Source organism: Myotis daubentonii, chromosome 16 (assembly GCF_963259705.1).
Source record: "Myotis daubentonii chromosome 16, mMyoDau2.1, whole genome shotgun sequence".
Classification (NCBI taxonomy): Eukaryota; Metazoa; Chordata; class Mammalia; order Chiroptera; family Vespertilionidae; genus Myotis; species Myotis daubentonii.
Genome location: NC_081855.1, coordinates 50,021,527 through 50,157,116, shown reverse-complemented (window position 1 = coordinate 50,157,116; position 135,590 = coordinate 50,021,527). Strand labels below are relative to the sequence as shown.

The window sequence follows — 135,590 nt, the reverse complement described above, 5'->3', positions numbered from 1 at the left end:
CTCAGGTAGGAAAACCGGAGGGTCAGTCTTTTGTTTCTTAATAAACAGCTGAACATCAATACAGTGGGGCCTTGACTTACGAGTTTAATTCGTTCCGTGACGGAGCTCGTAACTCAGATTACGCGTATGTCAAATCAAAAGTGAACGAGCGAGACACGTGATGCTGGGCTGATGTTGTGGCGTTCACTGTGACGTTCGCTGCGCCCACTAGCGGTGGGGTATCTGAAGCTGGCTCGTAACCCGAATTTTAGCTCACAACTCAAAGCAAAAAATCGGCCGAGAGACGGCTCGTATCTCGAAAAACTCGTTAGTCGGGACACTCGTTAGTCAAGGCCCCACTGTATCCCCAAAATGCTGCTTAAGGATGGCAACACTTTTGGTCCCTTCAGTTCCGCCTTTGAAACTTTAAACGAGTTTCCCCATTCAGGAGCTAAATTGGTAGGTGGCTCCATAGTTCATCGATCCAATAACTCAGTCCTTAGAATAAGTTAGTTCAGTTCAGTTGCTGAGTGTGAATTCAGGAGGCGGTGATGCAGCTGGCCTCTGAAGTGAGGTCTGTGGTCTGTGTCCTGTCAGCAAGCAAGGAGGTATTGAATAAGGGGCGTGTCTATTCAAACAAAAGAAAGAAACACACACAGATCAATCACCTGAAAACCAGTTTCTGAGCCTGTCAGACTCAGTGGAGAAGCTTTCTAAACACCTGGCTCAGAGCTTCTTTTTCTGGAATGAAGGCAGCAGCGACAGTTGGATAGCTTGTCCTGCTCCGCAGTTGGAATGTCGCTGACGATCTCACGGGTTCGCAGGTAGATTATCTGTGCGGCTTCGCGGAGTTAGTCACTGAGATGGTTGAGCCATGAGCTATTGTGGTGATGTCTCTGAAGTTGACGTCATGTCTTCTCAGAAAAACCCCAAACAGTTTTAGCTCTCACTAATTCCAAGTCAAAGACTGGGAGGAAAAAAACACATTCGTTCAGAGGGTGGTAGCTACATATTTAAGAAAACTAGAAAGGTTCAGGATCCAGTTTATAGGTGAAAAAATAAAACTTTAATGACAGTCGACTGAACTAGAATCTAACATCCACGACTGTGAATTATACTGAAACACAATTTCTCTCCCTAAAATCATCCTCAATTTTATCGAAGATAGACAAAGTGAGACTAATTTATTGCATAAGTCTAGTTTCAATAAATTTGGCCTGATTATTTGCATAAACACAACAAGAAAAAAACCCCACAATTGATCATATAGGCTCTTTTTAAATCTGCTTTTCTGGAATTTCATACAGCATCTCCAGATTGAACTTTGGCCTCTCAAGGCTAAGAAGCCAAGCACATATTGGCCACCGATCTTAGCCTGCGACACCTATAGATTTGGGTAAATTCCCAGGTTCCATGTCTCCCAAATGTTTTGAGGCCCTTTCTTTGCCATCTCCCAGGAAAGCAACCTCTGCTACTCTCCTGGAAAGACTGCTGTCAACCATGCAAGCTAGGTAGCAGGCTGTTTTCCCAAGAGGCTTTTATTGGCTTCCAAAGTTAACCTTAATTCTTTAAAGTTTCTGGTGACGTCTGAGTCTACACATCTCTGTCAAGCATGACATTCCAGTCAAAGTCTTGGTTAATGAAACCAGTTATCAATTGTGTCCCATTATAAAAGAACAGGTTCTTATTGAATTTATGCAAACAAACATATGTCATGAAAATAATAATATTCATTTCCACGTTCAGGAGGGAAAAAATAAAACTGTCTCAATGCTGCTTACAACGGGATAATTTACCTAATCGCTCTAAGAAAAACAATCTCCCTTATATCTGGAAAACAAAAGATTTTTATTTATTTATTTTAAAATATATTTTTATTTATTTCAGAGAGAAGAAGGGAGAAGGAGAGAGAAACATCAATGATGAGAGAATCATTGATCAGCTGCCTCCTGCACGCCCCTTACTGGGGATGGAACCCGCAACCTGGGCATGTGCCCTGACTGAGAATCTAACCACGACCTCCTGGTTCATGGGTTGACACTCAACCACTGAGCCACACCAGCCGGGTGAGTTTGGGGTTTTGAGCATTAGTTTCCTGTTCTCCTGGGTGGTGCCATTCATAATAATATTTCTCAGCTGCAATTCTCAGTATTTAGTGTTTGATTCTATTAGTGCTGGGTGGACGAACCCTTTCTGTTTGATAATAGAAGGTGCCTGGTACATAGAGAGCAATTCATCATTATTGGTTGAATGATAAAAAGGGCTTCTCCCATTTCTTCCTCTTTTCCAGCGAATAATCAGTAAACATTTACTAGCTCGGGATCGACCTTGGGGCTACATGCAGCACTGAAGCTCCACGTCTAGCTGGGGAGACAGAGCTGTGGCCTGTGATGGGGTGACCCAGGGGCCTGTGTATATATTGGGGTGAAATGGACCCGGCCTGAGTGGACCTCCCGGAGGAGGTGGTGCCCAAAGAGGAACTGGAGCTACTGGCATCCTTAGCGGGAGGAGACGGGTGAGGAAGGCGGTTGCTCCGGGCCTGAGGACGAGCCTGGTCCCTCCTGGAGGGCAGGGATGCCACCTCCTGGCCATGTGCCAGCCTTCAGTGCATAGTAGGTGTTCAGTGAAACTGCTGAGAGAGCCGGGGCCCTAGAGCCACACCTGATCCTAAAAAAGACAATGCCAGGTCCCGGAGAGGAACCTCGCTAGAGTGAGGCCAGGAAGTGCTCTGTAGAGCTCACTGGGGATTCATGGATCAGAAAGATGAGTTTTAAAACAGAAAACGTGCCACGTCCTAGAGTCTTTGTTCCTGAGGGGGGCTGTTTCCCTGGAGGATCCTGGTGGGAGGGAAGTTAGCTGGCTGAAAAGGGAGCAGAGAACCCGGAAATCAGGGCAGGCACCAGGACATTTTTCTTCCTCTCTGTCCTGGGTCTGGCCCTCCCCATGCCCAGTTGGCATGAGCTGAGGCTTGGCACAGGGCTCCAAATGCAGCCCAAATAGCCCAGGGTCTGGGCAGAGGCAGAAAGAGCTCTCTCTCCCAGACCAAGTAGCCCGCCAGGCCCCTCCCCCTAAGCCTGATCCAGTAAACACTCAGTCCCTGGATGGGTGGGCAGTCCTGGTCTTCCCATGTGTGTGTGAAATGTGACACTTGAGGGGTAGCTGACCCTCTCCCTTCCCCACTGGCCTGGACAAGGGGCTGGTCCCTAGGACTCAGAGCTTTCTCCCCTCATCCATGACTGGCCCAGGTTCCAGTCAGGCTAGTTTTTCCTCCTCTGGGGAACGCCATGGGCCGTCCTGACCCAGCCGCCCTGCCTCACCTTTCCTGGGTTTCCACTTGTGGGAAGTGACAGAGAGGAGTGGCGACAGACCTGGGATGCTGGCCCTGGGTCGTCCTGATATCACCCACCTGGCCTGAGCAAGGCCTGGAGCTGCCCATAGCGTGGCCAGCATCTCTGGTCTCTGTCTTCAACTCTCCATCCGCATTACTGGGAGGAGTTTCAGGCCCTCTCCCTCTAACATAGCCTATCTCAGCAGACCCTTAACTGGCCTCCCTCCCCCTGGCCATGCCTCCCTCCCTCCCACCAACCCACTCTCCACTTGGAACTCTGGCAATTTCTGAAATACAAAGGATTGACATGACTTTCCATGTCTTCAGCATCAAGTCCAACAACTCCTTGGCTGAAGTACAGCCCCCAACCCCCCCACTCCCACCCCCTGCCTCCACCTCTTCCTTGGCCCCTCCCCTCCTCACATGCCCCCAGACTGAGTCACTGGATGTTCCCCAAAACTGATATCAGCAATCTACTCACTCATCCAGGCCCTCCTCTGCCCCCACACACTTATTTATCTTTCAGTCTCTTAGTTAAGTGTCCTGCCCTCTATAAAACACCTCTCAGTGCTCCTGGGCAGAAGTGAGTGCTCTCTCCATTTGCTCTGTCAACACAAGAACAGTCCAAACCTGTAAGAATCTTTTGTTTGTTTGTTTTTTTGTTAATCCTCCCGAGGATCTTTTCCCATTGATTTTTAGGGAGAATGGAAGGAGAGGGAAAGACAGAGAGAAACATCCATGTGAGAGAGACACATTGGTTGCCTCCTGCACAAGCCCCAGCCAGGGCCCGGGCTGGGGAGAAGCCTGCAGCCAAGGTACATGCCCTTGACTGGAATCAAACCCAGGACCCTTTGGCCCACAGGCCAACGCTCTATCCATTGAGCCAAACCGGCTAGGGCCAAACCTGTAAGATTATTTTTATGAGTTTATTTGGGCCAAACTGACAACAATTGCTGGGAAGCAAAATCTCAATGGATTGAGGAAATTCTCTGGAAAATGGCAGTTTCGTTACTGGGGAACTTGGGTATTCTTTTCCCCACTGAGTCCTGGGTGTGGAGTTCTGACGATATTGCAAAAGAAAGAGTTGTCTGGAGAATGAGTGATTTTTTTTTAAATTTGTGTGGAATTACATCCCTGGGTTTCCAAAGTCCCATGTCCCTTAGTCCAGTCATAGAAGTGCAGCTGGGGGTTCAGGAGAGCTAGAAGCAAAGCAATGCCCAGCATTTCCCTTCCTTGTGGCATCGGGTCCAGTTCAACATCGGCTAGTTGCAGCCCATTGTCCGTTGTGTGTGGGATCCACATGGCTGTGGGCCACGGGGGTAAATGCAGAGGAACCAAGAGAGCCAGGAGCAGGAACTCCTTTGTTTAGGTTAGGGCAGTGGTTGGCAAACTGCGGCTCATGAACCACATGCGGCTCTTTGGCCCCTTGAGTGTGGCTCTTCCACAAAATACCACGTGCGGGCACGCATGTACAGTGCGATTGAAACTTCATGGCCCATGCACAGAAGTCGGTATTTTGTGGAAGAGCCACACTCAAGGGGCCAAAGAGCCGCATGTGGCTCACCAGCTGCAGTTTGTGGACCACTGGGTTAGGGGATTAAATATCCCAAATCCCCCCCCCACCCTCCCTGCAGATGCCACACCCATTCTACAAAGGCTGGAAGCCCGAATCTGACACTCCTGGCTGTGGACTCTGGCAAGTCACTACCCCCCTCGGAGCCTCTGTTTCCTCATCTGTAAAATGGGGATAAGGATACCCTTTCCACTGGGCTGCTGTGAGGACCCAATGGGATTTGAAAAGCCTTGGTAAAAGGTCCTATACTACAGCCAGCTGTTCTGATGGTTATGGTCTTGGGGTGGGGAGCTGGGACTCTAAGCTCCTCTGAAGTTTAGGGAACTCACAATCCCTTGATCTTTCCGGGGGCGGGGGGCCGGGGGGAACCACTGGTTCTAGTCTGTTTCCTAATACAAAGTTCCTTTCCAGAGGCCCCTATCAGGCCGGAAAAACAGACATTCTGGCTGGGGCTTAGTGTACATAGCAACTATCTGGCCCATCTCCTCTTCCCCCACCAGGAGCAGGCCTCTTCCTCAAGGCCAAATAAAGAGAGTGACTCATGTCAGACCAGACCCGGTGGCTACAGGCTACAACCTTTGTGAAGGTCCGGCCACACCCTGCTTTCATGACTCTGTTCGCCTCTTCTCCATTGGGGACCTACCCACTTGCAGGCCTGCTTCACTAGTTTAAACAGCCTGAGGCCGGTCTTCCTAGTGGCTGGGGCTGCTCCTGGGGGCAGGGGGTGGGGTGATAGGTGTGTGCGTGTGGGGTAACCTGTCCCTGTTCCTGGGTACGCTGGTGGATAGAAGACAGTTTATTGGGGACATGGTCTCAGTGTCTGGGGACAAGTCTTCATTTAGCCACAGGTGACCCAGATGATAATGTGCAGATCGGAGGGCTGATATTTCATGGGGGAAACTGAGGCGTAGCGATAGGGCATGACTGGCCCAACTCCCTAACACTCTGTCAATAGGTCATAGGGCCTCTGTCCTGAGCCTGGGGGACTGCTCTGACCGAAGAACGGAAGGAACCATGGGGACAGTTCTGTGGAGGGTGAGGCCCCTGGGGACAGTAAATGGCTGAGGTGCTGGCAGTGCCCGGCAGGGTCTGGCAGGGGGCCTGGCCCTCCATAGTGATGAGAAAGGAGATGGCATGGTTGGGCTGCATGTAGAGCTGGGTTAGGGCTGTGAGTGGAGAGGAGGGGCTCCTTCCTCTATTAGCAAAACGTCATTTTGTGGGCATCCTGGCAGGGCCCTCTCATCCACCCACCCACTAGGATGAGATTGTGAGGGGCAAGGATTCAGCCTCTGACCCCGCCTGCAGCTGCTCACACGGAGAGAGGGATTCCATCCTATTTTTTTCTTCTGGGTGGCAGTTGCTGAATGTCTCATGGGCAAGTTACTTGCCTCCCTGCGGCTAGGATTCCCATCATGGATCATTCATGGGGGTTGGAGGGTAGGAGGTTGTCCTGGTGGGGGGTGGGGGGGTGGGGTGAGGTGGGCTGGGGTGAGTCCGGGAGTGAGGGGCCAGCCCCAGGTGTGAAGGTGCCCCTCACCGTCCAGCTGCAGAGCTGCTCCCAGCAGCTGTTCCCAGGAGCCCATTGTCACTTCCTGGCTGTGTATGGACACAGCAGGGTGGGGCAGCTTTGTCTCAGGAGGCAGGCAGGCAGGCAAGCGTGCCCCTCCCAGCACTCTCATCTGGGGGGCTGCAAGGGGGAGTCATGGTGTGGGTGGTCCCCAAGAGGTGGGCTCCCAGAGGCTGTCATTCTGAGCAGGTGCAGGCATGTGGAACATGTACTTTGGGGGTTAATTATGATCACAAGGAAGGGGCTCAGTTCCGGATTCTTGAGGGGGACTCTGAGCGAGTGATCCCTGGGGGAGGAAGGGAGCAGCATACACGCTCCCAGAGACCTAATTCCTGGGGTGATCTGATGAAGGAGGGTCAGAGTGTGCACTGGAAAGGGGTGTCTAAGCATGTGGCGATGGGGGTGCAGATGGGAACAAGTGGGCGCCAGAGGGAGAGCCTGGTCTGGGGGCCCAGTGGGCTGGGCGGGGCGGCTCCCTCAGGGCTGGAGCCTCCAGCGCCTGGGAGGAGAGAGAGTTGGAGGCAGAGCCGCCAGGAGCTGGCCAATGGGGAGAGTGCCCGTGTGTGCACTCAGGAGCCAGCAAATTCCTCGGCCTCAGATATCCCGCCCGGCCCTCCCCCCTCCCCTCGAGCATAAAAAGCTCCAGGTGAGAGCCTGGTCACTCCTCCCTGGGACCACAGCTCCTCCGACCAGGGTCGCCGCCAGTCCTCTCGCCAGTCCTCTCTTGCTATGGCTTCCTACAGCTATCGCCAGTCCTCGGCCGCCTCTTCCTTCGGGGGCCCGGGCAGCGGCCTGATGCGCTTCGGGGTGGGGGGCGCCTACCGCGCGCCCAGCATCCACGGCGGCTCGGGCGGCCGCGGCGTGTCGGTGTCCTCCGCCCGCTTCGTGTCCTCGTCCTCCTCTGGGGGCTACGGCGGCGGCTACCTGGGCGCCGCGGCCGGCTCCGACGGGCTCCTGATGGGCAACGAGAAGGTGACCATGCAGAACCTCAATGACCGCCTGGCCTCCTACCTGGACAAGGTGCGCGCCCTGGAGGCGGCCAACGGCGACCTGGAGGTGAAGATCCGGGACTGGTACCTGAAGCAGGGGCCCGGGCCGGCGCGGGACTACAGCCACCACTTCAAGGCCATCCAGGAGCTGCGGGACAAGGTGGGCGCGCCAGGCGCTAGGGGTGCACCTGCCTGCGCGCCACCAGCCCCGCGGGCGGGGCGGGGAGAGAGGCGGTGGCCGGGGCTTCCGGCGGCGGGGCCACTTCTGGGCGGGGCGGGAATGAGCCCCTTAGGACTTGGGAGGGCCGCAGGGTGGGCAGGAGAGAAGGGGGCAGGTGAGGGGGGGGCGAGACAATGGAGCAGGAAGTGGAGGCCAGATAGAGGGACCAGGGTGTGGAACTGGGGGGGGGGGGGTGTAAGTGGGTGGGGCATGTTGCAGGAGAGGCGGGTGGGGGTGGGGAGGCCAGGGAAAAGGGGTCTGGAGGAATGGGGGGACATAGGACACCGCTGTGGGCAGCCCTGAGGTCCAGACCTGGAGCCCCCTTCGCCCTCGCAGCAGGAAAATGGAGTTTGGCCTGGGAGGGATCTGGTCCATCCCGGGCCAGCCCTTCCTCGAGCTGCTCCCTGTCCCCCCCCCCCGCACCCCCCCTCAACCCCCCCCCCCGCGTCTGCCGCCCCCCCCCCCCCTTTCCTTGTATCTGGAGGACCAGGGCCAGGTCTGGTTTCCATCACGCTCAGGCCCCTCCCTCCAGGCCTAGGGAACCACCTGGGACTTGAGAGAAGATCTGGGAGAAATGGGAGAGGCCAGGGGTGCCCCTGGACAGGGTGAAGGAGGGACAGATGCAGAGGCCTTGGGGTTCTTTGCTGTGGAGACCGCTGTCCAGGACCCGGTGGGCACCAGTTCTCTGTCCTGGGCTCTTACAAGGGCCCTGAGAGCCTGCAGGGTGGGGCTTGGGCTCCGCCCACAGGGAAGAGCTTGGAGCTCTGTCCTGAACACATGTAGGAGAAGCCAGTGAGGGGGCCCCCATTCTGGTCTCCCCACAGCACTGCCCAGTGTCCACCATGGGCATGGCTCTGGGTGCTGGGACATAGATCAGGCCACAGACACGGAGGGAGGGCTAGAGGTACACAGTGCACTTTTTAAGTTGTGACCTATGATAGGAAATACATTTTTGTTGTTTGTTCATTTTTACCGGAGGATATTTTTCTATTTATTTTTTTCTATTGATTTTTTTTGAGAGAGTGGAAGGGAGGGAGATAGACACAGAGAGAGAAAAATGTTGATGTGAGAGAGACACATTGATTGGTGATCAAGCCTGCAGCCCAGGTACATGCCCTTGACTAGAATCAAACCCCGGACCTGAATCGACCCTGGGCCCAATGCTCTAGCCACTGAGCCAAACCAGCCAGGGCTAGGAAATACGTTTTAAGATGAGTCCTCACGTTCTCTCATACACATGTACAATGGAGAGAAAAGTTTCTGGAAGCCATCCTTACCCTACTGTGAGCAATCACTTCTGCTATGTTCACCCTGTTCTGTTCCATTTAAAAATGATTTAAATCACCGCACAGCACAATGACTAACGCGTCCTGACCTGGATGCATGTAGCTTAATGGTGTGACCATGCCCCTCAGGTCACGGGACCTGAGATTGGGGGTGACAAGGAATCCTGAACTTCACTTCCCACCCCCATGAAATAGGTACCCACTGACCTGACATGAAAGAGGTGTCAGGTGCCCGGCTCCTAATAGATGCTCAACAGATTTCCCTTCCGTGGGGCAGAATGCCGTGAGTGGGGGATACAGACAGGGGTAACCCCCTACCCCCACTTCCCTGCATCTAGTTTGCATATCATAGAGGCTGTCTTCCTTGACACCATGTGGAGTTTCCTTGGGCACAGGTCTCAGAGACACTCTCCCCAGGCTCTCCTGCCTACCCTCCCCTGCTCATCACCCCCCTCCCACCGCCCACCCCCCCCTGGCTCTGCCTCCTGGGCAGGACTGATGCTAATGCCTCCCAGAGAGCAGGCCCATGGGCAGATGAGGGGCTTCTCTCTAGGCAGCAGGGGCACACTCATTTGCTCCCCTTTCTCTGAAAAGAAAGTGGTGGGCAGTGCCAGTGTGCTAAACTGCCAACCTTCTGCCTTCCAGATTCTTGGTGCCACCATAGAGAACTCCAAGGTTGTCCTGCAGATCGACAATGCCCGTCTGGCTGCAGATGACTTCCGAACCAAGTGAGCATCTCTGCCCTGCTGGGCTGCTTCTGCCGAGGGGGTGTGTGTGTGGGGGAAGGTAGGGAGTGGGGAGGTGGGGTGGGCAATCCCAGGCCCTTTTGGGGCTTAGTGCAGTGGGGGCACCTCTCATGGACCCCGGACCTTAAGAAGGTGAGGAAGTGAGTCTTCAGAGGCACAGAGGAAAGGCTGGCCTGACTGCAAGTACTTCCTCTGAAAGGTACGAGACGGAGCTGAACCTGCGCATGAGCGTGGAGGCGGACATCAACGGCCTGCGCCGGGTGCTGGACGAGCTGACCTTGGCCAGGGCCGACCTGGAGATGCAGATCGAAGGCCTGAAAGAGGAGCTGGCCTACCTGAAGAAGAACCATGAGGAGGTGGGTTCCCAGAGGGGCCACCCTGGCTTCCCGGGGCTCCTCAGGACACCCGTTTCCTGTATGTTCTGACCACGGCCACACTGACCGCACTCTCAGCATGGCCCTGGGTGTGGAGCATGGCTTCCAGGGTGCCAGCAGGGGATGGTGGCAACCCACTCTCTCCCTCAGGGCCAGCTCCTAGGTCTGCACCCGAAAACCAGCCCCCTTCGGCCTGCGGGGTTGGGGAATGACCTGGCCCAGGCCCAGCAGGCTCTGGGCCCTGACATGCCCACCTCTGCTCTGTCTTCCCAGGAGATCAGTGCTCTGAGGGGCCAGGTGGGTGGCCAGGTCAGCGTGGAGGTGGATTCCGCTCCTGGCATTGACCTAGCCAAGATCCTGACTGACATGAGAAGCCAATATGAAGTCATGGCAGAGAAGAACCGGAAGGATGCTGAAGCCTGGTTCACCAGCAAGGTATGAAGGGGGAAGCAGGTGCCCTTGGTGGGAGGGTTGGGGCGGGGGGTGGCAAGGAGAGAGGGCTTGATGCTCCGAGGGGAAGGTCTGCCTCTGGGCTGATTCCCTTCGCCACCTCTCTGATTGCAGACTGAGGAGCTGAACCGGGAGGTCGCTGGCCACACGGAGCAGCTGCAGGTTAGCAAGACGGAGGTCACTGACCTGCGCCGGACCCTCCAGGGGCTGGAGATCGAGCTGCAATCTCAGCTCAGCATGGTAGGTGCCCTCTTCTCTGTGGGATGCACACGCGTGCCCTGGCGGACTTGGGCAGCCTGGACAGGGGCGCAGGCTCCACTGAGTCACCTTGTCTCTCCCTGCTCTCAGAAAGCCGCCCTGGAAGGCACGCTGGCAGAAACAGAGGCGCGCTACGGGGCCCAGCTGGCACAGATCCAGGGGCTGATCAGCAGTATCGAAGCCCAGCTGAGTGACGTGCGCGCTGACACCGAGCGGCAGAACCTGGAGTACAGGCAGCTCATGGACCTCAAGACGCGGCTGGAGCAGGAGATCGCCACCTACCGCAGCCTGCTCGAGGGCCAGGATGCCTACTACAACAACCTGCTCACCACCAAGACTGCCTGAGCCCAGCAGCCTCTGGGGCTTCCTGCTTCCAGCGGAGGGAGGGATGGATGCGCCTGGGTGCGGGGAGGGGAGGGGAGGGGAGGGACCCTTACCCCCTGGCTCTTCCTTTTGACCTGTCAATAAAATGTTATGGCTCAAGGGAGGAAGGGCATTGAGTTTGTTTCTTCAGCCCATGGAAATGGGCCAGGCCTGGGGCCTTGTTAGGTTTTATTTGGACCAGAGTCCACCCTGTCCCAGGAAAGGGAAGGGAGGGTGCTCACAAACTCTGACTGTTCGGGTCATTCTTGTTGGCAGAAGCCTTCAGTAACCTGTTTCTTAAAAGAAGCTTATGAAATAAGCATTGCTCCCATTTCACAGAAGGGTGAGCTAAGGCTCGGAGAGGTGAGATGGTTTGTCGTATATGTAACTGCTCCAGCACATGGCAGAAGAGGGATTCTTTTTGCTTCCAGGTTAGTTTGCCCTTGTATTCCTCCAAGGGTTGGTGTTTGTGTGTGTGAAATGAATGGTTACTGAACACCTCCTATGGGCCATTTAATCAAAGCAACCCTAAAAGGTAGTAAGTATGAGTTGCATCTACAGAGCAGGAAACAGGCTCAGAGGTTAAGTACCTTGTCCGAGGCCGCACAGCAATTTCACGGGGCGGAGTCAAGACTGGAATCCAGGTGGCCTGATTCTCAACTCGGTGCTCAGCCGGCACCAGGTCTCCTAGGATCCACGCCACTTGTGCCAGGTCCGCAGGACATTTCGGTCTGGCTCCTGGTGATGCCTAGGACAGGGATCCCCTGGGGCAGTTCCTGCTGACACACTTTTCCACCTGACGGAGGAGACACTGGGGCTTTGGGGTGAGAGCCCGAGTAATGGGGGCAGGCATCCACTCAGCAAGGCTGGGGAGAGCCTGCTGGCGTGCGTCTGTGTGCAGGCGCTAACACATTCAGCCGCTCCTGGGCAGCCCCACATAAGCCCCTTTCGCCCACCAGCCCATTCCTGGGCCCAGAGCCTGGAATGGGACCCACATGTGACCCAGGCCTCCTACACAGACCCCCCAACCGGGCTGGCCTGGAGCCGGGCCAGCCGGAATGCAAGTCCCAACTTCCTGGTACAACTCTGCCCTTGGGTGGGTATGGTCCTGCCCCTGTGGTTTATAGCTCGGTTGCCAAGAACGGAGGCCAATTAAAGGTAAATAAGTCCCACTTGGCCTTGGTCGAGAGGTTCAGCTGAGGGGATCTGTTCAGGTCCCATGGCTCTGACAGCTGGCTGCCCTGTGAGGGAGAGGGGTGAGCGGGAACACGCCCCTCCATACCGTCCGCCCTCCTTCCCCCAAAGTCTGTAGGGAAATGGAATGCTTGTTGCTGGGAGCCCAGCACTCTGCTAGGGAGGCCCGTGACCCTGTCATTCCCATGCCAATCCCGAGGGGGGCGCTCTTCCTGCCATTGTCCTGTGGGCCTTGGAGGTTTATTAGTTTGCTGCAAACCACATGGCTGGTGACTCCGGAGCCCATCTCTTCCCTGCTGAGCCCTGGGCCAGGAGCCCTTTCTGCAGCTTCCCTAGCTGTGCTGCTCTGGCTTGCAGCACCCACAGCCCCCCTCTCCCACTTCACCTCCCAGGAGGCTTTGTAACTACAGACCTGAGACCTGGCTGCACCCTCAGGCTGGGACTTCCCAGAGATACTTGTCCCCAGTTCATGAAAGCCTCTGTTGTCACAGCTGAAACCCTCCCCCATGCCCCAGAGGCCCCTGGAATGTGGCTGGGGGCGGGGTCTGGGTCCACACAGGTGGGGTAGGTGACTGGGTCACAGGTCTGGGTGCTGGGAATGAAGCAGTCCTTTGTGCATGTGGGTGGTGGAGAGAGGGCAAGGGCGGGGACACTTAGGCCTCGGTCTGAGAGCTGAAACTAGGGGCTGACATAAGTGGCTGCCAATGGGAAATGGGAGAGAGGGAGAGAGAGAAAGGGGGAGGGGATTTGGGGGGCACGGTCTTTCCTTCCCTGCGGGTCACCTGGCAACTGCAGTTTGCAAAGCACTTCCTGTCAAGCATGTCGCTCCATCCCTGTGAGTCAGACTGGGCAGGAGTTCTTTCTACTTTCCGGATTGGTAGACTGAGGCTCAGAGAGGGGAGGCGGGACTACCCAAAGCCACATGCCTAATAAATGAGAAAGGAAGAATTCCAAGGGGGTCCCTAGGCCCCAGGTCATGTGCTCTGTCCCTAGCATCTCCCGCTGGGGTGGTGGGGGGGAGCAGGCACCAAATGCTGACTGTGGCCCTGTAGCTGGTGTCCGTGTCAAGGCCTAGCTTTTTTTTTTTTTTATTGTGGTAAAATAAGGAACACACCTCTTACCATCTTAACCGTTTTCAACTGTACAGTTCAGTGGTATTAAATACATTCAAATTGTTGTGTAACCATAACCACCATCCATCCTCATAACTCTCCCCTCCTAACTCTTGTAAAACGGAAACTCTGTACCTATTAAACAATAACTCCCCATTCCCTCCTCCTCCCCACCCTGCCAACCACAATTCCACTTCCTGCCTTCATGATTTTGTAAGCACCTCACAGAAGTAGAAAAATGGCCCAATTCTGAATCAGAGGCTTTTTAAAAAATATGTAATTTTATTGATTTCAGAGGGGAAGGGAGAGAGATAGAAACATCAATGATGAGAACCATTGATTAGGTGCCCTCTGCATGCCCCACACTGGGGATTGAGCCTGCAACCCGGGCATGTGCCCCAACCGGGAATCGAACAGTGACGTCCTGGTTCATAGGTCAGGTCGATGTGCAGCCACTGAGCCACACTGGCCAGACATCAGAGAGGTTTAATCGCACCCAGAGGAGGAGTCCAGCGGAGCCCCTGGGCTGCACCACCCCATCCCAAGGAGGAAAGGCCAGCTCTAGGGACAGCCTGCCTGCGGCGGGCAAAGCTCTGAAACTGGCACAGCCTCCTGGGCAGGCTACACCCCGGACTGCGCCAAACAGCCCGATCCCCGCCCTGGCCAGCCATCCCCACCTGGTGCTCGTTTGCAGGCCCCAAGGCCCCTCCCGGACCGTGAGCTCACAGGAGCTACTGGGACTGAACCAGGGATCTGCATGGGCCTGAGAGTGGAGGGACGGCTGCCCTGAGGGGCTGCGGAAGGGGAGTCCGGGTGCAGAAGAGGGGCTGGCTACGGTCCAGCCCTCCCTCGCCGCGGGTGGTGGTGCATAATTGTTCCCGTGTAATTGTTCCCGTGTTAATTGCTGGGGCCGTAATGTCTGCAGAGGCTTTAATGAGTGACGGCTGGTCTGACTCTATGGAGGAAGACAATGTTCCCCACCCACGAGACAATACCGTACTGTCTGGGCCCTGCACTCGGAGGCCGGCTCACTGCGAGGCTGGGTGAGGAGGAGCCCACCCACCCAGGCCTGTGGTACCCCTCGCACCATCCCAACTCAGAGGCAGGAATCCGGGGTCAGTGGGAGGGACCCTCTTGTTCTGTCCTCTGAGTGGTGGGGTGGGTGGTGGGGGTGGGGGGAGGTCAGAGGCCATTTGAGTCCTGGCGTCGCCCCTTACCAGCTGTGCCGCCTTGCCCAAATCACTTTCCCTCTCTGAGCTTCCATTTCATTCCTTCTGAAACAGGACGAAGGATCATCTTCTGTGAGCTGAGGGTTAGGGGAGGTGTTGGGTTAGGGGAGGTGTTGGATGCAAAAGCTTGATGGAAACTGTGAAGTGTGCCGTGGAAATAAGGGATGACTGTGATGGCAGCAATAATGAAACGGCCTGCATTGCCCACTAGGCACTGGCTATGGAAGGATGTGGAAGAGCGATGCTGCTCACAGGGCACGATCCAATGCCCGGGGACACCACTCCCTCCTGGCAAGGCTAGTCCCAGGCGACGGACATTCCCCCCACTGTGTGGCCCCTCAGAAAATGGGGTGCTAGGAGGGGACAGGAGGGGCCTCCTGGATCTCAGGGCTTCCCCAAAAGTGGGAACTGAAAGTGCGTCTTTGCCACAAGGACACTGAGACGTAAAGGTTTCACATGCAGTCACTGATAGAGGCAGGATTTGAACCTTGGCCCAAGGAGTCCCCCAGCCCTGTCCACTGCACTGAGGTGCAGCCCTGGCAGGACACCTCCCCCCCCACCCCCTCCACCCTGACTCTCCAGTTCAGGCTTGCTTACTTCCCCAGCCCCTGTTCCTTCTCAGTCCCGGAGCCAAGGCCACGCCTCCCAGTGGCGTTGCCCACAGCGATCAGGTATCCACAGAAAGCCAGGCCCGAGCTGGTGGCGGAGAAGAGGGGTCCCTCTCTGGCCTCAGCATCCTGCTCTGCCAGGCCTGCCTATCATCTCCCTCCCGACAGCTCAGGCACACAGAGCCCCCTGGGCACGGTCCCCCCTCCCTGTGCGGCTTCGCGGGGCGCATGGAGGCAGTGGCGTTCATCTGGCCCTGCTGTGCAGTGACATGCCTCTCCCCGAAGCTAGGGGCTTCCTGAAACTCGCCCCAGTCTTATCTGCCGTGGTTTGCCCCAACGTGTCCCAGGAGTAAGCAAGGCTTCAGTGACATGTGCGTTTGGCAGGTGGCAGAGTATCAATCAGCCCCTTGTCAGCTCTGCGCCTGCTGGCTTTTGAGAGGACGCCAGTGCCGTGGGCTGGGGCTCGGGGAGGGTGGAGGGGAGACCATTTGCACCATCCAGGTAGTGACAGATGCTGTCCTTGCTGATCACCTCAATTGTAGCTCGACTCAAGACCCCACCCCCTGTCCTCAGCCGGTCCCCAGGGGCCCTGCATCCCTGCATCCCTCCCTGCGCCTCTGCCCACCGACCCCCAGGGCCATGGCTCTCCCGCAGCCCTGCAGGCACTCACATGGGGTCTGGGAGCTGGACAGCACAGAGCAGGGATGGGAACTGAGAGCAGGTGGCTGGCCACCTAGGGGCCAGGGTCCTGGGCTGGGGGCAGCTGAGAAGCCCAGCTGAGGCTAGGGCTGGCCTGAGCTGCTCTGTGTGTGATTCGACTTACTCCGCATCCTCAACCTGGAGTGTGGAAATGAACCTGGACTCCAAGTGTTAAAACCATGGCCTGGGGCAACAACACCACTCGTTCTGAATCATCTCTTTTGTTGCATTAAAAAAAAAAAGAAAAGAAAAACTCCACACCAGCCACATGGAGGTGTGCAGGCAGCTGTGTTTGTCAGGAATGCAGAAGGAGCTGGCTTGCCTTTGGGGGAGGAGACGTAAACCCACAACACCCTCCGAGGGGTGTATATAAGGAGCCCCAGGTCCGGGGGGTGACAGGCACAGCACGCTGGTCCCGGGGCAGCCTGTACCTCCTGCCGACATCTCCTGCGCTTGCTGATCTCACGGGCAGCCGCCTGGCCATGAGCACCACGTTTCTGCAGACTTCTTCCTCCACCTTTGGAGGTGGCTCTCCCCGGGGGGGTGCCCTCCGGGGCGGGGGAAGTGGCTTTGGTGGGGGGAGTCTTTATGGGAGCGGTGGAAGCCGAAGTATCTCGGCTTCTTCTGCCAGGTTTGTCTCCTCGGGGTCCGGAGGGGGCTACGGGGGCGGCATGAGTTCTGGCTTCGGTGGAGGGGCTGGTGGTGGCTTTGGAGGTGGCTATGGTGGGGGTTTTGGCGGTGGCTTTGCTGACTTCGGGGGTGGCGATGGCGGCCTCCTCTCCGGCAACGAGAAGATCACCATGCAGAACCTCAACGACCGCCTGGCCTCCTACCTGGACAAGGTGCGTGCCCTGGAGGAGGCCAACGCTGACCTGGAGGTCAAGATCCGAGACTGGTACCAGAAGCAGAGCCCGGCCAGCCCGGCGCGCGACTACAGCCACTACTTCAAGGCCATCGAGGAGCTGCGGGACAAGGTGAGTCCTAGGGGTCAGAGGGAGGGGGCGGGTGGCTGGTGCCCTGCCCGCACCTCTAGTATCCGTGCTCCTGCTGCCTCGAGGGAATCCTCTCCTGCCGGGCAATGACTGCCAGTGGGTAACCTTGGCAAACTTGGAGCCCAGGGAATGCTTCCCAGGCCTGGACGCCGGCACCCATCTGCTCCCCTTGGCAGTGCTGGGCCGGTCCTGGGATCTGGTCAGGACCGCCGGGGGCCAAGGTGGGCGCAGAGACAGAAGGCAACGGCTCTCCCTGAACCACGCACCCTGGAGAGCAGGTGTCCTCCTTGTCTTCTGCGAGAACGATGGCTGTGGCTGCAGGAGCCTGAGGACAGGGCTTCCTGCCACACCCTCTGAGGATGTCTTCGGTGCCAAAAGCACTGTTGAGGCTTAGAAGACCTGGAATTTTCTATGGGCTCTGCTGCCCACTCACTCACCCTGTTGCTCTCCTGGGCCGGTTTTCTCAGCTGTGAGATGCCCTCCTCAGCTGCCCTCCAGGTCCCTCCTACTGGCTTTGGGGATGGGAGGTCCTGTAGATCCCTGGCTGGGTCAGGCTGTGCAGGGGCCAGCGACTCCGAGCTATCCAAGGGGAGGCAGGTGGATGATCCCTGAGAGGGCCGTTGTCAGAGCCCCACCCCCACCCCACCCACTCTATTCCCACAGGGGGTGCCAGGCAATCCTTGTTCCTTGGTCTTCCATGCCCCTGAGACAGGGGCAGATCAAGTGGTGGGCACCCGAGATAAGGGTGGACTCGGCCCCAGGGGCCCCACAGGCTTCTGTTGGTGGTGGCAGAGGAGAGATCATCCCCTGAGGTGGGGGGGAGGATGACCTGGGGGAGAGCAGCAGGGAAGAGAGGGATCCTCTTGGCACCAACTGCCTGTCTTCTACAGATCCTGGCGGCCACCATCGACAACTCCCGGGTCATCCTGGAGATTGACAACGCCAGGCTGGCTGCCGACGACTTCAGACTCAAGTGTGTTCCTGCCCCGCCCCTCCCCTTCCCCCCCTTTTCTCGCCCCCCCCCCTTCCTTCCCAACTCAAGCAGCCCAGACCCCTCGCCCTTCCTTAGCTTGGGCTCCCTCTCTTTTCCCAGGTATGAAAACGAGCTGGCCCTGCGCCAGAGCGTGGAGGCTGACATCAACGGCCTGCGCCGGGTGCTGGACGAGCTGACGCTGGCCAAGGCGGACCTGGAGATGCAGATCGAGAGCCTGAACGAGGAGCTGGCCTACCTGAGGAAGAACCACGAGGAGGTGGGGTGGTGAGACCAGAGTGGGGCCGCTGGTGCCTCCTCATAGTTGTCTGAAGGGCTTGGTGGTTCAGAAATGTACCCCATAAACTCCAAAACAGGGGTCCCCACAGAGAGGAAGGGGTACTGTTCTCTGGTGACCCAGACCCCTTTCCTCCCTCATCCATAGCCAGAGCAGGTGGCCCGTGGGAACTGCTGTCCAGATCTGCTTCATGAGCTCATGCAAGGGCCCTGCTGTTTTGAGATCCTCCCTTGGGAGCACTAGAGAGGAAGAGAGACCCTGAGAGCGGAGGGGCCCAGGTGATCAGACCTCTTCCTGCGCCGTGGGAAGCAGGTGGGGTGGGTACGGGAGAGCCACGGTCACGCAGTGAGTTAGGGACCGAGAACAATTGGCATAGGGGGCCCCAGACTCTCTGCTCTCCTGCCCTCTGTCACCACCCTGCAGGAGATGAAGGAGTTCGGCAACCAGGTGGCCGGCCAGGTCAATGTGGAGATGGACGCGGCCCCGGGCGTGGACCTGACCCGCGTGCTGGCCGAGATGAGGGAGCAGTACGAGGCCATGGCTGAGAAGAACCGCCGAGACGCCGAGGCCTGGTTCTTCAGCAAGGTGCGCCCGACCTCCTGGCCTCCCGGCCTGCCCAGCCCCCCAAGTCTCCCAGGAAGTCCATGGGGCTCACTTCTCTGTGTGTGACCTACAGACCGAGGAGCTGAACAAGGAGGTGGCCTCCAACACAGAGATGATCCAGACCAGCAAGACAGAGATCACAGACCTGAGACGCACCATGCAGGGGCTGGAGATCGAGCTGCAGTCCCAGCTCAGCATGGTATGGCCACACCCGGCCCCCCCCAACCCTAGTCTATTCCACCCTCCATGGCGGATAAAGCCTTGGTGTTCCCAACCCCCACACAGGGGGCTCCCTGCGTTCATCCAACACCCCTCCCCGTGCCCCTGGTGCTTCCTTCTGGCCCGACGACGTGGTGCCTATTGGTCTGCTGTCCCCCTAGAAAGCCGGGCTGGAGAGCTCGCTGGCGGAGACGGAGTGCCGCTATGCCACGCAGCTGCAGCAGATCCAGGGGCTCGTCAGCAGCCTGGAGACCCAGCTGGGTGAGCTCCGCAGCGAGATGGAGGCTCAGAACCAGGAGTACAAGCTCCTGCTGGACATCAAGACGCGGCTGGAGCAGGAGATCACCACCTACCGGAACCTGCTGGAGGGCCAGGATGCCAGGCAGGCCGGGTGCAGAGGGAGGGAGGAGGAAGGGGCCAGTTGTGGCGGGGGTGGGGGTGGGGGATCGCCGTCCAGGGGGTTGATAGTGCTGCAGTGAGAGAGGACGGGGCGAGAGGCCGGGCTCTGGATTCTGCACGCTGGTCTTTGGCTGTTACCTTGCGCAGGTCACATCACTTCTCTGGACCTGTGTGTCTTCTGCACACGGCAGCCGTGGGGCCAAGGCTGGTTCCGTTCCATGCATGAAGCAGATGGGGTGCTATTGTAGACCAGCATCTGCCTGCATGTGCATGGCATGGCGGGACCACCTCGCAGCCTCTAGAGAAGTCAGGTGTGGGGGTGGTGGGTGTAGGGGGCTGGGGAGGACTGCCGAGCCTTGGCTTACGTCTGCTTCCCCCTCTTTCAGGATGGCCGGCGTTGGCACCAGAGAAGGTAAGAGGCTTCGCTCTTCCTGAGTGGGGAGGGGCGTGGCTAAACCCTCCATTCCCCTTGAATGAGGGAGGAGAAAGAGGCCGAGTATGCCAGTCGGGTGGGGACACGCCCAGGGGGACCCTCTAGCAGCCCCGGGGGAGCTGGGGTTGAAGATTTATCGAGAACCTCCCAGGCTGAGCAGGCTCTGTCTAGGGCAGCGGTTCTCAACCTGTGGGTTGCGACCCCTTTGGCGGTCGAACGGCCTTTTCACAGGGGTCGCCTAAGACCATCCTGCATATCAGATATTTACATGACGATTCATAACAGTAGCGACATGACAGTTATGAAGTAGCAACGAAAATAATTTTATGGTTGGGTCACAACATGAGGAACTGTATTTAAAGGGCCAGAAGGTTGAGAACCACGGGTCTAGGGCCTCGCTCCCCCAGGCCCCACCGCCACGCACTTAGGCTGCGATGCCCAGGAGGACTCCCTGTTCACGTGCAGTTAAAACCCCCGACATCCGTGCTCACTGCCGGGCACCTGCCGCGGCCACCGCCCTCCTCTGCGATGAGTAATTCCACCCCAGCCCTTCTGGCAGCTCTAGAAGGAGGAGCCAGTGGCCACTCTCAGGGGTGCTGCCCAGTTCTCCCGGAACTCAGCCAAGGTCCCGCCCCCTGGGAGTGGAAGAGGGCGGGGAGGGCCCCCACTCTAAAGCTTGCTCCTTCTTTCTAGCCTCCCTGGGCGGCGGAGGCAGCAGCAAACTCCACATCAACGTCGAGGAGTCAGTGGACGGGAAGGTGGTTTCTTCCCGCAAGAGAGAGATCTGAGTGCCCAGGGCAGGAGAGATGTCCCGCACACGCCCACCCTCCCAGGCTGACGGAGGACTGGCCAGAGGGGCGGGACGAGCAAACTCGCTTCTGCCTTCAGCGGTGCCAGCAAGAGGGTCCTGGTCTGCTAGCTGGGAGCTCCGCTTGCTCTCCCCTCCCTCCACCCCCCAACAGCCAGCTCTCCCTCCTCACTGTGTAACAAGGCCATCCCTACGGTGTGGTGTTTGTCCAGGCAATAAATATCGCTTTTCCTTTTTCAAATATCTCTTGGTAGTGCGTCCAGTTTTTCTTGTCGGGGCCTCTGAGGACGCCCAGGGCCCACACGCTGACGTCTCCCCCCACTTTGGCCTCTTCCCTGCAGGGTGTAATTCATTCTTTGGGGTGCCCAGGGCCCCGGGACAAGCCCACGCTGCCTGGGTGGCTTGCTGTTCTGATGGACTCCATTCGGTGATCATGGGGGCCCGAGACGGGGGTGGGTGGGTGGGTGAGGAGGCGCTTCCTCAAAGCGGTTTTGCGAACTGAGCACAGAACTTGGCAGAGCAACGAATGATTCTTTTTTATAGACATGATTTTTTATTTTTGTAGCTTACAAAAGGAATAAATATGCTTTATGTAAAACCATTGACTAATGACTTACCGCGTGACTGGCTGCATGGAGTGTACCGGGTCCCTGCTGTGTGGTCGGCGCTGTGCTGGGCACACCCACCCACGGGGTCTCCTGTAATACAATGGGGGGGGGGCAGTCAGGATTGGCTATTCTCATCTTAGTGATGAGGAAGCTGGGGAGAGGCAGGACTGGCCAGTGGCCTCATGGTTGAATTTAAAGTAAGCAGCAGGGTTGGGGCTGAGCCCCACATTTGTATGACTCCAAGACCAGGGCTTCCTCTGGGCCTCAGGCCGCAGCCCTTCCCAGTTCACTGCCAGGACCCTCCTCCCCCCAGGTGCTGTTTGAACCTCCCTCCTTCCCAGCCAGGCACACCTGACCTCCGGGTGGCAGAGCCCTTCCCATCTCTGCCCCCTGAAGTCGCCAACTCCTCTGCACAAAACACTTCAAGTGCCCAGAGAGAAAAACACCAGCTCCAGGAGGGCCTCCCTGATTTCTCCCAAGCTTGCATCCAAAGCAACACCAACCCCCATTGGCCTCCTCTGTCCAAACCCCGCTCTTGCTCCCCTGACCCCAGCGTCTCCACGCTCCGGCCCATTAGAGCCGCGGTAACCACGCACACCTGATTTATTGCCTCTGGTCTGGGGCTGGTTCCTCTGGGATTCTTAGCCCTGGAGAGAGGGCAGGGAATGAGGAAGTGGAGACCTCTGGGTGCTGTGGCTGGGCTGGGTCCGTGGGGAGAGGGAGAACTGGTTTCTTAGCCCTCTGGGAAGAGCAGGTTGGGGGAGGGGGTGCCTCTGTGATCCTGAGAATCAAATCATTTTGGGGGAGAGCCAAGCCCTCTGAGAGGGGGCTCCTGGGTCTCGCTGCATAAAAGTCCTTGCCCGCAGCTCCGGTTGGAGAAAAGCTGGCTCCCCGTGCTTTCTGGGGGAGATTTAATCTAGAATGAGTCTCCTGAGTACACACTTTCCCTGGGGCTGGAGGAAGCAAACACAACTGATGAAGTCCTGGGCTGTGCCAGGCATTCATCGAATGGCCTCTCACTCACTCTCCCAACAGCTTTGCAAAAGCGGGGTCCGCCTTCAGCGTCACTTTTCAGGAGCGGACCCCGCGGCCCAGGGACGTTAGTAACGTGAGCAAAGTCACGGGCTGGGAGATAGGGAAACCGAGTCTGGGAATTGTCTCTGTTCCAGACCCCGGCTTTCCCCTGGCGTCACAAGGGCGACAGACGAAGGACACACCTTTCTTACCAGGAAGTACCCAGTGGACACCCACCTCTTAACCTCTCTGGGCAGCCTGGTGCAGCCTCCTGCAGCCGCTACGGCCTGAAAGATGGTCTTCCCATTTAAGCTCGGTCTCTCGTGCTGTGGTTAAGCTTATGCTGAAGCCCAAGGCACCAGGGGCCAGGTCCCCCGCCTCCTGGGAACGGCCAGGCGCCTTCCTGAACCTCTCAGACCCAGCGGCCTGGCTGCCCCTGCCTCACCGCCTCCGGCCTCTGTGGAGAAGTCTTAGGCCCGAAGCAGTCGGCACAGGTGTTCTCAGCCTTTACTTTGTGAGAGTAATGACCTCCGCAAGCTGTAGACAGGCAGGTGGGGCCTTCTCTGGGGGCTGGTCCCCGAGCTGCGGGAGGGGGAGGGAGGCTGTCTCTCTCTCTCCCTGCAGCACCGGGGCCTGCTCTGCTGAGTGAGGCTCCAGGAGGGCCGTCAGGGAGGCCCTCGGACTTGCCAAGCCCTGGCCCCTGCCTGACCCTGGAGTGAGCTGCCCACACCCAGGGGTAGCTCTGCCAGGCCGAGCCCTTAAATAGTCTCAGCAGAGATGGCCCGCCTCCTGCCTGCTCCTGGGCCGAGGTTGGGCTTGGCCTCCAGCCAATCTGAGCCTCAGGCACTGGGCCTCCCTTTTCCCCATGAGAGAGGGCGGCTTTGAGACGAGGGATTGGGGCCCTGGGCATGTCTTTTGCTGGGGCTGGGCTACCTAGCGCAAGCGTGTGATGTGCCCACCACTCTCCCCCTGAGGACTCCGGCTGGTCCTTGTCCCTCTCCCGGCCTCAGTGGCCCATCTTTAACTTGAGGAGTCTGGCTGCACACGATGGTTTGGAAGGTTTCTGGGAGCTGGGACTCAGAGGGGAACCGGACTGTGGGACCTGAGACAGCGGGGCCATGTCTACTCTGGGCACTGCTGTGTCCTCAGGGCGCGAAAGAGATCCTGACCTAACGCATGCACTTGCTTCCCCTTTGCTTTCCTGCCTCAGACATGGCTCTGGGTGTCTGATAGCAGGTTGGGCGTGTGCCCACCTGGTGCTCACCTGGCCCTCCGTGGGCAACTGGCGGTACAGGGGAATGAGAAGCTGGCAGCAGTTGCCAGGCCGGTGTGGCTCGGCAGTAGAGCATCGACCCAGGAACCAGGAGGCTATCAGTTCCATTCCCGGCAGGGCACATGCCCAAGCTGTGGGCTCAATCCCCAGTGGGGGGTGTGCAGGAAGCAGCCAATCGATGATGTTTCTCTCTCATCCATGTTTCTCTTTCTCTAAAAATCAATTAAAATATTAAAATAAAATAAAAAAGCTATACAATAAAAAAGAAGAAAAGAAGCTGGCAACTTTCCCATGAGATTCAGAGCTGGGGTGACCCCACTGGAGACCACGCCTGCTTTCCATCCTTCTCACCCCAGACCAGCAGACAGCGTTGTGAGTGTCCTCGCAAGCCCCGAGCTTTGGCGCTCACACCAGAGACAGTCGTTAGACGGCTGACCCATCGGGCATCAGCTGCACCGGCTGTGCCACCTTGGGAAGCAGGACCGCCTGCCAGCTCGGCCTGGGGGATGGGGTCCTGAGCATGGAGAGGTGAACAGAGGATTCCCCTGTTTGGATAGGATGGCACTAACACTGGCCCGAAAGGGGCTTACCAGCCAGTGGCTAAGGGCACAGACTCTGCAACCAGAGGTTTAAGTCTTGGCTCTGACACAAATGAGTTTGGGCCATTGAGTTTGGGCAATGCATTTAACCTCCATGGGGCTCAGGTTCCTCATCTGAAAAAAGGGTATGATAAAAATAGTCAAGTTGCCTTTTTTGGGGTCTGCGTTACATTTATTTATTTATTTATTTATGTATTTATTTATTTATTTTAATTTTAATTCTTTATTACTTAAAGTATTACATAAGTCTCCTTCCCTCCCCCCCGCCCGCCCCATTGACCTCTCCTTGGCCGCCCCCACACCCCATAGTCAAGTTGTTTTGAAGTCATGCATGTAGAGTGATTAACACAGCATTCAAGAAATGTTAACTAGTGTTGTTTTATTATCTTTAAACACATACAGAATGTAACACTGGGAGATCATTCATTAGCAAGTCTCTATGACGACATCGGGTGGGGGCGAGAGAGCCAGGGTCCAAGTTTAAATCTTGACTTCATGGTGACCTTGGCCAAGTGGCTTGGTCTCCCTTTACCTCAGTGGCCTCATCGATAAAACAGGGCCAGTAAGCACCCTCTGGTTGTTGGACGGACTCAGCGGGTTAAGGGCAGCCTCCTGGGCAGGGGGTGCTCATGTACCAGCTTTCTCTCTCCTTCCCAGGAAGCGTCCTGGGGAGGGGACTGACTGTGGTGTGATTTCACCAGAACGCAAAGCAGAAAGCTCCAGACCAGCGAGCAATGCCTCGGATAGCACCGGACCTCCGCCCAGCTTCCCCCGGGAGGCCCAGCTTCCCTGTGGGTCAGAGGCCAGCATTCCTGTGTCAAGGCCCCGAAAGTCCCTTCTGGGGAGAGGAGGGGCGGGGAGGGCTGTGCCCTGGCCCGGGAGGGGGGCATGTGTGCGCTGCTGGGCTTTGCGGGATCTGAGGTATTGTTCCTCTGAGAGGCGTTGGCCAGAACCTGCTCAGCAGCCCCGGGGAGATCATCACTCCGTGCCTGGCAGGTTCCATTAATCACCTTTTTGTCAGTTCTGATCCTCTCCTGAGAGAGCCAGAGCTCCTGGTTTGGGCTGAATCAAACCCTTTCAGAGGGAGAGCTGAGCCATCAGTTTGGGGCAGAAGGGCCGGGCCAGGTCAGGGGTCGGCGCATCTCGGGGTTCACAGGGCTTTGAGCACCTGCAGCACTCCCTGGCTCTCTCCCTGGTGCTGACACCCGCTGGGTAAAGCACAGGCCGCTTCCCTACCTGCAGCAAACAAAGGCGAGAAAGCCCTGACTCAGAGCCCTCTTTCCTGGTCTTGCTGAATCAGCCCGATCACCTCACACCGGGGCCACCCTACCCCGGCCCTGGCCTGGTCCCACGCAGACCCTCTGGCTGGTGCGGCCAGAAGGCTGCTGCTGAGAGGTCGTCCACAGCAACCCTGGCCCCTTGGTGAGTGGGGCTGGGAACCCGAGTCCCGGGCCCTCCATTCTCAAACCTGGAACCTTCTTCTGTCCCGGGCTCTGGGTGGTCACCTCAAAGCCCTTTCCTTCCAGCCTGGGTGGTGAGGGCCCCTCTGGCAGGGTTACTAAGCGCAGCTGAGTTTCAGCCACTTGTCAGAGAGACCCTGGCCCCAGGTCCTGGGCCACATCCTCCCATGTGGCCTCTTGGTCAAGCCATCACCATCTGAGGCAGGTGTCATGTGGTTGGGGGGCTGGACACGGCCCCGCTCAGGTACCGCAAGGCCTTCTGTCCGGGCTTGGCGGTGCAGCCAGGGCAGCTGGTATAATGGAGTCATGAAACACAGTCCGGGCTGATCCAGGGCTTCTGAACGCTGGATCAGCTGAGCAATGATTCTCTCTGATGATTGATGTTTCTCTCTCTCCCTCTCTTTCTCTCTCTCTCTCCCTTCCTCTCTAAAATCAATAAAAATACATTAAAAATGCATTAAGCTGGACACATGATTTGTACATTTTATTTTATGATAATTATACCTAAGAAATGAACCTTAGACCCAACAGAACCAGACGTGGGTCTCAGTCCTGACTCTGTCCTTCAGGCTCCGTTCCCTCGTGTGTGAAATGGAGACAATAGCAGGACCCACCTCACCCGCTGCTGCAAGGCTTACACTTCCAGGCCACCAGTATAAAGTTCTTAGCCCGGTGCCTGCATGTGCCGAGGGATCTGAGAGTATGACCTATGGTAACGTACAGGGTCGCGTCCTCTTCCCGTGCCTCAGTTTCCCCAGCTGTGCTGGATGGTCCCTAAGGCTCCGTGCCACCGTAACTTTATCTGAGGGTCTCGGAGTCATCTTCTTCTCAGCCGGAACACTTCCAAGGTAGTTGACCCTACAGGACCAAGCAAAGGTTGCCCTCAGCGTCGCTGGGGGCGCGGGGGCAGGTGAAATGCTAAGAAAGAGGCAGCGCTTTCTGGTCAGAGGTTTTAGAAATAGAAAGAAGGGAGGCCAAGGGCTGCGGTGACCTCGCAAAGCACCTGGTCACTCTGCAGCCACCTGTCCCTTCACAGAGGCACCTGAGCAGCCTTTGCAGCTGGGTCCCCATTCCAATACGGGGTGGGGCCCCGGCCGCTGGGAGTGAGTTCCTGCAGCGGAGAGGTGAAACAGAATTCAGCTGTCAAAGGGCAGTCCTAAGCAGAACACCGTTCCCTCTGAATCATCCCTTTTGTCAAGGGTTTAAAAAAAAAAAATCCAGCACCCCCTTTCCCCCCGAGGCACAACCCACCCTGGAAAGTGGAGGCACCTGAGCTTGTGGGAAACAGAGACGCCCAGCTGGCACCAATCAGAGGGTGGGGATGGGAGGAGAGGAGATGGGGCCATTGTCCAACCTCTGCGGAGGGTGTATAAAAGGCATCCACTGGGGGAAGAGCCACATCCTCCGCCCAGGCCAAGTCAAGCTCCTGCCCGCACCTGCTCTCCATCTTCTCTCATCATGAGCCTTCGCCTGCAGAACTCCTCCGCCAGCTATGGAGGCGCGTGCCAGCTGGGGGGAGGCCGCGGCATGTCCAGCGGCTGTTCCAGCCGATTTGTCTCTGGGGGATCCGCTGGGGGCTATGGCGGCGGCATGAGCTGTGGCTTCGGTGGAGGGGCTGGTAGTGGTTTCGGAGGTGGCTTCGGCGGTGGCTTTGGAGGTGGCTTTGGAGGTGGCTGCGGTGGGGGTTTTGGCGGTGGCTTTGGTGACTTTGGTGGTGGCGATGGCGGCCTCCTCTCCGGCAATGAGAAGATCACCATGCAGAACCTCAACGACCGCCTGGCCTCCTACCTGGACAAGGTGCGTGCCCTGGAAGAGGCCAACGCCGACCTGGAGGTCAAGATCCGAGACTGGCACCTGAAGCAGAGCCCGGCCAGCCCAGAGCGCGACTACAGCCACTACTACAAGACCATCGAGGAGCTGCGGGACAAGGTGAGCCCTTGAGTGTTGAGGAGGGTCCCTATGTGCAGGGCAGAGCTGAGAAGGCCAGGACACGCAGTACCCCAGGGGGACCAGAAGATGCAGAGTGGATGGAATTCTCCCCCTTCCTGCTGGGGAACATTCTAGTCTTTTACTACCACGCGTCTCCACTCCTGATGGGCTTTCTCATGCCATAACGCCCCAAATGCGCTTTCTCCCATTCTCCATTTTATTGTTGTTCTTACTCGTGTCAACGTTTTTATTGCTTTCCAAACAGTTATGTTATTAGTGACTCACCCTCTGGAGTCCTAACCCCCGGAGTTATTTGGACACCTTGACAGTTTTAAAAGCCACGAAGAATGACTAAAGTCAATAGAGAAACGGATACAAGTTCACTCGCTGGGCTGGAAATACTAGTTCACTTTGTAGGGCCCCCTTTCAAGTGTTATTCTCAACTGGCTGCGGCCGGGTGGGGGAGATGGAGGCAGAGGCTTAGGCAGTGCTAAATCGAGCTTCCCTCCAAGCCTATCCATCATGGGTGATGCCAGCTTGTCGGAACAGACACCCACCTGCCCCTGCCCAGGCTGAGTCCCAGCTCTGCGGAGTGGATTTTCAGTGCTTCAGGATAGAAAAGTGTAGCCAAGGAGTCCAAATAGATGCATATATTTGTTTGGTTTTCCCTCTGCTCAGCCGGCAGACCAGCTCTGGCGCAGTGAGGAATTGTGTGCAGCCAGGTGGACTGCCTCCTGGCCTAAGGGAGTGGCCCTCAGGACAGTGGCCTAGAGAGGCTGCTAGTCTGAGGCCTTGGAGACCTGGCTGTCCAAAGATGTTCTCTTCTCAAAAGAGATCCGGCCGGCCCCTCATTTTACAGAGAAACAACCCAGGTCCAGCTCCCATGCTCTCTCAGCCCTCCTCCCCCAGCTCCTGGGACCTCCCGCGGTTACCTTCTGTGTTTTGCAGATCCTGGCAGCCACCATCGACAACAACCGGGTCATCCTGGAGATCGACAACTCCCGGCTGGCTGCCGACGACTTCAGGCTCAAGTGAGTTTGTTGTTCCCATTCACCGTTCCCCGCAGTCTCTTGTTTTAGACAAACGCTCATGACATTGGAGCTTCCCAGGAGCGAATGTCTTGGAGAAGTAGCAGAGTCCAGGGGGAGTGTCGAATGCCACCAATGTGTTATTTTTTTCAATTAAAAAAAAAATCCTTCAGGTATGAGAACGAGCTGACCTTGCGCCAGAGCGTGGAGGCTGACATCAACGGCCTGCGCCGGGTGCTGGACGAACTGACCCTGGCCAAGACTGACCTGGAGATGCAGATCGAGAGCCTGAATGAGGAGCTGGCCTACATGAAGAAGAACCACGAGGAGGTGAGAGGGGGCATGGGGCTGCCATGGTGCACCACCTCCCGTGAGGAAGGGGAGTCCAACACTGTGGCCAGACTCTGCGCTCCACTGTGGGACCTGGAAGGGCTTTCCAGAACATTCCAGTAGCATCCAGAACTAAGGAGAGGAAAGAGGGGGAGCCTCATAACCTCTCCCCTTCCCATCCCCACAGGAGATGAAGGAGTTCAGCAACCAGGTGGTAGGCCAGGTCAACGTGGAGATGGATGCCACCCCCGGCATTGACCTGACCCGCGTGCTGGCGGAGATGAGGGAGCAGTATGAGGCCATGGCTGAGAAGAACCGCCGAGACGCCGAGGAATGGTTCCACAGCAAGGTGCCCGGCCCTCTTCCCTTGAGGGGCCAGGGGGTGCCAAGCCTGCCATCCGGGCTTCTCCATCACCGTCCCCCCGTTTGCGTTTCAGAGCGCGGAGCTGAACAAGGAGGTGTCTTCCAACACAGAGATGATTCAGACCAGCAAGACAGAGATCACGGAGCTCAGGCGGACGCTCCAGAGCCTGGAGATCGAGCTGCAGTCCCAGCTCAGCATGGTACACCTGCGGCCCCCTGCCCAGCGGCCACCGCCTCCGGGCCTCCCCGGGGTCGGGCTCCCCTCACCCCCTCTCTCCTGCCTCACCAGAAAGCCGGGCTGGAGAGCACGGTGGCCGAGACGGAGTGCCGCTACGCCACGCAGCTGGTGCAGATCCAGGACCTGATCAGCAGCATGGAGGCCCAGCTGAGCGAGGTGCGCGCTGACACCGAGCGGCAGAACCTGGAGTACAGGCAGCTCATGGACATCAAGACGCGGCTGGAGCAGGAGATCGCCACCTACCGCAGCCTGCTCGAGGGCCAGGATGCCAAGTAGGTCCCCGCCAGCCTCTCTCTTGGGAAAGTGCCGGCGGGCTCTGGGCTGTGAGAGCAGGCAGCGTCTCAGGGATCAGGCCCTCGTGTCCCAGGCAGGAGGGGGCCTGACGGAGCTTAAACAGCCTGGACAAAGACCCAGGACCAGAGCTCCCCTGTCCTCTGGAATCAGGCTGCAGCGTCCATGCCTCTGACACTCTCATTCAGGCCTCTGCATGGGGCCAGGAGGACTAGGGACCGTGGAGGGAACACCCCCCATTGGAAAAACACGAGCTTGGATTCAGGTCAGCCCAGCAAAGCTCTTACAATGGCGATGTAACTGCCTTCGGACCATCTGCAGAGCTCAGGCCATCCTGTGGGCTCAGGGCGGGGTGGGGGTGGGACTGAGTGAACCAGAGGGAGGACAAAACTTCTGGCAAATGCCCTGCATTTGGGGGCCAACGGTACCTTCTCCTGAGGCCTCAGACAGACAGACAGACAGACCAGGCAGGCATCTGCTGCTGCTGCCCTGGGCTGAGGGCACAGTTAGGTATAAAGGCCCCACTCAGCGCTCCAAACGATGGTCTGAGTCGTTGTGAGGAGGGTAGTTGCTGACCCAGTGTCCTTTCTGCTCACGGCTGCCTCTCCTCTCTTCCAGGATGACTGGCTTCCCCTCCTCTGGAGGTAAGGACATGCTGGGGGCGGCTCCTGCTCCCCGACCTGGAGGGCCGCGGGGGGGGGGGGGCAGCGCTGGACTTCCCCATGGGAAGGGGTGGAGTGGTGGGGAGCATGGGCATTTGCTCACCTGTTTTCCTTTCATCACAGATGGCTCTGTCCCCCAGAGCCACTGGCTGTCTGGGAGAAAGCTGGCTCTGGGAACAGCCATAGAGTCCCCGTTAACTAACCCCTCACTGACCAATGCGGGGGCTGGGGGCCCTCCTGGGGCCCTGCCCTGGGCCGACGTGAGTTTCTCCAGCCTGAGCATCTCTCGCCTCCTTGTTTCCCAGGAACCACCGGCTCCGGCACTGCTCGCCGCCCTTCTGAGGTCACCACCCGTCGGCCTTAAATCTGCCGGACATCCCCTCCCTCTGTCTTCAGCATCCAGAGGGGGAGAGAGCTGAAGGGGCCTGCAGGAGAGAGGGAGGGACCTCGGGAAGCTCGGTCACCCCGCTCCCAGGCCCCCCTCTCCCTGGGTGGGCGCTCCTTGCTCTTCCCTCTGGGTCGGCTTCCTTTTCCTCCTGATCTGGCTGCTCTGATTTCTCTGCTTCTCTGCTAAAAAAAAAAAAAAAAAAAAAAAAAGAATTCAATAAAGTTTCTTCCCTTTTTGCAAACGTATTTTTGATTCTGGCCTGGTTTTTGTCGGTGGCACCTGATTTGAGGCTATGGGTGAACAGGTCACCCCGACAAGCTCAGCCCAGGGAGCTACCAGTAGGCATGCCAACAGCACCCAGTGCAACAGGACACACAGGGGCGCAGGGCAGGGGTGGGGGGAGTGGTCACGGACAATGGCACTCTGCAAACACGGACACGGGGCAAACTGGAGACACGTGGGGGCATGCAAGTCAGCTCAACACCCTATAGGGTGTCCAGTATAAGGCAGCAGCGGGGTGCTGTTGAGTCAGTTAGTGGGGAGATGTGGATGAGAGGTGTGGAGGGTGCTGGGCAGGCTGCAAGCGGCCAGTGCAGGGCTGCTTTGGGGAGAAGGAGGCCCAGGACAATTACCCCAGCCCCAGCCTGCTGCCTCCCTGCTCCCTGCAGGCATGATGGGCATCCCGACCTGCAGTGCCCCCTCAGCCTGCCCCAAGGTCCTGCCGTTCCCAACCTCTCAGTGAAGCAGCCACAGGCCTCCATGAGTGACCCGTGTGCTCTGCCTTTCTTCCCTGCTTCCCCTCTGCACCCTGCCCCCACCCCTCACTGCCTCTCGGGGTGTCCCAGCTCGGACTTGCAGCCTCCTCTTGCTCAGCCCGCTCCTTACACAGGGACTGGTCTCCTGGACTCCAGCACGGGCGCACTTCTCTTTGTCCTCTTGTCGGTGATTTTTTGTGAGTGAGAACACTCATGTCGTATGTTCATGCAAGAGATTCCAGACTAGAGGGGACAATAACACAGGGGAAAGGGATAATGTGCCCAGCACTCACTCTGTACAGAGAGCCTTTCATTCTTTATTTCATCTCTACAACAATCCATGAGGTGGCACCCTTGTGCCCATTGTACAGATGTGAAGGCTGAGGCTCAGACTGGTTAAGTGGCCTGCCCAGCATAAGAGCCGGGGTCCATGTCCCAGTGTGCTTTCCAAGACCGTGACTGGTCCTTTGTCAGCGCCAAGCGTTCAGCTCTGGGAAGCTAGGGGGAGAAACCAGGCTCCCACCTAAGCCCAGTGCTGAGGGGACAAAGACATCAACCACAGAGCATTCTCGTGGCCTCATTCCCAGGGTCTCGGAGCTCCAGAGCGGAGTGCCTCTGCAGGGCAGGTGTTGCACACAGGTGGCTGGTTGCTGTGCTGCCTGCGACTCCTGGCTGCTCTGTCTCTCTCCTTCTCAGCAAAAGCCGCCACCCTCTCCCCAAGGCTCCTCCCAGATGCATGAGGTCAGTGCACCTCTGCACTGCATTCCCCATGGGGTTGCGTGTCCTGCCTGGGTCCTGCAGGGGGCAGGCTCACTCCAGAAAGCAGGTCAGTGCCTCTGAGGCCATCTGCTGGGACACAGAGTGAGGGACAGGGCTCTAGACCTGGTCCTCCCCTGGCCTGGTCCCAACATGGCCTCATGTTGGGCAGCTGAGCATGGGGACGAGCAGGGCATGGCTGAGGACGGAGCAGCAGCCCTGGGACGCCGCTGGGTGCCTGTTATCTCTCTGTCTTGGGTGACAGCCTTGAGGGTCCACAGAAGACCTAGGGTGTGAGATAAGGGTGTCCAGGTCTTCCTGGCAAGGGGAATCTCAGCCTTCACTTCTGTACAATGGGCACAATGGTGACAACTCATGGATTGTTGTAAAGATGAAATGAAATGAAGAATGAAAGGAGCCCTGTGCAGTGCTGGGCAACATTATCTCTTTCCCCTCTGTCACTGTCCCCTCTAGTTTGGAATCCCTGGCATGAACATACAACATGAATGTCCGCACTCACACACACCCGAGGGGAGTCTGGGGAAGAGAGGAAAGGGACCTCCCAGGAGGGCTGTGGCCCATGGCACTGCACCCGCCTCCCTGCTGGGGCCCCTGCCCTCCCTGCCTGGGTCTGTGCATCCCCGGGGCTCCTGGGAACTTGACCCCTGGTGGGCGATGTTCCTGAGCTTTCGGCGCCTGGAGTGGGCAGGCTGTGTGCATTGCTTCCCTTGGAGCAGCTGCTCGGGGAGCTACAGAGTTTGGGAGGAATCAGGTGGGTGGGTGATGGCTGGGTGGGTGCTGCTCTTGGGGGTGGAGGTTTGGGGAGTTGGCCGAGAGCTGGCATTCACTCTTCTGGCCCATTTTTATAGACAGCCGTAATAACCCCGTGGCTTCTTTCATCCCAGGATCTCAGACCAGGTTGAAAGTAGACTCCACAGTATAAACGGTGGTTAATTACAGCCCAGAGCCCACAGTCCGGCTGGCAGATACCCCGTGAGAGCCACTGCACACCAGGCCCTGTAAACGCAGCTGGTGGAGCCCCACCAAACAGGGAAACCTGCGTTGTGGTTCGGTTAAGTGGTACCTGCGTCAAGGGGACGCGGAGACTGCGGTCCCAGCTTCTTTCCCCAGTGGGCCTGGCTGTGGGTCTCCCACAGACCACAGGTTCTCTAAGCACAGCAGGGAGAGCAGTGACAGCGCGGGGACTGTCCATAAAAGCTGGGTGGGGGGAGTAGGACGGAGAGGGCCTGAGCAGGAGGCCCTGACTTCCAGCTGGGAGCTGTCAGCCAGCAGAACCGCGCAGGAAGAGCTGGCCTGCGGGCGAGAAGGCAGAGCCTGGCGTGAGAAAACCAGGAGGTATGGCTTAAGACTGGGGTCAGGGCGGCTCTCTAGGCCTCCCCCATGGCAAGAGCAGTTTGGAGCAGAACCCTGAAATCCCAGGCAATTGCCAAAACCATATTCTGGGGAGGGGGTTACCTTTGTATTTTGGGGGAGAGGAGAGTTCCAGGGCAATTCTGGCCTGGCAAAGGGGCAGTTTGGAGGCCTAATCAGGGTAAGGCCCAGGCCCAGCGGGGACTCAGGACCATGCACAGAGCAGCACGTGGGCAGCTGGGTGCCCGGGAGCCCCACAGACCCTAGGGCCATGGGAGAAACCCCTGCTCAGGGCCCTGGCCAACTCGTCAGCAGGCTCTGGGCTCTGTAGAGGGAGTGGAGAAAGACCTCCTAGGTGACCTAGCGTGTGTCCGCACTGTCCTGAGCTTGGTGAGGCCTGGCGACAGCAGGGGTGGGCAGAGGTTTGGGGCACAGGCTCGGGGAGTGAGAAACGGAGCAGAGATGGACTTGCCAGGTCTTGCCGAGGAAGGTCTGAGTCACCCTGCTCCAGGCAGCTGCCATGGGGTGGATTGTCACTGAGGTGGCCAGGACGACAGTGAGGACAGCGCCGCACGTCCGAGTCGTGCTCGCTGGGCCTGCGAGGGTAAAAACGCAGCCACCCCGAATAGGGTACAGAGAACAGGAAGATGATTTTCCAAAGGAAGTCAGATACACCGGTCCCCAAGACCAGCCAGTCACGGGACAGGCCACAGGGGGTGGAGGGAAGAAGTAGCTGTGTTGTGCTTGGTCCAGGTGCTCAGCCGGCGATGCTTTCTTACCGAGGACTGCCAGAGCGCCCAGTGACATCGGAATGACAGATGGACACTTTTTAGTATAAGTATGTCCCAAACATCGCCTGCATGCTCATTTGTGAAATCCGGTGACCCTATCCTTGGCCGGTCTGTGAACATCCCCGAGTCTTCCGCCGTCGAAGCAGTAAGCAAGACCTTTCTCCAGTTCTCTGGACAAATTAAATGGGCGGCTTAAAATGTCTTCATTGAAGATTTTCTCCTCCCATAACGCTCCCTTCACCTTTGTGTGCCTGCCATGGCATGCCTGCACTAGACCTGACAGCTGGCAGTAGCTTTGGCCCAAGCTTTCGATGTGGTTATTTGGCACAGAATAGAGAGTAACCCTGCTTTCCTGGGAGGGGCCGGAATTGCAGGTGCTTTGTCACTGGGACACATTCTTGGTTAAAAGGAAGAAGCAGTGTGTGTGTGTGTGTGTGTGTGTGTGTGTGTGTGTGTGTAAATGAGATCGGTGTGGGTCTCCCCATTTCTGGGTGACTGCTGGGTAGCGTCTAAAGAGGTTAAGACATGGGCCCTGACCGGAGAGCTTGGTCGGTTGGCACATCCTCCCAATATGCCTAGGTCACGGGTTCTGTCCCAAATCAGGGCACATACAATCAACCAATGGATGCATGAATGAGTAGAACAACCAGTCAACATCTCTCTCTCTCTCTCTCTCTCTCTCTCTCTCTCTCTCTCTCTCTCTCTCTCTCATTAAGAAAAATTAATTAAAAATAAAGGGGTTAAGACACGGGGCCAGCATTCCTTAGATGCCTGTTACGGTGGGAAATTCTGCAGGATCTGTGTGTGTGGACGTCAAAGGTGGAGCAGGCAGCAGGTGACAACCAGGAGGACGAAGCCTAAGGCAGCAGGACACTGAGAGGCAGCCATGGGCTTCCTGAACGATCTTGGTCCCCTTGGGGCCCAGTGGCAGGGGACGTGGCTGCTCCATGGCCCACGGTCTGCTTCCTCCGATGGCTGTGGGGCACTCTGGTGTGGTGGTGGCTGGCATGCTCTGACCACAGCCCAGAGCAGCAGGGAAAGGGGGACTCTGCTCAGAGAACCCATCTCCTCCAGGGCACACCATGCCGAGCTGTGCCCGCGGCCATCTGCACTGAAGGGACTGCTCAGGGCTGGGCAGAAGGAGACTCAGGCTTGACTTCTCAGCTCTTTGCCCACGGAGAGCCCCAGCTTCTGGATGTAAACTCACTTATGGACGGAGACTTCTTTTTACCAAAGAAGGAGCCACAATCTCCGTGGCTGACTTTGAACTTGGTGGCCTTCCCCGGTGGACTGGGGAAAAGCCAGGCTGTTTTCTGTTCCTGTGGCAGCATCTCCTCTCTCCCCGGCCCCTGAAGCTGGGGCCATGTGGGCAGAGAACGCGCCGTCAGCTTAGTAGCCCTGATACCAGCACTGCGCCTGCAAGGCGGGGGTGGGGTGGAGATGGGGGTGGGAGTGGTGGCTTTTGGGAGCTTCTAGAGCAGTGATGGCGGACCTTTTGAGCTCGGCGTGTCAGCATTTTGAAAAACCCTAACTTAACTCTGGTGCCGTGTCACATATAGACATTTTTTGATATTTGCAACCATAGTAAAACAAAGACTTATATTTGGGATATTTATTTTATATATTGAAATGCCATTTAGCAAAGAAAAATCAACCCAAAAAATGAGTTCGCGTGTCACCTCTGACACGCATGCCATAGGTTCGCCATCACTATTCTAGAGTAAAGGTCAGAGGCCAGACAGAGAGTCGTGGCTGATGGGGTCCCTTTAGCCCTGGACACAGCCCCAGCCACTACCTCTTCGAGCAGCTGTGTTTCCTGGCACAGCTGGGTCAGGCCTCCGAGTCAGTGTCCCATGAAACCAGGGGGAGCGGTTTGTGTACTGGACACAGTATTTGGGGCTCAGACGGCAGGGGCTCTAAGAACAGTTTTGATCTCTTAAATCTGTGAAATGAATTCCTGTTTATCAAGCACATGTCAATAAGTTCCCACAATCCTGTGGTTTTGTGATCTCCATTCACCTCTTGGGAAAGCAGAGGCTCAGCTGGATTGAGTAGCTTGGCCTGAGGTCTTGCTGAGCCCAGGACCGGATTTGGATATAAAACCTGATGCATGGGCAGCCCTGGTTTACTAAACAGTGGACAGGCGGGTGTCCTCCAGGGCTGGCTGGCCAGGAGAGGGAGGTGGGCGGTCCCTGGTGCGGTCCTGGGGGGTGAGCGGCTCTGTGAGTCCGGGCTCTCTCCTCCGATACAGGTAGAGCATCTGTTCCACGCGGGCCTCCACCTTCCCATGATGGTCCGGGATTCTGGATACAGGGAACAGAGGAATTCTTCCCACGAAGCTCCCTCCGCACTTGCCCCTGAGAGGTGGCCTTGAAGCCTGCAACATGGAGAAAGACAGGGTCCTGAGGGCGGCTGAGAGACCTTCTCTGGCCAGCTGGCCACCTGCTCCGGGAGGGGTGCGTGCCTCTGCTCAGCCCTGGAGACCCCTGTGGGGCGCTGGACCGCCACGGCCCTCCTGCGCGGCTGAGAGTGAGGATGGCCAGGGCGGCAGACCCCCGCTTACTCAGTTGTCCCGAGAGAGACCTGGAATCAGCTTCAGGTCTGGATTTCACAAGAAATGAGCCAGCAGCGTCAGCCAGAGACCCCAACAGAGAAGAGCCACGCCAGGGGCTTGGGAAGGGCTGCCTGCAGGACGAGCCCCGGGTCACAAATGAGGTAAATCGAGGCATGGATGTATTGAGGACTTGCCTGAGAGGCCCCACAGTGCCCACCGGACACTGCACCAGTCATCCTAGGAAACAAAGGCGGTGCTTATAGGAGGTCTGGACAGAGCCCAGTCCCTGTCCTGATGGTCCAGTGGGTCTCAACTGAAGGCGGTTTTGCCTCCCGAAGGGATATTGGCGACGTCTAGTGACATGTTTGGTTGTCACAGCTAGGAGGGGGACATGTCTGTAGATGCCAGGGATGCCGCTAACATTTCACAATGCACAGGGAGCCCCCACGACAGAGAACTCTGGAGTCCGAGATGTCAACAGCGCTGAGGTTGAGAAAGCCCGAGACGTCCCGTCCTAGACCCTGCGGGCAGAGCAGGGAAGATGGGCAGCTGGGAGGAACCGTGGCTGAGGCAGCCGGGGCTCTGGAGGCCGGCTGCCCGCTCCCAGTCCCGGAAGGAGCCCCCCAGGTGCAAAATGGGGCACCTCGACAGGAGGCCCACTGCACTGGGCGAGGTGCTGTGCCCCACAGCCAGCCCTCCTGAGTAATGCCAGAGAGAAGCTTATAAAGTGTTTTAAGAGGCTGGTAAATTACAACCCCAGAAGCACATAAATGCGCCCATAAATGCCAGCCTTGCGCAGCAGGCCTGCGTGGGAAAGCCCGCGTGGGGAGGCAGGGACCGCATTTACCTTTGCTCCTCAATCCCCAGGCTCTCCCCCCGGCTCGCTTACCTGCCTGGCGGCACTTTGTTCCTCTTACTCCTTCCCTGTCCAGAGAGTCTGCATCGACCATCTCTGTACCCAGTTCAGGGACTGGGGTGGGAGGAGTGGGGCGGGGGGGTCAGAGCCGGCCATCTTGGGGTCTTGAGTCTACCCTCCTAGGTTTAGAGAACTGGAGGCCACAAAGGGAACCACCCTCCAAAGCAGCCCCGTTTGCAGGCTCACTCCCATGATCCTTTGCTGGCCACAGCCATCAACGACCACCAAAGACCGTTCTCTTAGCTTCACCAACATCTCTACGGCACCCGATGGTTTTCAAAACACGTTTACTTCTGACTTTTGATTCAGGCCAGGCTGGCGATCGCTCCTGTCACGATGAAGGCACTGGGGAGGCCAGAGAGGGGGTGACGTGCTCAGCAGATGATCAGCAGAGCCAGGATTTGAACCTGGGTCTCCTGCCCCTAAATTCCGGGTGGTGGCACTTGACCTTGGTTGTGTGGGGGACGAGGGCATGGGAATTGGGGTCTGAGAGCCTTGGTTTCAGATCCGGGCTCTCTCCTCACAGCCCATTTACCTTGAGCAGCTTTTTATTTATTTGTTTTCTAACCATTCTGAGCCTCAGTTTCCACATTGGCGAAATGGGGACACTACCAGCCACTTCCCAGGCCTGTGGTGAGGTGGAAACGGAATGATTCTAGCCAGGCCCATAATAGATGCTCCATGAATTTTAGTTCTCTTTGCTCCTTTTCCACCATCCCGGTGGCCCAGGCCCAGGTCCGGGGTGAGGAGGCGAGGGGTCGTGGGTGATGGTGACAGATGGACAGACTGGGCTCCTCAGGGGAAGGCACGCAGACAGGGCAGGGACCAAATGCCATCCGTGAGGCCACTCCCGGTTTATGGGATCTGGTGCAAAGTCTTTGAAGAGGCAATAAAATTCATATTCTGCTCCGAAGTGACAACAGCCGAGAGTCCGGACTTAGCCAACCAAATTGAACAATTTTATTTATTTTTTTACAAGGCAGGGAATGCTGGATGGGTAGCAAAAAGTCACGTTCTAATGCGATCAGCTTTCTGGACTAGGACTAGGCTTTCCCAAGAGTAACACGCCAACACCCTACAAAGAGGGTATATAACCGCCCCAGAGAGGCCGGGAGAACCCAGAACCCCAGCTTCCTGCTCAGCTCCACCGTCCTCTGCTAGCATCATGGCCACCCAGACCTGCTCCCCGATCTCTTCTGGGTCCATCAAGGTCCTCTGTGGCCCGGCGGGCGGGCTCTCTCGGGTGTCCCCCGTCCGCTCCATGGGCTCCTGCAGGGGTGCTGCGGGCTCGGCCTCCTCCGGCCGGCTGGGCCTCTCGGGCCTGGGAAGCTGCTTGCCCAGCTCCTGCCTGTCCTCCGGGTGCTACCCCTCTGGCTTTGCTGGGAGCGGGGTCTGGCTCTGCGAGGGCGCCTTCAATGGCAGCGAGAAGGAGACCATGCAGTTCCTGAATGACCGCCTGGCCAACTACCTGGAGAAGGTGCGGCAGCTGGAGCGGGAGAACGCGGAGCTGGAGAGCCGCATCCGGGAGTGGTGCGAGTGTCAGATCCCGTACATCTGCCCCGACTACCAGTCCTACTTCAAGACCATCGAGGAGCTGCAGCAGAAGGTAATGGGGCCTGGCCCCTCTCCAGCCCAGCAGCCCCGCCCCTGGAGGGGGTCTGTCTCATACCAAGGGGCTACGGGTGGGACTGCAGCTCTTAGGGAATCCCACCCGCTTTTCTCTTTGGGGTCTTGGTTTCCTGGGGGGCCCAGATCGCTCCGTTGCTTGTAACCTGTGGCCACCCATTCCTCCCTTCCCCTCGCTGTCTCAGCGATAGGAAGGGCAACACCATGTACCAAGCCCCTACTGGGTGCAGGCACTGTGCCAGGCATGTTCCTCTCTGTGGCTTATTGGTTCCTCATCTGGGAGACATGGGCTTCCATGGAACAGATGTAGAAGTTGAAGTTGAACAGATGGAGTGACCGGTCAGCACCTTGACCAAGATCACACAGCCTGCCAGTGCTGTGTGCAGAGCCTGACTCCAGCTCCGCCTGGCTCTCTCCACTCCCCCTGGTGTTTCCCACTGTGCCACCCTGGGGGCTGCCAATGCCAGGACTGACAGCCACTGACATCCCTCCTAGGACTGACACTCCCTTCATACCTGGGCTCAGGGCTCAGGGCTGGAGATGGTGAAGGTGCTGGTGGCACTTAGAGGCCTGGCCACTGGGAGCCGAGCTACCCACCCTGCTGGGCCTTCTCCAGCTCACGGGGTGCCCCTTGTTCCCCAGATCCTGCTGACCAAGGCCGAGAACACCAGGCTGCTCCTGCAAATTGACAACGCCAAGCTGGCTGCTGACGACTTTCGCACCAAGTGAGTGGGCCTGGGCCTGAGGTTTCTGTGCTGCTCCCCTGCCCTGGGGAGCCGGAGAGGTGGGGGCGAGGCCAGATGAGACTGTACGAGGAAAATGCAGCATTAGCTCTGGATCCCTGCTGGGTCAGGGGAAAGGACCCTGTGCTGCTGGCCCCAACTCAGCCACTGCAGCCAGACAGCAGGCAGGGGCCCTCCCTGTGCCTGGCTCCTCTGCCGCAGACTTGGCAGGGCTCTGTGTGTGCAGGTACGAGACGGAGCTGGGCCTGCGGCAGCTGGTGGAGTCGGACATGAATGGGCTGCGCAGGATCCTGGATGAGCTGACCCTGTGCAAGGCCGACCTGGAGGCCCAGCTGGAGTCCCTGAAGGAGGAGCTGCTCTGCCTCAAGAAGAACCACGAGGAGGTAAGGCTGGTACCATGAGACCTCCCCATATTTCCCACCCAGCGGGGAGTCCCGGGTGTAACAATTGTGGCAACCACCTCCCCAGGAACTCCAGCTGGCACTTATTCAGGACTTACTGTGTGCCAGGAACTTTGCATTTCATTTCATCCTCACCACAATCCCAGGAGGGATATACTATTATAAGCTCCATTCTACAGATGAGAACACTGAGGCACAAAGAGGTTAAGTCACTTGCCTAAGGTCACCCAGATCCCACACTCCTGCTCATGACACTAAAGCTCCATTTGGGCTGTCATGCCTGCTAACAATCCTACTTGCTGGTACTTGCACCATCTCACCCTACTCTCCCAGCCCTCTGAGGAGGTCGCTCCAAGTTCATGAGGAGACGGAGGCTCAGAGAGGTTCAGTATCCTGTTTCATGTCACACAGCTGGCCACCGAGGGGGAGGAGGTTGGAATGCAGCTCAGCTGAACCCCACCCCCTGCATCCAGCATCCTTTTCATCACCTTATGGCATCTTGTCGGCTCCCTGCAGGAAGTCAACACACTCCGTTGCCAACTCGGGGACCGACTGAATGTGGAGGTGGACGCCGCCCCCCCAGTGGATCTCAACAAGATCCTGGATGACATGAGATGCCAGTATGAGGCCCTGGTGGAGAATAACCGCAGAGACGTGGAGGCCTGGTTCAACACGCAGGTGGGGCTGGGGCAGCCCAGGATCACCAGCTCCTGGGCTGGGGTTACCCTTGACAGTGGCTTTCCTTGGTCTGACCGCACTGGGCCCTCTCATTTCCCAGACCCAGGAGCTGAACCAGCAGGTGGTGTCCAGCTCGGAGCAGCTTCAGTGCTGCCAGACGGAGATCATTGAGCTGAGACGCACGGTCAACGCCCTGGAGATCGAGCTGCAGGCCCAGCACAGCATGGTGAGTGGCCCCTGCTGAGTAGCTGTCCATCCCTGGTGGCAGGCAGGCTCTTAGACGACCAGGGGGCATGATCACAGTGACACGCAGAGTCCCAGGGCCGTGGGTGTCTGGGTGGGATCCCTCCTGTTGGCAGCTCTCCTCTTTGCCATTGCAGCGGAACTCCCTGGAATGCACGCTGGAGGAGACCGAGGCCCGCTACAGCTCGCAGCTGGCCCAGATGCAGTGCCTGATCAGCAACGTGGAGGCCCAGCTGGCCGAGATCCGCTGCGACCTGGAGCGGCAGAACCAGGAGTACCAGCTCCTCCTGGACGTCAAGGCCCGGCTGGAGTCGGAGATCGCCACCTACCGCTGCCTGCTGGAGGGAGAGGACTGCAAGTGAGTGGCCAGGGTCCTGGGGAGTCAGGCCTGGGGGGGAGGGGAAGGTGCACATAGACCCACCCCCAGGGCCTGGCTGGCAGCATCAGCCCTGGGATGGCTAGTGCACAGATGAAAGGGGAGAGAGAGAGAGAGAGATTCCTTCTGGCCCCCGACTTGGGTCATTCATGGGGGGACAAGCCAGTCCAAGCTCTGTTTTGGCTGGGAGTCTCTAGTCTTCATCCCTGCAGCCCTCGCTCGGCACTGTCTGAGGCCGTTCATTGTTGTCACCCACGTGTTTCACTTGATCCCCTAAATCTGTTTAATATGACGTCGGTGCCAAGTCCCGATGCCTGACCTGATACGATTTCATCTCCCCAGGCTGCCTCCCCACCCTTGTGCCACGGAATGCAAGCCTGCCGGTAGAGTTCCCTACGTCTCGGGCATGTCCTGTGCCCCGGCTCCCTAGGGCAGCACCTAGATTCGCACCATCGCCGAGGAGATCCGAGATGGGAGAGTCACTTCCTCCAGGAGCACAAGCAGGCCTGCCCGCTGTGCCCAGCCGCCCAGCCCAGAGGGTGGGCCCTGGCCCACAGTGGGGAGGCCACCCCTGTGGCTCCCGGTTCTCAAAAACCCCCCTTCCCTAGAGGGGCTCCCCGCTCAGCAGGCTTTTTCTACCGAAATACTTCTTATATTGTGCTTCTCCATTTCACTGCTTTCATGCATGCAAAACTAGGTTTCCCTGGAAATGTACCCAATAAAGTGTGTTCTCTTGGCATAGCAAATGCGGCTCTGTCTACTCTGACGTGGTTAGTTCTGGGGGTGTTTGGTCAGGGGTTGCACTGAAGGTGTGGGATTTGGTGTCAGGTCTGTCTTCACTGGTGCTGGGTGACAGGAAGTGACGGGGTGATTAAACATATCGAATAACAGGGATACCTCAGGCCCTGGTCCATGAGCCCAGACACCGACCCAATCAGGATGGGCGCTGGCCACACCCCCCAGACTTGTTGGCCCTGCCTGTGGGTACCCACCTGGGGAGACCTCAGAAGAGGCAAAGGCTCCCTGGCCAGTCCTCCTCAGTAGTCCTGCCTAGATCTGGGGGTTCTCTCTCCCTTCCCTTTAACTTCTCCCTTGCCTGGAGCCCTTTCCCCTGCTCACCCACCCTCAGACCTGGCAGGGGGACAGTTTAGGAGAGGGGGTTCCAGGACCAACCAGAGAGAGGCAAATTACAGGCTACCAGGCTGGGCCAACCACCCCTGGGAGCGGAGTTGGAGTGACTTGGGGTATGAAGGTGGGGGGTGAACTCATGTCCACAGCACTGGCTACAGAGCCGAAGTGAAAGGTGATGGGGACAGTGACATGTGTGTGGCAGGGGAGGAGGGCAAACTTCACAATGGGGCAGAGCTCAAAGTGCCCCGGATTCTTCTGGTTGAGCTGTGCCCATCTGAGCATCGAGCCTAACCATGCCAGGACTTGCTTCCCTCTGAGCTGAGGAGCATGGCCTGTGAGAAGTCAGAGGCCCTCACGCCTGCTTTATCTCCTGCTCATTCTTCAGTTAAGAACACGGGCCCAGAGAGAGCAGTGACTTGTCCCAGGCCACACAGTGGTGAGAGGGACAGGCCATGGCTTAGCTATTCAGACTCTAACTCTGGTACTCTTCCCAGCACACAGGTCAGGTTCTCACCTCTCTCTGTGTGTCTGTTTCTTTCTCTTCTTTTCTGCCTCTGAGCTCTTACTGGAGCCCAAGACCTCCATGGGAAAGACATGGGATGTCACCAGGAATTTGCTGCTCAACCAGGGGTGCAGCAAACACCTCTCGGATCTTAGGGAAGAGGTGCATGGGCAGGTTGGAGCATCTGCACTGAGCCTGGCTCTGTGTTTGGCAGTGGGCGCCCAGTCATGTTCTGTGACCTCTCTAGTGTTGGATGGTTCAACTGTGAAATGGGGCTGCAGGAGGCTCAGTGTGTGCAGCCCCCAGGAAGTGGTAGCAATGAGCATTAGTGTTAAATGAAGGGCCCCTGAGCTGAGTATGGAGAGTGGAAACCCCTGGCCCCCGAGGTGGGCCCGGGGTCTTGGCTTGGTTACACGGCAGGACACTGGTGGGGCCTGCACTGTTGGTCAGCAGTACCCTTGGAGCTAGACAGTGAACCCAAAGGCCTTGGCCTCAGAGGACTTGCTTGGCCTTGGTCAGGAGGGTCCTTCCATGTGGTCTCACTCTCCTCCTGCCCTGCGCTCTCTGGGCTTCGAACTCCTGCTCTGGGGCCTGCGGGCTGCGCTTCCTGGCTCATGCCTGAGGCTCAGGAGATGAGCGGTGGGCAGGGGGCACGCAGAGCATGCCACCCCTGTTTGCTGGTACATGGGAACAGCCAGGGATTGGACTGGGCCTTCTGTTCCATCTACAGCTCAAGCTGCCTGGCTACTGTGTCGGAGGAGATAGACCACACAGGCTTGTGACCTGACAATCACACTGTCAACTCCTCCCAGCGTGCAGTGTGTCTCCTTTCATGCACTCTCTACAGTTTGCAGAGGGAATTCACAGCCTCATGCCATGCACTCAGACAGCCCTGGGTGTCATGGGCGCTTTATTTCGGTAGCCTTGTCTAGCTCTTTATTAAGTTGTTTAGAGTCTGTGATGGTTAAGGAACCCATTCCTACTCTCACTCTCACATACACCTTCAACGGAGTTCCAGTTTAAATCACTAAGCTGTGTGCACACCAGAACTCAACTTTCCTACTGTGGACTGGACATGGACACGGCAGTGAATTGGCTTACGGTCTTGTCTCCCTTTGGGCAGAATGGCTTTTGGCCCGGAGAACACTTTGTTCTCTGCCAAAGGGGCTGGTTAGTCTGAGCAGGGCTGCTCACCTCCACAGAGATGCCTAATCTTTTATCGCTAAGTCTCTCTCGGTCTCCTCATCTGTAAGAGTAAGGATGGTAAGACTGACTTTGGAAGTACTGTATCTTTCTCTCTCAGTTCTCTACCCACTTTTTCTCTCCTTCCTTCTTCCTTCCCTCCTTTTCTATGCTCCCTTCCTCTCAAAATCCTTTCTTTGCTTCCTTACTTAGCACAATTCACCATGGGCAAAGCATTCATTCATTCATTCATTCATTCATTCATTCATTCATGTATATTGAGACACCTAGAAGCCCAGCACTGTGCTTGACACTATGGAGATTTCAAAACAAGAACCAGGTCACTCCTTGCCCCCAAGAATGTACAGTCTCCCTGAGAAGATAGGGCTGAAACACAAGACAATTTGAGGATATCATCGAATGGAGGGCCAACAGGCCAACCACTAGTCACTGCCATGAGTGTTTGGAGCTGGTAGAGTACAGCAGGGCAGGAGCAGGGGGCAGGCTCCTGAAACATTCCCAGCCTCAGTTTATCCATCTATTAAATGGGGATATTGGTGATGCCAATCTCATGGGGTTGTTGTGAGGAGTGAATGAGAAAATGCCTGGAGAGAGCTCAGCACAGAGCCCGGCAGGTGCTCAGTGCTCAATGAATGATGGCCGATCCCACTGGCTTGTTATTACAAGGACTATGTGGGAGAGAGAAATGCCTTCCAGGTAGCACAGGTGTGGAAGCCTGCCTGGGAACCCATGTGACCCTCAGGCTGTATAAACAGCATGTGGCTTGCTGGCCTCCATGGCTGTAGCTTCTCTGGGCTCCTGGGTGTCTCCAGGAGGCTGCAGCTTAGCAGGGCTTGGGTGGAGCCCTGTACTCACCTGGGTGGGAAGCACAAACACCCAAGGAGGTGCAGCCAGGTTCTCAGCTCAGGTGTGTCCTTGCACCGGGGCATGGATTTCCAGGGAGGGAGAGGCTGAGGCAGCCAATGGCGGCCTGGGCTGGCGCTGGGTGGGTGCCGGTCACACCAGGCCCCCAGCGGTGGGAAGGGCATGGTGACTCATGGAAGCTCTGTATCTGAGGGCCCCAAGCACATGCACCTGGCCCGTGGGATGGTGGCCTGTGTGCTCAGAGACTGTCCGCACTCCCTAGTGACATCTGTGTGGTATTGAGGTGTGACTTCAACAAGACTCTACAAGTGTGGGGATCAGCAATCAGCGGCTGCCCTCACTGAGCATGAACCATGAGCAGGTGCTGTTCTAGAAGCTTCACACATATGTTATCCTCAGAGCAGCCCTAGGAAGCAGGGACTATCTTCCTCCCGGTTAACAGAGGAGGAAATAGAGAGGAAACAGCTGGCACATGGCAGGGCTGGGATTTGAACTCCCAGAGTTCACAGGTAACCACGATGCTGAGCTGCATCTCCTGGGACACCAGCGGCTGTTGGCCATCCTCTTGTGGAGTCCACCCTATTCTGTCCTTTCCTTTCTCCACAGAGCCCGGCCACAGGATTTTGGAGCTGCAGTGGAGGCTGGTGGTGTGGCGGAGAAGGCCAGGCCAGACTCAGGTTGGCATCTTGGTTCTGCCTGTCACTAGCGGGTGCCCCTAGCACGCTTTCATTGTCCTTGGGTCTTGGTTTCCTCAGTGTTGAGAGGGGGATAACAAGTTCGGCTCACAGGGCACCATGAGGACTCGGTGAGACCCCGCACGGGAAAGCACCGTGCGCCCGGCCGGGAAGGCTGCTGGTGCTCAGCCCACCGGCGTTCTCCTCATGGGATCCCGAGAAGAGTAATTAGGACCCGGATCGCAGGGCAGAACGACAGGCAAGTCCCATCGGCCTCCCTGACGAGGCCCCTCCCCAGCCACACCTGCCCTCTTGCTCAGCTCCCAGGCCCTCTTCCAGGTCCCCCTGGCTTGGCAGATGGATTTTCTGGGCAAATATTCCACCCGTGTCCAGCTTTCTGGGCATCCGTCCAGACAACTCCTGTTGCAGAGATGGAATTCCGAAGGCCAGGCGCTTTGAGCCTTCGAGGAGGCCTGTGAGGCAAGGCCACTCCGCCTGGCCCAGCAACCAGAAGGGAAGGCTTCTCCATTTTCAACCAGGGCCTGGACGACACCTTCCTTACGTGGGGCAGGCGCCTAGTTAGCCGAGCTCTAGCCATTTTGGCTGGAGCTGAGGCTGCAGAGCCAGAACGGACTTCCTGGCAAGGGAGGGAGTGGGGATGTGTTCATCGAGGCTCTGCTGCGTCCAGGGTGACCAACCGAACCCTTTTGCCCAGGACTGAGGGGTTCCCAGGGATCGGAGACTTTCAGCACTAAAACCAGAACAATCCTGGGGCAACAGCAATATCATATCTCCTGTGCTGTTCTAGAGCCTTCTGTATCTCCTTGGGCTTGAGGCCCCGCTTTCCTGCAACAACCAGACTTGCCCTTCCGACGCCCAGGAGCCAGCCCAGAGGCCTCCTCGCATCCGTTGGCTCATAAAAGAAGACAATACCGGAGAAAGTCAAGACCGACTCCCACACCTCTTCACGAGGAGGCTGAGGCCTGGGCTCTGATGACAGGCCCCTTTGAAGAACTGACGGAGACTGGGTCTCGCCAGCAGCACGGGGCGGTGGTGATGAGTCTCCACGTAGCCGCCAGTCCAACGGGGCTCCTTGTTTACGAGGCCGAGAAATGTTCACAGGAAGCTAAAGAGCAGGTTAATGAGGGGTTCTGATAGAAAGTGGTATTAACTTTACGAGGAGAAGACACTTTGTAAAGGCCAACGCCCACGGGGGCTGAGATATAAACCCGGGCGAGGAGCTGCGCCCGTGCATCGGGGGTGCCCAGCCTTGCAGCTCTGTCGCTTGTGTCCCGGTGCGGAGGCCATGGCTTCCAAATGCCTCAAGGCCAGCTTCTCCTCGGGGTCCCTCAAGGGCCTGGGAGGGGCCCACGGGGGCTCGCCCCGCGTGTCCACCGTCTACTCCAGCAGCTCCTGCAAGCTCCCCAGCCTCTCCCGTGGGGCCCGGAGTTTCTCCACCTGCTCGGTCGGGCTGGGCAGGAGCAGCTGCAGGGCCGCCAGCTGCCTCCCCGCTCTCTGCCTCCCGTCCGGAGGCTTTGCCACCAGCTACAGCGTGGGCGCGGGCTGGTTCGGGGAGGGCATCCTGACGGGCAGCGAGAAGGAGACCATGCAGTTCCTGAACGACCGCCTGGCCAGCTACCTGGAGAAGGTGCGGCAGCTGGAGCAGGAGAACGCCAGCCTGGAGAGCCGCATCCGCGAGTGGTGCGAGCAGCAGGTGCCCTACCTGTGCCCCGACTACCAGTCCCACTTCCGGACCATCGAGGAGCTCCAGAAGAAGGTGAGGGGTTTTGGGTGGCACTGGCAGCTCAGGAGGCTGGTGCCACCAGCACTGGACTGGAAGCCAGAACATCTGTGCTGGTGGCCCAGTTCCCCGGGGGCACTTCAGAGGTCACAGGGCCTGTTCACACTGTGGTCTCACTTGCTCCTCCCAGTAATCTTACGAGGGAGGTATCACCAGCCCATTTAACAGATGAGAACACTGAGGCTCAGGCTGGTTAAGTGACTTATTCTAAGTGGTCCCACTGGCAGTTAGTGGAGCCAGAGCTTGAACATGACTCTATGGACTAATTGGTTGTATGACCTTTGATATCATAGCCCAACTCACCTCTTCCTCCTCTTCCTCCTCCTCCTCCTCCTCCTCCTCCTCCTCCTCCTCCTCCTCCTCCTCCTCCTCCTCCTCCAAGGTAAGGGGATTGAATTTGATGTGTTGGTTCAGGGCAGGTTTCCTATAACTGACTCAGGAAAGGAAAAGCCTGTCAGAAGTTTCCTTCTCGCCCAGCCCACATTCCCTGAACATCAGCTGGCTTCTGAGAAGGGTCACTTATGACCAAGGATCAGAGTGTGCTGTTGGTAATAACCTTCCCGGAGAGCCCTGTAGCCTGGGCGATAGAAAGAGAAGAGGAAGCCATCATGCCCGGTCTTCCTGCAGCATTGCCACGCCTCCCCCTCTCTGTTCCAGGCTACAGGTCGCAGATGCACTGCATGGGCAGGGGCCCTAGTGGTTTCCTGCCCTGATCCGTGCAGCATGCCCATAAGCCTCATGGAGCCTCAGCTGCCAGGAGTCCAGGGATGGGTGCTGTCCTTTCTCCAACGGCAGCTCATGCCAGCTTTGGGGTGCTCCGGCCAGCAGAATGTCCTTTCTTTTACTGAAGTAACTTTCCCCCCACTTCTTGCCCTCCTCTAGACCCTGTGCACCAAGGCAGAGAACGCCCAGTTGGTAGTGCAGATCGACAATGCCAAGCTGGCCGCAGATGATTTCAGGACCAAGTGAGTGCCCTGCCTTCCCCTTGGTTGGGGCTGGTAATACTGGACATTGGTGACACCCAGACTCTGGGTTTTGGCTGCACTAAGTCACGGAGGCATTAAGGTGGACACACAGCACCAGGCCAGTCTCGGGTGAGATGTGACTTGGATATAAAACAGAAATGCAGCTTCAGTTGCCCTGTTACGTGCCTGCCAGGTATGAGATGGAGGTGTCCATGAGGCAGCTGGTGGAGTCGGACATGAATGGCCTGCGCAGGATCCTGGATGATCTGACCCTGTGCAAGGCTGACCTAGAGGCCCAGGTGGAGTCCCTGAAGGAGGAGCTGCTCTGCCTGAAGAAGAACCATGAGGAGGTAAGTATGGGGAGCAGTGAGCAAGGGGAGTAGGTGAGCATGGGAGTAGGTGAGCATGGGGAGCAGTGAGCATAGGGGAGTAGGTGACCATGGGGAGTAGGTGACCATGGGGAGTAGGTGAGCATGGGGAGCAGTGAGCATGAGGGAGTAGGTGACCATGGGGAGTAGGTGACCATGGGGAGTAGGTGAGCATGGGGAGCAGGTGAGCATGGGGAGTAGGTGAGCATGGGGAGCAGGTGAGCATGGGGAGTAGGTGAGCATAGGGGAGTAGGTGAACATGGGGGGAGTAGGTGAGCATGGGGAGCAGGTAGCTGTGGTGGGGAGGACAATGGGGCAGCCAGTGAGAAAGTTAGTGCTGACCTTGGTCTATGCCACAGGAAGTAAACTCACTGCGCTGCCAGCTTGGTGACCGGCTCAATGTCGAGGTGGACGCTGCCCCGCCTGTGGACCTGAATCGCGTTCTGGATGAGATGAGGTGCCAGTACGAGACCCTGGTGGAGAATAACCGCCGGGATGCTGAAGACTGGTTCAACACCCAGGTATGTCCTGGAAACAGTCTGCCAGGAATGACCTGGGGGCTCCCCATCAAGAAACCTGAGTTTGAGTCCCAGCTCTGATTAGACCTCAATATTCACCTTGGGCCGGTGGCTGTGGTCTAAGAGACCATGTCCTTTAAAATGAATAGTTTGGGCTGGGTGATCTGGAAGGTCCTTCTCAGCTCACGCTTCTCAGTGGCCTCTGTGGACCTCAGAAACTGTGTCCCCAGTGATCCTGACCAGGCCCCGTGTGTGTATGTTTCAGACCGAGGAGCTGAACCAGCAGGTGGTGTCCAGCTCGGAGCAGCTGCAGACCTTCCAGGCAGAGATCATTGAGCTGAGACGCACGGTCAACGCCCTGGAGATCGAGCTGCAGGCCCAGCAGAGCATGGTGAGTCCTGAGGCTGCTGGGGACCAAGCCTAGCTGCCCATGAGCCCCCCCAATTTCCATGCTCTGACCACACAGGCTAATGGTCAAGTTCTTGAGCATCAGAGAATTCCTGTGCAGAGAAGAGGGAACGAGAGCCCAGCCCCATTCACAGTTGCCCCAGGGGTAAAAGAGGAGGCTGTGGCAACCGACATGTCCAGGCAGCGGCTCCTGTATGTGTGGAAGCAGGTCCTTTCTGAGTAATTATCAGTTACTCAGAGATATCTTTTTGTTTTGTTTTTTGTCTTGTTAATCCTCACCTGAGGATATTTTCCCATTGATTTTTAGGGAGAGTGGAAGAGAGAGGGAAAGGCAGAGAGAAACATCAATGTGAGAGGAACACATTGATTGGTTGCCTCCTGCAGGAGCCCCAACAAGGGCTCAGGCCAGGGAGGAGCCTGCAACCGAGGTACGTGCTCTTGACCAGAATCAAAACCGGGACCCTTTGGTCCACAGGCTGAAGCTCTATCCACTGAGCCAAACTGACAAGGGCCAGAGATACTATTTTTAGGTCATTTTAGACCAAGATGGCTAGAGGGGCTAATTGGCTCATCTTAAGGAAGATGTCTGGTGTGGTTCATCCTGGCTCAAAGTGATTCTCTGAGCTTCTTTTCTTGGATTCCGAGGTCTCCGTGAGACCCAGATGGATTAGGTGCATCTTCCTTGCTCCTTCTCTGATCCTTAACCTTCCTCCTCCCTACACAACCCTGGTCCTTACAGAGAGATGCTTTGGAATCCACCCTGGCGGAGACGGAGGCCCGCTACAGCTCGCAGCTGGCCCAGATGCAGTGCCTGATCGGCAACGTGGAGTCCCAGCTGGCCGAGATCAGGGGTGACCTGGAGCGGCAGAACCAGGAGTACCAGGTGCTGCTGGACGTCCGGGCCCGGCTGGAGGGTGAGATCAACACGTACCGGGGCCTGCTGGAGAGCGAGGACTGCAAGTGAGTACCCCTGCGCTCTCATCTTTTGAACGCAGTCCACACGGTTCTGGGGAGACAGCGTGTGCCTGGGAAGAGCCCAGCCAGGAACCCTGGGTTTCCTTCTGGTCTTGTTACAAATGCATCACATGACCCGGGCAAATCTCTTTTCTCCCCTGGCCTCTGTTCCCCTTTTGGCAAAACAATGGGGCAGGACTAGGTGATTTTAAGTTACTCTGAGTTATGGAAAACAGCAACTGGAAAATCATTATTAATCTGATCTTTTTCTTTCTTCTAGGCTGCCCTGTAACCCATGTGCCCCGGAACCCTCGGCCTCCAAGTCATGCCTCCCTTGTCTTCCCGTGGCCTCCTGTGGTCCTGGCACAGCCCGCACGACCTGCAGCCCCCGCCCCATTTGTGTGCCCTGCCCGGGAGGCCGGTTCTGAGAGTGCCTAGGTCCAGAAAGCCAAGGCCACTGTCTCCAGGGCTTGGAGTTGGCCTCTAGTTAGCCCTAACCCTAAAGCCCCAGTCCCTTCTCATGCAGAGCCCAGGGCCTGGTTCTGGAGACCTCACCGCAAATACACGCCATAAAGTTTCTCAAAGCCTGTCCCTAAGGCTGGCTGCTCCAGAAGGCCGCAACTCCTCGTCATTTCAATGGGTGCCAGGGTCTCTGTTCTCGGGCTGCCTCTTGGGTCAGCATTTCCTTCTGGGTGCTGCTCCGGTGGGTCCTGAAATGCAACAGAGGGATTCAGAACAATAAAGTGCGTTTGCTCTGGCTCTCGATGCCTAAGTAGCACCATTCTGGATTGTTGGTTTGTGTCTCTGCTGTGTGAAGAGGGGTGACTCTTGGGCAGATGAATGGGGGATGCCTGACCATGTACTAGTATGATGCTGGGGATGACAGGGTCCCTGTGCTCCTTTTTGGGGTGGGTAGAGGTCTACAGTGGGGCTTATTGTTCAGCTTCCCTGATGAAGACCTTTCTCCAAGAGTCCAGTGTGGTGGCAGATGTTACCAGACCCGCCCTGCTATTCAGTATACACGGTCACCCTGGGATCCCAGAGGAGGAGAATAAATCTGGGGCCAGTACAATGGGAAGCATCTCAGGCCACTTCACTAGCTCATGTCTGTGGTCCTCCTAAGAGCAGCCGTATGAAGTCCCACACCAGGGTGCTTCTAGGAGCGTGCTTCCATCAACCCCACTCTTCCATGGCAGCCTTTTCACACAGGCCTCCCCGTTTAGCAACCCCCCTGAAAACCCACCCTCCATCCAAAGCACGAGATCCGAGAGTGAGCCAGCCACCGTGACTGCCACCCACAATTCAGAGATTCTAGCCCTTAAGAGGCTCATCACCTTCTCGTGTGCCCTTGACGTCTGATAAGGCCCACTGTGGGTACCAAAGCATTTCAGCAGGAAGAGTGGGAGCTCTCAGCCTCTTGATCCAAAGGTTCTCACTTGGGCCCAGAATGTCCTCCCCCAACAGACCAGGCATGCTCCAAGTTCCATCAATGCCAAGGGGAAGTGGAGAAGGATGAAGGCAAAGCTTTCTGAGATGGAAAGGAAGGCGGGTTGGCCCCAGATGGCCATGTGCTCTTTATAAGATGCCAAGAGCACATGCTGAGGAGCTTCAGTGATGGTAAGAGAGTTATAGCGACACTCAAGGTGGAAAACAGATGGGGGAAGATGCTGACTAAGGTAACGCTGAGGACCCCCTCCGCCCCCCCCACACACCTCTTAAGGGTGTGTAGTTCACCCTGATTCAGTTTTAGAATCCCCCCCTTTCCAATCCCCTGGAAAGGAGGGTCTGGGGCTTCAGTTCTCCCAGCACCCTCACTCCTGGCATTCTGCACCCCCTCAACTTTGGGCTTCTTGGAACCCCTTGGCTGGTTTAGCTGAGGCTCAGTCACCCAGAGAGGATGATGGTCTCAGGATCATTCAGTTCATTCAACAAACCCTGGCTGTGCACCTTCCTGGGCCAGGCGGTGTGTTAGGTGCCAGGGACAGGATTGAGCCTCATCGGAGGGAGGCCTTGGGGATGGGACAGGAGGGAGCCCTCTCACCATCTCTTTTCCTTCCTAATTCAGCGGTAGGGGGAGGCCTGCTACAGGGGGTCATGGCGTTAGAATGATGAATGTGGGCTCCAAACACAAGCCAGACTAACCTGAGTTCAAATCCCGGCCCCACCTACTGCCTGTGGGAGCTTTAGCAGGTGTAGGTCTCAGTTTCATCATCAGTGAAAGAGAACATGACAGTGACTGTGCCCAAAGGTCCCTAATGCTATGCTGAGCATTTGAAAACTGGCCAGTAATTATTGTGGACTCTATTCTAGCTGGATGCCTGGGTTGCTCGGAATGTGGGCACCCACCTTTTTCCTGCCCATGGTTTCATTTCTGAGGTTTCCTTCCAAGCAGCAATGAATGCCCAGGGCAAACCAGGCCAAAGTGGGTAAGTAGCTAGATGGCTTATTAGCTAATTCTGACTCGGAGCAAAGTCAGTGGGAGAATCTACAGTCAGCAAGCGGTACACGCACCCTCCCTTGAGCACATAGTTGGGGTTAACTGTTTCACAGAAGCCACACTCCCCTCCTCCGCCTCCTCCTCCTCCTCCTCCTCCTCCTCCTCTTCCCTCTTCCTCCTCTTCCCTCCTCCTGCTCCTCTTTATTCTTTGTGGTACAAGCCTCTTCCAAACCTACCCTAACTCCCTCCAAGATGGAGCACACCAGACCCTGTGCAGAAGGCATTACTATCTACTTTATTAGCTTGTGCTTTTCAATTGTAAAGCTGTTTCCACTTGGCCAGAGGTCCTCGGCCTTAGCCAAGGCCGATGCCTTTGAAACACATGGATGCCTGGTCTGAAATCCTGAAATCCTGACTTTGTGGGTCTGGAACAGGCCTGGTGTTGGGGTTTGTTAAAGCTCTGCACGTGATTCCAGGGAGCAGCCAGGCTGAGAGCCCTGCTGGCAAGGCCCCTGGGAGTTCAGGGGGCTCAGGGCGCCTCTGACATTGACCTCAGTACTGTCTGATCCCCATGGTGTACTTTTTTTAAAAAAATAGATTTTTATTGATTTCAGAGAGAGAGGGAGAGAGAGATAGAAATATCAATGGTGAGAGAAAATCATTGATCGGCTGCCTCCTGCACACCCCACACTGGGAATTGAGTTCCCCGACCGGGAATAGAACTGTGACCTTCTGGTTCATAGGTTGACACTCAACCACCGAGCTACGTGGCTGGGCTAACCTAACCTTTTCAATTTGCACGAGGAAACTGAGGCCCAGAGAGGTAAAGTGACTTTCCCAAGGTCACACAGCAAGTTAGAAGGTCATAATCTCTCTCTTGACTTTTCTTAAGCAAAGAATTCTGGGAATAGGGCTGGGTGGGGTTTTCTCTTCCCTGCCTCTCCACCAATACTTCTAGAGATATGTGAAAACAGGACAAGTGCTTATACCCCAATACTTTGTTGAGAAGATGAAGGAATAGGACGTGGCTACATATCACACACACACATTAAACGTGACGTGTTTGAGCTGGCAGGCATTGCAGACAAGGACTGAAACCACAGGTCTCACCTGTTGCTTTCTTAAGGAATTCAAGGCTCCTAGACTGGAGATACCTGTCCCCATCTCCTGGTGCAGCTCATCCCTGGGCGGCAAAGTGTCACTTCTCAAGGGAGCTGATGCCCTCTGCCTCCCCTCTCTGAGGCCCCGACAGGAGCCCTCCCTGTCCACCATTGCAGAAAGGGAAAGTAGGGCCAGTGCCAGCCTGGCCAGCCTCCATCTCAGCAAACAAGACTCAAACTTGACTTGCATTGCTCACTGCTCCCTGTACGTGAAGCAGTGAACAATGAAAGGGTGATCCAGAGCCGGTCAAGATAGAGCATCGCCTCACGGAGGTGTCCAGGACATTGAAGGTTTTCTCCCCGAGTGGCATTCCCTCATCCTTCTCAACGGTGTCCAGCTGCAAGGCTGTCCCTGGCTCTTAAGGCTTTCTGACTTGAGTTTGTTCTCTTGCCTCTGATATTATTTCTTCCCGTGGGGAGGAAGCTGATCCGCGTGCTCCGAAGCCTCAGAGGTTCTCTTCCCGACCTGCCTGGATTTCTACCGCTGCTGGTATCGATGCAGCTTCTGTCACCCACACACTTCCTCCTTCAGGGCCAGGCCTCTTCCCACAGGGAACGCTCTCATTAAACGAGTGCCCGCCGGCCCATAGACTGTGCCTTTCTCAGGGCCGGAGCAGGCGGGGGCGCGGTGGGCCAGGCCCTGGGGGGCACAGGGCCAGGCCACCATGGTCTCCTGGCGACCCCGCCCTGGTAATGAGGGCCCAGCGTGGAGCCGATCCTTTGAAGATGTGTCCGGAAACTCTCCCCTGGTGATCAATGACAGGAGGCCGGCTGTAGCCAAATGACAAGCTTGGTCTCTTTTATGAGGAAAGGAACTGCTTATTGGAAACCAAATTACAAATTAATTAGCAGCTTCCTCTGAGGCCGAGTGTACACATCAACACCGCTTTCTAGGGCGAGCCCCCTCACTCCAAGGGGATAAAAGGCCCCAGAGAGATGGGGTCTGTAGGTGTTGGCAATCCAGGTAGCTGCAGCTGAGAGGAGGGGCCTCCCCCACATGGCATCCAACTGCCCACCTGCCTCCATCAAGAGCTGTCCCCGGGCCTCCTCTGTCTGCTCCAGCGGCATGAACTGCCGGCCTGAGCTGTGCCTGGGCTATGTCTGCCAGCCCATGCCTTGCGTGCCTTCCGTCTGCATGCCCACCACCTACCGGCCGGCCGGTTGCCTCTCCAAGACCTACCTCTCCAGCTCCTGCCGACCCAGCGGCTGCCGGCCCACCGCTGGCATCTCCAGCACCATGGGAACCTGCAGCTGGCTCTGTGAAGGGACCTTCAATGGCAGCGAGAAAGAGACCATGCAGTTCCTAAATGACCGGCTGGCCAACTACCTGGAGAAGGTGCGGCAGCTGGAGCAGGAGAACGCCAACCTGGAGAGCAAGATCCAAGAGGCCTGCCAGTCTCCAGTGCCCACCATGTGTCCTGACTACCAGTCGTATTTCAGGACCATTGAGGAGCTGCAGCAGAAGGTGAGGGCGGGCGCTGAACAGTCTCATTGGGAAGGCAACTGGAACGGCAGGCATTCTAGATTGGAATCTCATGGTTTACTAAGCTATGTTCAGGGAAAAGAGGCTTCCCGAGGGCACAGAATGATCTCATAATTGGGGCACCCAGCCAGAGCCCTTAACGTGGAAAGGGGCCTGGGATGTAGTCTCCATTGCATGACTTTGGGAGGTCCCTCCCTTCCCTGGGCCTCAGTTTCCCCATCTGTAGAATGGGGATAATAATGGTCCTTACCTAATGGTACTGCCAAGAGGATTCCCTGAGTTGATGCAGGTCAAGTGCTGAGCACAGCCCCTGGAACGGGGTGGGTTTTCAGTAAATGTTAGTGCTGATGAAGGACCCTTCTAACTGTCCCATGAATGTCTTCAGACTTAATGAGGGTCTTTCCTTCCGTGTTGCTCACTGTACCCAGATGGGGTATTTGGACTTATGCAGACCCAGGTGCTTAAGAAATAAATCTCATGTCTTTAAGGACGAGCAGTTCACTAAAGTACCCCCCCCCCCCAGAGTTCCAGGGAGGAGGGGCTTCAGTAGCGATGGCTGCCAGGCTGCTGAGCCCCCCAGCTACCGTCTTCTCCACGCTTGGGTTCTTATCCTGGACTGACCCCCTCTGTGTGCTTTGGCCTCCAGGTTCTGTGCACCAAGGCAGACAACGCCAGGATGGTGGTGCACATCGATAATGCCAAGCTGGCTGCCGACGACTTCAGGACCAAGTGAGTTTGGCCCGGGGATGGGCGCCCTCTCTCCCCGCACATGCTCGGGGGCAGCTTTCCATTCTCTTCATGGAGAGGCGGAGAAGTGCCAGCAGTTCAAGGACTCCCCTGATTTCCGTCTCCACCCCCCACTGTTGATCCTGTCCTTGTGCAGGTACGAGACGGAGCTGGCCCTGCGGCAGCTGGTGGAGGCCGACACCAACGGCCTGCGCAGGATCCTGGACGAGCTGACCCTGTGCAAGGCCAACCTGGAGGCCCAGGTGGAGTCCCTGAAGGAGGAGCTGCTCTGCCTCAAGAAGAACCACGAGGAGGTGAGCCTGGAAGTCAGGCAGAAGCAGAACGTGGGAAATACGTGGGGCGTCGGGTCGGACCGACGTGGGTAGGAATTCCCAGGCCTGCCTACCATGTATTGTTTCTGTGACTTTGCCCAGTGCCTTTAACCTTTCTGAGCCTCCTTATCTATGCATGGGAGCAACACTATCAGACAGGGTTGCTTTGAGAAGTCAGTGAGATCTGGAGCTTGAAACACCTGTCCCTGGGTCGGTGCTCAGAAACGCTAGCCATCTTCTCTGCACTCCCTGGACGTGCGTGACTGCCAGGTGCTTTTCCACGGCGTTTGTTTTGCTCCTGAGAGCCAAGCTCCAGGGGCCGGTTGGTGCACTGGAACCCGGGGGTTGTGTTCTGGAACTCCCACCTGCCCGTCTCTGCCAGGCTGGACTGCTGGGTGCCCCATGTCTTCTCAGGGGCAGTTGAACTGCCGTGGTTTCCTTCCTTCTGTCCCCATCTTCCTCTTCCTTCTTCTCTTCTGTTTGCATCTAATAGACTTAATCCACGAGCCTCAGGCCAGCCCTTTCCGGCTTTCCCTCCCCTCCTGCAGGTCCTGGCGGGAATGCTGAGCGCCCACCCGAGCTCTGATGTTTTCCCCTCCTTCCCTGGGTTGACTCTCAACCTCTTGACTTGGCACTTGAAAGAACAAGTGTCTCTGATTCCTGGCTGGGTTTCCTTAAGTGTAGAGTAACAAACCGCACGTATTTGCCAAGTGCCCTAAGGTACTGACTCATCCCACCTAATCAGGGAACTGGGGCCTGAACCAGAAGCCGCTAATGAGGCGCTATCGTACTCGCTGGAGCCTCAGTGACAACTTTCTCTCCTTGGCAGCCAAGCCTGCGGAGGCGCCTGCTCTAACTTGGCCTTGAACCCAGTGAAGCCGGGCTTTTGCTGCCCCGCTTCCCAGATGAACACGCGGGGAGGGTGCCCGGGTGAGCCCCGAATCCCACAACCTCACACGCGCCTGGGGCTCTTGCTCCTTTTCAGGAAGTCGGCACCCTCCGATGCCAGCTTGGGGACCGCCTTAACATTGAGGTGGACGCTGCGCCCCCCGTGGACCTGAACAGGATGCTGGAAGAGATGCGGTGTCAGTACGAGACGGTGGTGGAGGCCAACCGCAGGGACGTGGAGGAGTGGTTCAACACGCAGGTGGGCCTCTCGCCGGTGGCGGCCTCCCCAGTGTCCCCGCGAAGGCACCCCCAGCCTCTCCTGTCTCCCCCCCTTGCAGATGGAGGAGCTTAACCAGCAGGTGGCCACCAGCTCTGAGCAGCTTCAGACCTACCAGTCGGACATCATTGATCTGAGACGAACAGTCAACACGCTGGAGATCGAGCTGCAGGCCCAGCACAGCCTGGTGAGTGCCCCTGGGTGTGGGGGGGGGGGGCACCTCTTCCGCAGCTCTGGCTCCCAGCTGGCACTGAGCGTAGGTGCGGGCATCCCGGAAGGAGGAGGAGGAGGAGGAGGAGGAGGCCTAGATGCAGCTACTGGGGATGCTTGCCCAGCTGACCTTTCTTGGAGGGAGGTTTCTCCCAAGACCCAGCTCAGAGATAAAACGGGTGTCCCAGATCTGACATGAGTTAGGTGGCTGCGGTCAAAAATGACTCCTCGAGAACGCTTGTTCTCTGCTTAGCCTGCCCTTCCAAACCCGGGCTTTTCCACCTGCGAAGATTTAAAGAACCAAATGCCCAGGTTCCTCCCCAGAAGAATGAAATCAGAGTTTCTAGAGGCGGGGCCTGGGTAACTCTAACATGCAGCCAGGGTTAAAGACCATTGTTACCAATGATGCCTTAGGGAAGGAGCCTGAAGGTAGACGAGGGTTGGAGAAGGAACAGGGATTTAGGATCACACGGACCTGTGTTCAAACCCTGGTCTCTCACTTACCAGCTGCTTAACCTTGAACAAGTCACTTGGCCTTTCTGGGCTTTAGTTTCCACAGTGACTTAGGTAAAGAGGGGTCATTCTCAACCCCAAAGAGAGATTGGCTCTTTCTGGCTCTTCCTGAGTCAGGCTGTGGAAAATAGATCTGTTCCTCATACTTATTTCCTCTCTTTTCCTCAGAGGGACTCCCTGGAGAACATGCTGACGGAGACGGAGGCCCGCTACAGCTCGCAGCTGGCCCAGATACAGTGCCTGATCACCAACGTGGAGGCCCAGCTGGCCGAGATCCGCTGCGACCTGGAGCGGCAGAACCAGGAGTACCAGGTGCTGCTGGACGTCCGGGCCCGGCTGGAGTGTGAGATCAACACTTACCGGGGGCTGCTGGAGAGCGAGGACTGCAAGTACGCGGGCCCAGCCGGGCTGTACCCGGAGATGCGTGGGAGGGGTGGGGAAGCCACAGGAAGCAACTGGATCTTCTCAGAAGGGAGAACCCTGGTGTAATTAAGAAGGGATTAGGAAGCTGATAGAATCTGAAGAAAGTCAGGCAGGCGTTCATGCCGCCCTCCCTAAACCTGGCCCGTTGAAGATCCTGTTCCATCCCAAGTCAACAAACTCCTTCCAAGGGCCCAGCGTGTGCCAGGCGCCAGGGGAAGACCCAGATGGATGATGATAAGGCATCTGCTCTCAAGTTGTTCCCATCTGTTTAGAGAGCCAGGCAGATGAGCAACTGGAGATCATACTGGGGCCGCGGGGGGGGGGGGGGGGGGGGGCGGGGGGGCGGGGGGCGGGGAGGAGAAGGATGGTTTTAGCACTGGGAGGGGAGTAAGTAGCTTCATGTGATGATCTGGGTGGGAGGTGGACAGGAAAGGTCAGTTGGGGCCCATTCATGGAGAGCCATGTAGGCCATGCTGGAGAGGGAGGGTTTTATTTTATAGGCAACAGGGAGGCCTTGCTGTTTTTTGAGGAGGAGATGATAGAATTTGCTTAACTGCGGATCTCCCTCACTGGAGGATAAATAAGTACCTGGACCCCAGAGACAATATAAAATATTTTTACCTCCTGCTCCTGGCACATAGTAGATGCTCAGTAAACATTTCTTGACCAAGTCAGTGAGAGCTCACAGCTGCTCCTTAGGAAGATGCCACAGATGGCAGGCAGAGGAAGGGCTGAGTAGAGGGAGGAGAGACCAGGCAGGGACACTGTTCAGGAGGCTCTCATGGTCTAGGACCTAGACTCTAGGTAATAAGCAACAGGGGGCGGGGGGGTCTGAATCAGGTCAGTGAGGCATCAGCCCCCAGCCGCAGTGCAGGCAGATCACAGGGCTTGGTGGTTGTCTGTGTGCGGGACACCGCTGTGCTGTGGACACCTGGGGGCTGATTACTGTTCTAGGTAGTTTCTGATTCCACATTCAGCCTTGCTTCTCTGTCATTTAGAATCTTGTCCTCCAAGACAAGAGTTGCAAAGTCAAATGTCTTCCTAGGGCCAGGCTGTTAGCGTACCTGAGTGACGTGGCTCATGTAGGACTGTGGACCACTAGGGAGCTAGGCCTTGTCCAATGGGGGCGGCACCACCCCTCAGGGCATTTCTCTCACAGGAGAGTGGCAGCATTGCTGGATCGTCTGATTGTTCAAGGGGAGTCTGGATTTCTTTTAAATGTGAAGTTCTCTTGAATTTTAAATATTTAAACAAATTAAAAGACAACACAGTGCCGGCATTGCCAGCTGGATGTGCTCCTGGGGCTGCCTGTCTTGTCTCTGGGGCTCCTCGGTGTCCATCCAACATCCAATGTGTCATTTCTGGTTTTGAGCCAACACCTGTCAGTCTCAGACCATCCTTTTCCCTTTGCCGTATGTTTCTTCCATATTAATTGGTTAATTCATTTATTCCAGTGGTCGGCAAACTCATTAGTCAACAGAGTCAAATATCAACAGTACAACGATTGAAATTTCTTTTGAGAGCCAAATTTTTTAAACTTAAACTATATAGGTAGATACATTGTTATTAACTTAATTAGGGTACTCCTAAGGCTTAGGAAGAGCCACACTCAAGGGGCCGAAGAGCCGCATGTGGTTCTTGAGCCGTGGTTTGCCAACCACGGATTTAGTCAATTATTAAGAGTCTGCTCTAGGCCAGGTATGCAGGGGGCATGCATCCATGGCTGCTCACCGCACTGCTCACTGGGAGAGAGTTCATACTAGAATAATCACACTGCTCTGGAAGGAGGTACATGGTACCACAGGGGGATTTGACCCAGAGAGATCCGGGGGGGGGGGGGGCCTTCAAGGAGGAGGTGACCATTGAGTTGAAGGAAGTTGCTCTTTGTCCTGAGTACAAATGGGAGCCTCTGAAGGTCTTAAGCAGGGGAGGGAGATGATTAGATTTGTGTTTGTGGAAGATCACTCTGGCCATCAAGTTGACAGTAGCTACAAGGGGTAAGAGTGGGGTTGGGAGACCAGTTAGGAGGCCATTGGGGTCACAGAGATGACGACGATGAAGGGTGGGACCAGGGAAGTAAGCAGATAAGGTGAGCAGTGGGTGGATTGGGGAGGCATTGGGGGCAGAACCTGCTGCCCACTCCAGCTTCTTTAACCCCTTCATGTGCCTTTCTTCTGCAGGTTGCCCTGTAACCCGTGCTCCACTCCCTCGTGTCCCCCCTGTGTGCCCTCCCCCAGTGTGCCCCGCACCGTCTGTGTGCCCCACACCGTCTGTGTGCCTTGCGTGCCCTGCCCCCCGGGCCGCTACTGAAGCCCCTCAGTGCTGGTGGATGGATCCTGGAGCGACCAGAGCTGGACAGCTGGTGCCTCTGCAGGTTGAGCCTGACCTGGGTTCGGTGGCCACCAAGAGAGCGGGGCCAGCAAGGAAGACTGAGCAGTGCCAGGTGGGCCGTCTGTCCGCAAGGTGCTCTGATACTGCAGGGGGCGCTCTGGCCCCCATCTCTTAGTAACAGCCTCTCCACAGGCTAATTTGCTGATGTTTCTAGTTCTCTGCTGCCTCAAGAGCCTGTGTCCTTAGTCAACTGGCAAATAAAGCCGCATTCAGTGGCCCTGCAAACATCTTTCTCTATTTGTCATTTACGACGCTGTGTCCACCAGCCAGTACCGCTGCTCAGTGGGCATCAAGAGGAATGCGGCCAAATTCTGTATTTGTTGTATGGCCCTGCTTCCACAGAGGCTTGAGAGGCATTTGTCAAAAAGGCCCACATGCCCGAAACCAGTTAAAACCAGGCTACTGGTTCAGAGACAAGTAATAAAAACATAAAAAGAGGAGGGAGATAATTATGTCGGGAACTTAGGCCAAACAACTGTAGATGAGAATATTCCTGTGATGATCCCACCCTAAGCCTCAGGGCAGCTGGTACAATGGGGTCATTCATTCATTCATTCATTCATAATATCCTTACTGATTGCTTGGGAGGTGAAGGTTCTACATCATGGGCTGGTTAACCCAGGCGGTGGCCCCCCAGACACCTTGTTAACGCCCCATTAAATCCTTGCAACAATCTATGAAAAAGGCACCATTATTTTCTCCACTTTACAAATGAGGAAACTGAGGCCCAGAGAGGTTAAGAATCTTGCTCAAGATCACACAGTGAGTAAGTGGTGGGCCCCGGACCCAAACACAGTCCTTCAGGCTCCGGAGATGCTCAACCAATTCATATTCTCAAGAAGTCCTCACTATTTGCAAACGACAGCTGGGGGCCAGGGCATACCAAAAATGCAAGTGATGCCCACCATCCAGGCACTTCTAATTAGAGAAGGAGCTAGAACCAGTGTGTAAGGCCTCACTCATGCCTCAATAAGGGCCTAGTAATAAAATAATAATAACCATTTCTGCCACTTACTGAGCACTTGTGACGCACCTTATATTGTATTGCGCACATTACATAATTAACTTATGCAGTTTTCATGACCATGCCCATCTTAGAGATGGGAAACTGAGGTGCAGAGAATGGTTTATCAGTTGCCCAAAGCGACATGCAAGGACAAAGATTTGGACCCAGGTCTAGCTGCTTCCACTGTAGCATTATTCTAACCACTCTGCCTCACTGCCAAATTCCAGAGTATACACACGACACAGACTGGGAGAAAGTCCTGGTTTGGGGAGAGCAGAAGAGTCCTCACGTAGCTCAAGCATGTCAAACTTGTGGTCTGCGGGCCTTGTTTATTTGACCTGTGTTAGCCTTTGAGTTTGACATGCTTGATGTAGCTGGTGGCATCTGAGATTGGCCTGGAAGGTTGAATAGGATGTCTACGGTACAAAAGAGAGGTATAGGTGTGGGTTCTGCAGGAAAGCAGAAGTCATGTCTGGGGAGGAGAGTTGGGGAGCGCGTGAGTGGCCCTCCTGGTGGGAGCAGTAGGTTCCTGTGGCAAACTAGTGGAAATAAAGCTGAAATGGTAGGAAGGTCAGACCGTGGGGGGCCTTGGTTACCCCACAAAGAGCCTGGACTCCATCCTGAAGGCAGTGGGAGGGCTGCTGCAGGCCCTGAGCCCAGATGACATGACTGGGGTGGGGGGTGGGGTATTGTAGAAAGTTTCACAAAGGAGTGTAACCAGGACAGCTGAGAGGCAGGGAGAGAGCTGATGAATGATGTGGCAAAAGCTGAAGGGGTCTCACCTAAGGCAATGGCAGTGGGGAATGGAACAGTAAGGGACCGACTGGGGAAACTCAGTGAAGGGCCCTATTTGGCAACGGTAGATAAAGAGGAGAAAGCAGGGAGCTGGAATCTTGAACACCTTTTTGCACCTCACCCTCTGAATGTGTAGTTCTTCCTTAATGAGCTGAGGTGATGTTTCTATTAAGAATCTGCCCTCTGGACCTGCCAAGAAATTATGAGAGATGGAGTGGCTCCTGACGCTGCCTGAGGCTGTTCAGACATGATTCCACATGCCTGGCAGACAGGGCCATGAGCCTGACGGGAGACACGCAAACACACTGCTCAGCCCGCTGTGGTTCCTGGTCGTGTGTGTGTGTGTGTGTGTGTGTGTGTGTGTGTGTGTGTGTGATGAGAGAGAGAGATTTTAATGAGCTGGAACGCCATGGCAGGGGGGCTTCTAATAACTGAGCACAAACCAACATTCCTTACTTTCAGTCCCTATGCAAAATTTGTCCACAATGTGCTCAGCTTGATTAACATGACAGACTAAACAGAACCAACTCTTTGGCTCTAGAATCCTAGGCCCATTCTGTCCAATATGGTAACCATTACCTACACCGGGCTGTTTAATTTCTAATTAAATAAAACAGATCCAGAGACGGGGAAGCATGGAACAGACTGATGAATCTCAGAGGGAAGGGGAGGTGGGAAGAGATTAATCAAAGAGCTTATATGCACACTAGAAGCCTGGTGCACGAATTCGTGCATGAGTGGGGTCCCTTGGCCTGGCCAGCATCAGGGCCAATCAAGGCCGGCCTGGAGAGGGACTGTGGGAGGTTGGCCGGTGGCAGGAGGTTGGCTGTGGGAGTACACTGACCACCAGGGGGCAGCTCCTGCATTGAGCATCTGTCCCCCGGCAGTCAGTGGGTGTCATAGCGACCAGTTGACTGGTCATAATGGTCACTTAGGCTTTTATATATATAGATATGCATAACCCATGGGCACAGACAAAGGTGTGATAGGCCTGGGGGAGTGCGGGTACAGGGTGTCAATGGGGGGGGCATTTTAAATACTTTCAACAATAAAGATAAACTGAAAAGAAAGAAAATCAGTCACACTAGCCACATTTCAAGTACTCAAGGCCTTTGCGTGGCTGGTGGTACGATACTGGTGTGTACAGATAGGGACTATTTCCATGACTGTAGAAAGTCTATTGCACTGGTCTGACCTAAAATATCAGAATCAAAAGCAGCCCTACAGTTGGCCTGGCCCAGCCTCTCATTCACAGACAAGGAGTCTACAGGCCCAGGTTGATGGAAAGATGTGCTCACAGACACACAGCCAACAGGTGGGAACTGGAGCCAAGTGTTCTGACGCCAGCCAGTGGGTCTCTCCGAGCTTGTTATGCTTCCTCCAAGCACCAAGGTTTGTTATTCTTTCAGGCTAATAAACATTTCCCCTTTCCCCTTCTTTCATGCCCCTAAGAACAGAGGCACTTTCTCTGAGATGCTGAAACTCTTTCCTGGGAATATAGTTTTCCTTTAAATAACAACTAGCAACCTCCAAACTCAGCATCCCCTCATCCTTTGTGCATCTGGCTCAGTAAGAGCACAGACCACAGGCTGTGACCAGAGTTGCCATGGGAACAATCACACTAGAGTTGTGACCCAGGCATCTAGGCCCCTGGACCTCATGCAGACTTCTGCAGGCTCCTTCCCCACCCTCCGGCCCCCAGCACATACTGTCCAGTCCAACCTAACCCTTGTTCCCACACCTGTGTGTCCTCTGACTTGCCAAGACCTGTCTGACCACCCAAATGCCTGTTAAAGCTTTTTATGTGAAACCAAGCACCACAGCCCAGGGCCAGGAGTGCCACCCCCTGCTGGGCACAGATGGCCGCCACCTTCAGTGTTTGGATGGTACTTCCAAGTGAGAGACCTCCTGAGCTGTCCTCCTGCCTAGCTCATCTCTCTTATTTGATGAATGAGGAAGACGGGGGCACAAACTTTGGGAAATACGTCCACCAGGACCTTCTGGAAACTGGACCCAGTGCTACCCACATGGGGGATTCTCAAAGGAACTGTGTCCTCATATCAAAGCATTTGGCTTTAATTAACCCTGGTTTATAGGAAGACTTAGGGCTGTGGTAAAGCAATAAAACCTCTGGTGTATTTGATGTTCAGGAGAAACTCCCACAGGTAGCAGGATCCTTTCCAGGTGGGAATGAAAAAGAAAGAACTTGGGTTTCAAAGGTGCAACTCTCCCTGAGGCCATTAAAGAGTCTGGGACTCAGGCCTGCCCCTCACTGTCGGGTAGAGAGGCCGCCTTCTGAAGAAGGAGTGAGGACCTGCTGGGCAGAGCTGCCTCCAGGAAGCCTGGCCAGAGGGCAATGGCTCTCAGAGAGAAAAGTCCAGGAGTTGGACACAGTGACTGGGGGACGGGTGAATTGTGGACTGAAATGCACTAAGTCGATCTCCCCCTACCATACTAGGGGTTGAGCATTGACCTATGAACCAGGAGGCCATGGTTCAATTCCTGATCAGGGCACATGCCCGGGTGACAGGCTCTATCACCAGTAGGGGGCACACAGGAAGCAACCGCCCAACGACTCTCATCATTGCTGTTTCTCTCTCCCTCTCCCTCCTCTCTGAAATCAATAAAAACATATTTATAAAAAAAGGGTATGCTAGGAGATAACTGGGAAAATCATCAACAATAAAAAATTCTCCTTTGGGGTTTCATACATTTTAGCACACGAATACAATGACCTCAATTTTGCTAAACAGCAAGTTCCTTTGAAAGATCATTTGCTGGCTTATCTGTTGAACCATTGGTTGAGACAGGTTTATTTCTACATAGTCCTCTCCTGTAGCCAAGCACACAGATGAGCATCTTGCCATATGGAAACCATCAGTGCTGCTGGCTTCAGAAATCCTGGGCTGGTGTCCTAATTCCACTGCGAACACGCTGTGTGATTTGGGCAGATCCCCCAACCTCTCCTTCTCCCCTTTGGAAATGGGGGTGATTCTACCTCCTTCCCAGAGTCGTTGGGATGAATGCATCCGAAATGCCTAGCACAATGCCAATATGTTGTAAGCGCTCAATACCAGCTTGGGTGAGGAAGATCTGCTTTGCAACAAGTGCCCCTGTCTTCTGAGTTTCCCCAATGTCTATGCAGCTGAGTCACTTTTCTGAGCCATTTGAAGCTCAAGTTTCAGAAATAACAGCAGCAGCCGCAGCAACAACGACACACAGACAGCTTTGCTTTGCTGCAAAACTATAGCACATCTGGATCGACTTTCAGTCTTGGTCTAAATGCCTCAGTAAAGTGGAGGGTCCAGTATCCGAGACCCAGAGTGCAGTACTGGAGTCCACTTGGGTGCTGCCCTCCCTCCGGCCCTATGTGCTCTGAAGGATCCAAATTTTAAGCCTCGTTCACTGTGCTGTGTAGCGTGATGGTCAGTAAACCACTGCTCACAGGTCCAGTCCAGCTGCTGCCTATCTTGGGAAATAATATTTTACTGGAACATGGCCACACCCATCACTTCCATATTGTCTATGCCTGCTCGGGGCCACAGGGTGGAGTTGAGCAGCTGTAGAGCAAAGAGACTGTCTGGCCTGCAAAGCCTAAGATATTTACCACTTGGCTGTTTCATAGGCAAGGTGTGATGCAGAAGAGAGAGGATGTGCTGGGTTGGAAGCCCCGGGTCCCAGTCCTGACCTTGTGGCTGACTTGCTCTGTGCCCAGAGGAGCTCACAGCCCCTCTCTCCTCTCCAGCGGAACTAGCTCTCGGAGTTTAGTTCGAGCACCTTAGCACCCTTCCATTCTACGCCAGTCTCTCTGGGGCTCCTGTCCTGAGACTAGACGACCTCACACTCAGTGAACTCTACCTCTTTGAGAGCACCACTCCAGAGAGACGCCAGATGAGCAGAACTCCTCAATAGGGTGTCATTAAAGAGATAACATGAAAGATCCCTGTGAGCAGCAGAGGGCAGTAACAAGGGATCCAAAGGCAGTTACCTCTCCCTTGTATGAGGTGGGGAGCTACTTATGGAGACCGAGTAGCTGACTTATGGCTGTTCTGATGGGAGTGGACATGAGGACATCCTGGGGGAAGCTTGCAGGTTGCACCTGCACCCCAGGGGGGAGATGAAAGGTCCAGGCAGGGGAGCACTCTCACACTTGGGTGCTTGGCCCTAGTAACAACCCTGAGACTCAGCTTTCTAGGACCATGGCTTCTAGCTGTAGCAACAACTGTTGCTCTTCAAGCTTTGGGAAGTCGGTGTGAAGGCTCCTAGCTCCAGGCAGGCTGTGGCAAGCAGCTGCCCCAGGAACTCCATGAACTCCGTGCCCAGGAGCTGCCCACCCTCCAGCCCTACTGGGGCTCACCCACAAGGGAGCCGCCAATTTAGTAGCCATCTTCCCAGAGCCTCTGGCTCATGGCTAGTCCAGCCTGGACAGTTTTGTGGGACTGAGCCCTTACCTTGTAGAATCTGACACTAGCTCCAGGCATATAATGCTAGAATTATAGGACATTCAGATGGTGTCACAGAGAATTGCTTGATGTGTGGAAAGCCCATACATCTAGTGTCAGGAGTATTGTCAGTATAAGAGGAAAGAAAAAAACAAACAAACAGGAGTGCTTTTTCTAGATAGTTGCAAAGGAAGACTAGTTTAAACTACGTTCTGCTCTTAGGCCATCAACAGGGTAATGGGAAGGAAGATGGTGACAAGTCTAAAGACCTCAGCATGAGGGTGGCACCACCCTCACAGGCCCAGAGTGGAGCTTTGTCACAAGTGTCTCCCCCACTCTAAGACAGGGACTGTGTCTTTTCTAGATGCACCCCTGGTGTCTAGAATATGTCATGGTAGGTGGGAAAATAACACTGATAGTGAATAAACTTTGTGGATCATGGGGCTGGACTAAGAAATCAGATGGTAAATTCTATCTAATTTGTAAGAAAATGTGCCTTTTCCATGCATCAAAGCTTCAAGAGGTGCATAACTAGAATAATAAAATGATATGCTCAGCCTCTTAATACTTTAAACAATAAAAAAGAAAAAAAGAGTATGTTTTTCTTGACCTCTGATTTTCTTTGCCACCATTTCCTAATACCTAGGAGACATTGCAGTAGGAGGCGCTACACACAGGAGCTGTCTTCAATCTTTGCACCCACTGCAATGTGTGACGACGGGTCATGTTCCCACACAGGGCACAAACCCCTGGATGCTCCCATCCATCTTCCTGCAGGTAGGCTATGGGTCAGGCACAATTTTCAGCTGCCAGCCTGCAACTCCACACCTTCCTCTCCCACTGGTTGAGATACATCAATAGGCAAAACACCATGTTTGAAAACAGCATCTCAAGACCACCGCTCCCTACTTCTATTTGCGGTAGACTTCCTGCCTCTGGAGACCAGTATTTCTAAAGTCAGAATCAGCCCAAAGAACTCGTGCATACAGGTGAGTAAAGGAGGGCTAAAGGGCCCCCTCCATCTCTCCCTCTGCCTCTCCACTCCTTGTCACAGAACCTGGTTCATATATGTTCACCAAGGACCAAGAGTTAGGGAGGAAGGCAGTTTTAGGTATGAGGGCAAGGATCCTCACCCCACAGTCACCTCCTTTCAGAAAAATGCAAATCAGTAGAAACAAGCAATTTTACAAAGGAACATGCAACACCAGTGTCATTATGCAAAACAGCATACTCAATAGAAGCCCAAGCCAGGATGATAATGAGCTTAAATGAAGAGAAGCATCATCCAAACATATAAAGCTTCAACAGTGATGTTGTAAAGTATTTATGTTGAGATGGAAGAAAATCGCGGACTTTAGCCAATGATTGAATCCTGCCAGAGAATAAGGTCAAAAGATGAATTCTATTTAGCAACTCAAGAGAAATAACTTTAAAAGTCAAGTTCTCTAGCTCACAGAGAAGATTGTTGCTATGTGATGAGGTGGAAGAGAGCAGCAAAGGGGTGTCTGAAGATGTAACCTATGCAGATTGCACGCAGAAACCTCTGAAGGAGGGGATGGCCTAGCCTGGTAATGACTTCTAATTATGGTGTCTGCAAAGGGCTATTCATAGATGAGTTCCGAGTAACCCTAGGCTTTTCCTTGAAAACCCAACTTGAACAGAATTCTCAAATTCTGTATTTCTTCTTGATAGAACTCCAATAGCCTATGTTTCACATACACATAGCTGGTTCATTCAGAGATGTCTGTTCAGTTTTGCTCAGTGCTCAAAGCACTGGCAAATACTCATTTTTTCAAAGATCTTGTTATAATCACTTTGTAGGCAGGTCTTACTCTACATTAGGTGTTGTTCAGTCTTAGGGCCCTATCTACCTCCTGCCACAAATTTTGAGAAGACTTTCTGGACCTCAGCAGTCAGCTAACTTGGTTCCCCAGTACCAAGAGCCAGTAGGGTGTGTTAGAACTTTCTCCTGGCATCTTCTGGCATGGCCCTTGGAGAAACCCTGCCATATTGCTTTGGTACCACAACATCTGTATTTTCTGAGACACGAAGAGGAATAACATAGAATCTCAGATTCTTGTTTTATCTCTTCATTTCAACTTCTTGCCCAGTTTGTAGGCCTTTTAATCCTTCTTACTTTTGGCAATGACACAGTTGTTCTGTTGGGATGGTGGTGGGAAGGTGGAGGATGGGCTGGTGGTCAAGTTGAAGAGAACAAGGATAGGCTTTGGAGTCAAAAGAAACTGATATTGAGATCAGGCTTTGTCATTTCATAATGGAGTTGATCTTAGAAAAATGACTTCACATCCCTGGTCCTCAGTGCCTATTTCTTTCTTTCTTTTCTAAAATTAAAATAATAATACACACCTCGCAGGATGGTAAGAAGGATTAAACAATAGCATTGATCAATCCCCTAACATATACAGTAGGTGCTTGATAACAGACTTTAGAATCAAGGAAGTAAGAGGACCCATCATGACTCTGATAATTCAATGTCCTTTGAGTTTCATGGCCAATTCTTATTTGGGATTAAAAAGATTTTTCTCATTTTTTTTTGTTTTGTTTCTGGCTTCTTGAGCTCACTTTTCTTGGTTCAGATTAAATGGTTTTCAGGGTGACTCTGATACTGATGAGCCTCTCAGACACCTATGGCTGTCTGAGTTGTGGTTGTTTCCCGATGGACTTTATGTCAGGTGTGTGGCACAGAGCCCTGCATGTAGGATGGGCTGGGAGATGTATGCTGAATGAATAGACTTATGGAAGTTTTTTGCCCCTTGAGTGAGTCTGAAAGGCAAACAACTAAAGAAAAAAGAAATGTAGAACTTATTAGTAACCCAAATCATAACATCTACTAAGAACCAGTATAGTGAAGGCTGGTTGATTGTAAACCCAGAGAGTGCCACTGCAGTCACAGGGGTCTGTCTATCCAGCTACTCCAATGACCCACAGTAACAGTCATGCCTTAGAGTGGGCAAATCAACAAGGAGGCCAACCCCCATCAAGGTATAAACATCCAATGGCTAAGAGCACTTTTGTTCTTTGAAAAATAATAAAAGCTTCCCTGTCCTCCCACCAACAGACAACCTGATATCAGAGCCAAGAGGCACCTCGGATCATCAGCATCCCTTTAATGAGGTGAGGAACTCTTGGTGGTAAACTCAACAGCTGAGTAACAGGATGGCGGTACAACAACAGGTCGAGAATCAAGGCAGTGAGGTCAAAGCACTGAGCCAACACCCACCTGGGATGGGGTATAAAAGGCCCAGGAGGGAAGGGGGTTCTCAGACTCGTGTCTTGGCCTTTCCAGCTGCTCTGAACCTCCTGTGTAGCGTCAGCCCACACCATGACTTCCTTCTACATGACCTCAAGCCAGCCTCTGGGCAGCACCCAGAATCCTGGAGAAAGAAATGTCTGCCCCTCCTCCGCTGATATTGGGTACCACCCTGGCTTAGAGGAAAAGGTTGCCTGCCAGGGCCTCCTGGCCAGCCTGGCACATGTCAACCGAGTTCGAGTGGGGACCACCCCACTGGGCCGACCCAATCTCTGTCTGCCCAACAGCTGCCACAATGCTTGCCCCTTGCCAGGAACCCGCAACATTCCTGCCAACATCGGAAGCTGTGGGGCCTACGGTGAAGGCACCCTGAACGGCCATGAAAAGGTGACCATGCAGTTCCTGAACGACCGCCTGGCCAACTACCTGCAGAAGGTGCGGCAGCTGGAGCAGGAGAACGCGGAGCTGGAGACCAAGATCCGAGAGTGGAGCAAATGCCATGAGACCACCATGTGCCCCAACTACCAGTGCTACTTCCAGACCATCGAGGAGCTCCAGCAGAAGGTGGGGTGTGGAGTACCCTGGAGTGTGCTGGGTCTGAGGGAGGCAGAGGGCATGGCAGGCAAAACCACTGAAGGCTCAAAGAGCTTAGGGTTCTTGGGTTTCCTTGAGCAGGAGGGTAGACACCACTCATAGGGCTGGAGCCCAGTGTGACGTTAGTGTGTGAATGGTCTTCCTGGTTTTTCTTAGATCCTGTGCAGCAAAGCTGAGAATGCCAGGCTGGTTAGCCAGATTGACAACGCCAAGCTGGCTGCCGATGACTTTAGGATCAAGTAAGTAAGAGTCTAAGAAGACCCAGAGTGACTCCTTCCTCCACCTAAATCCCAAATGTCCAAGCATTTGTTGAGTGAGGGAATTACTGTTCTGTTTCTTTCTTCCTAAATTCCCAAATTAAAAACAAGTAATAGAAGAAGGTAGAGAAGAAAAAACACCATTAAGTCAAGCATGTATGGCATAGCCTCATGTTAGTCCTATGTCATATATTTCCCTAAAATGTAAGATAAGGATGCCTGAGCTCATTACTTAAAATCAAAATAGAGTGATTTCAAGAATAAACTGAATATGGAAAGCTATTGAATTTCACATATCAGTTGGAAGAGCCACTTACGGAGTGGTCAGTGTCCAGATTTAGCTATGAAGCCCTCAGCTACCAGGCATTTCCACTCAATAAAGGAGAGAGATGAACAAGGAGCACAACACAAAGAATAAGGGAGCAAATCAAGGTTCAGGCTCCTGCTGTTGCTTCTCTTTCTTAACAACAGCCCGTGAAATGGCCCGAGCCCTGTACTGGGTCCCAAGACACATATTCTTAGGCAAATCAGTTAACTTTCTGAACCACAGTTGCTTCAATGCACAATGGTAAAAATATGACTGCTTCCCTAGACCATGAATCCTTTGAGAGGAGGGGATGTGTCTAATTCTTCTCTGAGACCAGAGACTGAGCACAGTGAGAAAATGAGGATCCATGGTACTCAGGGGGTGGGACCTCGGGTCAGGTGAGAGGGGCTTTCCTTGACATCTGTTGACCTTGCATCTCCTGTGATGGAAGGCATGAGAGTGAGCACTCCCTGCGCCTGCTGGTGGAGGCGGACATGTGTGGGATGCACAAGCTCCTGGATGACCTGAGCCTGGCCAAGGCCGACCTGGAGGCCCAGCAGGAGTCCCTGAAGGAGGAGCAGCTCTGCCTCAAGAGCAACCACGAGAAGGTCTGGCCCTGTGGCTGCAGACTCATGGTGCTGGTGGTCCTGGGGGAGGGAGGGGGCATGGTGGGCAGGAAAGGGAGCCCCTCTCACCCTGTGGCTCTAGGATTGGAGTCAGTTGGCATCAGGATAATGGGTTGATCTGGGTTTGAGTCAAGCTGACTCTGTGGGATGTGGCAGATGGGAGTTTCTTCTCCAAAGATTTGCCTCATGAGTTTAGGAAGGTCTCCACATGGGTTCTTCTCATTGGCCCTGGCAACAAGACCTTTCACATCAGTGTGTATGTGGAGTCACTCCTCATACTGCTTGTCAGGAGAGCGGTTCAGGTGCTTTCTGCTCTGTCAAAAGCCCTTTCCTCACTTGGGGTTCTTCTGTTGGTTCTTCTGTCCCTGCAGGAAGTGAACATTCTGAAGTGCCAGCTGGGAGACAGGCTCCGGATTGAGCTGGACACGGAGCCCACCGTGGACCTGAGCAGGGTGCTGGAGGAGATGCGGTGCCAGTATGAGACCATGGTGGAGACCAACCGGCGTGACGTGGAGCAGTGGTTCGAAGCTCAGGTGAGGCGGTGCTGCGGAGCAGGGGGCAGGGGGAGCCTGGCTGCCATCTGGGCAGGGCAGTGATCACATCTCTGTGCACTGTGCTTCAGTCTGAAGGCATCAGCCTGCAGGCCTCGTCCTGCTCTGAGGAGCTGCAGTGCTGCCAGTCGGAGATCCTGGAGCTGAGATGCACGGTGAACGCCCTGGAGGTGGAGCGCCAAGCCCAGCACCAGCTGGTATGGGTCCTCCTGCACCCGCAGGGCACTGCGAATGCCCCTGCCACGGCCTGGTCCCAGCATATCCGAGAAGTCTCCCTACTCAGTTCTATAAACATTAAGTTTGAGCTTGATTTGGGTTCCTCTCTCCTGGGTGGAGAAGGCTTGCTTTTAAGGCTAGTTTGACCCAGAAAGATGGTTCCTATTACACGTTAACTCCACTGCCTTCAGAACGAGGTGTGGAGGAGGTTCAGACACTCATTTCACAAGATTTTGCTGGGTGTCTCCTTCATGTCATGTGCTGGAGGCTTAGGGGGAACATGACACAGTTCAAGTTAGACTTTTGTGTGTGTGTAAAGAGTCATGGTCACATTGATGGTAATTTCTTCAGAGCTCTAGAAATGCCCTGTGACTTCTTGGAATTTGCCACCTGCCTGGTGAATTCAGCCGTGATCTTCACTGCTGAATTTTTCATCCCCTGGGACTTTCCCCCCATTATTTCCCATTATAGAAAGACTGTCTGCAGAACTCCCTGTGCGAGGCCGAGGCCCGCTTTGGCACCGAGCTGGCCCAGATGCAGTGCCTGATCAGCACCGTGGAGGAGCAGCTGGCCGAGATCCGGGCTGACCTGGAGCGGCAGAACCAGGAGTACCAGGTGCTGCTGGACACAAAGGCCCGGCTGGAGTGTGAGATCAACACGTACCGGAACCTTCTGGAGAGCGAGGACTGCAAGTACGTGTCATCTAGGCAATTCCTGGCCAAATCATTCAGCCGGTTCTCAGAAGCTCTTCCGGGTAACAGAAGGGCGGTCTTCACAGCACAAGGCTCTCCGTGCACCTGTGGAGCCACCACTGACGGTGCTGCACACACTCTGTGTCAGAGGTGGAGTGAGTGTGCAGGGACTGACTGTCCCTTCAGAGGAGGCTGCCATCTACCAGGTCTCTTGGCATAGATTTGATCCAGCAGGTTTTTTGGACTTGCTTTTCCTTTTTAAAATCTTTCCTAGTATGTTATACCCCGTGGGATAGAACCGAACTCTCCAGTACAAAACCTTGATTCTGGCAGGCATTGGAGAGATCGCCCGGTCAAACTGCAGAGGTGCAAACTAGGTGTCAGTGGGCAGAGGGCTTCAGTTGCATCAGGTCCTGTGGTTTGGGAGTGAGGACCCCTTCGTCATGCTCCACACACACATGGAGCAGTGAGCCTTCTATTAATTTCCACCCCTAACCTTGCCCGCCTTTTCTATCTCTCTGCAGACTCCCCTGCAATCCCTGCTCCACGTCTGCTGCCTGTGTGCCTCCCGCCTGTGCTCCTCGCCCGAGCTGTGCCCCCTGCACCACTTATGGGCCTGGCTCAGCCCGTGCAGCCAGCACTGGGAGCCGGTTCTGAATGTCTGTGGACCAGCGGAGGCGGCTAAAGCAAGGGGATACACACATGGCAATGCTCATTAGACATTTCGGAAATCTGGCTTGTAACTATCACTGACTTTCCGCATGCATAGGCCTGTCCAAACCTACCAGGAAAAGTGGGATCTCGATGGGGAGCCTTCCCTCTCAGCTCCCGATTTTCCCAGATGGGATCCACACCTCCCTGGCTGGGTCCTGATGACCAGTGGTCGCTCAGAGTATCCACCTGGAGACACTCAGGGATGGGATCCGATGGAAGAATCATTCGGGGTGAGTCTAGGGCAGTGACAGTGAACCTTTTGAGCTCGGTGTGTCAGCATTTTGAAAAACCCTCACTTAACTCTGGTGCCATGTCACATATAGAAATTTTTTGATATTTGCAACCATAGTAAAACAAAGATTTATATTTTTGATATTTATTTTATATCTTTAAATGCCATTTAACAAAGAAAAATCAACCAAAAAAATGAGTTCGCGTGTCACCTCTGACACGCGTGTCATAGGTTCGCCATCACTGGTCTAGGGCATGACTTGAAGTTGTGTTTCAAGGACACCGATGTTAACTTGAAAAATTTACCCACTAAACTTACTTTGTTTGTGACCAGGGAAGTGAGGAACAAACGTCACTGTTTAGGATTCCCCCAAATTGGCTGTTTCTAACATCTCCAGGCCCGGAAAATGATCCCAGAGGGAAATATGGGACTAGAAACTGTATATTTGATCACTTCCTCTCCCACTTCCTCCTCCCTGCGAAGGAAGCTGGTTCCACTTCCTCCCTAGGTCAGGGGGGAACCTCCTTGCAACAAATCTGAGTTCTCTCCACTCAGGATCCCTGTCTTTGACAAAGGGCCAGGCTCGCCTCTTGCTATGTCAAGGGACCTTTCACATTAAGAAATCTCTCTTCTCTATAAATACTGCCTCTCACGACTATTGTCTGGCTTGACTCCCCTCTTCATCTAATTTTACAGTAAAATTTCAACAGTGACTTAATTTTTTCTAGCATGTCCCCCTGAGGTATTAAAACCTACCGATTCAACAGGAGAGGACTGCTGGCCACAAGGGTTTCGGGGTAATGGAAAAATAGATCATGACAGTATCTTCAACACATTTATGTTTGCTTACTTCCTATGCTTCCGCTCTTGTCTCCCACTCTTCCCCGTCCTCACCACAATCCAGCCACGGCGGCCTTTCTGTGCGGGACATGCTAGGAGACCTGTCCCTGCTCTTCCTCCTCCCTGGAATGCTGTCCCCCTCTTCCTGGTTATTCAGGTCTCCCTCTGAAAGATCCTGCTTGATCATCAGTCTTCGGTACTCACCTCCTCACTGTCTGTCCTGTTTATTTTCATCTGAGTATCTCTCAACAGCTCAATTTGCTTACTTGCCTATTATTTTCTCATTAAAATGCTTCCTTGAGATTAGAATTTGTCTACTGCTGCTTCCCCACGGCCTAGGCCACCACCCGGCACAGAGCAGATGCTCAATAAACATCTGTGGAAAGAATGAATGTGTCTAGACCTGATTTTATCATTGACTCACGATGGGGCTTGAGAATTGCCGGAGCCTCAGTGTTTTGTTCCTGCTATAAAATGGGGCTAATGTGACCTTTCCTACTTACGTCTTAGATCTGTCAGGGACCCTAAGTGAGATGGCAGAATTAAAACACTCTGCAAGGGAGGAAGCACCATATAAACCTCCTCCAGAACCAATATCATACCATGACTAGGCGTGTGGGTCCTGAGGCAGACGGGTCAGGTTCAAAGCTCACCCCGGGGCCTTCAGCCTTTTCCTTGAGGCAGTTAAAAGAAAGTTCCTTTAGCAGCTAAATTCAACCAGAAACAAAATGATATACTGAATAACTTGCTTTCCAGAACAAATTATATTTGCATTTGTCCAAAGAATAAGGAACCTTTGCTTTGAAGGGCAGAGCCTTCTTAGCAACCCCCTTATACCGACTTCATCCAAGGAGAGGGGAGCCCATTTTGTGGGTGGTCTTGTCTTCTTTTCCCCTATTGGACCCACCAGGGTTAAAGTGATGGGGAGACACTCAGGAATTCCAAGGGTCACTGATGACTTCTGCAGAACTTCGTTTTGGGGGGATGTGGATTATATGTTTGCAGTCCTGATTTCTAAATGTGGTTGCCAGATGGTTGGAAAAATAGCTCATCTCCGCCTCATGGCACGTCCTACCGTGTGGCTCTTTAAGAGAAAAGGCGACGTGGAGACACAGAGGAGTGACACTGCCACCAAAGTCAGAGTCAAGGCCGGCCTGGTTCAAGGCAACCTTGTCTTCATGGGAAGGAACTGCCTGTTTGCATTTGGGCCCACAGAGTCCAGTGCTGAATGTGGCCCGTGGTGAGAGTGTCCTTCTGGAAGAACCTCTTGTGTCATCAAGTCATTTTGTCTGAAGTTGATTGACTGGGCGGTGTTAAGGGGCAGGATCTGGCTTGTCCCCCTCCCACCTCAGTGATCTGAGCTTTAAAAAGCTCCCTCTGCAGGGTTGACATCTTCCTGAGAAGAGACTGTTGTGTGTGTACCCACCTTGAAGGCACTGCCTGTCGGGAAAGGTCCTGTCTCCTGCTTCAGCCCAGCTCCAGTCTCCCACCTACACCTGGTGGGCTTCCGTCCTCACCACGGACAGCAGCAGCGACATCACACAGAGCCTGCTCTGCTCTCTTCCTATGATTGTGAAAATTAACACTGAACCCTAACCACACAATTTTAACTGGAGCTTTACGTAGCGGCGGTTTCCTCCTGCTGGTGTTAAATGCCATCTCTTCTCTCTGAGAACTGAATGTCGTTCTCTCACACTCAGAAAGGCGCACATTATGAGCCCCTTAAACTTATGAAGCAGTGGGGCTCACAGGAGTTCAATAACTTGACTAAGGCTGAGCCAGGACTTGGACCTAGATTTCTCTGGCTGCAAAGCAATTGTGTCCTAGAGCTCGCATCTTTATTCTCTGTTCTTTTGGTGACTCTGCCTTTTAGAGGGACACCCTGCAATGTAAGCCTTGGTTGCCCCTGTTTCTCACACTTAGGGTCACCGACACAGTGCAATTTGGAAAGTGGCTAGATGTGGATTTACTGAGCACAAACCTCACAGGACAGTGGATTAGTCAGTTTTCTGAACCAGCTGGTCTGCACCCCAGCTCACTGCTGTCTACATCCTTTAAAAAAAAAAAAGTATGCATATAAGATCTTTGGTTAATCTCTTCCTGCCCTCTGGCCTCCCCCTTCCCTCTGAGATTCATCAGTCTGTTCCATGTTTTCATGCTTGTGCATTGAGTGTCTGCCACCTGGTGGTCAGTGCACATCATAGCTACTGGTCAAATGGTCACTTAGGCTTTTATATATATGAGATCCTAAATGAAAACAAATCTTATCCTGATTTGATTTAGGACCACAGGGTTTAGAAGTCTAGGATTTTCTTTCCTTGGCATAACATGCTGTTGTCTGGCTTTTTACTATGTCTCTTCATTCATTCATTCATTCATTGCACATTTATTGAGCATCACCATGCACCAGGCACTGTGGATGTTAATACTGAGTCTGATTTGCTCCATAGCTGAGCTCATTTGGTTATTTCTTTCATCTTTTCACTGATTGAGCATTTACTGTGTGTCAGGTGCTATGCTGAGAATTACAGAGATGAACAAGACAAAAGGAATAAGATGAAAATCTCTTCTTCTAAGGATCTTCCAAGTAAACTGACAGCAGAGTACACTATGAGGGGGGTTATATTCAAGGTAAACTAGGGACTCAGTGTGAGTGGAGAAGAAGAACCGACCAAATACCAAGTAAAGCTGGAGGAAGATTCAAGGCTACTCTTGAACTGAGAAATATGAACTCTTAGGGATAGACCTGACCTTCAGAAATCAGAGTATTTAATAATAGATTTTTCATGTGCAAAATGAAGCCAACTTGTCCATCTTTCCCTAATTTTCCTTTACAAAATTTGTGAAGTGGGCCAAATAAATACTTCTATAGTGACTTATTCAGCTCATATTTCCCCAACGTCCTAAATCATTCACCCTCCAAGTTTCCATAGTCTATTTTTCTCCTTTCCATTTAATGCACCTTTGCCCCAGGACTATCTCCAGCCAGGTCAGTGAGAGTTTTATTAGCTTAAGACCCACAGGAAATGGTCCCTGAGAAACCCAGAGTAATGGACGAGTGACATCCAGAGGCTTATGGGGACACAAGACAGCAGAGGTGGTTCCTGGTCCAGCACCCCAGGGACCTCATCAGCCAGGATCGTCACTCAAAGTGAAGGGTGTGAAGGGCAAAGGGTCTCTGAACACTGGGCAGAACAGCATTGTAACCCAACTGATTCAGCACGAAAGTCAGATTCCTGAAATGGGAAAAGGAGCCCAAGGGTATCCAGATGCTAACAAAACACCAAGCATTTTCTGTTTATACAAGGCCTCTTAGAAAAATAACTCACAAAGTTCTACAAGCAGAGCACAAATACTGTAAAAACTTGAGACATAACAAAAGGCTACCATGTGCAAATAATCCTCCTCCTCAAGTTAGCTTCTGTACACACACGAGTGAGGTGGTGGATATTAAAATATATATAAAATTGATTTCAGAGAGGAAGGGAGAGGGAGAGAGGGATAGAAACACCAATGATGAGAGAGAATCATTGATTGGCTACCTCCCACACGCCCCCCTCCCCAATGGAGATTGAGCCCACAACCCAGGCATGTGCCCATACCAGGAATCACACTGACCTCCCAGTTCATAGGCTGATGCTTAACCACTGAGCCACAATAGCCGGGCAAGGTGGGGAATATTTTGATGTTCAGATAGATGCGGCTCATGGTATTCTCTCTGAAACACAGGGCCCTGCTAACAAAAGCTATAGCCTTAGCCACATTTAATGATTCGGGGAAGGGATGGCATAGAGAAGGAAGGGAAGAGGCTTTTGAGGTTCAAAGACCAAGCCCTGAGTGGACAAGAGCATGGACTTGTCTGACACGAGGAAGGGCATGTGTCCTGCTCTCTGGTTAGATGAAGGCATGTTGGGATCAGGGGATGAAGAGGCAGGGAAGGGAAGAGAACTGAGATGCTGGTAGGTCCTCTGCTGGTCTGACCCCTTCTCCCAGGCTGGGATGGGGAGTCAAGGGCAGGGGCATAATAGATACCCTAGTTAGGCTTGGGGATTTAGGAGCAGAGGGGACCTGTTCTCCCTTCTCCACTTGGAATCTGGAGAGGCACCAAGACCCCAGGGGAGTCTGGGAAGTAGAACCTTCACAAAGAATCCTGAGGCCAAGGGTGACATAGCAGCTAAAAGCAATCACGTGTGTTGGAGAGCAGCAGAGATGTACAGAGGGGGTCCTGCGAGCTCCAGGGGACTGTGGATGAGGATGAGGATGACCTGGCAACACCTGGGAGTTCTGACAACCAAGCTCTAGGCAGAAGGACCCAGGTGGGCCACCTGGGCTGCAGTGTGGATGAATGAAAACGCTGAGGACACACCACTGCCTTCCTCCTCAGCCCCAACACCATGGAAAAGAGGCCTCTGGAACTTGGGGCCACCCCTTGGGAAAGGGTACTTAAGATAACTGAGATGAAGGTTCTGCCCTTTGGCGTAGTGAGAGATGGAGATTAATAGTGTAATTTAGTTAAAGTATCAGAAAAGCTATATATTTTTCACGCCCAACTTTATGGTCTGAGATTCAGTCTTGCTATAAATTTATGTCTACATAGATGTCCCTTTTGGTAATTATAAAACGTAGCATGCTAGGTATCTTGCTGTGCACTTGGATTATTTTTTTCATTTACTCTTATATTGTAGGTCATTTCTATGTCAGCATCTATAGATCTACCTCATTATTTGTAATGGCTGTAAGCCTTTTCCTACATGGATGAACAACTCATTAGCCAGGCTCCTGTGGGTGGGCATTTTGTTTCTTCCTGGTCTGCTGTGACTCCCAAGCTGTTGCTATGAATATCCTTGTTACCCTTGGACACGTGTCCATGTAAGTGTGTCTGCAGCATAAATTCCCGGAAGTGGAATAACTGGGTCAGAGGGTATGTGCAGCTGTACTTTTAATAGACATTTCTGATCTGCCTTGCAAAGAGGTTGTATGACGCCATAGTATGTGACGGTGCCAACATTGTGACATTAACCTTTCTAAAAATTTATGGTTGACACTATTACAGATGTCCCCTATTTCCCCCCTTTTTGATCTTTGCTAACTTAAATAGGTACAAAATGGTAATTTAATAAGCATTTTTGAATTACAAATGATGTGAACATCTAAACCATGATTAAAGGCCATCTGAAAAAAAGTAACAGCTAACACTTGTTTAGTGCTTCCTGCCAGACATTATTTTAAACTAGAGGCCTGATGCACAAAAATTCGTGCAAGAGTAGGCCTTCCTTCCCCCAGCTGCTGGCACCAGCTTCCCTCCGGCACCTGGGACCAGGGCAGCTTTGCTCTGGCCTTGGCTTCATCCAGAAGGACGTCTGGAATGATGTCCAGAAGGATGTCCGGTCTAATTAGCATATTACCCTTTTATTATTATAGATGATTTATAGATATCAACTTCTTTAATACTTAAACAGATAGATGACCTGGGTGCTATTGCTACTTTCGTTTTTCACATGCAGAAACCACGGCATAGAGAGGTCAAGTCACCAGGCCCCGTTCATACAGCTGGTACATGGAAGAACCAGAATTTGAATCCAAGCAGGCTGGCTCCTTAGTTCCTGGCCTTAACCACTCTGCTATGCTGCCTTAAAATTCTGTGTAATGGGTTCTAGTAGCAGATAAATATTAAAGCAAGTGTTCTGCGCTAGAATGTAGATAAAGGAACTGGGATGGGGGGGGGGAGTGAAGAGAATTATTTTCATATTGATCAGTCTCTGATGAACTGAAGACCTGGGACAAAAATAAAGCAGAATAATAATGTTAAAAACCCTTAAAATCAAATTAAAGATGCTCAAGTAACAGGTATAAAATCCCATCCAGAGACAGAGAAGCACTGATCAGACAGTCAAACCTCAGAGAGAAGGCAGGGGAGGGTGGGGGGAAGTGGGAGAGATCAACCAAAGGACTTGCATGCATGCATATAAGCATAACCAATAGTCACAGACACTAGGGTGGGTGAGGGCACGAGCGGGGGTGGGAAGGGGGGGGTAATGGGGTATAAGGACACATATGTAATACCTTAATCAGTAAAGAAAAAAAGAAAACAAAGTCATGAACTATGACTCTAGCTGCAATAAAAACACAGCCCTGTCCATTAAAACAAATCACATGGAAGAGAAAAGAAAATGGTGAATTTTCCTCCAGTTCAAAGCCTCTCAAGACGGAATTTGAAATCAGAGATCCCTCAGGTGTCCTCCCGCCAACTCTGATCTTTACCAGAAGCAAACTTCCTTCTGCTGTAACACACAGTGGGTGCTGCCTGTGGACAGTACGCGTTTGCCTAGGTATCTTCAGAGTCTCCCCCCTGCAATGGACAAGGTGGCTGCAGGTGAGACCCAAGCCCTGTGGGCTGCTCCAACTCCACTGCTTTTGCTCTCACTCAGAGATGCATCAGAATGGCCCCAACGCCACGGCATTGACTGATGCTATTCTGTACCCAGTGGCCCACCGCCCCCTGAAGATAGATGGTAGCTCAAAAAATTTTACCCCTGAAGAGAGAAGACAGAAGTGGCCCCTGTGGATGAAGGAGGGCTGCAGGACTACCTTTCTCTTGGCTCTTCATCGCCAGCACCTCCCTTCATGTTACCTGGCTCATATATGTTGTACTCAGGCACTGGGGCCTGTTTTCACAGGGGAGTGAACAGGGCAGTCTGCTGTGTCCAGGATGGGATCCTCCTCACCTACACAGCCGAGTGTATCTCAACACCTGCCTCACGCTGTCCACTTACTGCCAGTTCCTTTGAAACAAAAGAGAAGCAGCAGAATCCACTGCTCTACAGAGGAGCAGGCAGCATCAATGCTGCTATGCAACACAAACCTTACAGAGCCCACATGGGGGGAGAGGGGGAGAGGGGACACAAAATCCAGCTTCAGAGAGGGGTGTCAGCCAGGGATGCAAACTTCAGCTCTGATGCCTAGAAGTGTGTTCTGAGATGGAAGGAACTGCGATGTTCATCAATGGGACAAATCCTGCCTGGGGATAGGGTCAAAAGATGGAGCCTGTTTAGCAAATCAAAGGAAACCATTTTAATGGTCCAATTCTCTGGATTACAGTGATGCTATGATGACACGGAAGAGAGAAACAAAAAGGTGTTTGAAGATGAACATATGCAGATTGTGCTCCGAGGCCTCTGAAGGACAACCTGACTGGGAGAGGTCTTCTAAGACTGCCTCAGCAGAGAATTCTTCATCGATGACCTCAGGGTAGCTGGGAGAGGCTCAGCTGACCCAGAGCAGTTTTCCTTTGGGGAAGAATTGCAGTTCTCTTTGTTTTATTTCTTCTTGAGAGAATTCCAAGAATCGAGGTCTCACCAATCCTCACACCCACTGCCTCCCATTTGGGTTTCAATGGGGACCCTTGCTCCTGAACTTCGCTCGGAGAAGAGACCTATTTATGCTCTTTTCGGGACATCCCATTCGATCTTCCTCAGTCTTTAGGTCCCTCTGCTTTTCCTTGGTCACTTTGGAGGGCCAATGCCTGGCCCCACAGAATGTGGTCGCAATGGCCCCTCAGCTTTGATGAAACTCTTTGGGATCCGAGATATGTTACAGATTCTCATATTTAAGTATAACTTCTTCTATGTGCATTTTATTGTCCTCCCTGCCTCAGTATCTCTGTGCCGGAATACAAGGTCCCTCAATAATATTGTTTTTCACTCCAACTTCCTGTCCAATAATTAAGCCTTGTACACCTTCCCGAGCAATGACCTGGGAAGCGGTACAGGTTGTTCCCCTTGGGGGTTGTGGTGAGGTTGAGAGAGAATGGGCTCTACAGATATGAGATGGAATCTAGCCCTTGCCAGTTTATCAGCTCTGTGAATCAAAAATGAACTTTATTCTAGTTTCCTCATCGAAGCTAAGAACAGCCACCTCACAAGTGGGAAGGACTCAATAGGAAAGAATACAGTAGAATAGCTAGCTTACCTGTATCCTCTCTAAATGTTAGTTCTTGAACTTTTGTCTCAACATCCTTTGAGCTCTGTTGCCCAATTTACCTTTTTTCTGGATTAAATCAGATTATTGTTTTTTGTTAGTAGTTTCTCTCTAGATACACCTGCGGTCAGGATGATGAATTTTCTTTCACTAACTCTCACTGATCTATGATTCTCATTCAAGTTTAAGACCCTACAATTTCAGTGACACTGTTTTCTCCTGAAGAACAGGGACCACTGTGTGTCCTGGACACAGCGCACCACCTGAGTTATGGGGGTGTTCAGGAAACATGCTGAACAAGTGAATGAATGAATGAATGCGAATGTGGACTAGTCAACTAAAACTGAATTAGCAGCAATGTTTCCTAGTGCATTGATGCTTTGTTGCTTCTTCAGGGGAGTACGCAATTTAAAAGAGAAAAGAAAAAAGAAGAAATGAGAACCACCCAATATTCAAATATCAGTAGACTTGCTAGTTTTATACAATGGCATTTTTCTTGAAAGGAAAGCTCGGTTGAGTCCAACCACAGGTGGGAGAGCCACTGGATCTTATAGATTTGCTGTCTCTCCTGCTACACAAATCATTGACTGAAAGATTAGACCCTTCAGTGTGGCCCCATCCACAGGGAGACTGTCCAGCCCAGAGTGAGGACATCTGAGGCTGCATTAACTGTTGGTGGTGGCTGAGTAGGAATATAAAACTCTGACCTTCCATGAACAGACAATCTGATATCAAAGAGGCAAGAGGCACCTCAGATCATCAACATTCCTTTAATGAGGTGAGGAACTCTTGGTGGTAAACTCAACAGCTGAGTAACAGGATGGCGGTACAACAACAGGTCGAGAATCAAGGCAGTGAGGTCAAAGCACTGAGCCAACACCCACCTGGGATGGGGTATAAAAGGCCCAGGAGGGAAGGGGGTTCTCAGACTCGTGTCTTGGCCTTTCCAGCTGCTCTGAACCTCCTGTGTAGCGTCAGCCCACACCATGACTTCCTTCTACATGACCTCAAGCCAGCCTCTGGGCAGCACCCAGAATCCTGGAGAAAGAAATGTCTGCCCCTCCTCCGGTGATATTGGGTACCACCCTGGCTTAGAGGAAAAGGTTGCCTGCCAGGGCCTCCTGGCCAGCCTGGCACATGTCAACCGAGTTCGAGTGGGGACCACCCCGCTGGGCCGACCCAATCTCTGTCTGCCCAACAGCTGCCACAATGCTTGCCCCTTGCCAGGAACCCGCAACATTCCTGCCAACATCGGAAGCTGTGGGGCCTACGGTGAAGGCACCCTGAACGGCCATGAAAAGGTGACCATGCAGTTCCTGAACGACCGCCTGGCCAACTACCTGCAGAAGGTGCGGCAGCTGGAGCAGGAGAACGCGGAGCTGGAGACCAAGATCCGAGAGTGGAGCAAATGCCATGAGACCACCATGTGCCCCAACTACCAGTGCTACTTCCAGACCATCGAGGAGCTCCAGCAGAAGGTGGGGTGTGGAGTACCCTGGGGTGTGCTGGGCCTGAGGGAGGCAGAGGGCATGGCAGGCAAAACCACTGAAGGCTCAAAGAGCTTAGGGTTCTTGGGTTTCCTTGAGCAGGAGGGTAGACACCACTCATAGGGCTGGAGCCCAGTGTGACGTTAGTGTGTGAATGGTCTTCCTGGTTTTTCTTAGATCCTGTGCAGCAAAGCTGAGAATGCCAGGCTGGTTAGCCAGATTGACAACGCCAAGCTGGCTGCCGATGACTTTAGGATCAAGTAAGTAAGGCCAGGAGCAGGCTAAGAGTGACTCCTTTCTTCTGTTTTATTTCTAAGTGGCCACCAGAGTACTTGGTCCACCAGAGTAGGTGTTCAAAAATAGTTGTTGACGAGAATAATGAATGAATCAATGAATAAGTGTCCTCTTTCTTCCTCTCCAAACCATAATTTAACCTATTATTAGAAATGGTCATTATATGGGATGAAAGAGAACAAAAACATTCAAACAAGAAAAGAGGTAGGGTCTAGATTGGTTAGATCCTATGTCATATTCTCCCCATATCTAGAAGAAAAGAGGGTTTTGTGTTATAACCTGAAGCAAAATGAAGTCATTCCAAGAATATACTTTCAGTGCATAGGTCACTGACAGACTCACTAACCCTTGGCCTAATCCATTAGTGGGAATAATTGTCATTGTAGCTTCTTGTATTAAGAGTTGCAATTGAATGAATGAGAAAAACAATGAGCAATAATTAATCCAATGGGTGAAGTAGCAAACTGTAGGTCCAGAAGGCTTATATTTAAGCCATTCTTTTTCCTATGGCAGCATGAATACTACATTTGAAGTTTGAATACTTAGGTTGAGTCCCTTATTTACTATTAATCAAGGTATATAATCCTAGACATCTACTATTCTTTCTGAGACTCAGTTTCCATCTAGTCAATGACCATGGGCTCTGTAGCTACAGAGTCTAACACAGTGATAGTTGATCAGGTGAGCAAATGAGGATCCAAGGTGGGAACTGGGATCAGGTGAGAGGGGCTTTCCTTGACATCTGTTGACCTTGCATCTCCTGTGATGGAAGGCACGAGAGTGAGCACTCCCTGCGCCTGCTGGTGGAGGCGGACATGTGTGGGATGCACAAGCTCCTGGATGACCTGAGCCTGGCCAAGGCCGACCTGGAGGCCCAGCAGGAGTCCCTGAAGGAGGAGCAGCTCTGCCTCAAGAGCAACCACGAGAAGGTCTAGCCCTGTGGCTGCAGACTCATGGTGGTGGTGGTCCTGGGGGAGGGAGGGGGCATGGTGGGCAGGAAAGGGAGCCCCTCTCACCCTGTGGCTCTAGGATTGGAGTCAGTTGGCATCAGGATAATGGGTTGATCTGGGTTTGAGTCAAGCTGACTCTGTGGGATGTGGCAGATGGGAGTTTCTTCTCCAAAGGTTTGCCTCATGAGTTTAGGAAGGTCTCCACATGGGTTCTTCTCATTGGCCCTGGCAACAAGACCTTTCACATCAGTGTGTATGTGGAGTCACTCCTCATACTGCTTGTCAGGAGAGCGGTTCAGGTGCTTTCTGCTCTGTCAAAAGCCCTTTTCTCACTTGGGGTTCTTCTGTTGGTTCTTCTGTCCCTGCAGGAAGTGAACATTCTGAAGTGCCAGCTGGGAGACAGGCTCCGGATTGAGCTGGACACGGAGCCCACCGTGGACCTGAGCAGGGTGCTGGAGGAGATGCGGTGCCAGTATGAGACCATGGTGGAGACCAACCGGCGTGACGTGGAGCAGTGGTTTGAAGCTCAGGTGAGGCGGTGCTGCGGAGCAGGGGGCAGGGGGAGCCTGGCTGCCATCTGGGCAGGGCAGTGATCACGTCTCTGTGCACTGTGCTTCAGTCTGAAGGCATCAGCCTGCAGGCCTCGTCCTGCTCTGAGGAGCTGCAGTGCTGCCAGTCGGAGATCTTGGAGCTGAGATGCACGGTGAACGCCCTGGAGGTGGAGCGCCAAGCCCAGCACCAGCTGGTATGGGTCCTCCTGCACCCGCAGGGCACTGCGAATGCCCCTGCCACGGCCTGGTCCCAGCATATCCGAGAAGTCTCCCTACTCAGTTCTATAAACATTAAGCTTGAGCTTGATTTGGGTTCCTCTCTCCTGGGTGGAGAAGGCTTGCTTTTAAGACTAGTTCGACCCAGAAAGATGGTTCCTATTACACGTTAACTCCACTGCCTTCAGAACGAGGTGGGGAGGTTCAGACACTCATTTCACAAGATTTTGCTGGGTGTCTCCTTCATGTCATGTGTTGGAGGCTTAGGGGGAACATGACAGTTCAAGTTAGACTTTTGTGTGTGTGTAAAAAGTCATGGTCACATTGATGGCAATTTCTTCAGAGCTCTAGAAATGCCCTGTGACTTCTTGGAATTTGCCACCTGTCTGGTGAATTCAGCCATGATCTTCACTGCTGAATTTTTCATCCCCTGGGACTCCCCCCCCCATTATTTCCCATTATAGAAAGACTGTCTGCAGAACTCCCTGTGCGAGGCCGAGGCCCGCTTCGGCACCGAGCTGGCCCAGATGCAGTGCCTGATCAGCACCGTGGAGGAGCAGCTGGCCGAGATCCGGGCTGACCTGGAGCGGCAGAACCAGGAGTACCAGGTGCTGCTGGATGTCAAGGCCCGGCTGGAGTGTGAGATCGCCACATACCGGAACCTTCTGGAGAGTGAGGACTGCAAGTACGTGTCATCTAGGCAATTCCTGGCCAGGCCACATACCTGACTGTCAGATTCCGTTGAGATAACTCAATGTACTGGTGCAGGAGATCTCATCCTAAAGAACCCGCCTCGCTTAGTAACTCATTCACCATTGCTGGTGTGTGCAGATCGTGCTGTTGATAGAATGGATCACTAATGGTAGCCGGGTCCCTAAGCCGAGCCCCAGGTACGCCTGGATATGGAAAGATATGGCTGAGTGTGGACGTGGGTCTGACGGAAGAGGTTCTGTTGGGTTGTGTGATTTGTCTGAGGCAAACCCTCCTACACCACTTTGGTCTGATCTTTTCTGTCTCCAGCACTGAGATAGCTTTTTATTTCCCATGTCTAACTCTCCCCTCTCTCTCTCCCTTGCAGACTCCCCTGCAATCCCTGCTCTACACCTGCCTCCTGTACCCTTCGTCCAAGCTGCCCCCCGCCGGCCTGTGGGTCTTCATGAGAGCCGACTCTGAAGGTCTAAGTTCCAACACAGGAGGTCAGGGCTGCCTGTCCTGGGGCTAGGATCGCCCTCACCTTGCTTAGTCTTTCTCTAGAAATACCAAACCCACTGGAGGCATTTTCACTGAATCAAAGGGCAGCAGACAACTTCTAAGTAGTGGCTTCCTATCTGTGCCTTAGGCTGATTTTTAAAAACATTGCATTGTCTTCCACTGAAACTACTGTTCCCCCCCCCCCCCCCCCCCTAGTCTCTCTTCTGGGATTTTCATTCTACTCCAATGCTTCAGAATCTTCTAAAATGTAATTGGGCTCCTGTATTAAATAAATGGTCAATAAACCTCCTTCCTGTATCACGTGGTCTCCTTCCTGTGTTTGGTAGTATATATGGTGTCCTGGACACCGGGCCCTCAAGCCTGGGCCCTCAAGCCCTTGGGTGGTCATTGGCCCTGACATGTCATTTCCAGGACCTCTCTGGGGCACTGGGGTCTGAGCCTTGGGATGAAGATCCTTAGCTGACCCTAGACATGTCTTTACCTTGCCCGTAGATCCTTACAGATGGGTGAAAGGAAGCAGTATTGGTTGCCAAGTTTGAATTCCTTCAGAACAGCTCAGAACTAACATGTCCCTACTGTGCTTTTTGGCATCTTTGGCCTCTTGGTATTTTGTTCCAGAGCAAAATCACACAAATTCGAGTTCCAACCCAGTCAAAGGGAGGTCATATTGAGAACTGCCCTGGCCAAGTTGCCATGTTTTTCTCTCAAACTGGCCCCTTCGTGGAGGCAGGGCATTTCCTCCTGCTGTTAGACATGGAGGCCCAGCTTGGGCCCTGGGGACAGCTGTCTTGGTCTTGGCCCACTTCTGGGATGTGGTTTTCTCTAGAGAGACGCTGCCACCGATGTGCTTGTCTCCTCTGCTGCCACCTTCCAAGTGCTGGTGTGAGGACTATGGTTGCCACAAATGCTCCAAATGCCTGCCAGCCTCCTAGATGGGACTCTGATACAGGCCCAGGTGGTCCACAGCCAGACTTGGTGGAAGAGCATTTGGGCAGCAGCAGTGAAGAGGCTGTGCCCCTTCCCTGCTGAGGAGTCAATTTCGCTTTTGGCAAGCGCTGAGTGTGCCCAGATCTCAGCTCACCCATGTACCCTAGTCCAAAGACCAGTGCAAAGTTGATCCTTCTTCATGGTAGTGTAGTATGGTGGCTAGAGCACATGTTCCAGATTCGGGCAGACCTGGGCTTAAATCCCACCTCTGCAACACCAGCTGAGTGACGTTGGCCAGGTCACTACACCCTCTTGAGACCTATTCATAAAATTAGAAGAATGTACTTCCCTCTCACCATTGGTAAGGGATAATCCAGGTAATGCTCCCAGCATATACTAGTAGAAAGCACTCAATGAATACTGGTTTATGGGGCTTCCTGGGAACCAGCAGGGATAGTCTTTTCTTCATTGAGAGAAAGAGGAGGTAATGAGGTGGTAGCAGAGCCAGTCAGCAGCACCAGGAACCACGTATTCCCATGCTGGTTTCCCAAAGGGTTGTCCATACTCCCATCCACTTATAAACAATCATGAAAACCATCGACTGTTGTTATTGGAGCTCAATTTCCCACTCCAAGTGGCCTAACCAAATGTTTTACAAAGCATTCTTTGGGCTGTCTGAGGACAATAATGTCCACTGGGCTCTTTGGGGCTTCCTTCTCTTAAGTGACCCCCCACAAGAGTCACATGTTTTAAGCAGTGGCCAGGACCCCTTCCTGTGCCAGGGCCATGGACATCTGGTCTGTCCCCCATTCTCTGGCCAGGTCACACCCCGAATGCACTCTAATTGTGGGACCCCCATGGCTTCTAGGCCTACAAGAAAGGCTACTCAGACCTGGAAGGGACTGCAGGTTAGGGGAGGCCGGCAGGTGGCTGGCCCTGGGCACTTGGATAAAGGTCTTGCTCAGTCATTACTGCAGCCTGAGGGCTCGAGGTTCCCTTCTGGTACCAAATCCAAGCACTTCTCTTCCTCAGGGTGATTCTCCCCTCTGCATGTCATCTTCCCCTCTGTGGCCTGGCTGCATCAGGATCCCCCCCACTGATTGGCCCTGAATGTGGCATCTGCTTTTGCTTTGGTCACAATAATTTCAGCCAGATTGATTATTTTCCTCCCCCTGAGACTCTGGCTGCCTTGGCTTGAGACCAGAGCCAGTTTGAAGCCACCTACCGCTAACCCCACTGGTCTTCAGTCAACCAGCCCTGCACTCCTGATGTGCTGGTTGGTAATAGTTCTTTCCAGTCGGGTCTCCTCAGGCCCTCCCACCCACCATCTTTTTTCCAACTCCAAATGCCATTTTCCTCAAGTCCCAGAAGAGTGGGAAGGAGTAGGTGGCTGGCTGTGGGCCAAGGAGCGTTGGGAAGGGGCCCACACTTCTGCACCCCCCACTGCCCACACCAGGAAGCCAAGGAAATCAAAGTGGAATGATGGGCTCTCCAGAATACAAGCATTTGAAATGTAGATACTAGGTTTTCTGTGGTCCACCCTGTGTGATACCCAAGGCCCTGCCTCATCCTCTCCCCCTCATCTTCCTTTGCTCTTCCCAAGAACAGAATCAATGTGTCCCTCTCAGGACCACTCACAATCACCTTCACGAGCTCATCTTGTTGAATCATTTTTGTCTTTTTTCATCATTTCAGTATTTCCCAACCTTTCCCTCATCCATGGCTTTTCATTTAATGAATATTAAAAAAAAACCCTCACCTTCTCATTTAATGTTGTATTAACTTTCAAAAATATAAATACCAAACTCATTTTGATTAAAAGACAGCTCATTTAGAATCCAGGTTTTGCTTGCTTTCAGACGACACTCACTCTATTCAAAATATCTTCCCTGCCACTGTTTTAGAGATTCCAAATGCCACTCCCCTCTAGGGTCATTCTCCCATTGAGAAGCAGGGCTGCCAGTCAGGTCTGAGCCTTGGGCTGCCTCAACCTCCCTACCTGCCTTCAGGCGTAAGAAACCTTAGCAGCTCAGGAGGGCTTCTCAGTCAGTCCCAACAGCCCAGGCTCCAGGCACTTATCCCTGACCCCCTGGTGGCCAGTCCCACTCACTACATGTCACGCTCTCCAAACTTAATTCCACTTCTCTCCCTTTAGCAGCTCTTTGTCTTGACTTCCCAGCTTCCCTTCTGATCGCATTACACTCCCAGGGTGACCTCAAGAACATTTTGGTGTCTCTTTCCCCTCCCCCCCATATACAGCCAATCACTCAGCCTTAGAGAGTCCTTTTGGGACATCTCTGTCCTCCATCCCTCCCTTACTATTGGCACTGCTAGTGGCTGGAGTGGGTTTCCATCATGTGCTACCCGGACTCTGGTAAGAGCCTCCTCCTGTCCATCTTTCAAGCTTAAGATCGTCTCTTTGATACTCTACATCTCTAAGGCTCTGTGGCCTCTCCTTCCTTTGAGTTGCATGGTCTATCTCTACTGCTCTCAGTTTTTTTGAGAAGTGGGATTTCTCTAATTCATCTCTGTAGGCCCCTTAGTGCCTTGAGAGGGCATTGCTATGGCAAGAGCTCGTGAATATTGGAGTGGGTCACCAGGACAAGGTCACCGCTGGTGGTAAACCCTGCTTTGGAAATAGTGTCCACATCTGCACACATCTACTGGCAGCCTCTTAATCCAAACTCATCAGAAATTCACTTCTAAGGCCCCCACTTAAGGGTGATAGGAACTATGAGGAATGTATTCAGAGGGATTATACTCAGGATGGCAAGCAAGGGGACTTGGAACCATGTTAAATGAAGAACCAGGAATGAGAACTCACACAGCAGTCTTAAAGAGCTGAAGGTCTGCTACAGGGCAGAATGACTGGATTTTTCCTCTCTGGGACCCCATGGGTAGAATGAGAAAGGAAACTAAAGAGCAAACTCTGACTTACTTGCTAATGTATCACCAGCATCCAACGCCTGTGCCTGCTTACACAGGTAGGAACTCAATAAATATTTGTTGAATGCACGAATAAAAGAACAAATGGAAACAATAGGTAGAACTAGCAGGGAGGTAGATCTGTCTCTGCATAAAGAACTTTCTAACAATCCTGATGTGGAAAGTCTTCTAAGGCAAAGCTAGCTGTTACTTATCTCTTGATTCCACTGTCTTGTACAAAGCCTGGGGTACTGGGAACCACAAGGGCCAAGTTGGCCAGGGATGAGTCATCTCGGAACATGGTGGTCTGGGCACCTAGTTAGAGGGAGGTTATCAGAAGGGATTCAATGCCACAGGGTCCAAGACTAGTGGACTTTGAGATCCCTTTTGGCTAGATATTTGATGTTTTTGAGCCAGCTATGACATGTGCTGCTGCCTCAAGGGCACTCCCGGTGCAGGTGCATTCATTCATCTTAAGAATGGGGTCAAAGTAGCGTCTTCGTTAGCATAGTCTTGAAGCTGGCTGGCTGCCCTTTTCCAGGGCTTATTAAACGACTGGCCACAAACTTCTGATGAGCTGAATGTGTCTGAAGATTAAGGAAATTTAAATTTTGTTCTAGAGTCTCCTAAGTAATGGGCAATCAAGGTAGGCGCGTTTCAAAGAAATGCAAGAAGTTTCAAAAGGTGAAACATCAAAGTTCTTGAGTGGGTATCTTTTAAAATAAGGCGAGGAGGGAGTCAGTGGGTGAGAGTGTCTGACGAGGAAAAATGCCCAGAAAGGATGGGAGGTGCCTGAGAACAGACACCCTAAAGTAGAAATCACTGCCTGCCTTAATTAGACGGCAGGCTCCAAAACACAGGAACATGATTTTATTTCCTGGGAATCACAAATTACCCAGTTTCATTCCCAAGTGTTTCCCCACTTCCAAAACTGCTCATCGGCTTCACACTTGCACACGGAAAGTCTTAATTGCCAAAATCAGTTTGATATGTTGTATTTTCATTTTAATTCAGTTCAAAATACTTTCATTTCTCATTTGATTTCACCTATGTCCCTTGGGTTATTAAAGTGTGTTATTTAGTTTTCAAACACCAAAGTCAATTTAGAATTTAGGTTTTTCTTTCATTGTTCTGGCCTACAGAAGGAAACTTCCTTCTCTTTTCTGTTACTTTCCTTCACAAGGATTTTGGCTATTTTTCCTCAGAGTTGAGGAAAGACAGCTACCAGGGGCAGATTTTATCTTTGATTTGCCTTTACCTGAAGACTATACATGGGATGGTCCTGGCATTCAAGGCTCCCATAATCTGGACTAAACACAACTTTCCAGGAGGGGCATGTAAGTGCCAACACAGTTAGATTTTTTCCCACTTCCCAAACACGTTTGATTCTGTTCATTCTGTTTTCTATGAGAGATACTCTCTTCCCCAGTCCCTCATGGAAACCATCATTCAAACACATTTTAGATGCTACCTATTCTGTGAAGTCTTTTTCTGGTCTCTCCAGATACTCTCTTCTTAAAATCTTCACAGCTATTTTATTTAAAAATGTGTTTAACACTCCTCCTACTGCCTTTATAATACCAGGGCCATTAACTTTCTTCTCTCTCTTATTAAAATCAAACCCCGCTCCCTCCAAGGAGGCCAAGAAGTGCCCCCTCCCTCTCCCCAGCACTCCATACATATCTGCTGGGGGAAAAATTGTGTTTTCTCTCTTTCCTCAATGTGCCTGATGGACTAGCATCTTAGACTTTGCCATGATGACAACATTCTAAGGTAGGAAAAGACCACAGGGGGAACAGAGCTTTTGAGGACATGTTAGGAGTCCCAGGGTCTTGATTATCTCACAGATACAAGCTGACAGTGGGGAAAGAATTCACAGCCCCAGAGTGTGGGTGGCTCAATGAAGAACTCGTCCCCTGTGTGCGAGGAATCTGCAGGGATGAGCAGCATCCTGTGTGGGGTAGGCCTTTTTTATGAACTCATTAACTCTTTATAGGAGACAAAATCACTGACTAACCGAGTGATCGTATAACATTCGATATACATATTAATGAGCAAAATGCCAGTTTTCTTGCATCAACTCCCACTACAGGCTTATATAAGATCTAGAGAAGGAAGGTTTTAGGCTCCAGCAAATGCAGCCGTGGACAAAGCCGGAGGCCAGCCTTTGAGCACCATGACTTCTGACCACTGCAGTTCTCCCCGCAGGGGGCAGGTTTCAGAGGCCAAGGCTGCCTGCCAGGGCCTCCTGGCCAGCCTGGCACATGTCAACCGAGTTCGAGTGGGGACCACCCCTCTGGGCCGACCCAATCTCTGTCTGCCCAACAGCTGCCACAATGCTTGCCCCTTGCCAGGAACCCGCAACATTCCTGCCAACATCGGAAGCTGTGGGGCCTACGGTGAAGGCACCCTGAACGGCCATGAGAAGGTGACCATGCAGTTCCTGAACGACCGCCTGGCCAACTACCTACAGAAGGTGCGGCAGCTGGAGCAGGAGAACGCGGAGCTGGAGACCAAGATCCGAGAGTGGAGCAAATGCCATGAGACCACCATGTGCCCCAACTACCAGGGCTACTTCCAGACCCTCGAGGAGCTCCAGCAGAAGGTGAGGTTTGGGGTTCTCCAGGTCATGGGTTGGCAAACCCATGGGCCAAATCTGGCCTGCTGCCTGATTTTGTAAATAAAGTTTTATTGGTACAGCTGTGCTATTTCATTGATGTATGGTCTTTGGCTGTCTTTGTGCTACAGTGGCAGAGTTGAGTAGTCATGACTGAGACCCATAGTCTGCAAAGCTTAAAATATTTACACTCTGGCCCTTTACAGACAAAGATTACTGACTCTTGCACTAAATGTCCAGGGCCTGGACTAGCAGTGGCAGCAGCAATAGCTGAAATGTTTTTTAGATGTGGGAAGAGAAACTCTCAAGTGGAGGTGAATGGGGACGTGTAAAGGATGAGACGTAGGATTTGACTTACCAGGATTCTGAGTTTATGCTTACTTAGGTTCAGTACTTAAATTCCTAACCTCTAGTTGCAAAAACAGTGCAACTAACTTCTGGTGCAGTAAAAGGGGTCAGAGGAGTATGCTCCAATGTCCTGCATGAGCCAGAGTATATCCATTCAGTAGCACTGGCCTCTTATGCACATCAGCTGTCCCCTCTGATGATCATGTCAATGCTGCTTAAGAGCCTACATCTTAGTTCTGAAGACAGGAAGACAAGGAATGTCAGAATGGCCCCCCACAGAAATCTGGCTAGATTCAGAGAAGACCTTTGGGGAAGTTGACCAACCAGCGCAAAGGACTTCTTATTAGGAATGGATCCCACCTTAAAACTTTCATCACCAGCCATTGTTCTCTGGTCTAGACTCCAGATCTTTTTGTTTATATCTGGCTAAGCATCACATTTGGCAAAATAAAATGATCTTTTTTATATGTTCAGTTTGCACAAGCATCTTTTACATGTTTGGGAGTTTGTGTTTGTCCAAGGGGATGTTGCAGTTTGAACCCAGCCAATAGGACTTCTTTCGACCTGAGGCCACAGATGGTCTGAGAACAGTGAATCCCTGAGCCTACTTTCTTTCCTCAGATCCTGTGCATCAAATCTGAGAACAACAGGCTGGTCATCCAAGTCGATAATGCCAAGCTGGCTGCAGATGACTTCAGGACCAAGTGAGTTGGGGTCAGATGGGGAGGGGACAGGGCCAGATGCCTCTTCTGGCTTCTTCTCTCCTGTGATGCAGTTGGCATCAGAGATGTAATTGACCAGGACCAAACCAACAGTTCCAGCAAGAGAAAATAAAGGACAATTAAGCCCAAGATCTTGGAAGAACAACCCCCCACTCCCCATAATTGTTTAGCCTTTAGAGTTGACAACATGACAGTTTAGAACCACCGGCCACTTGATTCCATTGCAAGAAGAACCTTGTGAAGTATGCAGGGCAGTGATGGTCTCTCCTTCATGAGGACGCGGAGGCTCAGAGTGCTGATGTGACTTGCCAGAAGTCACGTGGCTACTGAGAGGTAGAACTGGAACTTGGCCCCTGATTTCCTACCCTGAGGCCATTTCCTAGGAACTTCGCTGCCTCAGTGAGGAGATGATTCCACACTGCAGCCTGACTAATGTGTGAGCTCTAGTAATTCATGATGCCATGGAGGCATGTGGAGGTCACAGGGTTTATACCACCTGAGATGGTCCCACCTGGGAGCAGGAAGGGGCCTTATGTTTTGTCATCTTTCTTCAGGGCACATGGAAGCCTCACTCCTCTAGAGCTAAAGAAAGTCATTTCCTTCATTCCATGCTCGCTGTTGGCTTTTAATCTGAGAGAGATCCCAGGGTCCGTCTCAGCAGGGGAAATGGAAGAGGGGGTTCTGCGGTGATCACACTGCATCGTAATTGCCTCATTACTCTGCTGCCTCCCCTCTGGCCGTCAGCCATCTGTCCATCCCGGTATCCTCAGTACCAGCCACTTTGCGGGTTCATCTTAGGTGCTTAGTGTTGAATGAGTGGGGAGCACCCTACTGCTTTCTGACTGTGAGCACACTACACAGCAAATGCCAACTCACAGTGAGATTGCAGAGAGGAGCCAGTGACGTTATGGGTGTACGTTGGGTCCTGGGATCCCTTCTACCCTTGAACCCCAACTCCTATACCTGACTTGGTAAAGGTACCAGATGGAGCATTCACTCTACCAGCTGGTGGAGGCCGACATTTGCGGCCTGCGCAGGGCACTGGATGACCTCACACTTGCCAAGTGCGACCTGGAGGCCCAGGTGGAATCCCTGAAGGAGGATCTGCTCTGCCTCAAGAAGAACCATGAACAGGTGGGGTCCTTTGTGTGATCTGTGTAGACGTCTGGGGGGTGAATGCAGGCTCAGTGGAAGGAAGAAACGAGGCTCTTCCTCTGGCTCAGGATGGAAGCTCTGCAGGCCCTGCCGTATGGTTAAGCCGCAGAAGCAATGAAGAGGAGCTCTGGTATTCATTGGGAGCATGTTCTCCATCCGCAGAGGGTGAAGGAAAATCATTGGGATGATGGGCAGTGGGAGATCATTGAGGCTTTGGGTGGAGGTAGTAGGAGCTCAGTGAATAGGACATCCTCCTTCTGTGCCCACAGGAAGTCCACACTCTGACGTGCCAGCTGGGAGACAGGCTCCTGATTGAGCTCGACACGGAGCCCACCGTGGACCTGAGCAGGGTGCTGGAGGAGATGCGGTGCCAGTACGAGACCATGGTGGAGACCAACCGCCGGGATGTGGAGCAGTGGTTTGAAGCTCAGGTGAGGCGGTGCTGCGGAGCAGGGGGCAGGTGGGCTGGGGGAGCCCGGCTCCATGGGGGCCAGTGAGCTGACCTGTGTCGTTTATCCCACTGTGCTTCAGTCTGAAGGCATCAGCCTGCAGGCCACGTCCTGCTCCGAGGAGCTGCAGTGTTGCCAGTCGGAGATCCTGGAACTGAGACGCACAGTGAATGCCCTGGAGGTGGAGCTTCAGGCTCAGCACCACCTGGTGAGCTCCTGTGCCTGCATGGCAGACTGGGCTTGGCTCCCACTCCCAGGAACAGTTCCGGGTTCAGTATATGCCTCCCTTAAATAGAGACCAGGGCACAGCCTGAACCTTGACCTCATCCCCTTAGCACTGAACATTCTCATGAAGTGAATGCTGAGGGAATGCACATTAACCCAGATGAGGGAGGTTCTGCAAACCCCTCCCAAGGTCTATGATGAAGAGCCATAGCACATTGTCCACTCCTCCAGCTGGAGACTGCTAACAGGGGCTGGACTGTCCTCTGGCAAACTCCTGGGGGTGTCATCATCTGGCTGCAGAGCCTGCGGGCAGGAATCCATGCTTTTTAACCTGCTTCTCATTTTCTTTGGCATCACAGAAGGACTGCCTGCAGAACTCCCTGTGCGAGGCTGAGGCCCGCTTCAGCACCGAGCTGGCCCAGATGCAGGGCCTGATCAGCACCGTGGAGGAGCAGCTGGCCGAGATCCGGGCTGACCTGGAGCGGCAGAACCAGGAGTACCAGGTGCTGCTGGACGTCAAGGCCCGGCTGGAAGGCGAGATCGCCACATACCGGAACCTTCTGGAGAGCGAGGACTGCAAGTAGGTCCTCTGATGTCTGTGTCAATGTCACGTGTAAAAGCAGAGACCTCTTATTGGCAATGCCCTAGAGGTTGCACTGCAGATGCAATCTTTGAAGACAAACTTGTTACCCAAGGTCTAAAACCCTGTTTGCTCCTCCGATTCTAGAGTGCTGGTATCCTTTTGTCTTTCATGAACTTCTGATGCCAATGTTACAAACAGCGTTTTTCTCTTTGCAGGCTTCCCTGCAACCCATGCACAACCCCGGCCTCCAGCACCCCCTGTCCAGCCCCTGCAGCCTGTACCCCCTGCCCTCCCTGCCCTTCCAGGCCTCTTCAGGCCTCCCGTGGGCCCTGCTCATCGCCTCAGCGCTGAAATATTCCTCAGCCCGAGGTGCCAGAAAACAGAACACGGTCCTTCGGCTCCATCGAGCCTTACTGCCTCAGCCAACCCCAAAGACTGGAGCCAGGCGGGCGGCGCTTCTCCCTGGTGGGATTCCAGTCCTGCTGCTCAGCTCCGGGCCCTGGATTCGTGCTTCCTTTTCTCTCTTCTATTGCCTCCTGGTTTCTCTGAGATGTGGCAGGTAACCTTGTTTTTATTTTACTAATAAACGTCACCTTCTGCAGCACAAGGAGGCCAGAGCCTGCTGGTCTCAGTTTCTCCATCCCATGCCGAGAGCGATGCTGGGAGCTCCTTGAACCAGCCATTCCCGCAGAAGCAGGGCCTGTGGCTCTGGGAGATGGCAAAGCCGGTGATGACTGGGGTTGAACTGGGACTGCAGCAAAACCGCACGGACGAGAGATGCCTGGCTCTGGACCTCACCCTGCCGATTTAGACCTGGATTCACAGAGCTTTTAAGACACAGACACTAAAACACTCCACCCCTTTATCTGGCTGCAGCATCACGGCTCTTGCGCAGAGGAAAAGCTCCATCCAGAGGTCCTGCTGGGTCTCTGCATAAAGTCAGCTTCGTGATCTCATGCTCCTGACCTGCAAGGCCCCGTGCTGGGCGTTACAGGCCTGTGACCAGGGTCCCACAGAAACCCGCAAGTGTGGAGCGGCTGTCATTCTCAGCTGGTGGCTGAGTCAAGGCTTGACCCGCAGTCCCTTTGAACTAGACCAGTGGTCGGCAAACTCATTAGTCAACAGAGCCAAATATCAATAGTACAACGATTGAAATTTCTTTTGAGAGCCAAATTTTTTAAACTTAACCTATACAGGTAGGTACATTGTTATTAACTTAATTAGGGTACTCCTAAGGCTTAGAAAGAGCCACACTCAAGGGGCCAAAGAGCCGCATGTGGCTCATGAGCCACAGTTTGCCAACCACTGAACTAGACCAAAGCCCATCCTCTGGGAGCTTTGAAGGGGAAAACAATCCAACATGAGAAGGTTTAGGGTGGTGGTTAAGTGTGGTCCTCCAACCAGTAGCACCAGCACTACTGGAAACTTGTGGAAAATCCACATGCTTGAGTCCCACCCGAGACTTTCTGAGGCAGAAGTCTGGTTTACCGAGACTTCCAGATGGTTCTATGCGCTCTCACGTTCGAGAACCACCGGGCTAGGGGCTTTATTTGGGGAGTGAGCCCCTGCCTGGCCAGGCTCTGCAGAAGGGGTTGCCCCTGCTCTCCTGGCCAGTCCCATGGGGGGGGGGAATCCCTCAGGCCGCTGAGCTAGAGCCTTTCCCCTGCACATGACAAAACTCTGGACATATTTAACCCTGGTGATGGCTGAGCCTGTCAGACTATCGGTCTATCCATCAAACTGACCCACCCATGCTCCTCAACAGGCTCCCCTGGCAAGTCCTTCTGGCAGCTGCTGGGCTTGAAACTTGCAGGCAATAGACACCTGGGCTGGAGGCTCCGTATTTAGGCTGAGAACAGCACATCTCCAGAAAGCAGCATTGCACCTGGCCAAAGGCAGGAGGCAGGGAGATACGCAAGCAGGGCCTTTGCAGCCACCTGGTGGGGATGCTGAGGCGGGGACTCGGAGAGTTGATGGGGCTGGACGAGATGATTGCAGAGGGTCTTCTACTCCCCAGATGCTATGACTCCGCTTTCGAGGTCGTATTTGTCTTACGTGTTAAAGTGGAGCCCTCTCTGCTCTGCGATCCCTCTGAATCTAAGTCACTTGCCGGGACATTTACAAAGTCCAGCTGATGGTTGTTGAATCCAGCCCATTCGGGGCAGGAACGACCAGTCTCAAGCTCCCGAGGTGGAGAGAGCTCGGGAGCTCTCTGCCTTCAACTGCTCTCAAGCCCAGACTCTTCTTATCTGTCAGCCACTGTCCGTGTAGACAGGGCTGATTTGCTTGGGAGGCGCCAGGACTCCAATCATAGGAAGCTTCGGAAGGGTCAGAGGCTGTCACGCCCTCCTCTCCTACCCTATGGTGCCTCTGCTTTCCCCCCCAAGTGGTGGAGGTGTTTGGGCACAGGTGACACACCCCTGAGGCACTACCCAAGAGTGGGTCCCGCCAAGGAAGAGCAATTTTGATTAGTCTTATTTTAGCACCTGGCTCAAACACCTTCCCCTCCTCCTTTGTACTTAAATAGCTCCTTTCATCCAACAAGTTCAAAGCTGCCTAACAAAATAAACACACTTATTCCTGCACATGACAGAGTAGGCAAGCATTATTCTTCCCATTTAAGGGAAAAGAGAGAGAGAGAAGTGAGTCATTTAGTGGCTGAGGGATTCTTCTGGTGACATGAAATGAGTCAATGGGGCCCCAGGGTGATTGACCCGTATTTCTTAAGTTCACATCCAATGCCCTGTCATTTATAATTATAAGAGTAGCTTTGATGAGACATTGTTTGTGTATGTGTGCGTGTGTGAAGTGGTTTGGGTTCCTGGGAAGAATTACTGGGTAGACGGGTTATTATACTTGGGGAAGTGTGAAGAGCTTCCCTGGAAACCAAGCAGCCCATCATTATCATCATCACTATCATCACCACCACCACAATATTCATTTTCATCATCATCATCATCACATTGTATTCAAAGCTCACATTCATTGAGCTCTTACTATAAGCCAGGCACTAAATTACAGATAAGTTTATACTCAATTAACCCTTACAGCAATTCTATGAAGCCAATGCTTTTGCTATCCCTATTTTGCAGATGAGGAACTGAGGCTCAGAGAGGTTAAGTAACACACCCAAGATCACACAGCTACTAGGTAGTGAAGCCAGAATTTAGATTCAGGCAGTCTGCGCCCAGCAACTGCTCTTAACCTCTGTGCTTTACAGAGGCTAAGTCAGATTGTGTCAGCAGAACCATAACTACCCCCAGTGCGTTTCCTTGAAGGAAATGAGGAACCATTTCTGAGGCTTTATGTCACAAAAGGTGATACAAGGAATGAAACTCCTATAGCATCTCAAAATAGCTTGAGGAGCTTGGCCATTTTAATGCCTGGGAATCACCAAGGAAGGTCACCCCACCCCCAGCCATTACTAAACCCACTCTATTGAGGAAGAGGAGAAGAAGAAAAACAGATTCCCATATACATGTTCATCATTTTACCATTGACAAAGCACTTTCATGTGTGTTATTCAGTTTGCCGAACCCTGAGAGAGACAGAACAGGCGTCCGCGTGCCCATTTGCAGTGGGAGAAGTTCAGGGTCAGGGAGGGGAAATGACCCCCTAAGTTCTCACAGCTGGTCTCACTCAAGGCCAGGCCTTCTCATTCCCAGGCCATTGCCCTTTCCCTGCGCTGAACCTCTAAGGCAGTGGTTCTCCACCTTCCTAATGCCGTGACCCTTTAATACAGTTCCTCATGTTGTGGGGATCCCCAACCATAAAATTATTTTCATTGCTACTTCATAACTGCAATGTTGCTACTGTTATGAATCATAATGTAAATATCTGATACGCAGGATGTATTTAGGCGACCCCTGTGAAAGGGTCGTTCGACCCCAAAGGGGTCGCGACCCACAGGTTGAGAACCACTGCTTAAGGGCTTTGCTGGAAGCACGTCTGGACAACACTTCCCATTCAGACCCGCTCTCAGTGCTGGGAGGGGTGGCTGAGATGGATTTTCACAGCAAAGGACTTGGGGTTCTCCCCAAGGAGAGTCTTCCTGTGCTTTCTCCTACCCTGCACTGTCCGCCTCACCCAGCCACATTCAGGCTGAGCTCCTGGCCTCTGGCCACCTCCTGGCCTCTATCAGAGGAGGCTCCCCCTTTACCCTGGTTTATGTACCCAAATCTCCTTTTTCTCCCTTCTTCCTCCCTGGTTATCAGACATCCTCCACATGTGTCCAGCCATTCACGCCGGGCTCCACGCCCCTCCGCCACACGTCTGCACCCACAGGAGGGCCATGGTCCCGAGGGTGGCACAGCTGTGTCTGCTCACTAGCAGGTGTCACCTCCATTTCTCTCCACTGATCGCATCCCCCTTTCTATTTCCTCATTTACTTGTTTGGTTTAGCACTTTTTCTTTCTTCTGCCCCATACCTGCCTCCTTCACCTGCTTTGCAACTCATCTCAGTGCCTAGGGGGATGCTGCAGGGCTGAACCATTGGTGGTCTCCAAAACAACAAGAACCAAATATCAAAATAATGAATTATGCCCAGCCAACATGGCTCAGTGGTTGAGTGGCGACCTATGAACCAGGAGGTCACAGTTCCATTCCTGGTCAGGGTACATGCCCAAGTTGTGGGGTCCATCCCCAGGGTAGGGCATGCATGAGTCAGCCAATCAATGATTATCTGTCATCACTGATGTTTTTATCTCTCTCTTCTTCTTCCTTCCTCTCTAAAATCAATAAAAATATATTTAAACACACACACACACACACACACACACACACACACACACACATTACCAGGCCTGGTTGAAGCAAAGATTCTTAAAAAGATATGGGTTCTAATAAGATCAGTTGTTTGAATTCTACCTGACCCCACCTAAACAGTGAGGTCACCAATACACCTTCGGAATACAGGTAAATCATCTGAAATGGCCTCATCCCTCAGCCCCTAGCTGAGAACCATGAACTGGGTTGAAAAGCCCATGACTGGGGTTTGGGGCACAAATAGGTGTGGGAAGAAGTGGGAAGGAAGAAACTTTTTTTTGAGGGGTGGGGGTGAAGGGCCCAATTACATTACCTCATATTAGAGTTCGTTGTGGACCTGTCTGTCTGCCCAACAGGACTGAGAGCTCACAGAGGGCAGGGGCCTGCCATCTCCCTCCCATCCCCCTGCCCTCCCAGCCCCAGCCCTGGGACTATGCCACGTGCTATGTAGACATTCAACAAATGCCTGCTTTCCTTAATGTTGCGCATACAGCCTTCTAATTACATTAAACACAGACCTATCTCCAAATGTCCAGCTCACACGTTTAAAATTTCTCACTTCCTTACCTTTTTGTTATTTCTCAAATATTTTGGGGCCCATATTAGCCTGAATTGCTCATGAAAAGATAAGCCTCTACCGGAACTACGAGTCTTCTGTATCACTGTGGTCCCATGCTCAGCACCAAGAAGCTGCTCAATAAATGCATTTGGAATAAAATTGAACTAAATGAAGAAAGTGGCTCTGATAGTCCATTAACTGCTCAGTTTCTCTCTGACTGAGTAAGATTTGCAGCTATTTTAATTAGGACGTTAGAGAGTACGTGAAGTCTGATCCTCACCTCTGGGAGGTCGTGGAGACCTCACAGCACCAGAGTCCCACCTCCCCTATGAATCCGAGCAACAAATTCCCCCAAGCCTATCGATATTCTAGAAACACCGCAAGAGAGAGGCTAGATTTACAAGGGACGGCAGCATTATGGTCACTCACCAGCCAGCCCATCTGCGGCTCCATCCAGAATTCTTGTGCCGTTTCCCCTTCTGCAGGGAAAAAGGAATCTCCAGGTAACACGGGTAACCTGTTCCTTGTGAACTGGAGCCCATGCAGGTCTGACTCCCTCTGCTCCTTGCTCCTCTGCACGGTCCTTACTCGTTCAGGAACAGGTAGCCTTGTCCCCCTTTTGACTTGCGCTGCCTGTATGCAGACAATGGTGTCCTTCTCAGCCACAGACACATCTCAGTGTGGATCAGGGAGGTGATGCTCTGGTCTGGACACCTTGGAAGACTGCCGCTTCTTTCAGAGGCCCCAGAAGCTGTGGTCTCGCGTCTATAGATCTTTCCGGAGTCATCGCCACTTACATCTCACAGGACACTCAGCAGGTGGGCCACTCTTCCATCACCCATGCAGGTTGTCTTGGTTACTTCCCAGTGTTGCATCCTCCAGGTTCACTCTTGTGAAGACGGGGTATCTTTGTCTGATATGCGTGGCCCCATGCTATTCTGGGGATTCCTTCTAGGTTTCCTTCTCCCCTCTTCTTCGCGTTCTTACCTCTCTTATTAAACACACCTCTCCCTGTTCCATCTCTCTCCATTTCTCTGGTCTCTGCGTTGTGCACAAATTCGGTGCCATTACTTGTCAATCCAATCCTCCAATCTTTTCATATTTACAACCTGCACATTCTCCTTTGACTAAAGCCTCCACAATGCTACACTGGCCAGTCAGGAGATCGGGCCAAAGAGCTTGAAGGATGCTGCTGGCATTGAGTCTGTGCTCAGAGGAACCTTCCCTGGGTGGCAAGGAAGCCGGGATTGAGGAAACAGCTCCTTGCAGGCTGACAAGTTGGGAAGCAGGAGGCTCCGTGCTGTTCTCTACAAGCAAATGCTCACGAGGCTGATTCACAGGCCTTTCCATTCGTCCCGAGCCCAGACGAAGTGAGACAGGAGCTTCCTACTGACCGAGCTGCCCAGCCTTGTGCCTTTGCTCTGGAGAGTCGGTGATGCCTGCCCCAGCACCCATCTATTTCTTCTCCTTTAATTGCCCTGGAGGAAAACAAAGAAAATTTGATTTTATTATAAGCCTGGGGCTTCTTTGTAGTGCGGTGGAGCATCTTAATGGCATTATAGTAAGTGGCGATAATGGCCTTGGAGGAGATGAAGGACCTTTTATCTGAGACTCAAGCACAGAGCCGTCAGAATACTGGCATGAAAGCTGGATGGGGAGAAGGACTCCAATAAGTTGTCAATAAAGCTGCCACTCTGGCCGGCAGCCAAAGCCACAGTGGAGGTTGGGGTGCTGCTACCCAAGATGCAAGGGGGGCCCGGCGATGCCTATAATTATGCAACTGATATATATACTCAGAACTTTGGCCACCTCTTCCCCAGACCTTCTATGCCTGCCTTCAGACCTTCTGGTGCCTTTCCTCATCCCTCAAACCAACCCCAATCCTCCAGGCTTGCTTTGCTACGTCCCGTGCTTATGCGGCATCTCAGCAATTTCTCTCCCTGTGAACAGGTCCCTGGATTCAGTGACATGACCACAGAGCCGTCCCTGGTACCTTCTAACTTTTGGTTCTTAAACCAGGTTACGTGGAACCGGGAAAGGCCGGGGTTGGGGAGCCCAGGACAGGATCGGTACATCTCCCTGGTTTATCGATTTCACTTAGCTAGCTGGGCAAAATGTTAGATAGTTTAACTGGAAACTTTAGAACGATTTTTTATCTTAAAGCCAAAATGGGTATATGACAGAATATGAAGTCAATCCACATGATGCTTTAAGATCAATCTCAAAGGTTTTCATGCTTGTGGAAGCCCCTCTGGGCAGTCTCTGGACTTTCCCAGCTACCTGCTTACTCTGTCCCAATGCTATGGACACCGGTGGAAAAGTCCACTGTCACCTTCTTGTTTCTTCTCACCTGTCTCCAGAAACTTTTCCCAGGTCATTGAAAAGCATTTGTATGGCTCTCTCAGCTTGCATTTTTCCCAACTCTTTTTCGAAATGATCTCTTCCTCCAGAAACTCCCCTGACTCCCAACTAATGATCAAAGACTCTACCTTTAAAATCTCTCTATAATCCCTTTAAGGGATATACAAGAGGTGTCACACAAACAGCTGTCCACCTCCAGGTTTCCAAGGCTTGGGGTGCTACAGTGCTAAAGGATTCGACTCTTAAAGCAGATGGAAAGGGTGCCCATTGCTGCCACTTCATACAACTTCTTCCTTGACTCAATCCCAGTCCCTCCCTAGAGATGCCAGGTGGGCTATGAGGTGGGTCTGATTATGGGTTTACAGGATCACGTGACGCAAAAGAATGCCACTGGATAGACCAACTCCCAGTTAATAAGGGCAGTTACTTGGGCTAGACTGTGTGGCCTCTTTGAAGGTCTACCACAAAAGTCTGATTTCATGGGTGTACTGAGAGGAGTCCTGACTTAGCAGGAAGCTCAAGTAAAGAATTTTATGGACAAGAATTTTATGGGACAAGAGACTCTTATGAGGAAGGCAAATAACAGACTGAAGGGAAGAGCATTTGAAAAGTGGTGAAGATGTGAGAAGAAAAAAGACTTTACATTACTATGTCCACACCCTCTGTAGAGAGGGTATAAATGCTCCTAGAAGAAGGAGTCCTACATGCTCCTTGGAGAGCTGGGACTCTGTTTTCAGCTGGGTGACTTGCTCCCTCCCAGCACCATGCCTTACAACTGCTACCTGCCCAACCTGAGCTGCCGTTCCAGCTGCTCCTCCAGGCCCTGCGTGGCCCCCAGCTGCCACAGCACCCCCCTGCCCGGGGCCTGGAACATCCCCGCCAATGTGAGCAACTGCGGCTGGTTCTGTGAGGGCTCCTTCAATGGCAGCGAGAAGGAGACCATGCAGTTCCTGAATGAACGCCTGGCCAGCTACCTGGAGAAGGTGCGGCAGCTGGAGCGGGAGAATGCAGAGCTGGAGAGCCGCATCCAGGAGCGGTGCCAGCAGCAGGAGCCCCTGATGTGCCCCAGCTACCAGTCCTACTTCCGGACCATCGAGGAGTTCCAGCAGAAGGTGAGGGGCCTTGCTGTCATTGCTAAGCAAGGGGAGTTTGCCATGATTGTCAATCTGTGGTAGAGAAGTGTGTTTCTTGCTTCTGTGTCATCTTGACTCTAGTTTCTCCTCTTTACTGTCCTCACTAAGCGCCCTCTCATTCTCCAGATCCTGTGCGCCAAGTCTGAGAACGCCCGGCTGGTGGTGCAGATTGACAACGCCAAGCTGGCCGCAGACGACTTCAGGACCAAGTAAGTTCTTTCAGAATGTGCACTGGGGTCCACATCTTTTGTTAAATCTCTAGAAGAAAAGGGATTCCCGTAGCTTTATTGATCCGTTGGTCACAAAGGATTCTACAGGGATTGAGGGGAGCAGAGCTAAGGAATCACCAAGAGATGAGGGCTCAAATCAATCTATTGCTTTTGGATCCATATTGGGTCTTGATAGCCTCCAGAACCCTCTGTCTCCTGGTTCACTCATTGCAGAAAGTGGAAAGACAAGCAGAATGGGGTTATCAAAGATCATCCCTGGGAGTCTTGGAAGTCTGCCAGCTACTGTTCTCATCTTGTCCTTGTGCAGGTACGAGACGGAGCTGGGCCTGCGGCAGCTGGTGGAGTCGGACATGAATGGGCTGCGCAGGATCCTGGACGAGCTGACCCTGTGCAAGGCCGACCTGGAGGCCCAGGTGGAGTCCCTGAAGGAGGAGCTGCTCTGCCTCAAGAGGAACCATGAGGAGGTGAGGCCGGAAATGAGAAATGAAGAAACCTGATTTAGTCTCCTGCTGAGGTGGCTTTAGTGATTTCCTTTTAACACACCAACAGTTCATAATGACAGAAAAAAATGAAGAGATGAAACCTATACATGATCCCAGATAAGTTGTCTCTTTCACTCATAATTGGATTTCCCCGAACACTCCCACCAGCTTGTGATTGGTCACTGTGTTGTAGAATGCCCACATTGGCAGGGGTGCTCCAGGCCCCATTGTTGTATTCACGCTATGCAAAGTCATTTCTCACCACGAAGAGCCAAAAGAGTCTCTACTCTTTCAAAGTCTTGGTGAAGAATAATCCGGGGCTCCTTCTCTCTCCTGGGATTAAATTATTCTCTTACTTGATGGCAAGAATTATTTGATGCAAACTGGGAAAGTGGAGGATTAGTCTGACATTCAGTGGCATCCAAGCTGGTCCTTGAAAATATGTATCTTTTAAAAATGGTTGACACTATTACAGATGTCCCCTATTTCCTCTCCCTTTGCCCCCCTCCACCCAACTACCACTCCTCTACCCTCTGAGATGTGTCAGTCTGCTCCATGTTTCCACACCAATGGTCATATTTTGTTCTTTGAATCCTGGTGGGATGGCACAGTCATGGAGAGGAGGGAGCTGGGCCCACATGGAGCACAGATCACCTTGCCTTGAACCGTCAGAGATTGTTCCACTAAGTTTCTTTCCTGAGGAAACAGACTAACCGGCTTCAACAAACAATGCCATTTCTTTGAGTCTATTCTTCACTGAGGATAGCCACTCTTGCTTTTTCTGAATCCACAGGAAGTCAACACTCTGCGTTGCCAGATTGGAGACCGCCTCAACGTGGAGGTGGACGCTGCCCCCACCGTGGACCTGAACCGCGTGCTCAATGAGACCAGGTGCCAGTATGAGGCCATGGTAGAGACCAACCGCAGGGACGTGGAGGAATGGTACACCAACCAGGTGGGCATCTCAGCACATGGCCACCCAAGACCTTGGGACCCTTAAGGCAGGGTCTGATCCTGTCTCTTACCTCTGGTGTTTCAGACCCAGGAGCTGAACAAGCAGGTGGTGTCCAGCTCAGAGCAGCTGCAGACCTGCCAGGCGGAGATCATTGAGCTGAGACGCACGGTCAACGCCCTGGAGATCGAGCTGCAGGCCCAGCACAACCTGGTGGGTACTGTTCAGACCTGCTGGTGAGAAAGCAGGGGAATCAGAGCCACAGGGCGGACCTTTGGGTCACAGTCTCTTTAACTCTGGAAGCTTGTGACTTCTATGGAACCTTATGGGGGACATGCTAAAGGAGCAGCTCTGTGACATTCTTCCTCTTCCCCACACAGAGGGACTCACTGGAGAACACACTGACGGAGACGGAGGCCCGCTACAGCTCCCAGCTGTCCCAGGTGCAGTGCATGATCACCAACGTGGAGTCCCAACTGGCTGAGATCAGGGGTGACCTGGAGCGGCAGAACCAGGAGTACCAGGTGCTGCTGGACGTCCGGGCCCGGCTGGAGTGTGAGATCAACACGTACCGGGGCCTGCTGGAGAGCGAGGACTGCAAGTGAGTACCTGGCTGGGGGTGTTTGATGAACACACACACACACACACACACACACACACACACACACACATACTTCTCAGTCGGACTCCAGGGAAAGATTGCATGCCTTGAAAAGAAAATTATGACTTCACACCAGACATGCTCAAGCAGAACTCAGCGAACACAATATGGCCATCACTGAAAACATAAAACGGCAAGTATTGTTTAATGTACAAACTGAAAGTGTACAGCCAATTCTTTGCATTCTAATGTGATAATATTGATGATATTTCTTGTTTTATAATACTGTTTTCTGTAGACGGTACACTACCACCCACTACCTCATCTGGCCTTATGTACAGTTAAGAGCAGGCAGGCTGGATCAGTCTTCTCCCCATTCTGTAGGGGAAGAAACTGGGCTTAGAGAAGTTAAGGGAATTTCCCAAGGTCACCAGCTGGGAATAGACAGTGTTGGGAGTCAAAGCCACGGTTTCAGAATTTTGGCGCTATATGGCAGGGAGACCATGAGAAATTTGACCGTGAGCTTTGTAGCCGCTGAGCCTTTAGCCTTTCTGTTATAGGTCAGGCCAAGTCCAGATGGGCATTCCATTCTTGGGGTCTCTCTGGTACGTATTATAAGCCTCCCTCAATTCACCTTTCCACGTCATTCTTTTCTCCAGGCTGCCCTGCAACCCCTGCACCACAACCAACGCCTGCAGCAAGCCCATTGGGCCCTGTGTCTCCAATCCCTGCACACCTTGCGTCCCCCGCCCCCGCTGTGGACCCTGCAGCCCCTTTGTGCACTAAGGGCTGCCAGAGGAGCCAGGAGGCAGGGCCCAGGGCTCCAGAGCTTTGACCTGGCCCTGGTTCATTTGACACAAGGGCCTGAAGACACAATTTGCATGGCTGGAAACTCACCCAACCTACTCTAGATCATTCATTCCCTGCCCCACCTTGCCTTCACCAGGGTCTGTTCCTTCTCTGCTTGTCCAGAGAACCCTCCCAAGCACCAGCGGCCTTCCTTGGAACTTCCTAATAAACTTGACTTCCCTGGCAAAGCAGACGCCTTTCTCATTGGTATTCATGTCTCATTGGTATTCATTTGTTTCGCCACACCCATCCCTGGAGCACTCTATAAAAAGCCACTTGAAAGTCAGGCCATATAATGACCTGACTCTTGGATACAGAGCCGTTCTATGCCCGGTGGGCAGAGGGCTGGCCTGGCACCCATGGATGAGGCAGGGTGGCAGGAGGGAGGGAAGGGCAGCTGCAGGGCTAGGGCTCCTCTCTCCCCCTGACCATTCCTAGATTCTCCCCCACCCCCACCCCTCTTCTCTTGACCTGACATCTCCTAGAGCTGATTATATTCAAAGGCATGAGCTGGAGGCCAGAGAGAGAGGTTCTCTGGAAAGCTCATCTTCTCTAGGCAGGAAGTTATAGGGTCGGCACTGTATCACCTGGGTGACTGGGGGTCCCACAGCCTCAGGAACATCTAGTGAAGGGACCCTCTGCTGTGCCCAAGACTTCCTCCTTCCTCCTGTGTAGGTGGATCATTACCAGCCTGGGCTTCAGCTACTCGCTTCCCCTCTGTGCTCTGGGGCTTAGAGACCCCTCAACTCCTCACTTGATACCCCTGCCTTTCTCAGTGCAGTCCAACCAGTACCTGATGAATACCTGCCCCATGCAGACCTGGGGCTGCAGGGAGGGGAGACACATAAAGAAAAAAAGCAGTCCTGGCTGCAAGTTATTTACAATTTGTTAAAAGGCATAAAACTCGTCCCCAGGTAGTGCTGTTATAAGCCAGAGTCCCTGGCCCTGTGACCAAAGGCTGGAGAGGCAAGCAGATCTTGGGGTACTGAAGGTGACAGCAGCACTCATCAAGAATGGGGATCTTTCTTTAATTTCTAATGAAGAGCCACGGAAGTGATAAGCATCCACTTGCTAAAACCTCAGAGGACCGTTTTGATAGGAAGGGATCGGAGACCACAGAGGGGTCTAATTTTCCCCACTAATTTGCCCATCACACCAGGCTTCCTGAAGCTGGTATCAGACCCCACGTTAGTGAAACACAGTCTTGTGCACTAAAATAATGAAATGGGTTGAAAAAAAAATATATATATATATATATATATACATATATATATATATATATATATTTTTTTTTATATATATTTTTTTTAAATAAAGCAACTATTTATTCCTTCTATTATAACTTCCCCCTTGATCCTTTTCTTAATCCTTATTTTCAAAGCTCAAATTTTGGGATGGATTCAGATTTGCATGTTTGGCCACTTGGTTTGTGAGAAGCGTCTGACCTGAACTTCCTTCTCTCATGTGGTTGGCCACCAAGTCTGTGATTTCCTCCAAATCCAAGGTCAAGTTCAGGTCAGAGGTCCTGCCTCATTTTGCTTGTTCACTGATTGCATATCCTGCTTACATATATTATTTTACAATAATGCTGGAGTAATTCTAAAAGCTCATGGGGTAGGCAGAATAACTGCTCCCCTCCCCTCAAAGGTGTCCATGTCCCACTTCCTGGAACCTGGAATATGTTAGTTTATGCACAGAGGGACTTTAAGGTTGCAGATGGAATTAAAATCACAAATCAGCTGCCTTTGCAATGGGGGGGCGGTATTCTGGATTAGCTGGTGGGCCCAATGTAATCACAATGGTTCTTAAAAGTGGAAGAGGGAGGGAGAAGAGAGTCAGAGGGAGATGTGACTGTGGACACAGGTCCGAGCGATGTGACAGGAGAAGCACTTGACCCATCACTGCAGGATCTGAAGAGGGAGCGAGGGGCCTCCGAGCCAAGGAACGCAGTAGCCTCTGGATGCTGAAGAAGGCAGGGAAATGGAGTCTTCCCTGGAGCCCGCAGAAAGGACCACAGCCCCACCAACACCTTCATTATTTTTTTTTTTAATTGTGGTAACATATTATATAACAGAAAATGTACCACTTTAACCATTTTTAGTGTATGATTCAGGGCCACTACGTGCATTCACACTGTTGTACAGCCATCACCACTATCCATTTCCAGAATGTCTTCATCATCCCAAACTAAAACTCCATACTCATTAAACCTCCCAATCTCACCTGCCCCAAACCCCTGGTAATAACCTCGATTCTACTTTCTATCTGTCTGAGTTTGACTATTCCAAATATTCTCTTTTCTAAATCCCCACTCAACTCCGAGCCAGGAGTGTATCTTCTACTCAGCTCTAATTGATACTCTCTGGCCCCAGGTCCCTTCTCGGTTGGCATGTCCAGTGAGTGCTCTGTGGTGATCTGTTTTATTGGCTCCTGAGCATTCTTGGTCTGAGCTCTAAGCCCACTGGGCATATCACTCTCTGATGGTTGACTTTTACCCAGGCTTACAAGCTAAATATTTTTGCTGATTCTTTTTCTTTCTGTTTCCCTGAAAATTTTATATTTGCTATGGGATAGAGATAAAGCATCTTTTTTCATTCTTGTACCTGGGGTCAAAGTCATTGTTGGAGCCCTTTAAGGCCTGAGGCTGCTGTCAGCATCTACAGTCAGGATAGCACTGGCTAGGAGTCTCAGCATTTTCCTCTATAAAAGCCCATTTCATTACTTCCAGGAGTCACGCCTCATCACAAGCTTGTGGCATTTGTCACTTTTTAACCCCCGTTCTACTGAGGAGCAAAGCAATATATCTGTCCTCAGAGCTGGCATCGAAATTCATGATCTCGTTTCTGTGTCTTCTTCCAGTTCTTGTGCTTGGACACTTCCTGACCTTGTCATTGTCTCATCTCTCTAATTCAGTGATCGGCAACCAGTGGTCCGCAGACCACTGGTGGTCCATGAGGTCCAAAAGGCTGGCGACTGCTGTTCTAATTCACAAGGAGGTGGGATGGCCCAGGCAGACTTGAATCTACCTACATGTGCCATTGGACAAGTTAAGTTTCTTCCCAGTGTCTCAGATTCTTCATCTCTGACATTGATGACAGCAATAGAATCCAAACTCTTTGGGTGAGACAGGAACACTATGTGTGAAGGGTCCCATAGGCTACCTGAGTAGAAAGTGATCTATTGGGATTCATTTCCTTCCTGCCTCACTGTCTGTGCCTCCGTTTTCTCTTCCATGAATTCAAGTCCTTCTAGCTATAAAATTCTTTGATTCTAGGCCATGAAACTCACTGCTGAAGTAAACTTTTACAGGGCTAAAAGTTCAAGGCTAGGGAGGCCTCCTCCCAGATACTAAGTCACCTTAGCTCATGCCATTGTGCATTTTCATTTGTTTAGATGCTAAAAACACACCATTTCATTTCCAATCTGGATAAACCAGCCAATTATAAAAAAAGGATGGAATTGCCCTGTAGAGAAAAGCTGAGTGTAACTTGGTCTTAGTTCAGGAAGGTGAGAGGACTGCTTGGTCAGAGAGGCCTGTGAACGGCTGATGTGGTTAGTAGGGGTTGGGTAACAGGGTCCCAGTGGGGACCAGAAGCAAAAACTACGAGTGGGACAATAGGCAGAAATTAATCCAATATTTCGGTCCCCTAGAAAAATCAGAGAAACTTCTGTGCCAAATATTTTGCACTGTGTTTAGGTATTCAGGCTCAGGAGTTAGACAGCTGAGAAGTTTAAACCCCAGCTCTGCCATTTATTGGCCGTGGCTTGGGAAGATTCTGAGCCTTTCCTAATCTGTGTCTTTATCTGTAAAGTTGGACAAATTTTATAGATCAAACTTATAGAATTGTTGGAAGGATCAACTGAGAATTGTGCCATAGCACTTAGCACCTTGTTTGGCACATAATAAGTATTTATGAAATGGTATCATCATCTTCATCATCATCACCACTGTCATTGTTATTATGAATACTTGCACGGAAATGTAAGGCTGGAGGATTCCCAGAGGATGAGTAGAGCCCATTTCAATGCCAGTACAAGAAAGGAGGCGTTGGTGGCAGTACAACCCCATGTAAAGAACTTGTCCCCCTCAAGAAGTACCCCAAATAAGATAACCAAACCCACAAGATCAGGAACGTAACAAAGAATGTGGGGACCATGGGCCATCTGCCAACTTCCTATTCTGGTCACCAAGTTAGTGTTAAAATTTGCATCTTTGTTGATTAATTTATGAGTATAGTTCTGTGCCCCTAGTGCTTGCAAGGTAAGTGAATGGGGTTTGATCACTACTAGGTTGGCATGGCAACCTGTCCAGGTGTCTGTTCAACAAAATTGAATTTTCACAAAATTCTTCATCTGAATAATCTAGGCCAACAATAGGAAGGAGGAAGGTTACAGAAATGATCACCATCATCCCCATGCCCAACCATATTCACACACAATATCTTATTTAACTTGCGCAACAAAACTACTATTACTTCAATGTAAGAGATGAAGAAAACAAGAGTCAAAAAAGGGAACTCACTTCTCTGAGGTCATATCGTCAGTGAAGATGTGAACTGAGATCATTTAGCTTCAGACATATGCTTTTTTGTTCCTTCCCCGCTACCTTTGAATCTGAACACAGATTCTTAACTTATATTTACATTGTGTTCCACAAATGATCTTTTAGGAATTCTTTCTGAACCATGATTTTGTTTCTGTGCAAAACAAAGGACAGATATAGTGACAGAAAATAGAAGGTGAGATGGGAGGGCTACTTTGTTAAGATTCATTATTGGGCAATAGGGAGATTCCCAAGGGTTTTGAAGTGCCAAAGGGTATATGATCCCAGAGGTGATGGAGAAATATACACACTTGTCACAGGTGGTGCCCTCTTCTTAGGGACAACAGAGTCAAGCTGCATTCTCATGGGCGCTGTGACTTGTTCTGGGAATATCTCATGTTGGCAGAGCCACACTACTAGGGTTATTCAATGCTCTCAGTAAGAGGATTATGTCTAGGAATAAGGCAAGAGAAATTTCCAGAGACTTTGAGATAAGGTCACTATGGATACAAAGATAGCTCTGAGTACCTCATTCAGGTTTTCCTTTCTTGTTACGTCTGAAGCATTTGCGTCAACACTGTCATCTGAACTCTCTGTGAACTATTCCCAGCATGTTTCCCTCTATACAGCTCTTCTCTTTCTCATCTTGGGGAGATTGTTGCTTCAGTGAAGGTTGGTAGACTTTTTCTGAAAAGGACTGATAGGAAATATTTTAGGCTTTTCAGGCCATGTGGTCTCTGTTGCAACTACTCAACTCTGCCACTGTGGAATGAAAGCACCATAGATACTGTCTAAATGAGTGAACATGACTATGTGCGAATAAAACTTTATTTACAAAAAAGGGCAGGAGTCTGAACTCTGCTTTAGTACTGTGCCTGCCCATTCCACTGGTTTCTTTTCCCAACCATAAACACTCAATTATTTTCAGTCTCTTCATTACTGAAAAATTCTCTAAGTCCCCAAGTAAAACTCTCATGGAGTAAGGCTCAGGATCCTTGCAGCTGATACAGGATAAATTTTTGCTGAAAGACAAGTTGTACTGAACACTGAAATGTGACTATACCTGGGAGAAGGCCACCAGAAGACTGTTGACTCCAAACTCTCTTTCTAGGGATTCCAGTGGCAGAGCCTCATGGGTGAGGAGTCCCAAACAACTCCACCCCATGTCCCTGGCTGTCCTACCCTCTGAGTAATGGGGAGAACCATTTGGGGTTGTGATGATTCTGTCTCCTTTGAAGCCATCTGATGAAACTCTGTTTTCACCAACCATCAGTACCCAGGAGGAGCCCGTGTGACACAAGATGAATGGAATAATTTTATGGGATGAGGGAAGACTCTGTGGAGGCATCTAACAAGCATATTTTGGAGAAAAAATTACCTGAAGCATTAGGAGAGAAAACTATGCAACATGCCAAACCCCCACCCACAATAAAGGGTATAAAAGGACCATGGAGGAAGGTGAGACTCAAACCTCACCTATATCCACCTCCATCAGCTCGTCTGTTGTCCCATCACCTCTCCCAGTACCATGCCTTACAACTGTTGTCTGTCCAACCTGAGCTGCGGCTCTAGCTGCCCCTCCCGGCCCTGTGTGGCCCCCAGCTGCCATGACATCCCTCTACCTGGGGCCAGCAACATCCCCGCCAATGTGGGCAACTGCGGCTGGTTCTGCGAGGGCTCCTTCAATGGCAGCGAGAAGGAGACCATGCAGTTCCTGAATGACCGCCTGGCGAGCTACCTGGAGAAGGTGCGGCAGCTGGAGCGGGAGAACGCGGAGCTGGAGAGCCGCATCCAGGAGCGGTGCCAGCAGCAGGAGCCCCTGATGTGCCCCAGCTACCAGTCCTACTTCCGGACCATTGAGGAGCTGCAGCAGAAGGTGAGGAGTCGGGTATGTGGGGGCACAGCAGCAGTTGGCTGTCTTTGAACAATAAGAAGTTCTCAAGTTCAGGTGGTCCTCACAGTGGAACCTTGTTTTCAGATTCTGTGTGCCAAGTCTGAGAACGCCAGGCTGGTGATCTGTATTGACAATGCCAAGTTGGCCTCTGATGACTTCAGAACCAAGTATGTTGAAACTTTTCGGCCAGGTAACCTCCAAGGTCCCTATGGCTCCTTCATGGCCCTGTGGGCCTAATGTTGCCTGGAAAAGAAGAGGAAGCCATTTCCCCCTTTTTATCTCTCCTCTTATGACTGGATATGTGAAATTCGTTTAAGAGCCCAGATTCATATGCTATCTGCTCTTCAGTCTCTATTGGTCCTTCTTAAACCCCCAAATTCAGAAATTGAAGTTAATTCTTGGAGAATGGATTGGTTTGGTGGCGTATTAACCAACAACATTGAGAGGAGAGAGAGAGAGAGAGACTCCATTCCAGGAGTCCCCGTGGGCACCTTTGGGTGTTAGGATGGGTCAGGTTCCCTCCAGACTATCCATTCAGAGCTTGAGGAACACATGGAAAAGAAGGCATGGGAAACTGTCAGTTCAAAGACAGCGAGGCAATGCCATTCAAACAGGACATGGGGCAGGAAGATGGGCTTCCTTCCTGGTTCTTCCTCCCACTCCAACCTGTATGTGCAGGTACGAGATGGAGCATTCCTCCCGGCAGCTGGTAGAGTCGGACATAAACAGCCTGCGTAGGATCCTGGACGAGCTGACCCTGTGCAAGGCTGACCTGGAGGCCCAGGTGGAGTCCCTGAAGGAGGAGCTGCTCTGCCTCAAGAAGAACCACGAGGAGGTGAGAGAAAAACAAAACAAAACACCAACAACAATAGGCTTCAGAGCTAACACTTCAGCATCAGGTATGAGGAGGCACTTGCCCATCAGGATCCCTGGTTGGTACCCTTCTCTGAAGAACTCAGGGTCAGATCAGGGAATCATGATGCTATGTCCATAGCATACAGCAAGGTGAGCTGGGAGGGTTGGGTAGGTACTGGAGATGCTGAGGAAGGAAATCCATGTTCTCTGTTGGTCACTGTTGGTCCCTAATTTGGTGGTAGAGATTGAGAGAAAAAAAAGACATAAGTCATAGCCCCTCTCTTCAAAGGCCCCACAGTCTTGTCTCTGGTCTGGGGGAGACAACAATGTTAAAACATGATGTAATCCCAGCAGAGGGAAATAACTGCTATATGCGATATATGAGCAGCCCTGAGAACAATCCAGTCTGCTTGAAAGGTAACTCTTCTCAGAGGCATGTTATGGAGAGTGGGAAAATTTTAGTACTGGGGTGTCGTAATCTGAGGGAGGAAGCTGAGCAAAGACACGAAGCGGCAAAGTAAGGTATATTTGAGAAAGGCCATGAATGGGTATGGCTGCGCATGCGGTACCTGTAGGGATGTGACAGGAAATGACAAAGGACCTGCGCATGGCCAGGAGTTGGGACTTAGTCTTATAGGAAATGTGGGTGTATTTCAGTTTTCCCAGAAAGGAATCGATGTGACCCTTATTTGAATTTATTTTTATATAATATCTGTGTCAGTCTTTGGAAAAGTCAGGATATTCTTTTCAGTGAACTTTTTGGCTATCGCAGGAAGATAGCAGATCTATTTCTGTGGGTTCACACCTTTCCCTTCCTCCATCAGGAAGTCAACACCCTGCGTTGCCAGATTGGAGACCGCCTCAACGTGGAGGTGGACGCTGCCCCCACCGTGGACCTGAACCGCGTACTCAATGAGACCAGGTGCCAGTATGAGGCCCTATTGGAGACCAACCGCAGGGACGTGGAGGAATGGTACACCAACCAGGTGGGCATCTCAGCACATGGCCACCCAAGACCTTGGGACCCTTAAGGCAGGGTCTGATCCTGTCTCTTACCTCTGGTGTTTCAGACCCAGGAGCTGAACAAGCAGGTGGTGTCCAGCTCAGAGCAGCTGCAGACCTGCCAGGCGGAGATCATTGAGCTGAGACGCACTGTCAACGCCCTGGAGATCGAGCTGCAGGCCCAGCACAACCTGGTGGGTACTGTTCAGACCTGCTGGTGAGAAAGCAGGGGAATCAGAGCCACAGGGCGGACCTTTGGGTCACAGTCTCTTTAACTGTGGAAGCTTGTGACTTCTATGGAACCTTGTGGGGGGACGTGCTAAATAAAGGAGCAGCTCTGTGACATTCTTCCTCTTCCCCACACAGAGGGACTCCCTGGAGAACACACTGACGGAGACGGAGGCCCGCTACAGCTCCCAGCTGTCCCAGGTGCAGTGCATGGTCACCAATGTGGAGGAGCAGCTGAGTGAGATCAGATGTGACCTGGAGCGGCAGAACCAGGAGTACCAGGTGCTGCTGGACATCAAGGCCCGGCTGGAGTGTGAGATCAACACGTACCGGAACCTTCTGGAGAGCGAGGACTGCAAGTGAGTATGAGGCAAAATATTTCTGGGGAAGTGTATGTGGGACTAATGACACTGTAGACATTCACATGTCGGCCATATTTTCAACTCACCCAATGACATTAATCAAGTGTCTACCATGTGACAGTTAAGCATATATGCAAGGTCAAAGGCAAAGTGCATACATCCCCTGCCTCAGGGAGCTAACAATGGAGGTAATATTTTTCAAAAGGACAAGTTTCCACCTCTGCCCATGTCATTCTGGGGAAGGGAAAAGGATTTGTTAATAATCACATTTGATTCCAACTAACTCCACCACTGTGAATTCATAGGTTGTTTCATTGAACTTGGTGTTTTCTCCATCCTCTCTCTAATCCATTCTAAAACTCTGTTCTCCCAGCCTCCCCTGCAATCCGTGTGCTACCACCAATGCTTGTGGAAACTCCTGTGGGCCCTGTTAACAAGTTGCTGTTTACTTAAATACTGGCATCCTCTTTGAAGACAACAATGAAGTCATTTAGATCAAACATGGAAAAGGTTCCTAGGCACTACTTTGCCGGAGCTCAGTTGCCTTTAGACATCTTGCCACGCCAACTATGATATTTCTAGACATGGAAATGCTTTCCAGATCCAACAAGCAAAGACACATCAAGTTCCAATGTCTGGAAAACTCCCTCCTGTTGAAGGTCGAGTCTCTCTGTATCTGAAGATGTCCAGCTCCCTGTAATCTGAGCTCCAGGTATTACTTTAGGGCGTTTCCTATACATGTATGTCTCCTGCTTTCCTGGCTTCTTTGGTATTCTCTGGAATGCAAGGAGCCTGCTTCATTTACTTCCCAATAAACTTTATTTCTCTGGCATTGTAAATGTGTTTCTCATTCATATTCATGCATTGTAAAGTGCTTCTCATGGCTGTTCCATAAAAAATACCCCTTCATTAGGAGGTTGACATGAGGTGAATGACTGAACCCAGCCACCATATTCCAGTGAGAAAGGGCTGTCCCCTGGGAGGCTCCCACCAAGGGAAGACCATGAAGAAAACCTGGCCTTCACTACTTGATGTCCATCTTGCTTTGGCTGCAGGGCCCTGGACAATTCTGAGACTCCTCTCCATCCTCACTGCTCTCTCCCACTGCCCCTTCCTCACTGTGAAGTCCTCTGCTTCCCTCTCTCCTACACTGTGAAGACCAGCTTCTGTAGAAACTGCTTCAAAAGCAGCTACCTCTTCCTCTCAACATCTTGGCTGCACCTGCACCACCCATATACATACCTATCCTTCCTTCAAAATGTCCCTTCAATGATTTCCTGCACCCTCTGGGTCCTCTTCTTATATCTCTGACTACCCGTCGGCGGACCCTCAATTAGCCAACTTCCACTTTTTGCCCCAAATAGAAGAAAGCCCATACCCTTGGCCCTTTGTCTTGCTCTTTCCACATCCCTAGCCGGGAAGAGCTAGCACCTCTGTGCTGATGATGCCGAAATCTCGCCCCAGCTCCAGCTTTGCTTGCCTAGGACAGTTTCACTTGGTATCAGGCCATCACGGCCCATTTAATGGAACTAAAACTTATCTTTGCCAAACGGGTTCATCTTGTACTCACTTATTATGCCCAATATTTTGTAATCAAAAGGTCCTTTAAATGCAGGCAGGCGTGTCTCCTTACCTCCCTCTCTTCGAGTTTACTTTTTCCTCAAGGTCTTTGCTCATATCTATAATGTTCTTCCATGACCTCTTTATCTTTTATTTCCTACTAGGGGCCCGGTGCACGAAATTCGTGCACTGGGTGTGTGTGTGGGGGGGAGTGTCCCTCAGCCCAGCCTGCCCCCTCTCACATACTGGGAGCCCTCAGGCATTGACCCCCATCACCCTACAATCGCAGGATCGGCCCCTTGCCCAGGCCTGACGCCTCTGGCTGAGGCGTCCGGCCCGGGCAGCGGGGACCCGCAGCTGCAGCGGCCCCACGATCGTGGGCTTCGCTTTAGGCCCAGGCAAGGGACCCCTAGCTCCCGGGACTGCCAGCTTCGACCGTGCCCAGCTCCCATTGCTGGCTCCACCCCTACTTCCTGCTATCACTGGCCAGGGCGGAAAAGGCGCCTGATTCTCCGATCATGGCTGGGGGGCAGGGCAAAGGCGGCCCCAGGGCCGCCTTTGCCCTGCCCCCCAGCTCTTAGCTCCCCCCTGGGTTTCCGATCACTGTCAGTGGCAGGGGGCTTCTTCCTGCTTTCCCTTTCGCCTCCCTGCATTGTGCCTACATATGCAAATTAACCACCATCTTGTTGGCAGTTAACTGCCAATCTTAGTTGGCAGTTAATTTGCATATAGCCCTGATTAGCCAATGAAAAGGGTAGCTCGTGCGCCAATTACCATTTTTCTCTTTTATTAGTGTTGATAATTCCAAAAAAGGCCAATGTTCATTAAATCTCTTCCAGCAAACATTGATTCTACCTTACCTCCCACTTGCCTCATTTATGAATTATTAAAACTCTCAAGTCTATCAACCACTTTGTAGATTATCCGTTTAACTTAATGCTATCTCACTGACACAACCACCATCATTCATCTGGTGTGTGTGCCAGCACAATGAGGGGTGCTGAGAACACAAATAAATGAAACCCAATCTTGGCCCACAGCACATTTAGAGTCCAGGGTGGATAAGACAAAGAGATAACTGCCACATACTCATCAATGTGACTCAAGAAAGGTGTAACTAAAGAATGATGACTTTCTGAGGTCTGAGGGAGTGATAAGAAGAGGCTCCAAGAAGGAGGCAATGCTCAATCAGGGCTTTGAAAACCCAGATATTCTGATTATATAAATTTTGCCTGCCTGTCTCATTGACTACACTGTTTTCACCTGATCAAAATCTAGTGTAAACCATGAAATACTATACGTGGAACAAACAGGGAATAGTATCACTGGTGAGGATTCATGAGAAGGACATTAAAACTTTATATACTTCCAACTTCAATAAACTATGACTACATGACATTAGCATAATTCAGAAATAAAGTTTCATGGGATATGTTTGGACAGATGAGTGTGTGCAGGTCTGAGAAGAGGGAAAGTTTTTCCAAGCATGAACTTTGCCTGGTAAGGAGATGAAGCAGGAGGTGTGTTTAGAGCCTGACAGACCAATCTTTAGCCTGGAACAGAGGATCTGTGTGGCAGTGGAAGATGCAACTGCAAAGCAGTTAGGTAAAATCATATCTGGCAGTGGCCTGAATGGTTGGTTACCTGTGAGATTTGCTTGTAAGGAAGGTTGGCAGATGATATATCAGGCAGCTATGTGTAGGCTGGGTTGTGGTAGGTCCTAGAAGATGGTGGGATTAGGTGAGAAAGAAGGAAGATCAATCAGGAAGTTGGTAAAAAAACAAGGACTGAGATGGGTGGAGGTGGGGGAGTGGGTGGGGCAAGGGTGGGGGTGCATTTCAGAGGCTCAGCTTCAAATATGGAAGCTGATTAGAGGTAGAAGAACAATGGAGTGAGATGAAAGGAAACTAGTACTGATTGGATTCCTACGATGGGTCAACGTGTGTGAAGTTTTTGAGCCTGAGAAAATGAAACAACAGTGGGTCTCAAGTGGAAAGAACTGAAAGAAAAAAAAGAAAGAAAAAAGACTGCATTTGGGAGAGACACTGGAGTTACCTAACTATAGTTAGAGCTGCAGGACTTGTTAAGATTGTCAAGGGGAAGGTGTTCAAGTATGGAAGGACCTTGGGGACCACTGATGGAAATGATAGAGCGGGCCTGGAGCTCTCCAAAGCTCTGACATGAGGTTCTGCCTTGGGTAACTCGGTCCCTGAAGATAGAGATGGCATCTGGGTAAAAGCAGTTGGAGAAAGAAGGGGAGGAACAGCTGAAATGACACAGAAGTAAAACAAAGTCACAGTTGTTAGTTTTTAATACATATTTTTATTGATTTCAGAGAGGAAGGGAGAGGAAGAGAGAAATAGAAACATCAATGATGAGAGAGAATCACTGATTGGCTACCTTCTGTATATCCCCTACTGGAGATTGTGCCCTGGGCATGTGCCCTGACCAGGAATTGAACCATGACCTCCTGGTTCATAGGTCAACACTCAACCACTGAGCCATGCCGGTTGGGCGGAAGTCAGAGATGAGAATTCAGACAAATCCACTGGAAACAGCAATGGGGAGATAAGTGTGGAATATAAAGGGTCTGTGGGATGCTGGGGGAAGAAGCCGTATTTCAGCAGCTTTCAATCTGTCTCAAACCATCAACTTGATAGTGATCTCCTTGAAAAAGTTCAAAGCAACACATTCACACTAAACACGAAGCTTGAAGCTTACGTTGCTCTATCCTCTGTGGGCTACTAAAAACGGTTTTCGAATCTGCTGTCCCCTTTGATCTGCAGAGCAGTCCCATAACAGGTTCTCATTCTGTCTGAATCCAGCTCTCCCAGAAGACGAGGACAATGAAGTTCCATTCCTCTGGGTCATTTCATGTTCTTTTTTACTTCTCTGTTCTAAACTATGCAGAATTAAAACCATAGTGATGAACTTCGCATTTTTCTGACGTGGTTTGTCCCTTATGGCCCCTGTTGGGACTCCATTTCCTCTGTGACTCTAAGACTGAGCATAAGAGAAGCAATGGTGGCCTTGGGGAGGGTTTGTGGAATGAGCCCAGAATCCCATCTTGAGGTGTCTGTTCCTGTCTTTGCTCAGGGCATCTTGCTACTGACCTGGCACATTTTCTAGGTCCTCTCCTGCGTGTCTCTCATTGGAAACCCTGTTTGAGCATCTTCTCAGAGCCCAAACTGTGGGCTTAGTTCTTGGGTTACCATCACAATTCCTCCCCTCAATGTAGTGAGGCTGGGCAGTTGATAACTTGGCAACAGTTGCTTTTATAAAACAGTCTAGGAAGCCTTATATCCTGATCTCATGAGTAGCTCTCACTGGGGCTGGCTCAACATAATGGGCTAGTGTTGGTATTAATAGTGTGTGCTTCTTAATTCCCAGTGGGTGACTTTTCATCTGTCTCTGGCATAAGTCAGTCCTCCTGCTCGGTGTGTGCCTATTGATACTATTGTTGGCCTCTCCTTGCCATGTGTACACATTAAAATACAATGAGTTGACAAGTGGTCCAATATGTTACTTTGCATTTCCTAGAAAACACATTTTATATTTCTCATTTTTTCTTTTTTACTGAATTTATTGGGGTAACTGGTTGATAAGATGATACAGGTTTCACGTGTATAATTCTATAGTGCATCGTCTGTACACTGTGTTATGTGTTCACCACCCCAACTCAAGTCTCCATTTATCATGGTGAGGATTTCAAGTGCCAGGACCTGGCCACGCAGGGAAGATGGTTTTGGGAGAAGAGGGGGGGCCTCCTAATGCCTTTAAAGTCCTGCCACAGGGAGGTTGGCCTTAGCAGAAGGTCTGCCTTGACTCCACTCCATGGTTAACTACCACTGATGACTTTACGTGTGATCTTTCCCACGAAAATAGCCTCGGCTTCCATCATAAATAGTATCCTTAAATCTCAACTGCAATTTGCTCACATCTGGAAACCAGAAGCCTTACCACGGCGTCTGCCACAATTACATGGGCAGGTGTAAAACCTCTCTGTTTGCTAGGATTTGATTTGCTCATCATGTTTATTGAAGGGTCATTGACTAGAGACAATGCCATTGCTTATGCAAAGGCAAGAATTCTCAATACATAGTAAGTGGAATAAATAAAGAGCAATTGTCTTCCAGAATTCCTGGGAAGCTACTTGAAACCTGGCTCTTTTCTCCATAGATCTAAGTCCTCTCAACCATCATTACCTAACAACCATGTAGTTATGCAGCAATCATGGTTACTTCTACTCAAAAGTGGGAATAGTCGTGTTTTCTAAACTCTGCCTTCCACTATTGAAGGATAATCCCCTCTGGACTATTCCATTCTGACTGACATAGAAGCTATAGTAATGGTTATAGGGACCCCCTCCCCATGGGTATATGTACCAGTTTGCAACACAGTATCCCTTTTCTAATCTTTAAAAAGTACCATGGTCTAGATTTCCCTCTTGTGAAGCTTGGGGAATAGAAGGGGAGAAAGACAGAGAAAAGCCTATGAATCCAGCTACTCAATTTATGTTATTTGATCTCAGCCAGTATAGGGCTTCAGTCAGTCTGGCACTTATTTGAAACCCGCACAGCCATTCCACTTCTCGCTAAAGGTAGGGACTCAGGCAGGAGGGGCAGAGAGTTGTGGATTGTGAACGTGGGTGAGGCTGTCAGCGCCTTCAGAGCACACACTCTGGGAGAGCACACCTTTCCTCCAAAGCTGCTATCTTTTATGAAAGTGTATTTTTTAAATATATATTTTTATTGATTTCAGAGAGAGAGACAGAAACATTAATAATGAGAGAGAATCATTGATTGGCTGCCTCCTGCATGCCCCATACTGGGGAATGAGCCTGCAACCTGGGCATGTGCCCTGACTGGAAATAGAGCCATGACCTCCTGATTCATAGGTCAATGCTCAACCACTGAGCCACGCCAGCTAGGCTGAAAGTATATTTGAAACTCCATCTTGGAAATGACTTTTAGAATCACCCAAGAAAATGTACACTATTATTTTATAGTGACAACAAGTTTCTTACCCATCAAAGATGCGCTTTAGTTTGGTTGTTTATCCCACTCACTAGAGTTGGTTCCAAATGATATCTGGCTGATTCCAAAAATAAACACACCTTCAGAAGGTGAAGATTTGCCTCCAAATGAGGATCAGCAAAAGAAATGTCCCAGGCTGTGAGGACAAGCTTGACGAAGGGGTGATCTGAGTATTGGACGTCGGGAAGGAATCAGCATCGAGCTTCCAAGAGGAAGTACTTTAAGGAGTTGCTGTCATATTTTGAGCACTGGTCCATTAAGCATAAAATCTTCATAGTTCCTACCTCTGTCTGGAATAGCATGAGGGCAGAATATCCATTTGCCAAAATATACTGATGGTCACAAGATGCCACCAAGCACGTAACAATGGGGTGGCTTTTCAGGGTCACATCCTTTGGAGAACTGGGCTCAGGTGTTTCTATGTCAAAGCCACTGAGGAATTCCTTTTTTCTAGCTTTTGGTGGGGATTTCACTTCCCCACTAAGCAGACTTCCTTCCGTTAGAATGAACCATCCTTTTCTTCTTTGGTCGAGACCAGGCCTTTATTTCCTGGCCCATTCTAAGGTAGGAGGGGGTATGGCCTGGTAGTGGTTGAGTCCCATTGAATTCAATCCATGTGTGTCCCGTTGCATCTGAGCAGCAAGAAGATCGAAAGAGAGAGAGAGGGATGGAGAGAGGATGACCTTTGGAACCAGAGAGTTCCCGGTTTGCATGCTAGCTCCACCACGGAGGAGCTTGGTGTCCTCATCTACAAACCCTGCAAGGTTTTGGGAGGACTACAGCAGATGACGCATCTGAGGTGCTTAGCACAGTGGGTGCTCAGGAAGCAGGAGCCATTCTAATAACAGTCATACTGTGTGTAAGCACATGCTACAGTCCTCAGGCTGAGTAGGTCCCAAGACGTTAGTTTTCTTAATGATCTGTGAACACTGAGGAAGAGCAGAAGCGGAGCCTGGGGGGCGTCCTATAACCTCCCCTCCCCCCCATTAGGAAGAGGCTGCCATTGCCTCCCCCTGCCCTGGATGGCCTGGCTAAGGGACATTGAACTGGATGGCCTCCTAAGTCCTTTCTGACCGCAGCGTCCAGGATTCCCTACCCCAGGAGTCTGGTTTGCAGATGGGCTTCCACCGAGGGTTGGTCTCACCGAGTCCTTACTGAGTAGGAGCTGGGTGAGGCACAGGCCACTCCTTGGGTAGGACAAAGAGGCACAGACGTGCCCCCAACTCGGGGGGACAGGGGACAGCTGTCAATCTACCTCGACACCCTGTGAATAAGTGCTCCTGTGGACAAGGTAATAGGCTGGCCACTTTGAAGCCCGTACTTAACCAACCAGCGCGATGGGTGAGGAGTCCTGACTTAGCAAGAAGCCAGAGTAAAACATTTTACGAGGTGAAGGACTCGCGTGAGGCGGCTAGAAAATGAATGGAAAAATGGGTAATCAGGGTAGAGGGGGCCATGCTGTACGTGGTTGCCACACCCACGGCTGACGGAATATAAAGGCCGAGGAGAGGACCAGGGCTTACACCAGAGAAAAGGAATCAGGCTTTGACACTGACCTTCAGAGCTCGGCTCCCTCCCAGCACCATGCCTTACAACTGCTGCCTGTCCAGCCTGAGCTGCCGCTCCAGCTGCCCCGCCCGGCCCTGCGTGGCCCCCAGCTGCCACAGCACCCCCCTGCCCGGGGCCAGCAACATCCCCGCCAACGTGAGCAACTGCGGCTGGTTCTGCGAGGGCTCCTTCAATGGCAGCGAGAAGGAGACCATGCAGTTCCTGAACGACCGCCTGGCCAGCTACCTGGAGAAGGTGCGGCAGCTGGAGCGGGAGAACGCGGAGCTGGAGAGCCTCATCCAGGAGCGCTGCCAGCCCCAGGAGCCCCTGATGTGCCCCAGCTACCAGTCCTACTTCCGGACCATCGAGGAGCTGCAGCAGAAGGTGAGGGGTGGGCACTGCACTGCCAGCTAGTGGCCTATTTATCCAAATTCAACAGGCCCGCTTCCGCACTGTGCGAAACTAATGTGGAGAATGAGGAAGACACAGACTTCATCAACGTAGGTGTGGCCCATCAGATAGTCTTAGAACATCTGATTGGGGAGCCCCACGAGGGAAACTTACAGACTCGGGGGAGGGCAAGGCTTTAGGCCGAAATCAGACATAGCAATCTTATACTGCTTCTCACCTAAAACCAGAATATCAGATTCTTTAATTCCATTATGATATCCTGGTCTTGTTTTCAGAGCCCATACCATTCAAAACAAAACATGCACCCGAATTATTTCTCAGAACTAGGCATTTCATTGGTGAATTCTCAAATATTCAAAGCTTTTCAAATCTGTAGTAATAGACTGTAGAAACAGCAGAAGGGTCCTTAACTCCAGAGCCTCACTGATAGGCACAGACACTGTGCCACCCCCTAAAGCAGGCATGCACGCGAGTGAGAATTCAGGGCCAGAAATGCAGAAGCAGAAGTGGGGATAAGTAAAGGGTCAGCACAGAGTGGGACTTAATACATAGTGCATACCAGGGAGAGCTTCCCGGAAGCGGTAGCATCTGAGCAGAGTTTGAAGGATGAGCCCTGTGCCAATTGCACAAGCTCTTGATTCTCAGAGGGGATCTACTGTCCACAGTTCTGTGGTTCTGACAGAGTGAATGCCAGAAAGAGCTGTGAAATCTGAAGAGCATGCATATTGACCCACACTTAGTACCAGGCTCAGTGCTGGAGTGAGGGATGAAGTACTAAGACAATCCAACAGGGGAGAGAGATGTGGAAATGAGTGACCATGGTGAAGGCGGTAAGAAGTGTAACTAGCTAAGGGCAAAGTACTGTGAGAGCTCACGGAGGAAGTGACCCTCTGTAAGAGCTGGGGAAGGAGGGGAAGGTGGGTTATGCAAGGGGTCTTGCTAGTGGGTGAGGGCATCCCTGGGCACTCCAGGTAGAGGGAGAAGCTTTGTGCAACAAAAGCCTTATCCAGGGTAACTTGAGGGGAGAGTGGAGGTCAGCAGGGCGAATACATGGGTCTGGGAGTAGGGTAACCAACTTGTCCTGGTTTGCCTGGGATCTTCCTGGGTTTAGCATCCCAGGAACCCCCTAATCCTAAGCTAACTGGGGCACTGGTCCCACTTTGTGAGGCGTGGTACCCAGGATGCTCAATGCCTACAGGAAGCCAGCAGCAGACCAAGAAGAGGATTCCTGACAGCAGGCACATTTCCCCTCCACGGTTCTAGTTTGGAAATGATCACTTTGATCAATCTTCCTTTTATCCCCAAACTGAACATCCGAGAAGACTCGAAGCTATTTGGGAGAAATGTGGCTGAATCAAAATAGCTTTTTACGTGAAGAGACAAGGCATTCTTTCTTAGTATAACTCACCTCACAATTAATTCTGGCTCCAGATCCTGTGCAGCAAGTCGGAGAACGCCCGGCTGGTGGTGCAGATCGACAATGCCAAGCTGGCCGCGGACGACTTCAGGACCAAGTGAGAATTCTCTAATGATCAAAGCAGTCTAGTGAGGGGCAGGCTGAATGGCAAAGTGAGGGACTCTGTGCAGGGAGCATGTGAGCAGAAGCTGTCTGGATGCTATGGGAGGATTCTTGCATTGGCTTCGTTAGGTCCAATGTGTCCACATCTCCTCACACTGAACCTAAGATTCCGTATTTGAGGTTTAGCTTGAAGGAGCGCAAGAAACCACCCATTCTTTCTCTCTTTCAACTTCATGTCTGGACCAAATTTGAAAAGTGAATTTCACACTGATTTCTTAGCATAGGTTAGTCACTCTCAGCCCATAAAAATATAGGAGGCAAAATTCATGTCAGAGAATCTATCAATTTTTCTAGGTTTGACCATCACAATCATAAAATCCTTTGCATTTTGATGGGACCCTACAGTTGACAATGTAATTTTACTGATGACCTTTCTCCATCTTCAGGCCAACCCGATGAAGTGCTAGTGTGGTTCCCCTTTTACAGATCAGGAAGTCAAGGCTCAGAGAGATTAAGGAACTTATCCACAGCCACAGTGTCAAGGTTGAATCTGACTGACTTCTAATTCACAATGCCAGATGGCTTCTCGGGGTGGTTGGAAAGGAGGGCGAGACAGTCTGTATGTCAGGCTTACGGAGTTTAGACTCACTTAAGAAGGCAAGATGACAGGACTTAGCTGACAGCAACCTGTAAATGGACTCTTAGAACAAATGCAGTTACTATTAGATTAGAACCTTTTCTCTGGGTCTCAGGGAAGAAATAGGTCTTTTTACTCAACATGGTGATATTTTTTCCTTTCATAAACTTTGAAAAGAAATTCAAAATATAAGTCAGCCAAGTAAAGCCTGGGAGAAAGTCTTCCTCTTTAGCCTCCTTGAACCTTTGGCTGTGTGTGCAGGTACGAGACGGAGCTGGGCCTGCGGCAGCTGGTGGAATCGGACATAACCAGCCTGCGCAGGATCCTGGACGAGCTGACCCTGTGCAAGTCTGACCTGGAGGCCCAGGTGGAGTCCCTGAAGGAGGAGCTGCTCTGCCTCAAGCAGAACCACGAGGAGGTGAGGGAGGCCCAGTCCCCAACATCCCAATAGTGAGAGTTCCACAACGCCCCTGAGCAGGATAGGGTGGGTCTTTGCTAAGCATTCTAGAGCTAACACAACATTTTGCTGGTTGCTCAAAACATATTTGGGGGATTGTTAGGGAATGAGTCACAGGCCTCCTTTTCTTTATTTTTATTTTTTAAATCTAAAAGAGTGCATTCAGTTGACCTATTTCTACTTGGGGCCAGACCTGTAATGAATAGTCCAGACAAAGATGTTTAAGATACTTTCTACGATTTGATAAGATCTGTGATCTTCTGAATAGATGCCAAATGAATGACTGAGACTGGAACTAGATAGCAAACTCTTTGTATTAGGTGTCACCCTAGATATTAGAAACCAAGCTGGGTGGGCGAGTGGGTAGATGAATGGATGGATGGATGGATGGATGGATGGATGGATGGATGGATGGATGAGGAAAGTGGGAGAAATGAAGATTGATTCAAATAATGGTTGATTCTGACCTGATGATTGAATGTAATACTAGGAAATCAGATGCGTGTCTCAAACATTAGATGTTGTGATGAAGAGGATACAACCCTTAACAGATAGTGTATGATGGTAGGAAATATGAAATAAATGGTAGTTGGTAAACCTCATTTCTACATATCTAAGTAGCAACAATTATAAACCAGTTATCATGCTAAGCTTATCACTGAGAAAAGAGAAAATCTGGAGAAAATGATAGAATCTAGGAGTGGGAAGAAAGACTAGCAATCATTTAACCAACCAGCCTCACGATACAGATGAGGAGAGGCTCGGACAGGAGGACTGAATCACAAGAGGTAATTTAGCTGGGTTTTCCATCTACTGGAATTCAACTCATAAATCCTGAATTTCAGTTCAAACCTCTTCCAACCACACCAGACTCCCTCAAAGAGAGTTTATTTTAGACTCTTTCTGTGGGTTCACTCCTTCTCCTTCCTCCACCAGGAAGTCAACACCCTGCGTTGCCAGATTGGAGACCGCCTCAACGTGGAGGTGGACGCTGCCCCCACCGTGGACCTGAACCGCGTGCTCAATGAGACCAGGTGCCAGTATGAGGCCCTGGTGGAGACCAACCGCAGGGACGTGGAGGAATGGTTCACCAACCAGGTGGGCATCTCAGCACATGGCCAACCAGAATCTTGGGACCCTTAAGGCAGGGTCTGATCCTGTCTCTCACCTTTGGTGTTTCAGACCCAGGAGCTGAACAAGCAGGTGGTGTCCAGCTCAGAGCAGCTGCAGACCTGCCAGGCGGAGATCATTGAGCTGAGACGCACGGTCAACGCCCTGGAGATCGAGCTGCAGGCCCAGCACAACCTGGTGGGTACTGTTCAGACCTGCTGGTGAGAAAGTGAGGTCAGGGAATCAGAGCCACAGGGCAGCCCTTTGGGTCACAGCTTCTTCAACCCTGTGGAACCCTATGGAAGACATGCTAAAGGAGCAGCTCTGTGACATTCTTCCTCTTCCCCACACAGAGGGACTCACTGGAAAACACACTGACAGAGACAGAGGCCCGCTACAGCTCCCAGCTGTCCCAGGTGCAGTGCATGATCACCAACGTGGAGTCCCAGCTGGCTGAGATCAGGGGTGACCTGGAGCGGCAGAACCAGGAGTACCAGGTGCTGCTGGACGTCAAGGCCCGGCTAGAGTGTGAGATCAACACGTACCGGGGCCTGCTGGAGAGCGAGGATTGCAAGTGAGTACCCACAGGCAGCACAGGCCCAGTTCTACTGAAGGGTACATTACGGACTTTGCAAGTCAAGTTTCAGAAGCCAACATGTTTGTACAGACCAGATGTATGGGATTTTTGCTACCGCAACCTGGGCTAAAGGCATTTTCCGGTCCAAAGGATACTTGAGAGACTTGACTTGGATGCTGATGGGTACATAAAGCTTTGTACCACCTTCAGGGTGAGATTTAACCCAAGCGCCCCAATCCATTGTTTTGTGGATCCTAGTTGGACCCATCTGAGGCAGGCAACGTGAGGATCATATAACCATCATCGAGATGAGCATTTGAACATCAAAAGGGAGGATGACTCAGTAACTCAGGGTCTAGCACTTGGCCCCTAACACAGAATTTTTATGAATACAGTCTTGTGGACTTTTCACAGTTCTGTATGGTAGGTCTTACTAATCCTGTTTTAGCGGGGAGGCCAAGGCTTCCTTGGCTCTTTTCTGCCACCACTGTCTGACTTTTAGAAGGGGTGACCAGAAGAGGCTTGGCTTATTAAGGTGTCAGAGAATGAATTCCTCTTATCCCCATGTCTCCTGGGGTTGAGCCCCCTCCTTTTTAAAAGAGAAATTATCCCTCTCATGCTAACAAGCTAATACTTCTGTGTCCCAGCCTGCCCTGCAACCCTTGTGCCACGACCAATGCGTGTGACAAGCCCATCGGGCCCTGCGTCACCAATCCCTGCACCCCTTGTGGCTTCCGAACCCGCTGTGGGCCCTGCTAGACATCCTGGTGCCAGCAGGAGGATCGCATGAAGACAGAAGACCACGGATGGACCAGCCCTGTTTCTATGACAACCATCATTGCAGGAACTCACCACAGGCATCACCATCGATCCTGGTCTAAAAGAAGAACATATGCCCAGCATGTGGCCAGCTCTGAGCCCTGCCTGCCTGGTCCTCTTCATTCAAGGCTGCTCTCCTGTAGTTATTGTCTGAGCTGAGAGTCCGACAGGTCTGGGCCATGACGGTGTCATCTGAGATGTTTTGTGGTTCTCTCTGTTGCTTTGACCTTCTCTGGCAGCTCCCCAGTCCCTTTGCACATCTTCTAATAAACTTTCCTCTTGCAAAGCAGAGATGATGTGTATTCATACTTTTCCAAGTGTTCGCTCTATGTTATGTGCTTCTTATAAACCCACTTGAAAGCTTAGGCAGACTGTGTAGTTGAATCCTCTCCTAAAAGGTCTTCGTCATCCTTAATTAACATTCATTAAGCACAAGGAGCCCCAGCATGCACCCAGGCCAGCAGGAAACCAGTGGGGCCACAAAGGCAAGAGGCCTCATCTAAATATGATAAACACATTCATTATGGGACCTTACTTAGTAAAATACAACGGTTACCATTTCTAGAAAGTTCCACTGTTTCTTTTCCAAGTGCCGACGAGAAGACGGACAGCAACCAAGTGCCAGGAACTGCACGGCTAATTTTCTCTCTTGCTCGCATAGTAACAACCATGGGCCTGAACCCAGAGCTCACTCTCTGAATGTCAGTTACATGTGAGGTGTGACTATGAGAGAATAAAACTGATTTCAGAAAAGCACACAGAGTTTATGCATCCTTCAAAGTTGTCACCTGGGGAAAGATGATGCTCTTAGCAACCCAAACATCTCTTGAAACGCCTTTGGGCAAAGAACTCATAATAGCAGGAGCTTATATTTGAATAATACCCAACAGATTTTTCAAGTGTTTCACTTCTCATTTGAATGTTTTAATCACTGAGATCAAATTTGGATTTTGGGACCCCTCCCCCACAAAAAAAGTACTTTAGCATCAAACTAGGACACTGAATCTTTGCCAATGTGAAAACTGACAGCTTTGCTGGGGCCCTGCTCCTACTGGTGCCCACTGATGTCGGCCAAGGTTAGTAGCTCCCATGGCTATGGTGCTGTGGTCTGTGCGATGCCACTGTCCCAGTCATTGGCCAAACTCCTAGTCATGTCTTCTTTCCTTCAGATGAAGCTGACACTATCTCCCCCTGCTATGATGATGTCTGCTCCAATCTTTGTCTTCAATTCATACTCCAGTTCTTTGAATGTTTACTCCATTGTTGTTGATGTTGGAGCTCCCTTATCCAGACTTAAGGCATGAGACCCTGGGAGATAATTGAGTGACACTCCATGCTGTGCGCAGAATGTCCCAGATCCGGTGGGTGCATTCCAGCCTCTCTTCCTTCCTTCATGGCAATTTCCAGCCCAGGAGCCACCTCCACACCTTGTACAAATACCCCTGTCCAATCCTTCTCATCAGTTCTCTGTACATGCTGGGACCACTGTCCACCAATAGCTGCCTGCAGCTGCCTTTATCAGGGACAGGTGCTTCCCAAACACCATTGTCTTTTGTGTTTTGTTGTCATTGCTGAAAAGCCTACTGTCAATCTAATGGTGGT

The 135,590-nt window shown here is 52.4% G+C and overlaps 11 protein-coding genes, 1 long non-coding RNA gene and 1 pseudogene across 13 annotated transcripts in view; all 13 read left to right on the top strand.

Moving 5' to 3' along the window:
* Positions 1-6,318, top strand: part of LOC132219024 (uncharacterized) — a 9,726-nt gene extending 3,408 nt beyond the window's left edge. Inside the window, exons 2-3 of the long non-coding RNA XR_009449342.1 lie at positions 1-2,045; positions 4,942-6,318. The exon at positions 1-2,045 is cut by the window's left edge and continues 191 nt beyond it. This is a non-coding gene — a long non-coding RNA (uncharacterized LOC132219024). The remainder of the gene's footprint in view (positions 2,046-4,941) is intronic.
* Positions 6,319-7,136: 818 nt separating this feature from the next.
* Positions 7,137-11,193, top strand: KRT19 (keratin 19). Its single transcript, XM_059671009.1, has 6 exons — positions 7,137-7,596; positions 9,588-9,670; positions 9,888-10,044; positions 10,336-10,497; positions 10,627-10,752; positions 10,861-11,193. The coding sequence occupies exons 1-6, from the start codon at positions 7,177-7,179 to the stop codon at positions 11,113-11,115; spliced, it is 1,203 nt and encodes a 400-aa protein (XP_059526992.1). The 5' UTR covers positions 7,137-7,176; the 3' UTR covers positions 11,116-11,193.
* A 5,153-nt stretch (positions 11,194-16,346) lies between these two features.
* Positions 16,347-20,940, top strand: KRT15 (keratin 15). 2 transcript variants are annotated; one of them, XM_059671003.1, is made up of 8 exons: positions 16,347-16,949; positions 17,858-17,940; positions 18,061-18,217; positions 18,659-18,820; positions 18,912-19,037; positions 19,219-19,439; positions 19,843-19,868; positions 20,583-20,940. In XM_059671003.1, the coding sequence occupies exons 1-8, from the start codon at positions 16,458-16,460 to the stop codon at positions 20,675-20,677; spliced, it is 1,362 nt and encodes a 453-aa protein (XP_059526986.1). In that variant the 5' UTR covers positions 16,347-16,457; the 3' UTR covers positions 20,678-20,940. The 2 variants fall into 2 exon arrangements, with proteins under 2 accessions (XP_059526986.1, XP_059526987.1); XM_059671004.1 differs by lacking the exon at positions 19,843-19,868 and having other exon boundaries at positions 19,219-19,477; positions 20,601-20,940.
* Positions 20,941-27,063: 6,123 nt separating this feature from the next.
* On the top strand, positions 27,064-31,125 carry KRT13 (keratin 13). Its single transcript, XM_059671002.1, has 8 exons — positions 27,064-27,580; positions 28,529-28,611; positions 28,782-28,938; positions 29,126-29,287; positions 29,376-29,501; positions 29,591-29,811; positions 30,449-30,474; positions 30,798-31,125. Exons 1-8 carry the CDS (start codon positions 27,110-27,112, stop codon positions 30,854-30,856), a joined length of 1,305 nt encoding a protein of 434 aa, XP_059526985.1. The 5' UTR covers positions 27,064-27,109; the 3' UTR covers positions 30,857-31,125.
* Positions 31,126-39,128: 8,003 nt separating this feature from the next.
* On the top strand, positions 39,129-42,834 carry KRT36 (keratin 36). The gene is made up of 7 exons (XM_059671000.1): positions 39,129-39,629; positions 40,292-40,374; positions 40,619-40,775; positions 41,310-41,471; positions 41,572-41,697; positions 41,852-42,072; positions 42,433-42,834. Exons 1-7 carry the CDS (start codon positions 39,189-39,191, stop codon positions 42,518-42,520), a joined length of 1,278 nt encoding a protein of 425 aa, XP_059526983.1. The 5' UTR covers positions 39,129-39,188; the 3' UTR covers positions 42,521-42,834.
* A 4,807-nt stretch (positions 42,835-47,641) lies between these two features.
* Positions 47,642-52,251, top strand: KRT35 (keratin 35). Its single transcript, XM_059670999.1, has 7 exons — positions 47,642-48,241; positions 49,148-49,230; positions 49,424-49,580; positions 49,958-50,119; positions 50,382-50,507; positions 51,264-51,484; positions 51,759-52,251. The coding sequence occupies exons 1-7, from the start codon at positions 47,771-47,773 to the stop codon at positions 51,904-51,906; spliced, it is 1,368 nt and encodes a 455-aa protein (XP_059526982.1). The 5' UTR covers positions 47,642-47,770; the 3' UTR covers positions 51,907-52,251.
* A 3,821-nt stretch (positions 52,252-56,072) lies between these two features.
* On the top strand, positions 56,073-62,516 carry KRT32 (keratin 32). Its single transcript, XM_059671692.1, has 7 exons — positions 56,073-56,540; positions 57,205-57,287; positions 57,442-57,598; positions 58,602-58,763; positions 58,843-58,968; positions 59,673-59,893; positions 62,108-62,516. Exons 1-7 carry the CDS (start codon positions 56,073-56,075, stop codon positions 62,235-62,237), a joined length of 1,347 nt encoding a protein of 448 aa, XP_059527675.1. The 3' UTR covers positions 62,238-62,516.
* A 9,388-nt stretch (positions 62,517-71,904) lies between these two features.
* Positions 71,905-77,236, top strand: LOC132218999 (keratin, type I cuticular Ha8-like). The gene is made up of 7 exons (XM_059670984.1): positions 71,905-72,396; positions 72,583-72,665; positions 73,442-73,598; positions 73,988-74,149; positions 74,239-74,364; positions 74,855-75,075; positions 75,600-77,236. Exons 1-7 carry the CDS (start codon positions 71,905-71,907, stop codon positions 75,730-75,732), a joined length of 1,374 nt encoding a protein of 457 aa, XP_059526967.1. The 3' UTR covers positions 75,733-77,236.
* Positions 77,237-85,641: 8,405 nt separating this feature from the next.
* On the top strand, positions 85,642-89,831 carry LOC132219000 (keratin, type I cuticular Ha8-like). The gene is made up of 7 exons (XM_059670986.1): positions 85,642-86,316; positions 86,503-86,585; positions 87,392-87,548; positions 87,938-88,099; positions 88,189-88,314; positions 88,801-89,021; positions 89,415-89,831. The coding sequence occupies exons 1-7, from the start codon at positions 85,825-85,827 to the stop codon at positions 89,494-89,496; spliced, it is 1,323 nt and encodes a 440-aa protein (XP_059526969.1). The 5' UTR covers positions 85,642-85,824; the 3' UTR covers positions 89,497-89,831.
* A 5,745-nt stretch (positions 89,832-95,576) lies between these two features.
* On the top strand, positions 95,577-100,310 carry LOC132219327 (keratin, type I cuticular Ha7-like). Its single transcript, XM_059671690.1, has 8 exons — positions 95,577-96,005; positions 96,987-97,069; positions 98,065-98,221; positions 98,512-98,673; positions 98,774-98,899; positions 99,276-99,496; positions 99,715-99,821; positions 100,102-100,310. Exons 1-8 carry the CDS (start codon positions 95,577-95,579, stop codon positions 100,308-100,310), a joined length of 1,494 nt encoding a protein of 497 aa, XP_059527673.1.
* A 7,634-nt stretch (positions 100,311-107,944) lies between these two features.
* On the top strand, positions 107,945-111,501 carry LOC132219008 (keratin, type I cuticular Ha1). Its single transcript, XM_059670997.1, has 7 exons — positions 107,945-108,295; positions 108,443-108,525; positions 108,854-109,010; positions 109,822-109,983; positions 110,068-110,193; positions 110,361-110,581; positions 111,241-111,501. The coding sequence occupies exons 1-7, from the start codon at positions 107,948-107,950 to the stop codon at positions 111,365-111,367; spliced, it is 1,224 nt and encodes a 407-aa protein (XP_059526980.1). The 5' UTR covers positions 107,945-107,947; the 3' UTR covers positions 111,368-111,501.
* A 5,507-nt stretch (positions 111,502-117,008) lies between these two features.
* Positions 117,009-121,132, top strand: LOC132217878 (keratin, type I cuticular Ha4-like; annotated as a pseudogene).
* Positions 121,133-128,487: 7,355 nt separating this feature from the next.
* LOC132219006 (keratin, type I cuticular Ha1-like) lies at positions 128,488-134,214 on the top strand. The gene is made up of 7 exons (XM_059670995.1): positions 128,488-128,842; positions 130,301-130,383; positions 131,287-131,443; positions 132,419-132,580; positions 132,665-132,790; positions 132,946-133,166; positions 133,817-134,214. Exons 1-7 carry the CDS (start codon positions 128,495-128,497, stop codon positions 133,926-133,928), a joined length of 1,209 nt encoding a protein of 402 aa, XP_059526978.1. The 5' UTR covers positions 128,488-128,494; the 3' UTR covers positions 133,929-134,214.
* The last annotated feature ends 1,376 nt before the right edge of the window (positions 134,215-135,590 follow it).

Bases quoted from the DNA above. Each gene is read 5' to 3' on its own strand.
- LOC132218999 (XM_059670984.1), top strand. From the start codon at position 71,905: ATGACTTCCTTCTACATGACCTCAAGCCAGCCTCTGGGCAGCACCCAG. The intron at 72,666-73,441 runs GTAAGTAAGAGT...CTGTGATGGAAG, and splicing joins GCCGATGACTTTAGGATCAA to GCATGAGAGTGAGCACTCCC. The intron at 75,076-75,599 runs GTACGTGTCATC...ATCTCTCTGCAG, and splicing joins CTGGAGAGCGAGGACTGCAA to ACTCCCCTGCAATCCCTGCT.
- KRT15 (XM_059671003.1), top strand. From the start codon at position 16,458: ATGAGCACCACGTTTCTGCAGACTTCTTCCTCCACCTTTGGAGGTGGC. The intron at 19,038-19,218 runs GTATGGCCACAC...CTGTCCCCCTAG, and splicing joins TGCAGTCCCAGCTCAGCATG to AAAGCCGGGCTGGAGAGCTC. The intron at 19,869-20,582 runs GTAAGAGGCTTC...CCTTCTTTCTAG, and splicing joins CGGCGTTGGCACCAGAGAAG to CCTCCCTGGGCGGCGGAGGC.
- LOC132219006 (XM_059670995.1), top strand. From the start codon at position 128,495: ATGCCTTACAACTGCTGCCTGTCCAGCCTGAGCTGCCGCTCCAGCTGC. The intron at 130,384-131,286 runs GTGAGAATTCTC...CTGTGTGTGCAG, and splicing joins GCGGACGACTTCAGGACCAA to GTACGAGACGGAGCTGGGCC. The intron at 131,444-132,418 runs GTGAGGGAGGCC...TTCCTCCACCAG, and splicing joins TCAAGCAGAACCACGAGGAG to GAAGTCAACACCCTGCGTTG.
- KRT35 (XM_059670999.1), top strand. From the start codon at position 47,771: ATGGCTTCCAAATGCCTCAAGGCCAGCTTCTCCTCGGGGTCCCTCAAG. The intron at 48,242-49,147 runs GTGAGGGGTTTT...GCCCTCCTCTAG, and splicing joins TCGAGGAGCTCCAGAAGAAG to ACCCTGTGCACCAAGGCAGA. The intron at 50,120-50,381 runs GTATGTCCTGGA...TGTATGTTTCAG, and splicing joins AAGACTGGTTCAACACCCAG to ACCGAGGAGCTGAACCAGCA.
- KRT36 (XM_059671000.1), top strand. From the start codon at position 39,189: ATGGCCACCCAGACCTGCTCCCCGATCTCTTCTGGGTCCATCAAGGTC. The intron at 39,630-40,291 runs GTAATGGGGCCT...CTTGTTCCCCAG, and splicing joins TCGAGGAGCTGCAGCAGAAG to ATCCTGCTGACCAAGGCCGA. The intron at 42,073-42,432 runs GTGAGTGGCCAG...TCATCTCCCCAG, and splicing joins CTGGAGGGAGAGGACTGCAA to GCTGCCTCCCCACCCTTGTG.
- KRT13 (XM_059671002.1), top strand. From the start codon at position 27,110: ATGAGCCTTCGCCTGCAGAACTCCTCCGCCAGCTATGGAGGCGCGTGC. The intron at 27,581-28,528 runs GTGAGCCCTTGA...TGTGTTTTGCAG, and splicing joins TCGAGGAGCTGCGGGACAAG to ATCCTGGCAGCCACCATCGA. The intron at 28,612-28,781 runs GTGAGTTTGTTG...AAAATCCTTCAG, and splicing joins GCCGACGACTTCAGGCTCAA to GTATGAGAACGAGCTGACCT.
- KRT32 (XM_059671692.1), top strand. From the start codon at position 56,073: ATGGCATCCAACTGCCCACCTGCCTCCATCAAGAGCTGTCCCCGGGCC. The intron at 56,541-57,204 runs GTGAGGGCGGGC...TTTGGCCTCCAG, and splicing joins TTGAGGAGCTGCAGCAGAAG to GTTCTGTGCACCAAGGCAGA. The intron at 58,764-58,842 runs GTGGGCCTCTCG...CCCCCCTTGCAG, and splicing joins AGGAGTGGTTCAACACGCAG to ATGGAGGAGCTTAACCAGCA.
- KRT19 (XM_059671009.1), top strand. From the start codon at position 7,177: ATGGCTTCCTACAGCTATCGCCAGTCCTCGGCCGCCTCTTCCTTCGGG. The intron at 9,671-9,887 runs GTGAGCATCTCT...TTCCTCTGAAAG, and splicing joins GCAGATGACTTCCGAACCAA to GTACGAGACGGAGCTGAACC. The intron at 10,045-10,335 runs GTGGGTTCCCAG...CTGTCTTCCCAG, and splicing joins TGAAGAAGAACCATGAGGAG to GAGATCAGTGCTCTGAGGGG.
- LOC132219008 (XM_059670997.1), top strand. From the start codon at position 107,948: ATGCCTTACAACTGCTACCTGCCCAACCTGAGCTGCCGTTCCAGCTGC. The intron at 108,296-108,442 runs GTGAGGGGCCTT...CTCATTCTCCAG, and splicing joins TCGAGGAGTTCCAGCAGAAG to ATCCTGTGCGCCAAGTCTGA. The intron at 109,011-109,821 runs GTGAGGCCGGAA...CTGAATCCACAG, and splicing joins TCAAGAGGAACCATGAGGAG to GAAGTCAACACTCTGCGTTG.
- LOC132219000 (XM_059670986.1), top strand. From the start codon at position 85,825: ATGACTTCCTTCTACATGACCTCAAGCCAGCCTCTGGGCAGCACCCAG. The intron at 86,317-86,502 runs GTGGGGTGTGGA...GGTTTTTCTTAG, and splicing joins TCGAGGAGCTCCAGCAGAAG to ATCCTGTGCAGCAAAGCTGA. The intron at 88,100-88,188 runs GTGAGGCGGTGC...ACTGTGCTTCAG, and splicing joins AGCAGTGGTTTGAAGCTCAG to TCTGAAGGCATCAGCCTGCA.
- LOC132219327 (XM_059671690.1), top strand. From the start codon at position 95,577: ATGACTTCTGACCACTGCAGTTCTCCCCGCAGGGGGCAGGTTTCAGAG. The intron at 97,070-98,064 runs GTGAGTTGGGGT...GACTTGGTAAAG, and splicing joins GCAGATGACTTCAGGACCAA to GTACCAGATGGAGCATTCAC. The intron at 99,822-100,101 runs GTGGGCCCTGCT...CACCTTCTGCAG, and splicing joins CAGGCCTCTTCAGGCCTCCC to CACAAGGAGGCCAGAGCCTG.